This window comes from Equus asinus, chromosome 9 (assembly GCF_041296235.1).
Source record: "Equus asinus isolate D_3611 breed Donkey chromosome 9, EquAss-T2T_v2, whole genome shotgun sequence".
In the NCBI taxonomy this organism is placed as follows: Eukaryota; Metazoa; Chordata; class Mammalia; order Perissodactyla; family Equidae; genus Equus; species Equus asinus.
The window spans coordinates 29,214,537-29,342,954 of record NC_091798.1 but is presented as its reverse complement, the minus strand read 5'-3'; the positions used below and the strand labels follow the sequence as shown (position 1 = coordinate 29,342,954).

Below are 128,418 nucleotides of genomic sequence, written 5' to 3'. Positions count from 1 at the left end.
AGGGCACAGGGATGAGGGACAGAATGGGGTCCAGGGCTCAGTGAGTCTACAGGTGAACCCCATTTTCCATATTTGAGACATCTTTGGCTGGGCTGGGTGTCTAGTGTCTAGGCTGCCCTTACCTGTGCCCTCCATGTGACACACAGGAGGCTCTTCTGTGGGCCTTGAGCCACCTCACACCTAGGGACTAAGGGTGAGTCCTTCTGGATGACTCCTCTGATGACCAGCTTGTTAATTTAGATATAATCAAATGAGCAGGACTCCAATACTAGCTGGGGGCTTTCCAGGCCCAGATCAGAGATGGATATTCCCCTGTCTGGCTGCAACTCAGTCAGTAATCTACCTGTCCTCCCCTGCATGCCCCCCTCATATTCCTTCTCAGATGACCGTTTGCACCTTCTGCGTGCTCCCACCCAACATCGTGTTCTCAACTCCATTCAGTTCCAAACATATTTACTGTAGATCCTTATTCAGTGGGGAGCCCAGTTTCCAGCAGCCCGCCTCATTCTTTGGTTTGAAAAGTGAATATTTTTCCACCTATGTCACCTGCTATGTAATCACAATTTAAGCAATCTTCCAACAGATAACTGCCCTAACCCCTCCCTTCTGGAAAACCCGGTGTTTCCAGGTCTTGATGCCACCTTCCTTGTTCCACTCCAATGGGAGCGTCTTACCCACATGACACTAACCGGAATCAGAGTCGGAGGGTGGTGAGGACAGGGACTGTGTTTCCCAAGTCAAAAATTGGAACCTGTGATTTGGCAAAGGAATTTGTGACATTTATAGTTTTTATTGACCTGATTCAATTCTTTGCCAACATATTGAATTTCTGGAACATCTAAATAGTTTACGGGGATAAGGAAATGGAATATTTGTAAATGGGTGATCGAATCCAAGGCTTAGAACCTAAATGTCTACAGGGTTGGGTAGGTGCATAAGTGTGGAGAGGGCCAGCATGAGGGAGGGGGTTACAAAGTGGGTACCATATGCCCATCGGAAAGGAGCTCGGGTGGTCATGCTGCGCTGGATGGTGTTAGAAGGAAATGAAGGCCCAGACTGGCCTGACCTTCCAATTTTTCACAAGAAACTAGAAATGTTTTATTTTGTTTTGCTTTTTTTTTTTTGTTGAGGAAGATTAGCCTTGAGCTAACATCTGTGCCCATCATCCTCTATTTTATACATGGGACGTCTGCCACAGCATGGCTTGATATGTGGTGCATAGGTCTGCGCCCAAGATCCAAACCAGCGAACCCCAGGCCGCTGAAGCAGAGCGCACCAACTTAACCACTCTGCCGCTGGGCTGGCCCTCTGTTTTGTCTTTTTAATGTAAAATCTCTCTCTCTCTCTCTCTCTCTCTCTCTTTCGCACACACACACACACACACACACACACGCACAAACCATCATGCAAGCTAAACAAAATATTTGCGGGAGGTTACATTGCCTCTCATCTAGGTAGACAAATGATATAACAAGGGATATGGAAAAATACCATGGAAGCAAAAGGAGTACCAAGTTCTGTCTGGGAGAGGGCAGGGTGGGGCAGGCTTCACCCAGGATGTGATGGCCCAGCTGGGCTCCGTAGACTTCTTCTTGTCAAGACGGTGGGGAACTGTATCTCTGTGAGGGGAAGAATGTGCTAACTGACCTCATTGTGGTGATCATTTTGTAACACATAAATGTACAGAAATTAAAATTAAAAAGAAAGAAAATGGGGAAGAACATTCACGCCCAGCGCTGTGCAGGTTTTCCAAGGGGCTCAGTGGCTCAGTGTGGCTGGAGTGCTGGGCGAATGCAGGGAGTGAGGGAGACACAGATAGAAGGGGGAAGCCTTGAAAGCCCAGTCAAGATGATTTTACTTTATCCTGTAGGCAGTGAGGGTGGCCCCATCAGATTGGTGTATGCATGGTCACTCTGGGGCTCAGGTGGAGTGGACAGAAAGCGTGGTCTTAGAGCCATCAACTATCTACTGGAATGGTTCATGAGAGAACTGGTGTGGGTCCAAAAGGCACTTCAGTCCAGAAGGACTGCAGCCCCCAGGTGCAGCTCAGGCCCTGCCCTCGCTGAGCTCCCAGCCTGATATAATAGGGTAAGTACGGCGCGCTGCAGAGTGTGGGGTGCTGCGGGGTAGGCGGAGAGCAGCTTCCTCTCCTCTCAGCCTGGGAGGCGGCAGCTAGCAGCCGGCAGTGTTGTGGTTACCAGGGCCTTGGGTTACAACACATGTTTGTTTTTTAAAAACCTTGCAATACCTTTTAAATCAGGGCCCTGGACAGGATCCAAGGACAGTAGCGAGGACCGGCCCCCCCTCCTGGCGCTTCTTAAAGAAGCAGCTGCTGAGGCAGGGAGCCTCCAGGACCTGGATCGCTGGGGGAGGCTGAGTTCAGGCAGGGCTCGGAAGCTGGGCAAGACTGGCAGAAGGGCAAATCTCCAGTTTCCCCCCTTCTCCCCTCTTCCTTCCTCAAGACACTTTTGGATGTGGGGCGCTTGAAGAAGATGATCAGTCTTCTGAGCTGTCTTGGAAAACCAGGAGGAGTGGGTAGAGGGGCCAGGGATGTGGGGTCCAGCTCCTTGGGAGCAAGGAGGATCTTCCAGCTGGTCAAGGGTTCAGGGATCTAGCTTGACAGGAAGTGAGTGCCCCGTCAGGGGTGGTGTGCAAGCAGAGGCTAACATTGGTCAGGCATGTTGGAAAAAGCAAGCGCGGATCTGTGGGAGGAGGGGTCCTGAGGGAATGGATGCCTGCATCCGTGTTGACTGCGACGGGGAGGGATCTTCATTGTGGTCCCTTTTCAGAGACAGACGTCATTCCTTTAAGGAGTCAAGATTGGCATCCAAGAGACTTTCATTCTGGTGCGCTGTTGGTGGGAGTGTAAAATGGTACAGTCGCTATGGAAAACAATTTGGAGGTTCCTCAAAAAATTAAAAATAGAACTGCCATAAGATCCAGCAATCCCACTTGTGGGTATATATCCAAGAGTTGAAATCAGGATCTTGAAGAGATATCTGCGCTCCCATGGTCACTGCAGCATTATTCACAACGGCCAAGCTGAGGAAACAACCCAAATGTCCACTGAGAGACAAATGGATAAAGAAAATGTAGTGTCTACATACAATGGAATATTATTCAGCCTTTAGAAGGAAGGAAATTCTGCCACTTGTGACAACATGGATGCTTGAGGACATTATGCTAAGTGAAATAAGCCAGTCACAGAAGGACAAATACTGCATGATTTCCCTTACATGAGGTATCTAAAATAGTCACTCGTAGAAGCAGAGACTAGAAGGGTGCTTCTGGAGATCTGGTGTACAACGTAATGCCTATAGTTAACAATATTTTATTGTGCACTTAAAAATTTGTTGAGAGAGTGGATCTCATGTTGTGTTCTCATTGCAAAAACAAACAAACAAAAAACTAAAACAAAAAACAAAGAAGCACAAAGAAACGTTTGGAAGCGATGAATATGTCTATTACCTTGATTGCGGCGATGGTTTCACGGGTGTATGCATATGTCCAAACTCAGCCACTCATATACATTAAAGATGTGCAGATTTTGTATATCAATTATACCTCAATAAAGCTGTTTTTCTTAAAAAAAGAGAAAGACTTTCATGTCGATCTTTGGTTTGCTATTGATTTGCATTTTGACCCCGGATAATTCACATACATTCCTGTCTCTGGCCTCACATCTGCCACCCACACTGTACCCAGTGCGGGCATGGAGTAAGTAAGCTGTAGCAAAGATTTGTTGAACAATAAATGAGTGGGTGAATTAGTTGGGTTGGGATCAGAGGGCTTCAGAGGTTCCATGAGTCTCCTGAAATTACTTTTCACCATTGTGTGTGTACAGGTGGTTCAACGCTTTTCTGGATAAAGGGTCTATAGCTTTCATCACCATCGCTATCATTTACTGAGGATTTATTGTGATATGCTAAGGTCTTCGCATATTTCATCACATTTAATCTGCAGGAACCATGAGGCATTTGGATGGGTTACTATTTCCCCTGTGCTAAAGAGGAAGCTCAGTTTTGGGGAATGGAAGGATTTGCATAGGGTCATACGCTGGATTTGAACCCAGCTCTATCAGACTGCCCAACCCGAGCTCTAAGCCACCATGATAAATGACTTCAGTTTCTCAAAGAGATCTGCGACCCCAGAAGGTGAAAAGAAAACATTCAAAGGCTCTAGAGTTCTATTTCTCTGTGGGACTGTGCGGAATGGGGAGAGAGGGGCGGAGGTGGAGGAGAAAGCGAGCCAGCCTGGAGCAGGACATCGCCCACGCAAGCAAGGGCTGCTATTTAGCAGGGGGCCCCCGGAGCCCCCAGAAAGGATGATAAGGGGGCAGGCAGGGAAGGGCCTTGTAAGAGGAGCCCGGGGAGGGGGAGGGGGAGGGGGCTATCTCCTCCCCCGCCCCTGCTGCCTCCAGCTCACCCTGTCGCCTGATGTCTAAATAAGGCGTAGAGGCACATTCTAGGCAGCTAAAAATAAACTCCGGCTCCCCCTCCTGCCCTTGGGCTTTGGCGACCTCCCCAGCCCTGTCAGGACTCCCCTTGGCAGGACCAGCTCTCCGGAGCACGCCCTCCCCGGAGCTGTAGAACGGTATCTCACTGGGGACCCCAGGGTTCCGGGGGAATGCTTCCTACTGCAAGAAGACTTGGAGCAGAAGTCAGGATGTCTGGGTCCCACTCTTGGCTCTGCCCTAACAAACTTGGGCAAGTCCCTCTTTCCCCACAAGTAGAATGCGGGCGTTAGAATAATGATGTAAAGCTCTGGCTTTTTTGAATGAAGTCAGGATCCCATACTCTAGGGTCAAACGTCAAAGTTTGCTCACCGGGGTTCTTTAGGGTACATCTGTCCTGCAGACTCATTTTGAGCTCACTCAGAGTCGATTATCTGCCTATCCTTAACGATTTGAAGAATTCACATAAGAGTCTGGATTTCCAGCTTCTGAAAAATCAGATCTGTCCACACCAGGCCTGTGTGTCTGGCAGCAAGGAGCCCGGATTGGATAGCGGCCGCCCCCTGCCGGCGGGATGAGTGTACAACAGGTGGCCGCCGACACCCACGCTCACGTTTCCGCCCAGCCCTGCAAGCAACGCTGTGCGAGGCTCCTGGAGCGATTGCAGTGAGTACTGTTGAGTGCAGGCCGATTCACTTTTGCATCCCAGGGCCTGGGACACTGGCATTGCTCTGCCCAGCAAATGTTTGTTGAATGAATAAATGAGACAGCTAATAGAATGCTTTGGAAACTGTAAAGGGCCTGGTGAAGGGATAATAACGATGGTGCTACCTGGCTGAAATCTGGTGCCAGTGCATTGCTAGCATCTGTCCCAGGGTCCAGGTCCCAAGCCTAAGAAGGGACAGGATTCTCATACCTTCACCCTCAACCCTGCCTCCATTAGGAGTCATCAGACGCTTAAGGTTCTTTTAGACATTGCCTGGGCCTCCCAAGAAGTTCGTGGAATTGTCCTTGGTTGGAAAATTACTGGCAGAAACGGACAGGGTCTGTTAAACTCAATCCTTGAGAGCCACTTTGGGGGCCAGCAGAGGGGCGAGGGAGGAAGAAGGAAGGAGGAGAGTAGTGATGGGGCTCAGGGCAGGCCGCCCGAAGATGCACCACTCTGGTATGTGGATTATTTCGAGCAGAAGACCATAAAGGCTCAAAAGTCTCAGGAAGAACATTCGACCTCCTCCCACCCCAAACTGCCTAAAAGGATTTAACACAGAGGCCTGTTCCAGGAAGGAGCTCAGACCATATGATAGCTATAGTATAATGGAAAATAGGTGCGATAGAAAGACAGCAATAAACCGATTTTTTGGCCCAGCAAAAACTGTTTGACAAACATTTTCATTTCCATCTCTGTGTAAATTCTCTTCCTCCCCTCTGAACTCCCAAATCACTAGCCCCGACATCCTCCTTGTCTGTAGCCGAAGATATTTAAACAGGCAGCCTCAGCAGACGGCTGAGTTGCTCTGTTTTTCCTGAGCTTCTCCCATGTATACATGTTCTTAAATTTTGTTTGATTTTCTCCTGCTAACCTGCCTTTTTAATTATTTGACCAGACGTAAGAACCTTAAGGGAATGGGAGGGAATTCTCCCACTTCCCCTACAGCAGCAAAGGTAGAGCAGAGCTGTTCAAAGAACAGGCTTCTGGTCAACCTGCTTGGATTCCCCCGGCTCCTCTGGGGCAGCTCATTGGAGCTAGACACTTCACAGAACCAAAGGAGGCTGCGTCGGACTGGCCCTCAGACATCAAGAATCCATCCCACCAAGGCAGTAGGGTGATGAGGTGTCTAGCGAGAACCTGCGAACAGCTGAGGCTTTGTGCTTCCTGCTCTGTTTCAGTAAACAGGTGACTCCTTCTGTATCCCACCACTGCCACTCCATGGTGGAGAAACTCAGTCTAGTGCGAACCTTGGCTACTCTAACTGTGGTCCTCAGACCCACAGCGTTTGCCTCAGGGGCAGCTTATTAGAAATGCAAATTCTTGGGCTCCACCCCAGGCCTGCTGAATCATAATCTGCATTTTAACGAGATCCCAGGTATTTTGCATGCACATTACCATTAGGTGAAAGCTGCTTTAGACCAGTGGCTCTCGGTGTTGGCGGCACCTTGGAATCCTCTGGGGAACTTTTAAAAATGCTGATGCCTGGGTCCCACCCTGGGGTGCAGGCTGGGCATGGGCTCCTAGGTGACTGATTTCAAGCTCTCCAGGGGATTCCAGTGTGTGGCAGCATTGAGAATCACAGCTCTTGGCGAAGGCTCTAGTGAGATGAAAATCTTTGGGAATCAAAGCGATGCAAACTTGTGTGAGGTCCTCCCACCCTGGGCCCTCAGACTGAGGCTGGCTGGGGAGGCTGCTCCCCAGGCACCTTCCCCAGCCCGGCCTGGCCTGTCCGACCAGTCCAGCCCCTGCTCTCCAGCACTGGCAGGCCTCCAGCTGCTCTCAGGTTTCAGATAGGTAAGGTGAGAAAGGGGTCGTGCTGTTAGCTCTGCAGTTCTGCCCAGAGGAGTGGCCCTGAGCTGGGAGACTAGAAATCTGCATCCTCATCCCACCGCTGCTGAGTGGCCGTGGGCGAGGCAATTTCTGTCCCTTTCTGGGCTTCAGTTTCTTTCTCTCTAAAATGACCTAATCATAGAGGGCATTGAAGTAACTTCTAGTGTTTCTTCCAATTTTATATGTATACACACAGACTTTCCAAATTGAAAGGGAACTGAGCAATCACCTAGTTTTGACCTTACCTTCTTACAAATCGGGAAACTGAGGCCCAGCGAGGGTAAAGGCATTGCCTAAAGTCAGAAATGCCATTACCATTTGCAGAAAAATTCACTGTCTAGAGCATACCCTTTTACATATCTGCTGCTGATTTTATGGGGGCTCTGTGCCTTTCATTGCCTTTGCCTTTGAAGTTGTAGGTGGCTCATAACAGTGGGAAATAATCTTTGCCTCTAGACACGTAAATTTTTGTCCTCTGCAGGTTAAACTGACTTCCTCCCCCACTTATGGACAAGGCCAGCGTTGCCTCCATTTGCACATTGGTCTCAACAGTCCTGATCTGTAAATGGGTTCATTCTTTGAACTACCCTTCACACTGGTTGTAACATCTCACAGGATCTCTCCTTGAGGAAGTTAAATAAAACCTCTAATGTGTGTTCATTTTATATCTGTACAAGAGTTATGATTTACCTTCTTTTTGAAAATTATGCCTTAGTAACAAGAACAGCCAAGATTTAAAACCAAGTGTCCAGACTGTCAGTGCAAATAATCCATAATCAATCTATAAATCAGAATTGAGGTAAGTTTATTATGACCCGATTTGAGGACTGTAGCCCATGAGAACTTTTCCACCCAGGAAGGAAGCTCTCCAAAGAGGTGGGGTGTACAGAGTGGTTATGTACCATTTTGCAACAAAGAGCATCCATCACATTTGACAGGAATCTCTCTTTTACTCATGAGATGCTTAGCAGGCACAGCGGGTCAGTGGTCAGCAGGTCAGTGGTCACAAGATGAGTTAAAGCCGGTCAGTAATCAATCCTTATGTCGACGAAAATAATCCATAACCAATCTATAAATGAAAATTTGGGTGAGTTTATTCTGAGCTTAAATCTTAGGATTATAAGCCGGGAGAGTCTTTCCACAAAGGAACAGAGCACTCCAAAGAAGTGGGGGTATACAAGGTGGTTATATGCTCTCAAAGAGTATGTTTCACATATGATTGAAATGTCCCTTTTACAATAGTCACGAGGCTGCTCTGTCGGCACAGCGATTGATGGAAACGGCAGATAGGTCTGCTGTCTCAGTGAATGCTGCTGGGTGGCAGGTGTGTTGCCTCAGGCTGCGCCGTCACAGATGAGCGCTGCAATCGCTGCAATCGGTTCCCAGCCTAAAGAAAGATGCTTAATCTTTAAGGAGATGCCAACGTTGGGAGGGGGAGAGAAGTTGCACCTTTATCTCAAGGGCCTTTGCTCTTGCCATAGGGAATCTCTAAAGCAGATATACAATGCATGCTCAACGCCTCGGTCAGGCCCTTTTAGAAAGACAAGGTCAGGCTGAATTAGGTTTACACCAAATGGCTTCCTCATATATTCCAATATATTCTATTACTTGCCATTTTTATTTGTCACTTAGTTTTGGGGAAGAAATCCCTATCCTCAAAGAAATGCTGATATGGGGGAGGCAACGTCCCTGTCTTTAAGGGCATCATTCTTGGCTTTGGAATGTTGTAAATGTTTAAAGCAGATGTACAATGCACGCTCAACAGGCCACATCAGGCCTTTCCGGAAAAACAAGTTCAGACCAAATTAGTTTTAAACCAAATGGCTTCCTCATATACTCCAATATATTCTATTTGTGTCATTTGTTCGTCAGGACTAAGTTTGGGGTTGAAACTGCACAGAGACCAGGTGGTAAGAAAAGTGAGAGGTGCATGGCCTGTAGGGGCTGTGGACTGCAGAGCCCAAACCCCACTGAAAGGGTCAATGGCAGCTCAGCTTTAATGGACTCTTGCTCTGTGGGAACGCAGGCTGGTGTTTGCAGATTCTCTGATTTTTCAGGAAAAGCTGGAAACCACAACTTAATGAGAAATCACCTATTTTTATTATATATTGGCAACCAAGTAAAACTTCTAAGAAAGACCATGCAGACACAAAAATCTTGTTTGAAGCTTGCGTTGCCTGTCTGCGACCTCGACATCTGAGCCATGCACCTGCTTCATTCGCATTTGAGGTGGTACGCAGTCCTCATTACATCTGATGAAGTTCAGGGTAGGCCACCCCAGCGTGTGCCACTGTGACATGTGGATTATTTCAAGCTGAAGACAATCAAGGCCCAATAGACTCAAGGAGAGCTTTCGACCTCTGCCTTGACTGCCTAAGATTTTAGATAGGGGCCTCTACCAGGGAGAGACCTATTACCAGAGATAACGTTTTTCGTCAGAAAGACTTATCTGCATGGCATGGAGAATATTTGTTTACAACACATTTGCTCCTCTCATCTTCCTGTGAATTGTCTTCCTCCTCTTCGAAGTTCCAGAACCCTGCCCCCTTCTCCTTAGCTCAGGATGGCATATAAGCCTTAATTGCCTGACCACTGGGGAACCTCATATCTTAAGAGTTCTCATACATACGAAATTAAATTTGTTTTTCCCCCCTCCTGTTAACCAGTCTTATGTCAATTTAATTATTAGACCAGCCAAAGAACCTAGAAGGGAAGAAAAGTCTTCCTCCCTTACGTGCTCAGAGCATTTACCACACCAGCCTTTATCCACACACAGGGTCTCCAAGAACACTCACTCCCACCACACACAAACACGGCTGGTAGGTATTCCGGGCCAAGTAAGTCCAGGGCTCACACCCAGGACAGGGACAGAGACCTTGTTTTAATAATTGCCCTTTTTATGTATGTGTGCACCTATTGTATGCCAGGAGCTTTACCTCACTCGATGTCAACCTTGGGCGCACATTTGAATGACCGGGGATTTAAAAACACATACCAGTGCTTGGGTCCTACCTCCAAACATTTAGATGTAATTGGTCTGGAGCTTTAAAAGCTCTTTTTTTCGTTTGTTTGTTTTTTTGGAAGATTAGCCCTGAGCTAACATCTGCTGCCAACCCTCCTCTTTTTGCTGAGGAAGACTGGCTCTGAGGTAACATCAGTGCCCTTCTTCCTCCGCTTTCTATGTGGGACGCAACAGCATAGCTTGCCAAGCGGTGCCATGTCCACACCCGGGATCCGAACTGGTGAACCCCAGGCCACCGAAGCAGAACGTGCGAACTTAACTGCTGCGGCACCTGGCCGGACCCTTGCATTGGCTCTTACCGCAAATATTTCTCATTTCTCCCAAGGATGGTCAAAGTCAGCCTCCTCAGAGAGTTCTCAGGCTCAAAAAGGCAACCCGTTGCACTTTGTATTACTTTAACCTGATTTCTTGTCTTCTGGCCTCACTACTGTTGGATAATATCCTGTTCATTTCTTTACTTGCTCATTGCTCTTCTTGAATAGACCGTAGTCTTTGTGGGAGTGGGGTTACAGGGATCAGGGCAGCACCTTTATCTTGTTCAACTGTTGAATCTCTAGGTATTAGTTTGAATGGGCGAATAGTTTAGCACTGGGAGGTAGTTGTTTATTATTATTATTATTTTAGTCCTTGTTTTGCTAATGAGGAAACTGAGGCCAGAGAGGTTAAGGCCCCTGCCCAGGCTCTCACTGGGTCTGCCTGACTTGGAGCAAACCCTCTGAACAAGCCACTGTCCTGTTTCATCTTCCATCTTGGTTACAGTCTTGGTTTTCATCACTAGGTCTGGGGCCTTCCAGAATCTCCTCCAAAGCCCTTCAGATGGAGATGTCAAGTACTCTAATCCCAAAAGAATGCGCCCACTCATTGAGAGGTCCTCTAGGGTTGCTGGGAGCATTAGCCTTTACTACCCAAGATCACTGACTTCCTGTGTGAAAGAGGGGGCCTGAGGCTGAGAGAAGGGAGTGTTGAGGAGTCAGGAGGAAATGGGTGAGGGGGTTGAGGGGCCTTGGCAGGTGCAAAGATGGAGAAGGAACAATGCTGGAAGAGAGGCTCTGCAGCCCCTTCGAATTTCCAGTGACGTTCCAGGGCATAGTAGTGTTGGCACCTAGCTCTTCCAGCCACCACCCACACACCCACCCGGGAGCTCAGCCACGTGGACGTCTCTCAAACTGCTGAGGTTTTGCTTGTGCTGTGTGACATTGGGCAAGTCCTCTTTCTCGAGGGACCTCAAATTACGCTTGTGTAAATGAAGAGGCTGTGCTCCATGAGACAGGGAAGAGCTTATCAGAATGGGAGGAAGGTGTGCAATTGAAAAAGCATATTAAAAGATCAGGTAAAGTCTGAGCTTAGGTAATAGTGTCAGGCCCGGGGAATTCCTCTCCCCTTTTGGTTCTTTTCAGTGTTCTAATCATTAAATGGACACAAGAAAGATTAACAGGAGAAAAAGAAAAAAATTTTATTTCTATGTATGGAGGACTCAATAGATATTGGGAAAAGAAGAAATGATGGAAGCAAGCAGATTTTATACATTCTAGACAAAGAAACAATAAATTTGTGAGGAACTAACAGGACAAAGGAATTTAGGCTTGGGGGCTAAATTAGTGAGGAATCTAAGCAGACTTTGGGCTTGGGGCAATAAATTAGGAAAGAAGTAACGACCTTGGCTATACAGGTTTCTGGCCCCTGAATTCCCTAGCTCTGGTGATAAGGATGTCTCTCTATCTCCTGGTATAGGCAGATTACCTTTGTCAATGCACATAATCCATAATCAATCTATAAATCAAAATTGGGGTGAGTTTATTATCTGAGTCATGTCTGAGGACTGTAGCCCCGGGGCTTCCTTTCCCAAAGAAGAAAGCACACCAAAGAAGTGGGGTGTACAGAGTGGTTATATACTGTCTTGAAACAAAGAGCATGCATCACATGTGACAGGAAATATCTCTTTTACAACAGTCATAAGATTGGTTTGGCGGCCCAGCAGGTCAGTGGTCTCAAGGTGAACACAGCATGTTAGTGGTCAGCAGGTCAGTGGTCACAAGGTAAACACAGCAGGTCAGTAACTAATCCTTAGTTTCTAGGAAGAGATGCTTATCCTTAAAGAAATGCCAATATGGGGGGAACCCACATTCCTATCTTTAAAGGCGTCATTCTTGGCTTTGGGATATTGTAAATGTTTAAAGCAGATGTACAATGCATGCTCAACAGGCCATGTGAGGGCTTTTTGGAAAAATAAGGCCAGGCTGAATTAGTTTTAAACCAAATGACTTCCTTATATACTCCAGGATGTCCTATTGCTTTTCATTTATTCATCACCTTTCACGTGGGAGATATATCTTCTGCTTTCAAGGGGCACAGAGAGAGGAGGGTCAGAGTGCCCTTTTTGCACTGGCTGTTTTCTCAAGTAACTTTAATTAAAAATAATCAATATGCCACTGTGGCACATCTTGGGGCAGCCTGCTCTGAACCCAACAATAGTAATGTACCAATGCAAGTTTCTTAGTTTTTGTAAAAATACCCAGATATCTTAATGTTAATGGGGGGGGGGACCTAGAAGAGAGTTCTACACTATCGTTGCAACTTTTCTGTAAATCTAAAAGTAATTCCAAAATAAAAATTTATATGAAAAGAAGATGATTAGGCAAGTTTTAAATTCTATTCCTGCATTCATTTATTCAACAAAGATTGTCTGTTTGGGTCAGGCATTGGGTACACATTAGTGACCAAAAGTCATGGTCCCACCTCTTGTGGGCTTTACAGTCTAGTGGCAATTTGGCAGGAATAATATCCCTATTGCTTTTTTAAAAAGCAAAACTCAACTATAAAGTGTAGTAGCTTAAAATCTTGGCTGACGGCATATATAAGCAGAATCTTTGCTCCATCACTTTCTGAGCTGTGTGACTTTGGCAAAGCTAACCCCACTGGGTATAGCTTTCCTCAGTGGTAAGACGGAGCAACAAAATTGATTGCCTCATATGTGTTTAGCATGTATTAAAACATATACCAAATGTTAGTTATTATTATCAACGTAATTATAATAAGTATTAAAAAGACAGTGATTCGTAACACGGATATGGGGAAGCATAACATAGACAAGGAGCGTGACATTTTTGTCAAGGACTCGGGTGCGAAAACACAAAGGTCCTTCAGGCAGTGACCGTGATAGCCTAAGCTCAGAAACGACAACGCCGCCCCTCCCTCGCGCTCAGCACCGCCCCTCCCTCGCGCTCTGGTCCCGCCCCTCCCTCCCTCGGGCTCTGGTCCCGCCCCTCCCTCCCTCGCGCTCTGGTCCCGCCCCTCCCTCCCTCGGGCTCTGGTCCCGCCCCTCCCTCGGCGCTCTGGTCCCGCCCCTCCCTCCCTCGCGCTCTGGTCCCGCCCCTCCCTCCCTCGGGCTCTGGTCCCGCCCCTCCCTCGGGCTCTGGTCCCGCCCCTCCCTCCCTCGGGCTCTGGTCCCGCCCCTCCCTCGGGCTCTGGTCCCGCCCCTCCCTCCCTCGGGCTCTGGTCCCGCCCCTCCCTCGCGCTCTGGTCCCGCCCCTCCCTCCCTCGGGCTCTGGTCCCGCCCCTCCCTCGGCGCTCTGGTCCCGCCCCTCCCTCCCTCGGGCTCTGGTCCCGCCCCTCCCTCGGCGCTCTGGTCCCGCCCCTCCCTCCCTCGGGCTCTGGTCCCGCCCCTCCCTCGGCGCTCTGGTCCCGCCCCTCCCTCCCTCGGCGCTCTGGTCCCGCCCCTCCCTCCCTCGCGCTCTGGTCCCGCCCCTCCCTCGGGCTCTGGTCCCGCCCCTCCCTCGCGCTCTGGTCCCGCCCCTCCCTCCCTCGCGCTCTGGTCCCGCCCCTCCCTCGGGCTCTGGTCTCGCCCCTCCCTCGCGCTCTGGTCCCGCCCCTCCCTTCCTAGCTCTCTGGTCGCGAGCCGCCCCTGGCGGTCTGGTCCCGGCCCCGCCCTCGCGCTCTGGTCCCGCCCCTCCCTTGCGCAATGGCCTCGCCCCCGCCAGCTAAGCTCCGCCCCTCTCCGCTTCCGGCTCCGCCTTCGCCCCTCAGAAGGCGGGGCTTGACGCCCACTCTGGGAGGGAGGGGCTCAAGGAGGAACCTCTTCGGGGCGGAGTCGGGAGAGAGCTATCCAATTCCAGGGCTTGAAATCGCTGATTCCCGAGTGGGCGGAGCGAACCTGGAAGTGGCGGCGCTCAGCTTTGCATAGCAATGCACAGCTTTGCATAACCAATACAAGCAGGCATTTAAAGACGACAACGCTGTCACAGACCTAGCAGTTAACCAGGCGCGGACCCACCTTTTGCAATGAGACCCTCGATGCAGGCTCCGTTCCTGATCGCCCTGGGCTTGCTTCTTGCCGGCCCTGCTGCTCCTGTAAGCGTCCTCTCAGAACGGGTGAGCTCCCGCTCCTTTAGAAGGCTGCTTCCAGCATCTCTGCCCAGCTAGGGGTGTTTGGGTTCCGGGGGGACTATGGGGTGACTCCACTCTCTAGAATTGCTTCTCTCCAGCAGGGTCGCCCCAGATCACTAGTTGTGGGTCTTTTTCTCTCTCCGGGTTTCGGTTTCCGGGGCTGCACAGTGAGGATGGGCTACGAGGCCTTGCTGTGCTCCTGACTTGTTTGGAAATGTTAATATCACTCTTGTCTGTACTCTCCTGTGCTCTTTCCAAACGTCTGAGTGAAATTTTGCAGAACTGCAAGACTAAGGCACAGCTCCCAGGCCCAGAGACTCAGCCCTGTTTACCTGCCCTCCTTTACCCGCCAGGAAAAGGCCTAGCCCCCATGCCTTCCCCTTCTGTAGTGTTCTGCTTGTCCTGGAGGGTGGGTGGGTTTGAGAGGCCCTCTAGGCCAGAAGGTCCAGACTTGTTCCTCTGGCGACAAAGATCCGGCCCTGCTCCTGGTTGTAAGCCGCAGAGAGGCTCCAGCCTCCGAGCTTCCCCATTCACTTCTCACTCACCCGGTGCTCCAGGCCCTTGGGAAAGGGAAGTTCTGTCATTCAGAGACCTACAGAAGCCTAGTTCCACTGCCTCTTTGCTGCAGAGCTGTGGCAGCAAAGAGCCCCAGCCTAGATCCCTTCCTCTAACCACCTTGGAAATATTTGTCTGAGAGCACTTAACATGTGGTGTGGGGAAAGTGGGATAGAACTGAGAGCTGAGAGGCTTGGCTTCTCATCCCTGCTCTGTCTCTAATCCACGGGCATGGCATTTGGGCTCCTTGAACCTTGGTCTCCTCATCTGTAAAATGGGTGTGATGAGGCCAGCTGCCTTTCTCAGATGGTGTTGGGTGAAGGGAAATGCTTTCATGGATGGAAAAGCTCTAAAATCTTAAAGTGATATAAGGCAGTGGGCTCAGCCTCACTTTGCCTCAGGGGCGAGGAGTCCGTTTTGCATGTTGAATGAAGGAGCAAGGACCTCTTGGCCTTCTTTGCCCAGAGGATTAGTTTGTCCCTGAGTGTAGGTTGAGAATGTTTCTCTTGGCTCCAGGTCTGACCGCTATAAGGTGGAGTCTGCCTAAGGCTCCAGCTTGCCCTCCATCCCCATTCTATATGTCAGCTCTGGGTGCCATCCCAGACCAGAGGGTCTTAAGATCGACAGTTTTGGAGAGACCTTGAGACGTCATAGAGTTCACCCACCTCACTCAGACCCACAGAGGACAGGGGACTCAACCAAGATTACACAACTAGTGGCTCCTTGGATCCTCATCTGCTATCTTCCAAATCTTCTCTGGGTTCACAGCTCATGTGATTCAGAGCCCTGACCTTGAGGCCATGTGCCAGATAAAGGCTGTAGGCTGATAGTGGTTGAGCCTTGAGTTCTCGTTCCTTTTCTAGTGTTAACTGATCTCGTGATGCTGGGTTGTTAGATAGTGGGAGAATGTCTAGCCCTGTGCTGGGCATGCAGTAGGTGCTAAATAGACCCTGTGATACTGTATAATGACTGCCATTTATTGTGCACATACTATGTGCTGTGTGATGAGCCGTGTGCTCTTTTTCCTAATAAACTTTTTTTGGGGAGTAATTTTAGATGTACAGAAAAGTTGCAAAGATAGTACAGAGTTCTCATATACTCCTCACCCAGTTTCCCCTGATATTACCTTATATTATCCCCTGATATTTCCCTTTATATTACCACGGTACACTGGTCAAAACTGAGAAACCAGCATTGGCACGTGACCATTAACTATACACTAGACTTTATTGGGATTTTACCAGTTTTCCCATAAATGTCCTCTTTCTGTTTCAGGATCCAACCCAGGGCACCAGGTTGCATTTGTTGTCATGTCTTCTCAGCCTCCTCTGGTCTCTGACAGTTTCTCAGTCTTGTGTTTTCGTGGGGCTGACAGTCTTGAGGAGTTGTGACCTCTGCTTTCTGTACACAAACTTCTCACTCTCCCAGTAGCCCTGAGAGAAGATAGAATTATGCCCATTTAATAGATGGGGAGATTGAACCTCAAGAGGGGATGACCTACCCAGGGTCTCAGCTAGTGAGGGTAGCTGAAGTGTGATTTTAGCCTGGCTCTGTGATAAATAGTCTGCTTCCAGAGCTGTGCCTTCTCCCTCTGCCATTTGTCACCCCTTCCCACAGGTTGGCCTCTCCTGGGGATGGCAAATATCTGGGGCCAGGCCTGGCCCTGTGGACATTGCTAATCTATCATGCCTTCTTTTCCAAATGAGGCTGGACTCAGCTGAGCATTCATCACCACAGGCGCTTCTAGTCAGGACACCTATTTGTTGGGAAACTGCCTGCTTATGTCTCCCCCAGGGCCTGGGGGAAGGGGCAGCTTAGGAGAGGGAAAGGAATTCTTCAGCTTCAAGAGGGCATTCTGGACACCAGCCCCAGCCTGGAATCAGTCCTCAGGTGAATGAGGCTGCCTTAGAATCTGTGAAAGCAGCCCCAAGATGTGGCTAATCTCCTATCTTCCCTCCAGCCCAACTCCTAGTTCCAGGCATTCTTTCATTTGATGGTGGCCTCCCTTCCAGGCTTGTCCCTTTCCAGTCCGTTCTCAACCCTAAAACAGCATGGCACTCTCCTGCAATGGGGGTCCCCTGCACCTATCGAAAATCCAGCCTCCTGATTATGACCGGTGTGGTCCTGTGTTAAATGACCCTGCCACCCCTCCAGCCTCGTCTGGGTCCCTCGTCCACTACATCTAGCCCACTGGCCTTCTTGCAGTGCTCAGAGCAGCTAAGCTTCTTTCTACCCAGGGCCGCTGCCCATGTTCCCTCTGCCTGAACATTCTTTTTGTCTCTGTACTCCTCATCCTGCAGGAGTCCAGCTTTAGTATCACTTCCTCACCACCCTAATTAAGTAAGTTCTTACTCTCAACACATCCTTCTGTTCGTTTCCTTTATGGCACTCTGAAATCGTAGTGGATAATATTTACCTGCATTGGACTGTAAGCTCCTCAAGGCAGGGCAGGAACATTTCTAATTGTTTACCACTGTTAACACAGCACTTAGCCGAGAGCCTGAGAGCATTGCTCCATGCATATTTGGGGAATGACTGTTGAAGGAAACATTTATGGGCTGGCACCTACCTTGTGTAAGGGGCTGTGGGGAATTCGGGATGAATCAGACCCGGTCCTGCCTTCATTAGTTGTGGCACAATGACTCATTCCAAGGGATGGAAACCCATTCCAAGAAGCTCAAGTAAAGGGAAGTTTATTCCAGATATACAAGGACCCTCATGGAACTAATGGCAGGAAGTGGAGACTGGGATGTCTAGCGACTGTCATTTAGTGAGCCAGCTCATGCTTTGGGCCCGGCATTGTGTTATGAGCTTTACATACATGCTATCATCCTTGCGACAACCCTGAGAGGAAAGTATAAATGCCTATGCTTAAAATAAGTGGACATTGGGGCGTTAGGGGGGAACTGGCCTATTGAATCACGTGATGTGGTGGCTGAACTATGATTTCAAACCACGTCTATTGACTAAAGCCTTGATTTACCCCATATCTCGCTCCAAAGCCGTGCCCTTCACTGCCACTCTGTAGTACCTATTTAGTTAGCTGTCATGGTGGTGGGGACAATTCCATCTGTTCTCTTTTCCATTGACCAGCAAGCCCTTAGTTCTTGTCCCTTCCGGAACTTTGGCTTGGTTATGGATCACAGGTGTAGGTGTTCTGGCCCCATCCCAAGGGTTAAGACTCGATGACGGCGCGAAGCCTGAAGGCCTCTGAGTGATTTTCCTCCATCTCAATTCCCAAATTGGAGGCAGAGAGAATCTGTCAGCCTAACTTGGGTTAGGTGTTCCCTTTTGGCCCAGTTGGCTGTGTTGGTGACTAGGGGTTGGCTTGAGGGTGTGGACTGGCAGGTTTTCCCTCTAAGATGGGATGTGCATGGTGGAAGTGCTGAAAATCTCTGTGGGTGGCCTGCAGGGGACTGGGAAAGGTGTGAGTGGGTGGGCAGAGAGTGCAAGATGTGGAAAGTGCTAAAGATCATAGACAAGAAGACAGGGTTCCCTGGGAGCAGGGTGTTAGTGGTCACGTGGAGTTGGACAAGATGGTGGAATCAGGAGACCTCCTGGGGGATGTGGAGGATGAAGAGGAGAAGTGGCACAGTGGAAGGGAGGAGGGTGACTCAGCTGGGGGCAGGGCATGAGCAGTGGGATGGGAGTAGGAACGCACTGGTCAGGATTGGGGAAGTTTGTTCACTGGGATTGTTCATCAACAAGTGGCCCACTGGGGATCTTTTCATGTGTGTCTTATTCTCTCCCTGGGTTAATTGCACGCCCATGTGGGTGAGGTTTTGGGTACTGTTGTGTTTCCCACTGTGTTTTGTGTTTCTTATTGTTCCTGGCCCTATAATGGGCATGGGGGTGTGATGTGAATGAGGTCTTGGGCCTAAGCTGCAAAGGTGAATCCTCCAAGGGCTTCCTTCTAAGGAGAAAAGACTGGCTGGAGCGGAGTGGGGAGCAGGAGGTGGGAGATCAGAGAAGGTAGCTACCAAAGGTGGGTACGGTGAGTCTCCCGTTTGAAAGTTCAAGCTCTGTTACATTGTGCTTTATAGTTTATGGCACACTTTTGGGAGATGTGTCTTTTGAGTCTTTTAGTTTAATCTTGGCTATGAAACGGGTAGGACAAGTCTTATCCCAGGTTTACAAATGTGGAGTTGCAGAGGAAGCTCAGAGAGGGGAGGTACCTCGCCCACTGTCGCTCCATCAGTAGCCTGTTCTGTTGATTCTTCCGACCTGCAAGCATTCCTTTTGTCAACTTTTGTTTTCTTTTATTGTTGCTGCCTGATTGTCCCTGGCCATCCAGCTCCGTAGCTTTTCCTGGGATAACTGTGATGAGGGGAAGGACCCTATGGTGCTCAAAAGCCTGACTCTGGAACCTGACCCCATTGCCGTTCCTGGGAACGTGACTGTCAGTGCCGAGGTGAAGACCACTGTCGCCCTCTCTGCTCCTCAGAAGGTGAGCCTGGGAGTGGGTGGGAACGGGGAGGTGCTGGAGGGAAGGTGCCATGGGCCAGCTAGCAGGGACCCTGAGGGATTCATGCTCAGGGAACTGTGAATAGTTTAGGAATCCTGCAAGCCCAGAGCAGCAAAGGATGCATCGATTCCTAGACTGTCTGACAATGCCAGTTGGGCAATTTGGTTTTGGTGTTGCTATTGTTGTTAATTATAAAGCAGACACATCACTTGGCAGATAACACGTAGTAACTTTAGAAAATGCAAATCACTGGGGCCGGCCTGGTAGTGCAGCGGTTAAGTGCGCATGTTCCGCTTCGGCGGCCTAGCGTTCGCCAGTTCTGATCCCGGGTGTGGACATGGCACCGCTTGGCAAGCCATGCTGTGGCAGGTGTCCCACATATAAAATAGAGGAAGATGGGTGAGGATGTTAGCTCAGGGCCAGTCTTCCTCAGCAAAAAGAGGAGGATTGGCAGCAGACGTTAGCTCAGGGCTAATCTTAAAAAAGAAAAGAAAATGCAAATAGTCAAAAAGGGAGAAAAAAATAAAAGAAATCCCCTGAAATCTCACTACTTAGTGATAAGGGATAAACACTTGTAACGTATTGTAGGCTAGTCTGTGGAACTTTCCCCATACAATCACATGTAACATACATATTAATTTTGAATGGTTGTATATGAAAAGAAACAGTGCTCCTTGTAACTGTCCTCCTGCGATCCAACTTCTCATGACGTAGTCATTGTTAGCTATTTGTGTATCCTGTCAGAATGTTTTCTACATTTGTAAATATATGTACATTTATACTAATGGGATTCTATGACATGTGCTATTAAACTTGCGTTTTTTTTTTTATCACGCTGTATTGCATGTAGCTGCATACCTCCTCTGAGGGCATTTGGCATAGATCCACCTAATCATTTTAAATGGCTGAAATATTCTGTTGTAGATCTGTCATAATTTACATAACAAACCTATTGTTAGACATTTAATTTGTTTTTAGGGTACAAAGTTTGTTTGTTTGGTTTGGTTTGTTTTTTGGCTTTTTATAAACACCTTTGCAGAAATCATCCTTGTAATGCATCTTTTTATACTTTTCTGATTATCTAGACAGACGTTTTAGGCCTTTGATACACATTGCCTAAGTGCCTCCAAATGTTTGAACCCATTTATCCTCTAACCAGGAGCAGCAGATTTGCCATTTTCCACACATTTGTTGACACTGAACATTTTCTAAAAATCTTTTCTGAGCTTTTGCATCATCCCTAATGAGATTAAATGTCCTTTCGTAGGTTTCTTTGCCTTTTGTATTTACTTTGGGAATAACCAGTTCGTTCACGTCTAAGGCCTATTCTGGGGGTGGATATTCGCATATTTTCTCACAGAACAATAAAGGCTTTATATATATCCATTGCAACACCATACATTATAGTCCTTTCCTCCCTAGTTTGAATTGCTACCTTTGTATCATATTCTTCTGTACCCTTTAGCCTGTCCTGGTGCAAATCTATTCTGGTACCAGTTTTGTTTTGATTCTTTCAAAGCTTTCTGATTTGGAATCTGTGTCCCTGTAACTACCCTTTGACTTGGCTTATTCATAGCCCCTACCTCATAGCTTTCTCTTGAGCAATACTGAGTTAATAACATGGAGAGTATTTTGTGCAGGGCCTGGCTCACGAGACCTGCTTAGTACAAGTTAGCTCTTGTCGTGTGGTTCCTTTGACCCAGACAGAAGTCCTGGATGCGAGGACAGCTCTGAGGCCCTGCTTTCCTCTGCACCTCCTCCAGAGTCCTTTCCAGGCTAGGCCAGTGCATTTTCTTTCGCTGTTCTTGAAGTGATAAATAACCCACTAGGGTCACACAAATGCCATTTCCGTGCTCCTCCCGCTGAGTCTGTAGTGGAGGGCTCTTTGGCTGGCCAGCCACCATGCTGTCTCTCTTGCCATTGCCACGCAGACCGCTGGCATTTCCAAGGACCCTGATGCTGTGCAGCTGACTAGGAAGGAAAGGCTGGCGAACTGCTGCTTCTCCTCCCAGCCTGCTTTCCCTGGCGCTATGCAGGCCATTGGGATGGAGCCCTTCCCGCCCCCTGTTCTATTTCTTTATTACCTGTCATCAATTTGGGCCATGGTGCTTTGTAAAAATTGCCCTCAGATCCCCCTACATTTCTCTTATGTACATATTTTTTATTTAGTTCCTTTATCTTTTTAGAGTATGTGCATATTAGCTATTAAGTAAAAGCCTCTCACTACTTGCATAGGAGAAAAGATGATTAGCTTCATTTTACAGATGAGGGGCACTGAGGCTTGCAAAAGAGTCACATAGTTATTAGCACATTTGAGGCTGGTGTCCTTATCTTATGTTTCCTGTTCCTGAGCTCTTTCTGGCGGGGAGGTGGATTTAGTGCTTGGTGTGTTTACAGAGGAGTGCTCCAGAACTTTCCCCTTGCCCAGCAAAGACCCCTTAGGAGAGCTGCCCAGACTCGAGCGTGGAGGAACCTGGAGCGCTCTTGAGGTCAATGGTTTCCAACCCTTGTTACTGATGCCCAGAGAGAAGAATGACTGGTCCAGGCTCACACAGCCTCTTAGCAGGAGAGCCAGTCCATCCTCTCACCTTGTTGAGCTGAAATTTCTTCCATCAAAGTCCCATCTGGGCCCTGGATGGATTTAACCCCAGCTGCAATTTTTGGAAGTTGGACGCCCCGGATTCCATGAGCCATGGGCAAGATAGGGGCCTGCCCAGAGCTCCCTTTTCCTTTTTTTGACTTACTCCACAGGATTTGGCATAATTTAGAACTCCTTTCTGTACCCTGCCTCAAGTTCCAGCCTCTGGGACCCTGGCTTTCCCGTCCTCAGGGATCCTACCTTGCCACTGTATTTGGCATGTACGTTTATTTCCGGTTTTCAGACATGTGACTTTCAGGCCTGATGGTTTGGCTTTTTCTCCCCCTAAATTCATGTACCTGCAATGCCCCTGCCTGAGGCCTGCGACAGAGATATAACTGCCCCCTCTCCACTGTCCTCAGTGGCTCCCCTTCGAGTCAGTTGCTGTCAGTGGGTCTTTACCTAGAGCCTTCGTGTGCCTAGCCCTCTGCTAGAGGCCAAGAGAAGAAGTCATTTTGTTTTTCAACCTGCAAGAAACTCTGACTCTCAGGATGTCGTAACTGGTAGATCTCGTGGAGATCACGAGACCCAAACAACCCATTGTCCAGTTGGAAGAGCAGGGGCCTGAGAGGGGAAAGGAGTTGCCGCTGGGCCCCCGCAGGGGCAGGGATCCTGGCTCCGTTATGGGTCAGTGCTCTGTCTGTCTTCTTGTTGAGCCGGGTCCCATGACACAAGTTAATTTAGGTCAAGCTATGGACGTGCCAAGGAAGTCCTGGACTGGAGACCTTGTTACCCAGTCTTGCTTGCTTTCATGAGCCATATGAGCAAGTAGACTGAGAACAGGACTGAGAAATGAGCCATGGTCTCTAATCCCAAATGATCGGCATAGCTGCTGCCTCAGAAGCACCTGTTGTCTTAAATTCAGTGCACTCCCACTGAGGACCTCCTATGCTGAGCTTGTCCTGGGTCGAGGTGGGAGTAGAGATAGGGAGGCATGGCTCCTTCCGGTGGGTGCAGCCCCCCTAGCCTCCAGCCTGGTGGGAGGAGCTCAGGTTGGACTTTGCCCCACCGATCCCCTCAGCTGGGTGTTCTTGTTCAGGGTATAACTGGCTCAACCATTTTTGCTGGGGTATTATTGAAACAAGAAGGGGGTGTTGGCTAAGGAAGGAGGGAGGACAGGCAGTCTGACAGGAGGTAATTTTTGGATTTCGCCCACTATGGTAAGTGTTTTACAGGTGTTGTCCCACTCAATGGGACCTTGTGAGAGAGGTAGGCGCTCTCAAATATCCCATTTTTGGAGATGCGGGCATGGAGACAGAGAAGTAACTCCTCCAAGGCCACAATACTAGGACGTGGCCGAAGTAGCATTCCAGCCCAGGCCCTCTGGCTTTTTCTGGTCCAAGGGATTGGAGCAGGCTCCGTGGGAGACAGGAGGGCTGGGAGGGGGACTGTGCATGACTAGGGGTGGGGGATAATGGGTGTGTCAGCAGAGCGGGATGAGGCCAGTGAGGGAAGCCATTTGAGTTTGTCCACTCAGGTTACAGGGTGCACTGACTTCTCCCTTCCTCCTGGGCCTGGGCCCTGACATCTGGGGCACTTGCAAGACTCGGTCCACAGCCTGGGGAGCCAGCCTGAGCCCAGCAGGGTTTGTCTCTTAGAAACAAAAGCCCCGCTCAGGCGAGCTTGGAGGCTGGGATTCACAGAATGCTGGAATGTCAGCGCTGAAAGGGATCCTAAAAATGTGTTTTCCTGCCCTACCACCCACAAAGAGTCAGAGGATCAAGTGTGCTGACTTCCTCCTGCCCTTTCCTGACACTTGTCCCTTGATACCTTTGGGGGGACACGAACACAGTCCTCAGGGACAACTCATTTGGCTCTTAGACAGTTAATACTAAGTAGAATGCTTAGCACGCCAGGCACAACTGGGGCCGCCCAGCTTGAACTCCTGGCCACTGCCAGGTCAGCCCCAACCTCCAGAACAGGAGCAGAATCGTGACAGCATGGAGATGGGAAGCATGTTATAGGTCTTCTCATCCAGCTTCCCTCTCGGTGCAGGGATCCTTCTGTAGCTCCCCCTGGATCCCAGAAGCCTACTGCTTCTGGGGGTAGTTCCATCTGTGTTAACCTAGCCGTGATGTTAAGAAGATCGTCCTTATACCAATCCCACAGTGATCCCCCTATAAATTCCTATTTTAAATTCTGTCTTCTATGGCTCTATAGAGAAAATAGGATCTAAGAACAGCAAATAGGGTTCATCTTGGTAACCAGCTCAGTTGGTAGTAGCTGCCTGAAGTCCTAGGTAGAAAAGGATTCTGAAGCCAAGATTGGGCTCAGAAGGAAGGCTCTAGAAGTGATGCCACAGCTGGCCCATGAGCCATGAGGTGACAAGTGCATTCCAACTCAAGTGTTAGCTTTACCCAATGTGACTTCCTAAATAATTCTAAGACTGTGGTTCAGGGAAGGGGGGAAGAAAATAAATCACATTCAATTATTAATGTCTGCCATGGGCACAGGAAAGGATCATTTTGGGGCGTGTGCCACAATATTGTCATTTCTAGATCAGAATATCTCCAAGATCCTCTCCAATTAAAAATTCTGCAATTAAGGGGCCGGCTTGGTGGCACAGCGGTTAAATGCGCACGTTCCGCTTCAGCGGCCTGGTGTTCACCAGTTCGGATCCTGGGTGCAGACATGGCACCACTTGGCAAGCCATTCTGTGGTAGGCGTCCCATAGATAAAGTAGAGGAGGCTAGGCATGGATGTTAGCTCAAGGCCAGCCTTCCTCAGCAAAAAGAGGAAGATTGGCGGTAGATGTTAGCTCAGGGCTAATCTTCCTCAAAAAAAAAAAAGTAAACAAATAAAATTCTGTGATTAAAGTAAAATGCTGACCTTTTACAGAGGCAGAGGAGCTGGTATGTTTGCCTTGGAATTTACACTTTTTCAAACTCTTCCTCACCAGGTGGAACTAACGGTGGAGAAGGAAGTGGCTGGCGTATGGGTCAAAATTCCATGTGTGGATCAGATCGGTAGCTGTACTTTTGACAATGCCTGTGATATACTAGACGCTTTGACTCCCCCTGGGCAGCCCTGCCCAGAGCCCCTGCACACCTTTGGGCTTCCCTGCCACTGTCCCTTCAAAGAAGTAAGTACTTAGGGAGGGAAATACTTACACCAGTATTATCCCTGTGGCTGGAGTAAAGACGTGGGGTTTGGAGAGAAGGGTCCTTGCATTCTCCTCCTGCAGACGTGAATGTCTGTGGATGTAAGTTGGTGTGGTCTACCCTGAATTGCTTATCTTTTGGGGGCCTTAGTTTATCCATCTGTGAAATGGGAGACTTGAACTTTGATGTGACTTCCTGTGCCCCCTAGCTGTAACAGTCCGTGTTCTCCAGTGCTGGGGCCATCTTTGATCTCATGTGGCTCTTAGAAGAGTGGGAGGGGAGGCAGTTCGCTGCTGCAGTCCTAGAGGTGGCTCCAAGGCGTCCCATCAGGAGGCTCCCACTGACCTGTGCTCCATGGCTTTCCCACAGGGCACCTACTCACTGCCCAAGAGTACTTTCCCCTTGCCTGACCTGGAGCTGCCCAGCTGGCTCAGCAACGGGAACTACCGCGTCCAGAGCATCCTGAGCAGCGGTGGGAAACGTCTGGGCTGTGTCAAGATCACTGCCTCTCTAAAGGCCAAATGATGTGGCACCAGCCTCAGCAGAATGAAGGAGTGTGAGGAAGTCGTCCCTCTTCCCCTGTCTTGTGTTGGCCAAGGCCTGATTCTAACTCTCTGTCTACCTTTTTAAGCCCCTTTCTACAATGATGCTATTCCCCTCACTGAAAGCCATTTTGTGCCACCTACATTTTAGGTGTGGGCAAGCAGCCCTAACCTCAGGGAGCATGAGCTTGGGGTTCTTGATAGCCCAGGACGTGTCCCGGGCTGGCCACACCGTTTCTTCCTCATTCCTTTGGCTTTCTCTCTAAGAGCTTAACTCATTTTCTAAACAGTCAAAAGGAATGGGACCAACATGTTTTTTGTGACCCCAAGTTCTGACTGACCCAGTCTTGACCTCCTGAAGTACCTTTATGATTTTCTCATTAAAATTTTGTCACTTACTTAAAAGTAGAGAGTATTAACAGTTTTCATTTTACTCCAACCCCCTCTTACAATGAAGAGGCTGAAGTAGTTGATCTCAGCCTGTTCCTCCATTAACTTCTATGATTAATTTAGTATTCTGTTCTAGATTTTCCCAATTAGCAATGGGGCATGATGTATCATGGAGAGGCAGGGTGTGTGGTGGGGGCTACGTTGGGAGAGATATTTAAGGATGCTCTATGTGTTTAAGATAGTTGACAAACTCAGGTGCCTGCAGGGCCAAGCATGAGAGGTAAATGGGTGACAAAGACCACAAGGAACATGTTTTCAGGCATGTCTTCCCTTTTTCCTTCTGACAGCAGCATGTATGCGTTGGTATGAGGCAGCTAATGCCCAGTCTCGAGTTGGGGGTATAATTGGGGATGGGGTTAGGTGTTGGAAAGGGAACATCCGGTCTGCAGGGGCAGCTGCTGTCTAGATAGAGCCAGTTAGTGCCACATGAGAATGTGTAGGGCCAGTTTGCCAAATATTCTCAAATCTTTTCCCTTAGAGAAGCCAGAAATCTAGACTTTTATATGAAATCTTACAATTGTCAAATATTGGAAACTAATTATTTTTTAAAACATTGTGTGGGGCCTAAGGGGCCAAACGGACTTGTCAGGGGGGACATCTGGCTCCTGTGTGGCCAGTCTGCAAACTCTGACCTATGGACATGCATGCCTTGTCCGTTCCTTGTCAAGACAACCCCTCCAGCACCCATTCCTCCCTGTCTAAGGCCAAATCCATTGGGTCTGACCCAAGAGGAAGGCTCTTCCAGGGCTAGGGGAGGTAGAGATATAAAAGCTGTGAGCTATGGGGATCATGAGGCTGCCTGCCCGGCTTTGGAGTGCTGATAGGACGAATGGCGCAGACGCTGAAGAGTTGGTCCCACCAGCAGCTGCTCTGTGGAGTGGGAATCCAACGAAGAGAGGTGGACTCGTGTCAGGTGCCTGGGTTTGTCCACTGACTTCTCCTCCCATGACAACTTACTGACCACAGACCAGCCCCGGCTTCTGGGCTCATCTGAAGCCTGGAATGGCAATAAATCTTTTTAATTTCCTCAGAACTCCTCCTTTCTCTTGGCTGCATATTTTTTCATTGATCACGTCTTGGGATTTCAGGAGCTTGTTTGCAGTGGGCGGTTTCTGTTTGGAAGGGTTGGTTGCAGCAGTGCAGGGGAGCTGAGGCGACTTCAGGGGGTCTTCTGTTTCTGTCTCCTGACCTGCTTGTTATCGGCTTCCTTCTGCCTCATCACCTTCCAGCTTCCTTGGTTTGCTCTTTTGCTTTCCTATCGCACTGTGACCTCTCCAGCCTATTCTCCTTCCGGTGCGTCTTTCAGCCTTATTGTTACAGTCATTTTTTATTCACATCCTTGAATGGAGTCTCATTAGCTCGGTCAATCTTTTTCCGCCATGCTATGCTCTTGGGTCAAATGCTGCTTCTGGTCTTGGTGGTGGGGGAGGGGGTGAGAAATCTCAAATCACAGGGCAAAGTGGACTTTTTAATAAATGATGCTGAGCCAACTGGAAAGCCATTTGGAAAGAGTTGAGATTAAATCCATACATCACACCATATGCAAGAATAAATTCCAAATGAATCCAGGGTCTAAATGTGAAAAAATGGAAGCATACAAATACCGTAAGAAAACCTGGGTGAAAAATCCAGAGGCAATGAAAGATTAAAAAATTTGACAACATAAAAATAAAAAAATTGCTTGGCAAGAAATGCCAAAAGTCAAAAGACTGGAAGAAAATATTTGCAGCATACATCATAGACAAAGGGTTAATATTCCTAGTATATAAAGAATTAACAATTTAAGGGACAAAGGATCCAAAACCTGTTAGACAAATGGGAAAAGATGTAAACAGACAACTCTCTCTTTCTCTCTCATACACACACATGATCACACAAGATATAAAATTGGCCCTTAAACCTGAAAAAAACTACAGACTAACCCATGATTAGAGAAATGTAAATTGAAACAATAATGAGATGGCATTTATCATCTCTCAGATTTCCCAAAAATAAAAGACAACATCACATTCTGCTAGGCAAGGCTGTCGGGAAACAGGCACCTGCATCCATAGCTGGTGAGAATGCAAACTGGTACAACCCTTCTGGAAGGGAATTTGTCAGTGCCTAATAAAACTGCAAAAACAGTTACCCTTTGACCCAACCATTCCACTTCTGGGAATTTCGTCTGAAGACACACTTCCAACAATACAAAAATACATATGCACAAGATTATTCATTGAAGCACGGTGATTGAAAATACTGGAAACAAGGTAAATGTCCATATATAAGAGAGTGACTGAATAAACCATGGTATATTCACATGATAGAGTACTATTCAGCTGTAAAAAAATGAAGATCTCTGAATCAATATAGAGTTATTTCCAGGATGTATTGTTAAGTGCAAAAGACAAAAAAATGTAATATGCTACTTTTAATTAAATAAAGAAGAAGGTGTTGGAGTTAAGGGCAGATCACCCCAGAATGTGCCACTTTGACCTGGATAATTTCGAGCTGAAGAAAATCAAGGCCCAACAGACTCAAGAAGAGCTTTTAACCTCCCCCTTAACTGCCTAAAAGAATTTAGATAGGGAGCCTATACCAGAAAGAGAGCTATTACCAGAGAGAACTTTTTGTATGAGAAAGACTTATCTACATGGCATGGCAAACATTTGTTTACCAACCATTTGCTCTTTCCATCTTCCTATGAATTGTCTTTTTTCTCTTTGAAGTCCTATACTCCTACTTGCTTCTCCTGAGCTCAGGATGGCATATAAGCTTCAATTGCCTGACTGTTGGGGGACCTCATATCTCTGGGATTCCTGTACATTCAAAATTAAATTTTTTTCTCCTGTTAATCTGTCTTATGTCAATTTAATTATTAGACCAGCCAAAGAACCTAGAAGAGAAGAAAGCAAAAGTTTTCCCCCACGAGAAGGAGGTATAAGAAAAAATATATATATCTACTCATTTGCACAAAATAAGGAATGATGAACTAGAAACTAATGAGATTAGTTGTTTACAGAGGTTAGGTGGGAATATAGTAGAAAGAAGGGGGAGATGATGACAGGGTAGAAAGGCTGAAGGGGTGGAACGCTTCTGAGTATATCTTTTTCTGTAACTCTGACTCTTAGAACCATGATAATGTTCCTCATACCCAAAACATGGCTAAAATCAACTGGAAAATGAGGGGGATTCAATATGGAATACAAATAGTAACAAAAAAACTAACTGTATTTAAAATGAATCATACAACCACACTGACGGCACTGGGGAAAAATAACTTAAGTTGTAGAATTTTGATGGGGTACTACAAAGCTAAAAGCAAAAGAAACTACACACCAAGACTATACTCTAGTTATAGTCAGTTTGTTTTTTCACAGGAGTAGAGGTTAGCAATTCTGAAATTGTCTTATGTGTATATGAAGACTGAGAAAATAAGTAAATATATTGTGGATAATGAGAACATATGGGGCTTATTGAAAGGACACACGGACCAACTTGAAGCAGCTCTCAATGGCCAAATCTTGGACAATATGAGCAACAAAATAAATAATGACAGTAATGGGATATAATTTGTTAAATAAAAATAAATACCCATGAATCAATATACAATAGAATCCCAATGAAATGATAGAACAATAGAAATAGAAAAAAACTCATCATTAGGCAAACAATAGTTTTTGCAGACAGGAATCATCTATGGATGCTAAAATTGTTGGATGAAAGTATAATGAGAAACAGGATTTCACATGGTCTGAACATATCTCCTCACAAGATAGTAATTATAAAGGGCAAAATAGTCACTTTATAGTGGAGATTCCTGGCAGACACCACCTTAACTAGCAGACCAAAGTGAACACCACCAGTAATAAGACATATTGATATTGTGCACCTCTTGATAGGATGCACTGATAAGGCACAATGACACTTCTGTATTGTCAAAGATGTATAATCTCAATTTACTCAAGAGAAAAGATCAGACTGACTTGAAACAGCACATGAAACATTGACCACCTAACGCTAATTTGGCTTCCTTAAAACAGGTTGGTGGTTAATTAAACCTTGCTCAAAGACAGACAGCACTGCACATGTACCAGTGGAAACCCACAGCCCCAGGATGACTCCAGAACCAAGAATCTTCAGAAATGTTGCCACCTGAGCCCTTTACAAAGAAAGAAATTCTTCCATAAGGAAAACCCAACTTCCAGCCGCTCAAGTAGTTTGATGACCATATATGGACTGATTTGAGACTAGTCAATCAGCTTACATGGGCCCAGCTGTAGCTTAGTAGTTCCTAACTCCTTAAATTTTGCCCTGAACGATGGACTGGGGAGAGATTTGAGAGCCTCGCCTCCTATCTCCTTGCCAGTCGCCCTCACAATAAAGCCGTAACTTTTCTCAAAAGCCAGTGCCATAATTTGGGCTTTTTATGTACATAAGGCAGCGGGTCTTCTTGCTTGGTAACAATTTCTGGCAACAACAAAGAGACACAGGTCCTGTGACCGCCTGCCTGAGGCTTTGTAGCCCCCAGTGGGGTTCGGGGTCTCTTCACTGACCCTAAGCAGCCGCCTAGACAATTTTGTTTGAAGGCTCAGCTGATTGGATTCCTGTTTTCCACCATGGTGCTCCAGGCCCCTTGGTGCTCTTTTTAACTTTTGCAAAAAGAAACTGATGCGGGGTCGGTGAGCCGAGGAGTCGAAAGAAAGATTTCTTAGACTCTCAAGATCTGGCAGTAGTGCTCTTTTATTTAGAGAATAGTGTGGAATAGCATGGGGACAGGACCCATGGGCAGTCAGAGCTTCTGCTGCTGCCGCTTCTGCTGCCCCTGCTGGCATGGGGACAGGGCCCATGGGCAGGCAGAGCAGCTGCTGCCCCCGCTGGCATGGGGACAGGACCCATGGGCAGGCAGAGCTGGTGCGTGGGGACAGGACCCACGGGCAGTCAGAGCTCCTGCTGCTGCCGCGAGTTGAGGGTTAGGGCTAATTTTTATAAGGCATGGGTATGTGACTTATTTTTACTGGAGAAAAGAAAAGATGATGTAAAAAGTCATTAAATGATTTCAGTGCAGATGGGGTCTGGTTATTGTGCGGTCATATAACTTTAGATACGAATCTGGCCATATAGATCGGCATGTAGGTGAGGATGCCCTGGGCTTCTCTCCCTGGGGCGGTCCTAATTCATACCATAAAAAAGTCCACTGGGTTGTATAGTTTGGCATGTAGGCCAGGTCACCTTGGGCTTCTCTAGCTGGGGCAGCCTTAATCCACATCATAAACCCCCCCGAACCCATTTGGCCCCGAAATCTTTTGGGGATATGGACGACGGTCAGTCTTCTGTAACTACTTCCGGCTGTACAAGGTCGTAGAGCTGTCCCTAAATGGGGCCATAGGTATAGGTAGGAAGTTCAGTGGACTGGAAGGCTGCACCCGTGGAGTCCAAGCCTGACAAGGTGTACAGATCCTCTGGAGAAGAGAGAATCATTTGACGAGAGGTGGTCCAGGAGGTGAAACTTTGTTGACATGCGGAAGACAAACAATGAAACAGACAACAAATTATAATAGGAAATACTAGCAATATGATTAACCCAATGAATAAGGTTTTGATAGTAATCTAGAAACCTGGTCCTGACCAGGAGTTAAACCAATCATTTAGAGATAGGGTAGGGTCAGACATGAACTTAATTTGGTGGTTCATATCACATAGGAAGCCAGAGATATTTTTTTTTCCAGTTTTTTTTTATTGAGTTATTGATAGGTTACAATCTTGTGAAATTTCAATTGTACATTAATGTTTGTCAGTCATGTTGTAGGTGCACCACTTCACCCTTTGTGCCCACCCCCCACCCCACCTATCCCCTGGTATCCACTAAACTGTTCTTGGTCCATAGTTTTAAATTCCTCATATGAGTGGAGTCATACACAGATTATCTTTCTCTTGCTGGCTTATTTCACTTAACATAATTCTCTCAAGGTCCATCCATGTTATTGCAAATGGAATGATTTTGTTCTGTTTTGCAGCTGAGTAGTATTCCATTGTATATATGTACCACATCTTCTTTATCCATTCGTCTGTTGATGGGCACTTAGGTTGCTTCCACGTCTTGGCTATTGTAAACAGTGCTGCAATAAACATTGGGGTGCACAGGACTTTTGGGATTGCTGACTTCAGGCTCTTTGGATAAATACCCAGTAGTGGGATGGCTGGATCGTATGGTAGTTCTATTTTTAGTTTTTTGAGGAATCTCCATACTGTTTTCCATAGTGGCTGCACCAGTTTGCATTCCCACCAGCAGTGTATGAGGGTTCCTTTTTCTCTGCAACTTCTCCAACATTTGTTGCTATTAGTTTTAGATATTTTTGTCATTCTAACGGGTGTAAGGTGATATCTTAGTGTAGTTTTGATTTGCATTTCCCTGATGATCAGCGATGATGAGCATCTTTTCATGTGCCTATTGGCCATCAGTATATCTTCTTTGGAGAAATGTCTGTTCATGTCTCCAGCCGATTTTTTGATTGGGTTGTTTGACGTTTTGTGATTGAGTTGCGAGAGTTCTTTATATATTAAGGATATTAAGCCTTTGTCAGATATATGACTTGCAAATATTTTTTCCCAGTTAGTGGGTTGCTTTTTTGTTTCAATCCTGTTTTCATTTGCCTTGAAAAAGCTCTTTAATCTGATGAAGTCCCATTTGTTTATTCTTTCTATTGTTTCCCTTCTCTGAGAAGGCATGGTGTCCAAAAAGATCCTTTTAATACTGATGTCAAAGAGTGTACTGCCTACGTTTTCTTCCAGAAGCCTTATGGTTTCAGATCGAAGCCAGAGATATTTTGATGGTAGTCAGGAATATAAACACAACATTCAGTTTTTATAATGGCACGAGTGCCCCCCTGTGCTGCTGTCAAGACATCCAGTGCCATTCGGTTTTGGAGGACTGCCTTATGCATTTGGGACACTTCTAAATCAAGCAGCAAAAGGCTATGTTGTGTATCATTTTAATGCTTTCATAGTAAATTTGTTTAGAGCTTCCATGGGCCAGATGACACTTTTGATTCCTAACTGGGGAAGGAAAATTGAGGCAACGTGGTCATACCAGTGGAAGACAGAGCAGGTCCAGCACTGTTTCAGGTTGGGTAGGTTAGCAGGAGGAGATATAGTAAATGTAGTTCTACCTTGCATCCAGACGAAGCCTAGGGTTCATCGTCCAATCCATCCAGGTGGCAGCCAAGGCCATAAGTTGGAGCCACATAGCCACTGAATGCCATTAGGGGCTAACCAACGCGTGCTGGGCCGTCTATCCCAGTCAGTCTCAAACCAATCAGTATTTTTTAAGGTTATGATATGAGAACACATATGACAGGGAATTTTCCCATAGGTTGGGTGCTATTAGGCCATGTATCACAGGTGTGATTGGTTTGTTCCCAACATAGAGTGGCCTTTTGACTGAGTTGACCACTAGTAGGAGTGAGCCAAATATATTCGTCCCAAATTTGATATAGTCCATCCTGTGTGTATCGATAAGCTGGGGACTTTACCTTTGGAACTTGTCGTTTATGATCCACCTGTGACAAGGCAAATCTAGTTAGTATTTGGGCAGTAGTGTTGAAGGAAAAGGTTTGCTTGTGGCCAGGGAACTCCCAGGTATCAGAGATGGATGGCCACAAGGAAACATTACGATTAGTAACAGATGAATCTTGCAGAAGAGAAGAGCTAGAATCTAATATCCATGAATGTGTACTATACCTTCTACTGAAACATAATTTTTTCTCTCTAAAATCACCCTCATTATTATAAAAGATAGCCAAATTAAGATTAACTGGTCTGCCAATTATTTACATAAGTGCAGCAAGAATGCCAATTGATTATACAGGCTTTTTTAAATCTGCTTTGCTGGAATTTTTTTTTTATGAGGAATCTCAGATTGAACTGTAAAGGCCTCTTGAGGCCAGAAAAGCCAAGCCAAGGACTTGCCATCCGATTTTGCCTGCAGTACCTCCAGATTCGGGTGGACTCCTCTCTTCTCGAGGTCCCCCAAAACATTTTGAGGTTCCTTGCACCTGCCAGACAAGCAAGCTTCCTTACTTACCAGGTAAGATTGCCAGAATCTCTGTAAACAAGGTACCAGGCCCATATTTCCAAGTGGCTTTAGTTCCAGAAAGTCCAATCTTTGTTCCTGAAAAGCTGTGTTGTCGTATCTGAACCTGTATATTTCTCTCACATATGACATTCCAGTCAAAGCCTTGGTAAGATAACCAATGTGTCCTGTTATAAGGAGACCAAATTCTTATTGAACTTATGCAAATAACTATATTGCCACGAAATAACCGTACTCACAAAGAGTTTCCAAATTCTGGAGGGATCAGGTCGGGAGAAAAAGACAAATGTTTCAGTTTTGCTCATAAATATGTATTTCACTAAATTGCTGTAAGTCATAATTAGCATAAGAGAAAAGAGAAAAAGATTTCCTTAATTATGAGAAAACAAAACAACACATCAAAACTCAACAATATTTCCAACAGAAGTCCTAAAAAATTATAATCATCCTCATCAGTTCACACAGTCCTGTATAATTGATTATTGAGTTTAACCTTCTGTTAGCAGATCTATGAGCTTAGTTTCTCTGTTAGAATTCTATAATTTCTTACCCAGTTCAGTTTTACAATCTGAAAGTTTATCAGAAACCTGTAGTTTAGAACCCTTGTGTCAGAATCCTTTCCAGGAATTTCTCTGAAGATGAAACATATTTGCAAAACCAAAAAGCATCAGAGTAAAACAGCAACTATCTGTAAATGGACAAAAGACTCAAAAGGGCAATTGATAAAGAAACTTGACTACTTCTGTGACATACAACACTTCAAGATAACAATTGGAATTACAACCGATAACCAGGACAGATCAAATTTTAGGAATGCTATATAATTTTAAGACGCCTATATTAATAGCATTTACCCACATAATAACACCTGAGAAAGTCTATCATCACTTATTTGACAGTGCTTCCCATGTAATTTAGTATTTTCAAAAGAAACCCTTTTATTCAGGACTTGAATATTTTTGACGAGAAGCTTGTCAAAAATACCAAAAGACTTTAAAACACTTGTTCAAACAACGCTCACTGTGAAATAATGCTCAGGTATCTATTCAAAGTGATAACAGAAAGAGTCAAAAATCTTAAGAGTGACCTCAGTCATTATTTTAACAAAACAGATTTGTCTTTTAGGTAGAGTTAGAGCAGGCCAAAAATTCAAAAAAATTATACTTTGAGAGAAAACCAAATTTTAATTTCTGAACCAGCTTATTTTTAACATTAAAACTCATTCATTTAATTGGATTTACTCTAATCTTAGTCTACTTGACCAGGCATAAAACTCCTTTCAGAATTTCTCCTTCACAAACCTTCTACAACTTTCTTTTTGCCTTCAGAATTTGTCCCAAAGTCTGTCTTTTTTCCTTTCTAGTACTTTAGGACAAACTTATCTTTCTTAACCCACCAAACAAAAATACTTCCATTCTTTATACCCTTTTTACTGAAAACATACATTTTAACTTTCCTTGAATACAGAGCTGTTTTCCTTATTAATTTCCAGTAGCTTTAATTATATAGGTTAATAAGAACTTTTAACCCTTAACAGACCATAGTAAACACTAAAAAGGTAAGCAATTACGAATTGTCTTTTATACCAGCATTCTAAACACTTCATAATTTCTAGAAGCACGCTGCTTTACAATAACAGACCCAAAGACTTTTAGCCTCTCTGCAATAAGAAGCCAAAAGTAGATAACTTAGATAAGTTTAGCTGTAATGCTTGTGTGCTATCCAATCCAAAAATGACCCAGATGCTCAGATTTTTATCATTTAACTTAACTTGGCAAAACTCAAGATTGTTATCAAAACAATTTGGAAGCTGTTTTTTTTTTTCAAGTATACAGACCATAAAACAGTTATTGTACCCACAAAAACTTCATGAGACATTAGACAAAACTGGTCATCATTTAAAGCTATTATTTTGCTGACGAATTTAACAGACAATGTGAACTTATTTGACTAGTAAACCCAGGCTGCATGCCTGCATCATATGCAAATACTGACAACTCTGACAAGAAGACTATTTTCAATCAAACCAACAAACTTAAACAAGCTTTCATTTACCAAAGGTTAATTCACATCAAGTTAACTTGAAAGACATTGGATTAATTTCTACTACATTTAGAATTTATGTAAGCACTTACTTTAAGCCAATTAAACTGAGCTCTTAATTTGGCCATACCATCCGGAGGTAAAAATGTCACACATATAACATACATAAGATATACGTACACAGAGACTGCACAGCTATTGTTTTTTTTTTTTTTTTACCAATATTTGTGGAGGAGACACTCAAAATGCTAGATTTTTGGCAAGGGCATGCTTATGGTTGTTTTTCCTCTCCCCTCCTCTTTTTTTCTTTTTTTCTTTTTTTTTTCTTCAGTCTTAGGAATTAGTGATGGGCTAGATAGTAGTTCCTGGAGAGGGGAGATGATAATCCTTTTCGTGATAAAGGAACTAGGTGGAATCTGAACTGCCTCTAGAGCTGTATTTCCAGTCTTGAAAGGATTTTCTAAGGACAGTTGCTCTTGATTTCCCAGAAACTGGATTGTAACTCAAATTACCTTCCAGGTTGATCTACCTGTCCAACTGCATCACAAAGGCACAGAGAAACCCCTCAAATTTTCTCCCAGATGGAGTTAGAACGCATCCACAGGGTGGGTCTCTGGGGATGCTTAGGAGCCTTCCCCGTGGCGATAAAGCCAGTGTCTGACTGACAGCAGCTGGAGAAAGGGTGCAGAGGCCGATTGCGGGTGTGCAGAGGCCGATTGCGGGTGTTGACATAGTTATAAGATTTAGTCAAGTCCCGCTCAGCCTGGGCACTTTGTCTCTGAGCCAGCAAAGTTGAGGTAGGGAAGCAGGAGGCAAAGGCCTGGAACTGGCTGGAGGCTGGGGCTCCCAGAGCCAGGTTTGAGAGTTAAATCCCTGGCAAAAGGCTTATTTTTCCAATTTTACAGAAGGTCAAGGTTCTGGTCAGGTCTAGCCTGAACTTAACCTCGACTTGGTGACAACAGAAGAGATGATGAGCAAAACAGACAAAGAAAGGAAAAGAAGAGATCAGACCTCACCCTCATGGCCTCTTCCAGAGGGTTATCAAGATAAGAGTCACACAACAGTTCCCGTGCTGGGGCACACTACGCTAGCACGACAGTTCACAGAATAAATCACAGGTCTCCTACCCTCATGACTGACTCAGTAGGTGACTAAAATACTCAATGAGTCAACTGTCAAGAGAGGGCACCCCCACTTAGGGTTGCTGGGGTGATCAGGCCCAGAAACCCAAAGTTGGGGCTCCCAGGGGTGGAGCCTTTTACTCTTTAAAGATTTCTTTGTTTCCCAGTCGCAAAGCTCGAAAGGAGATGACAATGGCCATTGTAACTCCAAGAGAGACAAAAGAAACGGGTCCATTACCGTGAAAAATCTCCCCTGAACCTAGGGCAGCGTCCTACTCGTTGTTCCTACTGTGGGGTTCCTATAGCAAGGGGTGATGGGGGCGTCCCCCGGCATTGCATCCCTTGTATACCTTCCCTGTTATGCCTGGCAGTAACAGGTGCCTGGTGCCTATTCTGCCTGGCAGCATAGGCCTGGTGAATGGTCCCCGAGAGAAAAGGAGAAAGAAAAGGAGCCATTACCTTGAAAATCCCCCCATTGGGGTTCCTGTAGCAAGGGATGATGGGGGCATCCCTTGAACATCTTCCCTATTCTGCCTGGCAGGAATACGTGCCTGGTGAATGGTCCCAGAGAAAGGAAGCCATTACCTTGAAAACTCCCCAATGGAGTTCCTGTAGCAAGGGATGATGGGGTCATCCCTTGAACATCTTCCCTATTCTGCCTGGCAGTAATAGGTGCCTGGTGAATGGTCCCCAGGATAAAAGGACAAAGACAGTGAGAAAGAGAAAGACAGTGAGGAATTTTCCGCCAGTCTGGGGGACATTCTACCCAATTGCATCCTGGAGCCATTCTCCCAAGAAGGGGTTCCCATACTCCACCAAAGGTTAGAGTTTGGTACTTTCCTTGAACTGGAGTCCCGAGTGGGACTTTCCTCACAGTTCAGAGCGTGGTCAGGTGCCAGAGGGAGGGATCCCAATCCAGCCTTAGGAAAAGAAAGCTTCCATGGGAGTCTTGGAGATTGGCGGCCGTCCTAATGACTCAAGTGGCCGACCTGCGCCCACGTAAAATTTGTCTATTAGAGATAGAGTCAGGAATGAATGGATTAATCCATTCTCCATCACCCTGAGGCTTAAGGTACTGATTCTCTTCAAGCTGAATGCCACAATTTGCCCCATAGAGTAGCCATGGGCAGCAAACGTGGATTCATACAGCTGTCCGAGAAAGTTCCCGATGGAGCAGTGAATCTAGATCCATCCTTGAAAAAGAGCAGGAAGGAATGGATTAATTCATTTTCCATCACCTTCAGGCTTAAGGTACTGATTCTCTTCAGGCTGAATGCCACAATTTGCCCCATAGAGTAGCCATGGGCAGCAAACATGGATTCATACAGCCATCCAAGAAAGTTCCCGATGGAGAAGTGAATTTAGATCCATCCTTGAAAAAGAGAAAGGCACAAGGAAGAAAAGGGCACTTACCAGAACTCGAGCTCACAAGCTGATGAAGCAAGTCCCCGTACGGGCCACCAGAAATGATGCGGGATCGGTGAGCCGAGGAGTCGAAAGAAAGATTTCTTAGACTCTCAAGATCTGGCAGTAGTGCTCTTTTGTTTAGAGAATAGTGTGGAATAGCATGGGGACAGGACCCATGGGCAGTCAGAGCTTCTGCTGCTGCCGCTTCTGCTGCCCCTGCTGGCATGGGGACAGGGCCCATGGGCAGGCAGAGCAGCTGCTGCCCCCGCTGGCATGGGGACAGGACCCATGGGCAGGCAGAGCTGGTGCGTGGGGACAGGACCCACGGGCAGTCAGAGCTCCTGCTGCTGCCGCGAGTTGAGGGTTAGGGCTAATTTTTATAAGGCATGGGTGTGTGACTTATTTTTACTGGAGAAAAGAAAAGATGATGTAAAAAGTCATTAAATGATTTCAGTGCAGATGGGGTCTGGTTATTGTGCGGTCATATAACTTTAGATATGAATCTGGCCATATAGATCGGCATGTAGGTGAGGATGCCCTGGGCTTCTCTCCCTGGGGCGGTCCTAATTCATACCATAAAAAAGTCCACTGGGTTGTATAGTTTGGCATGTAGGCCAGGTCACCTTGGGCTTCTCTAGCTGGGGCAGCCTTAATCCACATCAAAACTACTTCTGGATCAAGATGTCTCTGGGCTCTGAGTGAGTACCTTTAAGAAAGCGACTGTCCTTCACCTTGTCTCTCTGGTTTGATCCCCTAGAAATGTAAGTTTGACTTGTATTCTGGGGAATCCTGGTGGGCTGAGTCTTGAGTCTTGGGCCTGAACCACTCAAGATAGAGACAGGATAAAAGGTTCACCCACAAATTACTACTGGTAGTTTGGTTCTGAGTATTCCTGTCTCATTAGTATTCTGATCTATGTTATATGTAGAATTGTATTGTGTATTGTTGTATATTAATGTTGTTTGTCTAAATTGAATTGAATGTTTGGGGACTGAGTTTCTTGGTGACCATAACAAACTCCCTTTAGAAGGTAGCTCTCAGACCCTAAACACCACCCCTACAAAGACCTGCTTGTTGTGGCTACCTTGAAAAGCCCTCTAAGATGGGAAATGTAAGTGGCATACTTTCTTTTATAATATGGCCTGACCCCAATACTCATTGGTGTCAGGAGAGGTGTGGCCTGAGAATGGGGCTTTGCACTATAATACCATCTTGCAATTAGACCTAATCTGTAAAAGGAAAGAAAAACAGCTATAGAGACATCCTTGCCAAAATTCTAGCATTTTGAGTGTCTTCTCCACAAATATTAGTAGAAAAGCTTAAAACCAAAATTTGGATAAAGAACAGAAACTGGATTTAGAACAATGGCCATTATGAGGAACTTCGAATTAAATAAGATCATCTAAGAAGAACACTTAAAAACAAGGGTCAGAGTTAAAATTCATAAACCCAGGGAGGATCCTCAAAAGTTTTTGTAAATGGATTATCTCCTGAGATTAGAGAATAGATAAAAAGGTGGAAAATAAGATGGGAGGCCATCATCTAACAATATTCAGAGCCAGAGAGGAATTTTTTCAGGCCTTCTCCCATAAGCTTAAGTAAAACTGGGTACCCAGAGAGAAAGAAGGAATCACAAAAATGTAGCTGGAAGGGTGGGTCAACCTCTTTATCATTCAGGCTGTAATCTAGTTCTTTGGGGAACTGGAAATGCCTGTCTTTGTCTTGCAAATCTCTGCAGGGCCAGAGATGTGGCTCTAGAAAGTGGTTCAAAGTTCACCTGTCCTTTTGCCAATTCCAAAACCTCCCCTATTCCTCTCAAAATGCTTGTAGATATTGCGATGTTGGAAATTGATAGGCAAACATGTCTGTGGAAACTCCATCTTGGAAAAAATTTAAATACTTTCTCTGTGCCTTTGTGATGTAGATTTTCTACTCCTACCTTCTCCAGGACCCAAGAGCTATTCTTTGAAAAGCAAATAAATCTTATCAGAAAAACAAAAGCTTTAGCCATTTGAGCAGGAAACTTAACTTTTCCAGCTGCCAAAACAAAATTTGGATTCAATTGTTTTTTCATAACTAGTGAGCCTTGTATTACTGTATGTGATTCATGGCAGTAATTTTAAAACAAAGGCTGTGGAGTCTCTGTGTACGTGTGTCTATATTTGTTATACATGTGTGTGATTTTTTTAACCTCCAGTTGGTATAATTTTTAAAAGAGCTCTATTTAATTGGCTTAAAGTAAGCACTTATATAAATTATTTCAAAATATAATAGAAACTAACCCAAATGTTTTTTAAGTTAACATGATATGGAATAATCTTTGGTAAATAAAAGCTTATTTAAGTTTGTTGGTTTGACTGAAATAGGCATATTTTTAGAGTTATTAGCATTGGATATGATGCTGACATGGAGCCTTTATTTTACCTGAGTTTATTAGTCATAAGCTCGTGTTATCTCTTACAAAATTTGTCAGCTAAACATAATTCTTGGGAGCAAATGATTTAGATCTAAGAGACATCTTTGGTAACTTGAAACTTTGAAGTTTTGTTAGGTTAATTTAAAGGGTGGACAATTCATTGACTATATATAGGTTTATCTACTTTTGTCTTCTTAACTACAGAGAAACTAAAAGATGTTTGGGTCTATTAATAAGCATGTCAAGTATTTTATTAAAAGATTGTACTATGAAGTAACATGCTTCTAGAAATAATAAAAAGTATTTATAACTTTACCAAGCCACAGAATGCTAATGTAAAAGACAGTACATAATTGCTTACTTCTTAGTTTTCACTAAAAATTAAAGTTTCTAAGGATTAAGAATTCTAATATGTGATTAAAGTTACTAAAAATTAGTAAGGAAAACATCTTTGTATTCGAGGAAAGGAAGATATATGTTTTTAGTAAAAGAAGGTATAAGGAATGGAGATATTTTTCTTTGTCAGGAAAGATAAATTTGTCCTCAAGTATTAGGAAGGAGGGAAGACATGGACCAAATTCTGAACATAAAAAGACAGTTATAGAAGGTTTGTGGAAGAGGAACCCTGAGGAAAAGTTTTGTGCATGGATTAAAATGAATTTAATTAAGTAAATAAGTTTTAATATCAAAAGTAAGCTACTGCAAAATTAGAATTTGGCTTTTTCTCTTAAAGCATAATTTTCTGGGACTTTTAATCTGTTCTTCATATAGAGATCATAAAAGATTTTTCTTTATTTTTGAGTAAGTCTACCTAAAAGGCAGAAATTCTGTTCTGCTAAAATAATTTCCTATGTTCAATAAGCTGAGCTATGTCTATTAAGAAAACTAAGGGTATTAAAAACTGTTTAACTCTGTATGTTTGCCTTTAACATCTTCTGTTAAATGGATAACTAAGCATTGTTTCACAGTGACCTATGATCAAGTGCTTTAAAACCCTTTGATATTTTTGATAAACTTCCCCAAAATTCAAATCCTAAATAAATACCTTAAAGTAACTTTGAGAATTTCCAAGAGACTCCCTGGGACTTCTCAAATAATTTGTTCTTTCTATAAAGAGAGAGATATTAAACTATTTAGGCTTATTTGGTGTATTAAATTGCATGGGAAGCATTGTCAAATAAATAATGATATACCTTCTTAGGTGGTATTGCCTGTGTGATTGTTATTATAAGTATTTAAAAAATTGTATAACATTCCTAAAATTCTGATCTGTCCTGCTTATCAGGCATAATTCTAGTTATTATATTAAAATGTCATATGTCACAGAAATAACCACATTTATTAATCAATTTCCTTTTTTAAGTCTTTTGCCATTTATAAACAGCTTTACTCTGATGCTTTTGCAAATATGTTTCATCTTCAGAGAGATTCATGGAAAGGACTCTGACATTTACTCTAGAATACAGGTTACTGATAAGCTTTCAGATCATAGAACTGAACTGGTAAGAAATTACAGAACTATAATGGAGAAATTGATGGCTTCATAAAACTGCTAGTGAAAGATCAAATCAGGAGTTGATTACATGTGACTGAATGAACTGATGAGATGGTTATAATTTTTATGACTTTTTGTTTGAAATATTGTTGATTTTTAAAATTTTTTTGTTTTCCCAGATTTAAGGATGACATAGAAATTTTGTAAAGTACACCTTTGTAAAGAGAATTGAAACATTTATCTTTTTTTTCCTATCTGATTCCTTCAGAATTTGGAAACTCTTAATGAGTGAATATTCTTATTTTCATGGCAATATAGTTAGTTACATAAGTTCAATAAGGATCTGTTCTCCTTATAACAAGATACAATTGGAAACCTTGGATATATTGGCAAGGCTTTGACTTGAATGTCGTATTTGAGAAAGACATACATAGACTCAGATATGACCAGACAGCTGTAGGGAAGAAAGGTTGACTTATGGAACAAATAAAGCCACTTGGAAATACCAGCTTGGTACCTTGCTTACAAGATTCCCAGCAACATTACCAGGTGAGTAGAAAAGGTCACTTCCTGGCAGGTGCAAGAACCTCAGGATATTTTGGAGAACCTCAAGAAAAGAGAGGAATTCACCCAGGTCTAGAGGTATTGCAGGTAGAGGCTGATGAAAAGTGTTAGCTTGGCTTTGGCTTTCCTGGCCTTGAGAGGCCTTTAAAATTCAATCTGATATTCTTTATGAAAAGTTCCAGCAAAGCAGATTTAAAAGAGCCTATATGATCAATTGGTATTCTTGCTGTACTTATGTAAATAATTGGGTCATCTATTGAAACTAAACTTATTTCGCAAACCAATTAGTCTTAATTTGGCTATCTTTAGTAAAATGAGGGTGATTTTAGAGAGGAAAATTATGTTGCAGTAGAAACGCATTCTAGTTCTGTTAATAGTCTTTGAGGTTTTGTTTTCTACCTGTAAACTGGACTGGATCCTGGATTCTTCTAGTTTCCTGAAATATCTGGCTACAAATCTCCAAACTAATATTTTAATTTTTTCTCATCATTTTCATTTGGAATCACTGAGAACTGAAACCACCCTTTTTCCTGAAGCCCTGCAAATTGAAGCCGGATGACTTGATATAAACTTGAGAGATCACCACAATAGCCCATGTTTAGACAATCTTCATGCCTGTGGCTGTGTAAGCCACTCAAAAATACACTTTAACATCTGATGACATCATCAGAGACATTTCTGTCTGTTCCCTGAGCCCAGGAACTGGTTTATAATTTGCTCCAACCATTAACTTTGTTTTTCTTTTTGTTTCCATAGAAACGCTTCTCATTAAATACCTGATTGCTTGCTTACATAATATAGGCCTAACTTTGGGAGCCCACTTGCAGCACTGCCTCCTGAAATGAATTTAACTGGACTGACCTATCATCAAGACTAAGAGACTGGTTCAAAGTGATGGAACAATCTACGCTCCTAGTCAGCAGGAAGTAGCTAGAACAGTCATTACCCTATTTCCCTCAAGATTGAAGAATGTACGAAGAAAAGGGGGGAATTGAAATAGCACACAAAACATTGACCAGCTTAAGCTAATTTTACTTCCTTAAAACAGGTTGTTAATTAATCAAACCTTGCTCAATAACAGAGACAGCATTTCACATGTGCAAGGCAGAAACCCATAGCCCCAGGATGACCCCAGAACGAAGAATCTTCAGAAATGTTGCCAACTGAGCCCTTTATGAAACCAGAAGTCTTTCACTAAGGAAAACCCAGCTTCCAGCAGCTCAAGTAACTTGATTACCATACGTGGACTCATTTGCAGCTAGCCAGTCACCTTACATGGGCACAGCTTTAGCTTAGTAGCTTCTAACTCCTTAAATTTCACCCCAAATACTGGATCAGGGAGACAGATTCCAGAGCCTTGCCTCCTATCTCCTTGTCAGTCAACCTCACAATAAAGCCTTTTCTTTTCTCAAAAGCAGGTGCCATAATTTTGGTTTGTTATGCACCTTGGGGAGTGGGCCTCCTTGCTTGATAACAAACTCAAATTGAGAGACACTACAAAATAACTGGCCGGTACTCTTCAAAAGTACCAAGGTCTTCAACAGTAAGAAAAGACTGAGGAACAGTCACAGATTGGAAGAGAATAAAAATATGAAAACTAAATGCATTGTGAAATGTTGGATTGAATGTTGGATTAGAAAAGAACCAGAAATAGGATTTCACCAATGTTAATTACTTGGTTTCAATAATAGTACTATGGTTATGCAAGATGTTGTTAAAAAGAAGCAACAGGCCAGAATGGTTCTGCTAAGCCCATGTCACCAAGCCGAGATTTAATACCTAACCTAACTGCAGTTCAACCTTCCTCAGGAATACAACCTTAACTGGTCAGTCTGGAATTTTCTGGTCAGCACTAATGAGGTAATATGCCTCAGAGACCTTTCCTAAAGGAAGGTAACCTTGTCTGAAAGAATCCTTCTTTTCATTTATGCCTTCCTTGTCCTACCTCCCCTCTGCCTTTAAAAACCTTTTGTTTTCTGTAGCTCTTTGGAGCTCCTTTCCCTTTGCTAGATAGGATCCTCCTTGATTTAAGAATGTTGGATAAAGCCAATTAGATCTTTAATTTACTCGTTGAATTCTGTTGTTTTTTTAACAATGTTAACATTAGTGAAAGCGGGGTGAAGGGTACATGGGAACTCTCTATTATTTTTGCCACTTTGAGCCTAAAGTTTTTTCAAAATAAAAGGTTATGCAAGTAATCTTTTGAGAGACAAAGTGGATATGAGCTTGCTCTCATGGAACTTTAGGACAGGAAGGGAGATAGACATTATGCAAGTAAATACCGCAACTGCGATGTGTTACACAATGGAAGTTTATCGGGGACTGCAGAGTCCGGGTCAGTGGGGGAAGTCATGTTACCGAACCTGAAGTGAGTTCGCTCACCCGTTGCTCAGCAAGCCAATCTCTGACACCGGGTGTAGTGGAAGAGAGTGGGAAGTTTATTTTTGCACAGCGCTGACCAAGGAGAGAGGGCAGCGAACGCTGAAATCCCAAGCTCCCCGAAAAGCTAAAAAGAAGGGTTTTTATTTGGGGTTTTAGGTAGGGGGAGGGGGAGCACATGGCCTTGCTGGTCGGAGCTTTCCCATCAGCCTGTCTTTGGCCTTGAGACACTTACAGAGAGGAGGGAGACCGTGACCTTGCTGGTCAGCAGCTTTCCCACCAGTCTGTCTCTCTTTGTGGGGAGGAGATAGTCCAGGTGCTTGTCCTTGATGGTGTCTGTCTCCATGGAGGATAGTGGATTCTGGAGCCAGGAAGCCAGAGAGTAAGCAGGGAATGAGTATTTTGGTTTTAACCCCATATATGCTGGGTTTAATGTGGGGAAACTGATATCAGGGTCGGTATCAGTCACGGAGGATTTTCCTGAGGAAGTGATAGCTGACATCTGAAAATGAGTAGGAATGAAGTAGGTGAAGAGAGGGGGAAAGAGTTCCAAATGGGGGGAACAGTGTATGTGGAAGCCCTGCAGGGAGAGGGAGCTGCTTTTGGGAAACTGGACAAAGGCTGGTATGGTGGAAGGAAAAGGTGCTATTGATGCAAGAAGCAGCTGGAGAGGCGAGGAGACACCAGATCATCCAGGGCTCTTTGCTTCACCTGTGAGTCTCCCTGACCTGTAGGTTCAACTTCCTTAGTTGGAGTCCATCTGAAAACTTTCCCTTAAGAGGGTCATATAACTGCAATTTCACTTCCAAGTGGTGTTGGCAAGGTAGTGGTTCTGCTCTTTTGTGGGGTTTTTTTGACCTTTGAACTCAGATCAGGGAATTGCTTCAGGGGCTCCTGTGTGGGTTGAGTCAGGGACAGCCTGGACGTTGTTTGCGAATAACAAATCATGTAGATCCTTAAGGAACTGCCTGTCAGTTTCATTCCCAGGGACACTGTGGCTTCTAAACCACTGTGCTTATGTCACTTATTTCCACTTGGTAGCCAACTCCTGGTGCCTCAGTTTCACATGGGTGACTTCAGCTGCCCCATCTTTGCACGGCTTGTGTTCCTTAGCAATCTCAACTCTCTCAATCCTTTCTTTCTTTCTTTCAAGGGCCTTGTTGAAGATCTGAATTCAGCCTCTTCTTAAACTGATTTTGCATCTCATTCCCTTCTATGCCCAAACATAGTCTAGCTCAACCCTGTTAATACAGATCACATTTGTCGAGTAGAGAAGTGAAACGAGAAATGATTCTGAAGGTCCTGGGGGTCAGGAATCCCTCTACATCCTCTGTATCCTCCCAAATATCTCTATTCAAACTACAGGTCCTAGTTTTTGCTGAAGAAGCACATGGCAGCAGAGAATTCTGTTTACATTGCTGCAACTGGAATGACCAATTTGGGTCTTATCAGTGGTCTCAGAGTGCCAGCTGCAACCAGAAAATGTGTTTTGTACAGTCACATGGTGGCCTGAGTTTCCTTGTCTGTTAGCTTACTCCCTGAGTTATATTGCCCTAGTCTGCATTCAAACCTTAGTGCCAGGGTTGGCTATCCACCATCTGCAGATCGTTCAATGCTATGAGAAGCAGAAATTCTTGCATTTCTTTTTCCAAAGATTCTTACGCAAGCCAGGGTTCATTTACTTCATGGGATTTGTGATCCTGAAATTGCATGCAAAATTTAGCATGTACACGTATATGTGAATTTTATGGGAAGAAGGATTCATAGCTTCCATTAGGATTTCAACAAGGTGTACGACCCCCCACCAGAAGTCATAAGCCACTGTCTGACCTGCACTTTATTGCTCTATATTCTATAATAGGGCTTCCATATATTCCCTGAAGCCTCACCTTCTTGAGGCTTATGCTCTGGGTCCCAAAAGAGCAAAGATTTTATTATTGACTTATAGCTTTCTTATCTAGTGATAGGCTGCTCCTCTCTAACTCAGTCTCCTTCATAGCTACTTCACCTCTCCTCCAAGAGGTTGTTGATTGACATCTGACCATTGGTAAATGAATGACAATGCATTGCAGAATGAGAACTCTTGCTATCTCCAGCTGGGATTCCTGTTATTCAAGCCATAGTATCAATCAGTTAATAGAAGGTGAGGTTGAAAAGTGATGTTACCTATAAATATGCATTATACTGTAGATTTATGCTACATACTTTCCCATGTGGGTGTTATAGTTCACTATAAAAAGTTTTTAAAAATTATGTTTCCTGGGGCTTGGCCGAGTGGTTAAGTTTGTGTGCTCCGCTGCAGGCAGCCCAGTGTTTTGCTGATTCGAATCCTGGGTGCGGACATGGCACTGCTCATCAAACCACGCTGAGGCAGCATCCCACATGCCACAACTAGAAGGATCCACAACGAAGAATATACAACTGTGTACTGGAGGCTTTGAGGAGAAAAAGGAAAAAAATAAAAAAAATAAAATAAAAAATTATGTTTCCTTTAGAGCAAAACAAATCTTCATTAATTTTTCACCTCACATGAAGTTTCTTTAGTTATAAAATCTACACATTATTGTTAAAAATGCAACAACACAGGCAAGCAAAAAAAGAGTATAAAATTTCACTCATAATTCAGCTCACTTGGAGAAAATTCCTATAACATTTCATGTTCTGCATATCCTTCAAAATTGTTTGACTATACGTGTATGACTGTTTTTTAAAAAAGAACCAAAATGGAATCATGCTTCACATTCTGTTTTTAACAGCTTTATTGGAGTATAGTTGATATATAATAAAATGTACATATTTAAAGTATATAATTTGCTGAGTTTTGAAATATATATACACACCTAGGAAACCATCCTCACAATCAAAATAGTGAAGATATTATCCATCACTTCCAAAAGTTTCCTCAAATCTTAACCATAATGAGTCTCTTTCAAACAACCCAGATTTGCTTCTGTTCCTACAAATTAGGTTGCATTTCCTGGAGTTTTGTATGAATAGAATCATGTAATTTGTACTCTTTTTGGTCTGGATTCTGTCACTCAATATAATAATTTTACCTTCATCCATGTCTTGTGCGTATCAACAGTTTGTTCCTATTATTGCCAAGTAGTATTTCATTGTTTGGATGTACCGCAATTTGTTTATTCATTCACCTGTTGATGGAGTTTTGGGTTGTTTCCCACTTTTTGCTATTACAAATAAACTTACCGTGAACATTTGTGTACAAGTCTTTTTATAGGTATAAATTTTCTTTTCTTTTAGGTACATATCTTGGAGTGGAATAGTAGGATCATATGGTAGGTGTATGTTGAACTTTTTAGGAGACTACCAAACTGTTTATCAAAGTGGTGGCACCATTTTCCATCCACGATAGCAGTACATGAGCGTTCCAGTCCCTCCACACCCTCATCAACATGAATAGGGTCCGTCTTTTCAATTTTAACCATTCTAATAGGTGTACAATGATTTCACATCGTGGTTTTAATTTGGATTTCCCTAATTACTAATGATTTTGAACATCTTTTCATGTGCTTATTTACCACTGATGTATCTTCCTTGGTGAAGGGTCTATTCAAATCTTTTACCCATTAACAAAATTCAGTTGTTTTCTTATTGGTGGGCTTTGAGAAGTCTTTATGTATTCTGGATATGAGTCTTTCATTAGAGATAAACTTTGCAAAGATTTTCTCCCAGACTGTGGCTTTCCTTTTCATCCTCTTAGCAGTGCCTTTTGAAGAACAAAGGTTTTAATTGTGATGAAGTCCATTTTAGCAATTTGTTCTTTTATGGATTGTGTTTTGGTGTTGCATCTAAGAAATCTTTCCCTAACTTGAAGTCACAAAATTTTTCTCCTGTGTTTTTTTCTAAAAGTTTTATATTTTGAGTTTTTTTTTTTTTTTTTTTTTTGGTATATGATGTAAAGTATGGATTCAAGTTCCTTTTTTTTTGCATAAGAATATCCAGTTTTCACAGCACTATTTCTTGAAAAGGCTAGCCTTTCTCCACTCCTTTGCCTCTGCAACTTTGTCAAAAATCAGTTGCCCACATCTGGGTAGACTTTATTTCTGGACTCTCTATTCTGACCCATTGATCTGTTTGTCTGTCTTGGCACCAATACCATGCAGTTTTGATTACTGTAGCTTTGTTACAGATCTTGAAATCAGACAGTGTTATCCCTGCAACTTTGATCTTTTTCAAAGATATTTTGGCTATTCTAGGTCCCTTACATTTCCATATGAATTTTAGAATTAGCTGGTCAACTTATACAACAAAAGCCTGCTGAATTTGGGGAGAATTGACATCTTAACATAATGAGTCTTCTAATCCATGAACAAGTTGCATCTCTCCATTTATTTAGGTCTGAATTTCCTTTAGCAATATATTATGGTCTCTAGTGTACAAGTGTTTCATATCTTTCGTCAGATTTATCCCCAATTATTACATATTTATATTCTATTGTAAGTGCAATTTCTGATTGTTCTCAGCTGGTATAGAGAAATACCATTGGGTTTTGCATATTGACCTTGTCCTGAAACTTTGTAAACTAAATTAGTAGTAGTTTTTTTGTAGATACCATTGGATTTTCTACATTTTTGATCATGTCATCTTCATATGAAGACAGTTTTACTTCTTTCTTTCCAATCTGGATGACTTTTATTTCTTTTTCTTGTCTAATTTCACTGTCTAGACATCTGGTACAATGTTGAATAGAAGTGGTGAGAGTGGACATCTCTGTCTTGTTTCTGATCTTACAGGGAAAGCGTTCAGTCTTTCCCCATCAAGTATGGTGTTAGCTGCAGGTTTTTCACAGGTGCTTTTACCAGTTGAGAACAGTCCCTTCTATTCCTGGTTGCTTGGAGTTTTATGTCAGGAATAGACATTGGATTTTGCCAAATGCTTTTTTGTGTCTATTGAGATGATCATACATTTTCTTCTTTTTCAGTTTGTTAATATGGTGAATTACATTGATTTTTAAATGTTAAACTAACCTGTATTCCTGGAATAAACCCCACCTGGTCATGATGTATTATCCTCTTAATATATCATTGAATTTAATTTGCTAAAATTTTGTTTCAAATTTTTACATCTATGTTCATGAAGGAGTTTAGTGTGCAGCTTTATTTTCTTGTAATGTCTTTGTCTAGTTTTGGTTCACATAGGGTTTTTAACCAGCTTTTTCGCCACAGTAAATCACAAATATATCTGCATATCGATAGGTGCATTTTTGCAATGTTTGGGGGCATCATAGCATTTTATTCTGGATGAACATAATTTAACCTAATGTTGAATCTTTGTTTCCAACTTTTTCCTATTATTAACAGTATGAATGCTCCTTTTGCATAAATTTTTGCAAACACAAAAGATTCTTAGGAAATTTCCAGAAGTGAAATTGACAAGTCAGAGGGTTACACATTTTAAGACATGTATTGCAAAATTGTTCTTTGGAAAAGCCATAACAATGTACACTACCGTCTGCAGAGGGTAAGATTGTCTGTTTTTCAAAACCCTTTCCCAAACTAAGTATTATTTTTAAAAAATAGGTCAGTAGTCCTTGCACATGATGAAATCTTTTTCCCTCACACAAACTGCTCAGCCCCTTTAGCCTAAATCAGCCCTAAGTGGCCTTAAGATTGCAGAGAAGGAAAAGAAAGAGAGAGAGAGATGATGCCCTTCTAGGTAGGGAAGTCACCATAATGAATGATGGCTGAGAAATATGTTTTTATCCCTTAACCTGCTTCTGATATGCCCGTATCTTCAGGGCAACAGGTAACTTGCTGAAGGGAAACCCTTCAATTTTCACCCCTGTGGTTAAATGATAAATTCTTTTCTTTTTTTTTCACTTTCAGAATGTCAGAACTGGAAAAGTCCTTAATAGCCAAGAGGTCCAATCCTTTATTTCATAGCCAGGGAAGCTGAGTCAGAGAGAGGGAGGAACTTGCCCAAGATCATAGGAAGTCAGTGGCAGAGCCAATGGTTGGATAAAATTACTGCTAAGTTCTATATTTGTTCTGTATGTGACACTTCCACTTAGACGAATATCTAAATAGAAAACCCCCTTTCCCCAACATACACTTTTCTGAATTTGATGCCTTAAGGGCAGCTACTGCAGAATAGAGAGAACAATTGACTTCGCATTTGCGTTCCTGATTGGTCTCTGTTTCCAGGGATTGCTTTTCCCGTTAAATGAGACTGATAATAAGAATGGTTGAATGTGGTTTTAGTTCAGAGGTACAAAAGACCTCCAAAGAAGTCCCAAACCAAAAAGGCATGGGAGGTATCGGTACTGACTTGTGTCATCTACATTTCTCTCGGAAAAATAAAGAAGCCGCTAATTAATATAGAGATATTGGGGTTTGATGAATGTATATAACATCCACAATGGAAGTCAAATTGGGGACAGGAGGAAGGGAGAACTATTAAAGTAAAAATAGATAATTATGCATATGTGGAGTTGGCTATGAAATAGCTGATGGGTTGGGTCAACTCATAGAGGGCTTGGTATGTCCCAAATACACAACCCAGAAGGCCTAGAATGCTGATCATGATGTCCTTTGCAATAGTGACACAGCTCATGTCTTCAGGGTAAAAAGTGATGAGCTCCAGGATGGGTGGGATGATGAGGGCCAGGGCACTGCTGCTCACCGAGCCCACCAAGGAGATGACCAGGTCCAGGCGCGGGATGAGGATGGCTGAGATACCTGCAGTGAGAGAAGAAATTTAGAATCCAGCTGAATGTTGCTGCAAGAGAGGAGCTCAGAAACAAACCATTTGTTTGGAGCCTTATAATTCCGCAGATGCCTGACAGACCGCTTTGGAGAGCTGGGAAGGAGCCCCCTGCAGACTTGAGCTGTAGGTCAGGCACTACAGCTCTGGACTCTCATCTCTGTTTTAACTATCAATATAGATGCTCTCCTTTTATGTTTTATCTGTAGGGTTTTTCGCATATATTTATTGGAAAGGCTCCTCTACCACCTATCTATTATAACCTGCTCATTGTAGAGACTGGAGAATCTAGAGCTCTAGAGGGAATGGGATGTGCCCAAGGTCACACAGAGCTGACATGTGATCCATTTAAATGCCTAATCTAAGGCCCTTTCCACTCTACTGTCCTGCCTCCCAAGTATGTGAAAGAACTTGGTTCACAGTAAGGGCTCAATAAATGCTTGACTCTTACCCAGACACTGAATCAACCTTTGTGCTATCTACATAATACAGCCACTGTCTAGAAGCAAGGATGGGTGAAATATGAGAGACGGCTCTGTCGCTGTCAGAATCTCAACCACTTGTTTTCCTACTCTTGGAAGGAGCCTGGTAATTAAGGAGGACATAAAACATGAAGACAGCATTAGGCTCTCACTCCCCACCTCTCCTCTTATATAAACACTCTTAAATCTCCATCTTTTATACATATGGTGAACATATATCATGGATTTTCCAGGGGAGTCCAATTTTGAAAATGTTTGGATGAATAAATATACAGTTTATCCATCTTAACTGTATACAACTATATGATTTTCTGATGAACAAATTAGGGAAAACCTGTTCTGGAAAGCACCCATACTAGCTTGCTGGATCTTGAAGAAAACATCACTTTTTTCTGAAATTGCTCCAACACATCCAATCAGAGAATGAGAGAGACTTATAGACTCTCACAGTTGAGAATCTATCAACCCTCTGATGGGATGATCCCCATCTCAGTTTTCCTTCATCAGATGTTTAATAAATTGCCTACTGGAGGAGGTACAGAGAAAAATCAGCGTCTGTTCTCCAGGAGAGCTCACACTGACAGGGCAGAGAAGATATGTTCAAGGAAAGCTATAATGCAAGGTACACTGGAGGAGGGCTCCAGAAGGGTCAGAGTTGGTCATGCCAACCCACTGCTCAGGGCCCTTCCATGGCTAACCATTGCCCACTCTCCTTAGCACAAGGTCCCTTAGGACTTTGGCCCTGCCAAATCCTCTGGCATGTGTTATCACTCCCCACTGCTTTCACTTCTACAAAGAGGCCATATGTAAGCACTTGCCTCAGATCTGTGCAAAGCCTGCTCCTACACGTGGTACATTCTTCGCTCCTCCACACCTCCCACTTATCTTTTAAGTCTTAACTGAAATATCACTCCATTGGAGAGGACTCCCTGAGCTGGCCCCAGCTAAGTTACATGACCTTCTTATGTGCTCTTGGGGTATCCTCTTATGATCTTAACCATCATAGTACATCATTGTGTACCATCTTGACATTCATCACACTGTGCTGTAATTGTTTCCTTGCGTCTGTTTCCTACTCCACTGTAAGCCTCATGGAGGCAGGAGCCATGTCTTCTTCATTATTCATTATTGTATCTCCAATGCCTAGCACAATGTCAGACACACAGTAGGTGTCCAACAAATGATTGCTGAGTGAATGAAGGATAATGCAATGGATGGATGAATGGAGGAGGAGGAAGTGGTCATGCAGCATATATCAGAAGCAGGACATGTCACTAGAACGTCAGCTGTCTCTAGTGTTGCCTTCCCTGAGCTCGAGTGGCCTGAACTACTCAGTTTTTCTCTTCAACTTACATCCTTCCTACTAGGGATGATCTCAAAACAATATATTGACAGGTTCTTGATGTCTTGATACAGACTGGGAAATCTCTAATACCTTCAACCAAGCAAGAGTGCTGTTTCTTCCTGTCGAACTCCAGTTATATGAAGTGTAATATCTGATGGCATGTCCTTCTGGACCGCTCCAAGAGTTACACAGCTTCTCCTGACCCTGAACTGAGACTAGATTCCCTCAACTTTGAACTCTGATGCCTGGAGCCTTTAAGACTAAATTTTCTCTCTCGCACAATAATCCCATAGGCGTTTGAAGAAATATAGAGGAGCCCCAAGCCTTCGCTTCTCCAGCAAAACACCCCTAGTTCTTTTCCTCATTCCTCATGGGGCAACTTTTCTGATCTTCTTTCTCTAGATGTGCTTCAGAGAAAGAATTCCTCTGCCCTGTTCGTGTGGTTTCCCAAACATCTATAATAGTGCATGATGTGGAATGAATAAGTGAATAAATGAATGGAAGGAAGCATGAAGGAAGGGAAGGAGGGAGGAAGGTGAAGAGAAGAGTGCACCCAAAAAGTGATCTCCAAGACTTTAACAAATCAGCTGCTTGGGGTTTTTGCCTACATTAAACACTACTTTATGAGACGGGACTTGACCTTAATTTATGCAGGAGGGAATATGGCACAACCGAAAATACAGGCTTTGGTGCTACACATCTTGCATTCGAATCCCAGCTCTGTCACTTCGCAGCTATATGATTTGAGCATGTTTTCATTTCTCTGGCTGTAGTTCTCTGAATTGGTAATATTACATCGCTAGGCCATCATGAGTATTAGATAATGTCAGTATGGCGCCTGGCAAACAGGAGACATATAGAATTGTGATTGAATGAATGATACTTTCTCCTGGAACCCAGCCAGTGTATTCCTTCTATGTGTAGGCAGTAGAGATGACTGTAACATTTACTATGGGATAGCTCTGGTAAGCCCATTTTTCAGGTGGAAAGTCAAGGTTCAGAGAGGTGAAGTGTCTTGCCCAAGGTCACAAAGAAGGCAAGTGGCAGAGCCAATGATAGTGGGATAGATGCCACTGTGGCTCCCAGACACAGCTTTGGGCAAAGAGTGCCCTTTTATCCTACTCACAAGTCAGACAGACCAAGACTGTGCGGACAGACAGGTCTACAGACAGTGCCCAGTTCTCTGACACCTGGGAGATGACAACGGGGATGATGATCTCCGCTGGGACGTGGAACTGGAGAGTGTAGGTGAAGAAGATGCCGACAGAGTACATCAACTTGACTGACTGGTACAACCTGCAGACAGGGGGATGGGATGTGAAATTCCATGTGGCTTCTGGGCGGGGACATTCAGGACTTACTCATTGCTCAGAAGCTGGTACTTGTCATCGAGTTATAGAACTGGCTGACTTCTGTTGACTCAGTCCTGACCTGCCATCAGAGCCACCTAGGAAGCTTATTAAAAGTGCACATTCTTGGAGATTCTGATTCAGTAGGCTTGTGGCTCAGGATTCTGTGCCGTTTTTTTTCTTTTACTTCTAAAAAAAGTTATACCTGCATAAAGTAAAACTCATAGTACAAAAGCCATGCTGTGAAGAGTCTCCCCCCACCCTTGATTCCCAGTCTCCAGTTCCTTTTTCCAAAGGCAACCCCTCTAGCAGTTTTCTTGTCATCTTTCCAGAAATAATCAGTGTACATACAAGCTTATATAGAATGTAGGTACACACACACACACACACACACACACACACACACACACACACCATTGAGCTCCATTTCCGTTCATTAAATATTTCTCGGACATTGTTCCCTATCAGAACACACAGATCAGCCTCTTCTGTTTAATAGCTGCTTGGTTTTCCAATTGCTTGGATATACTATAATTATTTTACTGGTCCCCAGTTAATGGATATTTAGATTATTCCCAGTCTTCTGCCAGTAAACAATGCTACAAAGACTACCCTTGTACATGTAACTATGCACATATAGGATACAACCCTAGAAGTAAAATGCTGGGTAAAAGTAAATGTGATTTAACATTTGACAGCTATTGCCATTTTCCCTTTACTGTCCCAGCATACTGGGGCGCTTGCTTCTGCACACCCTTGCCAAAACACAGTGTGTGCACACATGCTGCTCTTTGCCATTGCATTTGTTTAAAATTGGCATTTCTGTTATAAGGGAGACAAAGCATCTTTTCAAATATATAAAATGCTATTCTTTGGATTTGCATGTGAACTGTTTGCTCATGCCCGTTTTTTCTTGGGTTATTGGTCTTTTCTTATTGGGAAGGCATATTTATTTATCCCTTCTTTAAGGCTCCTCTGGAGAGTGTCATGACCAGCCAAGTTCAGAGCAGGTGTGAAGTCCTCATGACACCACGTTTTCCAGCTGAGGCCCCTGGAAGGAGAGCACCCGCTCGAGGTAGCTAGTGGTGGTCCGAATTGCCCAGAATAAGAACAGCATATTAGGATGGCATACATCTTAATTGTATAAAATAAGTCACAACTTCAAAGAAATCCCACGTTTACTGTCTCATCTAGTCATTAGCAGAACACAGTGAGATGGGTGTGGCCGGTGATGTTTTTCTCATTTTACAGCTGCGGCCTGTGGGAGTGAATGCCTCATCACCCTCCTCCCCTCTGAAAGACCAAGGCTGTGGGAACACATGACAATGAGAAAAGCAAACTCTCAGTGAGTGCTTACTATGGCCAGACGCTCTTCTAAGGATTTTATGTATATTAAACCAATTAATCCTCACAATCACTCCTTGAGATAGCATGGCAGTCATTTGTGCTGTTACCCAACACTTCTAGTTCTTCCAGGCTCCGGGTAGAATTTCACTTCCCTGCCCCTTGGAGTGAGGTGTGGCCATGGAACTTTCTTTGACTGATGGAGTGTGAGAAGAGATGTAAACGGCATTATAAAGGGCATGATTCATTGTGCCCTCTGTCATGGCAACTGGCAACATTTCAGGGAGTGGCTGTTCCATCAGGCTGGGTCCTGGAGCGGGGGACGGTGCAGAGCTGAGCCCCAGCCATCCCAAAATGGACATGTAGCACGAGCATAAAATTAAGCATCTGTGTGTGTTCAGCCACTGAGATTTTGGAGTTAATACTGGAGCATAATAGTCTGTCCTGACTGATACAAATGGGCATTAGTATCATCCTCTCTTTACAGAGGATGGAAATGAGGTCTGCAAGATTAGGTAGCTTGTCCAAGGTCACATAAGAACCAGATGCAAATCCCATCACTCAGCTTTAGCACCTGCGCGCTTAAACACTTGGCTCTACTGATTGCTTAGTCACTATGCACCCAATGCTGCCAGAACAAGGGGAACAGTGAACACTTGCTGAGTGCTTACTATGTGCCAGCCCCCAAAATGTTTCCTGGATGAATGAATGACTGAGTAAACGAATGAATGATCAAATGCAAGAACTCCAGACCAAATTCCAACTGAAGCGTAGCAATGGCAGTCTAGGTCCATTTCTGGAATTGGGGGCCTACATGTTGGTCCAGTGTGGGGCCCTCAATCATTACTCTGGAGTTATACTTTTTGTGGTTGCTGTTTCTGTTTCCCCAACACTCCCAGATCGTTCTTTTTCTAGAGCGTTTGAACCCTAGGGTCGGACAGATTTAGTTTCAAGTTCCAGTTTCTCATCAACAATGTGAGCTGGGAAAGTTACTTACAGCCTCTCCAAACATCAATTTCCTCATCTGTTGAATGGAACTGATAACAATAATGCTTACTCATAGGGCTGTTGTGGGAATTAAATGAGATAATGCACAGCGCCTGGATTATCAAAATGATCTGTTATCATAATACTGATATTAGCAGTTAATATTTGTTGCTAATGATAATTCAAAAGAATGCCACATTCTGTTGCTAAGGCTTGGCTCCCATGACTCTCCTCCCCTCCCCACTTCAGGTGGGCAGGGACATACCAGCAGTTGGGCAAGTTGAGGGTGATGCTGGCCTGGGTGTTTGGTCCAAACTTCATGTAGCCCAGTGTCCCCAGGCAGATGTAGAGGACGATGACAAGGGACATCCCCAAGTACAAAACAAAAGAAAACCGCTGTGGTTGCTTCATCTGGTTTTTGAGAGACAGAACCTGGAGGTGAAAGGTGGTTGCAAATGAAAAGGTAGAAAGAGATGTAGCTCCTTGTGAAGGAGCAGGTTCCCCTACAAGCATGGACATCTTTCTCCAGGTAGCCCTGGGCCAGGAAAGGCTGCATCCCCTCTCATTTTCCTCCATGCTCTCTATTGCCAGGAGTGCCCTACTCCATCTGGGAAGATGAGTGAATTCTCACTCAGTCTTCAAGACTTAGGGTGGTACATGGAGCAGTTAGCGCCCTGAGAATGGGTCCTGACTTTTCCCTCCACCAGGAGAAGATCACATTCTGCACTTTTCATAAATACTATTATTTAGACCTCTGGAACAATAATTGGCTTCCCCAAAGAGCACTAGGGACCACCCACTCAAAACCCGCATCAATCTTACCATGCCAACGCCTTCAAATGTGAAGATGGCTGTACCGAAGAACAGCAAGAAGGTCTTCCAGCTTGCCATCAAGGGTAGTTTGCTGGGATCTGGAATCCCCTGAAAGGAAGAAGAAGGGCATTGACTTTGCCATGGCATAGAAATCATTCCAAATCTTTGCCTGGTAGAAAGCTGGCCCATACCTGAACTCAACGGACACGGAGTTAGGAGCACCCATGAGATATCTAAAGCTGAGTCAACCTTCTCTTTCTCTCTCTCTCTTTTTTTTTTTTTTTGCTGAGGAAAATTCACCCTGAGATAACGTCTGTTTCCCATTTTCCTCTTTTTTTTTTTTTTTGTTTTATGTGAGCCCCTGCCACAGCACGGCCACTAACAGATGAGTGGTGTGGTTCTGCAGCTGGGGACCAAACCCAGGCCACCGAAGCAGAGCGCACCAAACTTTAACCACTAGGCCATCAGGGCTGGCTCCTTCTCATCTTTTTAAAAAGTTATTTATTTTTATTGTGATAAAAGATATGTAGCATATAATTTACCATTTTCAGTTTTTTTAAGTGTACAATTCAGTGGCACATTCAGTGGTATATTCACATAGCTGTGCCACCATCACCACTATCCATCTCTAGAAATTTTTCATCATCTCAGACTGGAATTCTCTACCCATTAAATAATAACTCCATATTACCCACTCCCTGGTCACCTCTATTCTACTTTCTGTCTCTATGAATGTAACTATTCTAGGTACCTCATATAGATGAAATCATATAATTATCTTTTTGTGAGTGACTTATTTTACTCAGCATAATGTCTTCAAGGTTCATCCGTGTTGTAGCACAGATCAGAATTTCATTCCTTTTTAAGGCTGAATAATATTCCATTTGAATGAATTTACCAGATTTTGTTTATCCATTCACCAGTTGATGGACATTCGGGTTAGTTCTATCTTTTGGCTATTGGGAGCCCACTCATCTTTATATGTGGGGAAAGCGGGACCCAGGCAGAAGAAGGGAATTGCCTGAGGCCACTCTGTAAGTTAGTGCCACAGCTCAGAGAAGAATTCAGGCCTCCTGTTTTCCAGTTCTCTGATGCCCCTGCCCCATCACTTCTCTCAGAGCTGTGCAGTCTACCAACCAGTACAGCAACGATCACAGATCCAGAGGAAGCAATTATTTTAATAGACTTCTGGGGTGGGAAGGATAATGGCTCCCCAAGGATGTCCACGTCCTAGTCCCTGAACCTGTGAATATGTCCTATTATATGGCAAGAGAGAATCAAGCTTTCAGATTGAATTAAGGTTGCTAATCAGCTGACCTTAAAACAAGGAGATTATCCTGAATTATCTGGGTGGGTCCAGTGTAATCGCTAGGGTTCTTAAAAGTGGAAGAGGGACTCAGAAGAGAAAACCAGAAAGACGGCAGCAGGAGAAAGACTCAGCCTGTCATTGCTGGCTTTGAAGATGGAAGGGGGCCACGAGCCAAGGCATGCAGGCAGCCTGGAGAAGCTGCAAAAAGTGAGAAAACAGATTCTCCCCAAAACCCTCCAGAATAAAGCACAGCCCTGCTGACACCTTGATCTCAGCCCAGTGAGCCCTCCAGAACTGTAAGACAAATTTGTGCGGGTTTAGGTCACTAGATTTGTGGTAATTTGGTATAGCAGCTGTAGGACACTAATACAACCCCCAAAACCTTCAGATTCAAAGAAACGAAACTATAATGGTGGAATTTCAGAGCCTGTGATAATAGCATAACTTGGGCTTGGGAAGCAAACTGACAGGCATTAGTGGACAAACTACTTTCTGTTTATCAGTTTCCTTGTCTGTAAACTGAGGATAAAGGTACTACTTCCAAAATAGTATCACGTGACGATTCAATGAGTTATTATATGCGAAGAACTTGGCACCAAGTGAATCAAATTCCTTTATCATCCATGGAGCTGTTGTCAACCTACCACTCTTAAACAATTTCTGTTGGTTATTTGATGAAGTTTATCTCCCCAAGTGAAGGTAACCTCCTTGAGAGCAGACCCCCTGTCAGTTTTACTTACCCATGAATCCCCAGCCCCCTGTGCAATGCCTGGATCACAGAAGGTATTCAATAACTAGTTGTTGAATGCCTCATTGTTATCCAGTGTGACAATGATGATAATGATGATGACTAGCTTTTATAGCTTGTCGGGCAGAAGTGTTCATGGATGTCACCTTAGCAGGGGCTGCTCAGAGCAGCATGTCACTTTCCTCACCTTCACTTGCCCATAATGATAACAACCCTCTCCAGGTGTCTCAGAAGCCCTGGACACTGACCCCCTTCTGCGGTGGTTTCAGGCACAGACCTGCACGATATACTCAAAGATCAGAGCCATGCTCCCCAAGGTAGTGATGTTGGCCAGTGTCGAGAAGATGGACAGCACCTTGAGATTCTGGATAAACACCAACAGGACCAGGAAGGGCAGGATGATCAGCATGTAGAAACGAATGTCCAGGATGGGGATCAGCACCAGGCTCTTCCTGGGCTGGCAGGTGTTGGACGTCACGTGGGCTTCTTCCACCATCTGATGAGAGCACAATGAAGGGCGGTGTAGTTGAGTTGCCAGATTAAACACAGGACGCCCAGTTACGTTTCAATTTCAGATAACTGACAGATGACTTTTTAGTAAAAGTATGTCCCAAATACTGTATAGGACATGCTTATAGTAAAAAAAATTATTTGCTATTTATCTGAAATTCCAATTTAACTGGGTGTCGTATATTTTTATTTGCCACATCTGGTAACCTAACAGAGCGCCCAAGACTGTGACAATCAGAGACCCTTAGAATCATGAAATCTGAAGGCTGAAGGGTCCTTTTGACATCTAGACCAGCCTCCTCTTCCTTACCAAATGGGTTTCTTTCACACATCCCAAGAACAGGAGTTCACTACACAAGAATATCTTCTTCAACTTTAAGTAGCTTTGAGTTAGAAAGTTCTGAATAGTGATCAAAATCTGTTTGGCTATTCCATCTACAATACCTGTCACAGTTTTGGCTGTTTGAGTGCCCAAAAACAAGTCTGCTCCCTCTATTCCATGAAGCCACGGAAGAATGCCGTGATTGATTCGTGATGCCTGTTAGGAAAGCACCGAGGGCAAGGTTGCAGCTGGTGTGCCTTTTGTCTAGTTAGTGATTTTCTGCAATGACAAGCCTGAGATACCTAAAGTACATCTCCCCGACACTTTTCAGGCTAAAAATTCGGTTATTTCTGATTGGACATGATTGCAAGCCTCTCTCTCCATCCTGGTTACACCCCTCAGATGTTGCTTTGGTTTCTCTATGATCCTTTTAAAAAGTGATTCCCAGGACTGGGGGAACTCCAGAGTGTGGTCTGATGAGGGAGTAGGCTCCTTACCTGTTGTAAGTTGTCTGCCATGAACATAAAATAAACACTGCAGAAGCCCAGCTGGGTGATGATTAATAAGAAGCTGACAGTGTACCTGAGAAGGAGAAAAAGAGGCAGACAGAGGAAGAAACAAGCTATTTTTTAAAATGCATTTACTGTTATTTTTTGAAACAATTATTTATGGTATTATTTTTAATATTTCCCCACATTTTTTATTTTGAGAATTTTCAAGTCCACAGAAAAAGTTGAAAGACTAGTTTTATTAACATACATATATCCTTTACCGAGATGCACCAATTGTTAACTTTTGGACCTAACTGCATTATGTATGTGTGCGTATGTGTGTAAGTATGCATTCATCCATCCATACACACACACGCACATACGCATTTTTTCAGAACCATTTGAAAGTCAATCACAGATATCATAACATTTCAGCCCTAAATACCTCAGCATACTTCTCTTAAGACTATGATATCCAAAAAATCAACTTCAAAATCATCAAATTTATAGTCCATATTTTAAATAACCCAATTTTCTCCAAAATATCTTTTATAGCTGTTTTTATTTATTGTTATTATTTTTTTTATTTTATTGAGGTCATAATAGTTTATAATATTGTGAAATTTCAGTTGAACATTATTATTTGTCAGTCACCATATATATGTGCCCCTTTACCCCTTATGCCCACCCCCCCAACCCCCTTCCCGTCTGGTAACCACAAATCTGTTCTCTTTCTCCATGTGTTATCTTCCACATTTGAATAAAATCATATGGTGTTTGTCTTTCTCTATCTAGCTTATTTCACTTAACACAACACCCTCAAGTTCCATCCATGTCGTTGCAAATGGGATGATTTTGTCTTTATTTATGGTTGAGTAGTATTCCATTGCATATATATACCACATCTTCTTTATCCACTCATCAGTCGGTAGGCACTTGGGTTGCCTCCATGTCTTGGTTATTGTGAATAATGCTGCAGTGAACACAGGGGTGCATGTGTCTCTTTGAATTGCTGTTTTCAAGTTCTTTGGATAAATACCCAGTAGTGGAATAGCTGGGTCATATGGCATTTCTATTTTTAATTTTTTGAGAAATCTCCATATTGTTTTCCGTAGTGGCTGTACCAGTTTGCATTCCCAAAAGCAGTATGAGGGTTCCCTTTTCTCCACATCCTCTCTGACATTTGTTGTTTTTTGTCTTGGTAATTATAGCCATTCTAACAGGTATAAGGTGATAGTTCATTGTAATTTTGATTTGCATTCCCCTGATTATTAGTGATGTTGAACATCTTTTCATGTGCCTGTTGGTCATCTGTATATCTTCTTTGGAAAATGTTATGTTCATATCATCTGCCCACTTTTTGATTGGGTTGTTTGTTTTTTCGTTCTTCAGTTGTATAAGTTCTTTATATATTTTGGAGATTAACCCCTTGTCGGATATATGATTTGCAAATATTTTCTCCCAGTTGGTGGATTGTCTTTTCATTTTGTTCATGGTTTCCTTTACCTTGCAGAAGCTCTTTAGTCTGATGAGGTTCCATTTGTTTATTTTTCCTTTTGTTTCCCTTGCCCAAGTAGACATGGTATTCGAAAACATCCTTCTAAGACTGATGTCAAAGAGTGTACTGCCTATATTTTCTTCTAGGAGTTTTATGGTTTCAAGTCTTACCTTCAAGTCTGATCCATTTTGAGTTAACTTTTGTGTATGGCAAAAGATAATGGTCTACTTTCATTCTTTTGCGTGTGGCTGTGCAGTTTTCCCAACACCATTTATTGAAGAGACTTTCCTTTCTCCACTGTATGTTCTTAGCTCCTTTGTCAAAGATTAGCTGTCTGCATATGCGTGATTTTATTTCTGGGCTTTCAATTCTATTCCGTGGATCTGTGTGTCTGTTTTTGTGCCGGTTTCATGCTCTTTTGATTACTATAGCTCTGTAGGATATTTTCAAGTCAGGGATTGTGATACTTCCAGGTTTGTTCTTTTTTCTCAGGATAGCTTTAGCTATTCGGGGTCTTTTGTTGCCCCAAATGAATTTTAGGATTCTTTGTTCTATTTCCATAAAGAACGTCACTGGGGTTCTAATTGGGATTGCGTTGACTCTGTAGATTACTTTAGATAGTATGGACATTTTAACTAAGTTTATTCTTCCAATCCATGTACGTGAAATATCTTTCCATTCCTTTATGTCATCATTGATTTCTTTCAATAATATCTTACAGCTTTCAGTGTATAGGTCTTTCACTTCCATGGTTAAATTTATTCCTAGATATTTCATTCTTTTTTGGGGGATTTTAAATGGGATTATATCCCTGAGTTCTCTTTCTGTTTGTTCATTATTAGAATACAGAAATGCAATGATTTCTGTAAGCCGATTTTGTACCCTGCAACTTTGCTGTAGTTGTTGATTATTTCTAATAGTTTTCTGATGGATTCTTTAGGGTTTTCTATATATAAAATCATATCATCTGCAAACACCAAGAGTTTCACTTCTTCCTTACCAACTTGGATACCTTTTATTTCTTTTTCTTGCCTAATTGCTCTGGCCAAAACCTCCAGTACTACGTTGAATAAGAGTGGTGAAAGTGGGCACCCTTGTCTTGTTCCTGTTCTCAGAGGGATGGCTTTCAGTTTTCCCTATTGAGTGTGATGTTGGCTGTGGGTTTGTCATATATGGCATTTATTATGTTGAGGTACTTTCCTTCTATATCCATTTTATTGAGAGTTTTTATCATAAATAGATATTGGATCTTGTCAAGTGCTTTCTCAGCATCTAATGAGATGATCATGTGATTTTTATTCCTCATTTTATTAATGTGGTGTATCACACTGATGGTTTGTGGATATTGAACCATCTCTGTGTCCCTGGTATAAATCCCACTTGATCATGGTGTATGATCCCTTTGATGTATTGCTCTATTCAGTTTGCCAATATTTTGTTGAGGATCTTTGCATGTATGTTCATCAATGATATTGGCCTGTGAATTTCCTTTTTTGTGTTGTCCTTGTCTGGCTTTGGGATCAGGATGATGTTGGCCTTATAAAATGTATTAGGAAATAATAATGTTAATAATAATAAATGTTCTGTCTTCTTCGATTTTTTGGAATAGTTTGAGAAGGATAGGTACTAAATCTTTTTCGAATGCTTGGTAGAATTCTCCAGAGAAGCCATCTGGTCCAGGACTTTTATTTTTTGCGAGATTTTTGATTACTATTTCAATCTCTTTATTTGTGATTGTTCTATTCAGATTCTCTATTTCTTCTTGGTTCAGTTTTGGGAGGTATATGAGTCTAAGAATTTATCCATTTCTTCTAGATTGTCCAATTTGTCGGCTAAAAGTTTTTCATAGTATTCTTTTAGATATTTCTGTGGTATCCATCGTAATTTATCCTCTTTCATTTCTAACTTTATTTATTTGAGCCTTCTCTCTTTTTTTCTTAGTGAGTCTGGCTAAGGGTTTGTCAATTTTGTTTATCTTCTCAAAGAACTGCCTCTTAGTTTCATTGATCCTCTCTAATTTTTTTTGTTTCAATTCCATTTATTTATGCTCTAATTTTTATTATTTACCTCCTTCTGCTGACTTTGGGCTTTGTTTGTTCTTCTTTTTCTAGTTCTGTTAGGTGTAGTTTAAGACGGCTTATTTGAGATTCTTCTTGTTTGTTAAGGTGGCCCTGTATTGCTATGAATTTCCCTCTTAGGACTGCTTTTGCTGAATCCCATATGAGTTGGTATGGTGTATTTCATTTTCATTTGTCTCCAGATATTTTTTGGTTTCTCTTTTAATTTCTTCAATGATCCATTTGTTGTTCAGTAGCCTGTTGTTTAGTCTACACATGTTTGTCACTTTCCAAGTGACAAACTTTTTTTTTCTTTAGTTGATTTCTAGTTTCATAGCATTATTGTCAGAAAAGATGCTTGATATGGTGTCAATCTTCTTAAATTTTTTGAGGCTTTCCTTGTTTCCCAACAAATTGATCTATATTTGAGAATGTTCCACTTGAGCTTGAGAAGAGTGTGCATTCTATTGATTTTGGATGGAGGGTTATATATATATATTAAATCCATCTGGTCTAGTTTTTAATTTAGTTCCACTATTTCCTTGTTGACTTTCTGTCTGGATGATTTATCCATTGATGAAAGTTGGGTGTTAAGGTCCCCTACTATTATTGTGTTGCTGTTAATATCTCCTTTTAAGTCAATTAATAGTTGCTTTATGTACTTTGGTGCTCCTGTGTTAGATGCATATATATTTATAAGCATTATCTCTTCTTGGTAGAGTGCCCCTTTCATCATTATAAACTGCCCCTCTTTGTCTCTCATTGTCTTTTTTATCTTGAAGTCTACTGTCTGGTATAAGTATGGCAACACCTGCTTTCTTTTGTTTGCCATTACCTTTGAGTATTGTCTTCCATCCCTTCACTCTAAGCCTGGGTTTGTCTTTAGAGCTGAGATGTGCTTCCTGGAATCAGGATATTGTTGGGTATTGTTTTTTAATCTATCCAGCCACTCTGTGTCTTTTGATGGGGAATTCAACCCATTTACATTTAGAGTGATTATTGATATATGAGGGATAATCATGCCATTTTATCACTTGTTTTTGGTTCTTCTGTATTTCCCTTGTTTTTTGTCCCATGCATTTTGGACTGCCAATTCAGTTTTGTGTTTCTCTATGATGGTTTTCTCAGTTTTCTTTTTAATTATGATTTGTGTCTCTGCTCTGATTTTTCGTTTAGTGGTTACCATGAGGTTTGTGTACAAAAGATCTCGTAGATGAGATAGTCCATTTTCTGATAGCCTCTTATTCCCTTAGTCTAAGCAGTTTCCATCCCTTTCCTGTTCCCCTTCTAAGTTATTCTTGTCACAACTTATTCTGTCTTTTGTTGTGAGTTTCTGGTTAAAATGAAGTGATTGATTATATTTATTCTTGATGTTTTCCTCTCCTTTATCTTTAATGCTATAATTAAGTGTTTGCTAATCTGTTCTGATGGAGAGTTGCAATTTTCTGATTTTGTCTGCCTGTTTACCTCCTTGCTCCAGGCTTTGTAAACACTTTTATTTTTTTTGAGGTATGAGGGACTTCTTGATTATATCTTGTGTGTGTTGGGAATCTTGTGGCAATGAATTCCCTCAGTTTTTTGTTTATTTGGGAAAGTTTTTACTTCTCCATCATATCTGAAAGATGCTCTTAGTGGATAGAGTAGTCTTGGCTGAAAGTTTTTGTCTGTCAGAATTTTGAATATATCATACCACTCTCTTCTGGCCTGTAAGGTTTCTTCTGAGAAATCTGCAGAAAGCCTGATAGGGGTTCCTTTGTAAGTTATTTTCTTCTGCCCTGCTGCCCTTGATATTTTTTATTTGTCATTGATTTTTGCCAGTTTTACTAATATATGCCCTGGAGAAGGTCTTTTTACATTGATGTAATTAGGAGTTCTATTAGCTTCTTTTACTTGTAATTCCAGCTCCTTCCCCAGGTTTGGAAATTTCTCAGCTATTATTTCTTTGAACAAGTTCTCTTCTCTTTTCTCTCTCTGGAGTATCTATAATCCTTATGCTGTATTTCTTAATTGAATCAGATATTTCTCATAGAATTTCTTCATTTCTTTTTAGTCTAAGTTCTCTCTCCTCCTCCATCTGAAGCATTTCTGTATTTCTATTCTCTAAAATGCCAATTCTATCCTCCATAATATCAGCTCTGTTATTTAAGGACTCCAGATTTTTCTTTACCTTATTAATTTTGTTTTTCATCTCCAACATTTCCGATTGGTTTTTCTTTATAGTTTCAATCTCTTTTGTGAAGAATTCCCTCTGTTCACTAATTTTGTTCCTGCTTTCATTGAACTGTCATTCTGAGTTCTCTTGTAACTCATTGAGTTTTTTTACGATAGCTATTTTGAATTCACTGTCATTTAGATTATATATTTCTGTGCCTTCAGGGTTGATTTCTGGGTGTTTGTCCTTTTCCTTCTGGTCTGGAGTATTAATATACTTCTTCATACTATTTGATGGGGTGGATTTGTACCTTCACATAGTGATAGTATCTGGTCACAGATTCCACCTGCCGCTGCTGTGGGGCAGGAGCTGTGTATTTTGAACCTGCTGCGATCCCATACATCATGCCTGTCTGATCCTGGGCCACTCCTTGGGACTGTAGCAGCCCTGTGGGCTCTTGCACTGAATGGGAAAGTGATCACATGAGGGGTCAGTGCTGCTGCCACCTGCTCCCACAGTCCCACCAAAATGCACTCCCCTCTTCGGGTTTCCATGGTACTATGGGGGTTTGCAGCAGCTGGGAGCTCATTTGCCTGGGTGTGCAGACCCACCACCATCTCCTCCTAGATCACACCACCTGTTGTGCTTGGTGGGTGGGGCCTCCCCACTGAATCTGCACCTAAGCCACTCCCCAGGACTATGGTGGCATTGTGGGCTCTCCCACCAGATGAGGAAGCATTCACAAAGGTGCTCAGGGCTGCTGCTGCTTGCTCCCACTATTTTATCAAGACTTGTTCCCCTCTTTGGGGCTGAAACAGTACTATGGGCATTTGCAGCAGCCGGGGACTCATTCACCCAGGTTTACAGATTTGCCGCCATCTCCTCCTAGGTCACACCAGCCATTGTGCTTGGTGGGAGGAGCCTCCCCACTGAGTCTGAGTCTGGGCCATGCCCTGGGACCACAGAGCCACTGTGGGCTCTCCCACCAGATGGGAAGGTGCTTATGTGGGGCCTCAGGGCTGCTGTCATCTGTTCCTGCAGTTATGCCAAGATGCATTGGCCCCCTGGGCTGCAGCAATGCAATAGGCATTCTAGCCAGGAAAGAAGTACAGGTCTGCTCAGGGGCTGGGCAGTGTTCACCTATCTCCACCTCCACCCCAGGGGTAGTCCATCCCCCTTGTATAACTGCGTGAGTCTCTCTGGCGTCCTGATGTGCTGTGTGTATATCTTCTGCTGGTCAATGAATGTCCATTTAGTTGTAGTTCAAAGGGGGAGAGACAAAGGGAACACCTCACTCCTCCATGTTGCTGAAATCCTCCTGTTTTTATTTTTTTTGATTCAGGATCTCATCAAGGTTTATTGCATTTGGCTATGTCTCTGTAGTCTTTTTTCATGTAGAGCAGCCTTGCATACATCCACTTTTTTTTGTTTTCTATGACGTTGGCTTTTGGGGAAGAGTCCATGCTGATTGTCTTGTAGAATGTCGTACATTGTGGACTTGTGATTATTTCCTCATGATTAGATTCAGGAGAACACTTTTGGCAAGCATACCACAGAGGTGATATTTTGTACTTTTTGTTGTCACATTGGGAAGCACATCCTGTGGTTCCACTGTGATGGTGACTGCCAGATCTCTCTGTTGTAAATATACATTTTCCTCTTTGTAATTTGGGGGTAAAACTTTGAGATGGCATGAATATCCTATTCTCCTCAAACTAAGGTTTTTAACATTCATTGATGATCCTTGCCTGAATCAATTATTTTATCAGTGGTTGCAAGGCAGTGGTTTTCCAGTTCCACCTGTCATTTTTCCTAAATTTATTAGTTGGCATTTAAGAAAGCGATATTCTTCCCTCTTCCTTTTTTTTTTGGTATCACAATTGACTCACATTAATTATTTTTTAATTTAATATATTATATTCCATTATGGTCATTATTCTTTTGGATTCTTAAATTGTCCCAAATTTGGAGATACATTTATTTTTTTAAGGGAACAAAGATATGTTTCTCTACTTAGATTTTCATATTTGGATCAGTGTTTTTCAAATCGGGTTGTAGCACCAATTGCATCAGAATCATCTGAAGATTATGCTAAACATACAGAGTCCTGGTTTTCATATCAGCCTGTTGAGTCAGAAGCATGGTGGTGTCACGTGAGACTTCAGAATGGAGATGATTTTTTCTCTCTTTCTTACGGAGATTTTCAAACATAAACAAAAGCAATGACAATTAACTCAATGACTCCTTGTGTGCTCATCCCAGGTTCAACAATTATTATCTTTTGGCCAATCGTCTTCCATGTATGGATCCCTTCACCCCCACCACACACATGCTTCTTTTGTTGGAATATTTGTAGCAAACTAGAGACCTCAAGTCACTTCACCTGTAAATAATTCAGTATGCAGCTCTAACAGGCAAGGGCTTCAAAAAATATATAACCAATATGCCATTATAATCCCTTACAAAGTTAACAATAATTTCTTCATATCTTTTAATATTCAGTCCATATTCAAATTTCTCCAATTGTCTCAAAAACATCTATTTTACAATTGGTTTCTAAACAAGTCTATACATTGCATTGTGCTATTAAGTCTCAGGTTTTTTAAGCTGCTTTATTCCTCTTGCCCCGTTTTCTTTTGTCCCCTAGCAACTTTTCATTTTTTTGGTTGGTGCTGAAGATACCAGATAAGTTGTCCTGTAGTATGTCCCATTTTCTATATTTGGTTGATGACTTCTACATAATGTCAGTTATTTTGTTCTCTCTCCTCTGTGTTTCCTGTAAACTGACATTAGATCTATTGGCTTGATTACATTGAGGTTCTTCATGTATCTTTCTGGCAAGGATATTTCCAAAGTGGTGCTCGGTATTCCCTACTGAATCCCACATAAGACATCATATCGACTGCCCCATGTCTAAACATGAGATCCTAAGATCAGTACCTGGGGTCTGATGGTGTCAGTGTGTTCTTCCTTTACAAAGTTTCCTAATGACGTTTCACCTAACAGCTTGAGCATCCATTGATGATAGTGGCCTACATGGAATGGGCAGTTTTTAATCAAGCCCCACAGATATCCCTTAGCACACTAAAAATCACAAATCATGGGTTTAAATATTTTCCCAGCTCTTTCTCAGTTCTGAAACACCAAAGACACGGTACCATGTAAGAAACAGGAGCTAGATATTTTGTATTCCAGTCCTTGTTCTGCCATTAAATTCCTGTGTAACCTTGGGCAGCTTCGTTGCCCTATCTGGGCTTTATTTTCTTCCATTTGAATAGGCATGGATATGGTGATCTCTAGATACCCTTCCTGCCCAAAAGTTTTATTCAGGTTGTCATCAGAAACTGATAAACCTTGATGAGAAAGGATGGGCAATTGCGAGTCATCCATGATTACTGCCCCATGACCCTGCCTGTCTGTTAATCAGAGTGACTCCTAATCAGGAGATCAACGATCTACTGAGAGTCCCAAGAGAGGAACTGCAGAAGGGATCTGGGCAGCCATAATAATGACTCACTACCTCCTGAGGGGCTCTGCTGGGAAAGGCTGAAATGTTAGGTTCTCAGTTGAGTTTCGCTCCACCATCGTCTGTGTCTATGTCCTTGGACATGTTGTTTTATATTTATAAGCCTCGGTCACCTCAGATTTCCGGGACAATAAAGACTCACTCTGCCTACCTCACAAGGTCATTGAGATGATCAGAGGAACTAAGACCTTAGAAAAGCACTTCATAAGCCGTAGCCTTTTTATCAAGCAAGGGAACAATCTAAATGTTTACCATTAGGGGAAGGATTAAACCAAACTATGGTATACATACACACTGGGGAACACCGTGAGCCTTAAAAAGTAATGAGGTACATCTCTATGTCCCAACGTCGAAAAAAATCTACAGACGTATTATTAGGTGAAAAAGGTAATTTCCAAAAAATTTCTAATTAACATACAAGAAAATAGAAAACAAAATATATATTTCCATTCACACATATATTCACGTGTACAGAGAGAAAAAGTCTGGAGGAACATTTACTAAGTATCTGATTGCTTCTTGGATAAAGAGTGGGAGGGAGGACGGCGCTATCAGAGGAGATTCTCTATATTGTTCCACAGTTTGCAATAAGCACACATTCATTTAAAACCTGTGTAAATAGAAATAAAGGAAGAACAGGTGGGGATTATTATTATTGTTGCTATTGTTACTATTACTACCACTATGACATCTATGACGACTACCTCCCCCACATCGAGTGGGTCCTCAGCCAGGCGTTGGGGCAGGTTTCGAGGCTGTACATCATGGCCTCTCCATAGTCCACGAAAGTCTTCTGCAGTCTGGGGAAAGGACAAGCAAGGAGTAACTTACAACACTTTTGTTAAAGGTACAATTTACTCCTGAAGTGAGTCATGATTATGCATTTGTGTGTTAACATGGAGCATTCTGGTAATGTTCTAGCAACAGTCTTAATGAGATATAACAGTATACTTTTAAAACTTTCAGGAGTCTGCCGTTTTTCTGTAGCTGCCTTTTTAAACACTAACGTTTAAGTGGATTTGTTTTTTAAAGTCAATGGTAGCTGTGCCTTGACTTAGGTCTGCAAACCAGGAGAGAGAGGCTGTGAAAGGTGTGAGGTGTGCGGGAGGAGGAGGAAGCAAGGGGAGGCGAGGTGCGTACAGCCAAACCATGGTTGTCGTTTCTGGACTCATTTGCCCGCCTTCCCACTGTGAGGGAGCTGGAACATTTGAGATGCCCGCCTCCGACGAGATCCCATGCAAAAGGTGATATTAGGCTCCTGCCCAGCACCCTGTAGGATGTGACACCCAAGTTCCAGCCTATCTTGTCCCCCTTCCCTAGGCAGCCCTTCCTGGGATGGGGTGTGGGGGGGTGGGGAGTCCCGTCGAGGAGCTGTCTATGAGTCAGCAGGGGCAGGGCAGGTTGCCGAAGGCCCGAATCCCCAGTTTTTTTTTTTTTTTTTTTTAAGATTTTATTTTTCTCCCCAAAGCCCCCCGGTACATAGTTGTATATTTCGTTGTGGGTCCTTCTAGTTGTGGCATGTGGGATGCTGCCTCAGCGTGGTCTGATGAGCAGTGCCATGTCCGCGCCCAGGATTCGAACCAACGAAACACTGGGCCGCCTGCAGCGGAGCGCGCGAACTTAACCACTCGGCCACGGGGCCAACCCCCGAATCCCCAGTTTTAACTGCACAACTGAGGAAAGCAGCTGGGAGAGAGCAAGGGCCCCAGGCTTGTCAGGGGACCAGAGTTGAAATGCCAGCATGCCCCTCAGATCGCTGGGAGACCTTGAGCAAGTCTCCTTCCGGGCCTCATTTTTTTTTTCACACGCAGTCGCAGTGAGAGGTGGATGCGGAGATCCTTTGGGAACATGGCGCCATCTTGCTGTTTTTGTGATTACTCACTGTGCTTGGCATCTTAAACATGAATGAGGTCACATTGCATAGGACTGGCATATACATTAACGTGAGGGTTACAAATTCAACAGCGATGGGGAGCAGACAAGTGTCAGTAACAGGGTGAGAGGGGCTGGCTACTGAGAGAATGGAGACAGCGGCAAACCCTGGGGCACACGCCCTCTCTAGAAGGGGTGACTGGGACTCCGCTCCTGCGGAACGAGGAAGGGATGAAGCCCCGAGGTGCCAGATTGTCTGACTGGTGAGGAGAGGTGGAGATTTTCTTTTAATGCGAAATCTCCAGGTTTTAAGACATTGACTGAAAAACAAAACAAAAACAAAAACTGTGGGACATATGCGAAGGCCATAGTCAGCTCTCAGGCCATCATCTGTAACCTGTATATTAGAAAAAATGAAAAACAAGTCATCCAAAAAAAAAAAAAAAAAACAAACCCACGGAAAGGCTCTCGTGAATGGCATAGATGTCCCAAGGCTGCACGGTGATAGAATGGTCCCAGCAGGCATGAGGGAGGAGATTTGCAAAATGATTAAGGAGTGGAGTCAGACAGGGCTTCAAATACCAGCTCTGCCACTTCCCAGCTGGGTGACCCTGAGCAAGGCATTTAACTCATCTAAGCCTCAGTTTACTCATCTTTAAGATGGGAATGAAAATGGTGCCTACCATAAAAGTTTACCGTAAGGAGAAAAGAAAAGACGGCTCACAAAGCTCTCGCCATGTACCTGGCACAGTGTAATTGTGCAATAAATTTAATGGCTGGATGAGTAAAATGTTCTTTTCCTTCTGGAATTGTTTTTGCGTTGAAGTTTTGAACGTATAAACATTGAGTATTGTATATTTGCTGTATTAATGATTGAAGTCATTGTGAACTGTTTATTTCATTGCTAACTATGTTTTTTACTTTTACTAAATTGTCCCAAAAAGAGTTTCCCTGGAACAAATTATCCTTACAAAGTGTGTGCATTGAGTTGGGGGAGGATGGGAGGGGAGATAAGAGGAAAAGAATGACACCCTTAAGTGTCTTGCACACACGTGGAAGTTCATGGAGCGTGTTTGCATCTTTTATCACTTTCGATCTTCCCAGGTGTGGATACTTAGGGTCAGAGGGTGCAGGAACTTGACAAAGTCGTTCAGCTAGTTAGTTGCAGGGTTGGGCCTGGACCTAGGAGTTTCCAGCTTGGATTCCTTATCACCCCCTCCCCTGCCTCTATAGAAGTCAGGGCAGCAGGGACAGTGGCCTAGAGAAGCGTCCAACTAATCAGGTCATTGGTCAAAGGAAACTCCGCACACCCTCCAGTGGGGCCTGGCCCGGGGGTGAGAGAGAAGCAGGGCGCTCACCTCTGACTGAGGTGATGGGCACAGTTCAACAGGATGACCATGCAGTGCACGGTGAGGATCCCGATGGCCAGCAGGCTGATAGGGCCGACCTGGAGGGGGAAGGAGAGGAGCGGACACTGAGCCACAAACTGATGGCTCCCACAACCAGCCTTCTCCCAGCCTGGGTGCTGGGTCCCCTCTTGGAATAAAGCTGCCTCTGGGGTGAGAGCCCCTGAATGTCCTTGTGCGCTCAGATGCTCTGGGTTGAATGCCCTTTGTAGCATCACTGCAAAGTGGCTGCCCAACCTCTGCTAGGATACTTTGAGTGACGGTAAGCTCACCACCTCACCAGATAGCCCATGCCTTTCCTCATCTCCCTTGAATTCTCCCTTCTAGATCCCTCGCTCCTTTTTCACACCCCAGCCATCACTTCCTCCCAGATACTTGAAGACCGAGGTACCTCTTAGGACTTGGCTCTCTCCCTCCAGTACAGGGTTGGCACAGGGGCACTATTAACATTTTGGGCCAGATGGTGCTTTGTTGCGGGATCTGTCGTGTGCATTGTAGGCTGTTTAGCAGCATCTGTGCCCTCTACTCACCAGATGTCAATGGCCCTCCCTCCCCTGCTGAGTTGTGACAACCAAGAATGTCGCTAGACATTGTAAATGACTTCGGGGTGTGTGTGTGAAATTGTCCCCAGTTGAGAATCACTGCTCTAGTATGTCTAACTTGTCAATCTCTCTTTTATTTTTTTAAATAAAAATTATATATGTTTAAGGTGTACCCAGGATGATTGATATACGTATACATAATGAAATGATTACTACAGTCAAGCTAAAGAACATATCTTCTCCTCACATAGTTTCCATTTTTTTGTATATGCGATGAGATAAAAAACAGAGCTCATTATTTATCATAATCTCCCAGATGTGATCAGAAAGGCCTAAAGAGGGACTCCCTCACCTCCTTTGTGCTGGACACATGTGCCTTTATAGATGTGACCTGAGATAACATTATCTATCACAAGAAATAAATGAGAGATCAAGAGCATCGCTAGATTCCACTAGAATGTGGCCTCGATGGAGCAGACACTTTTTGTCTTGTTTACTTTTATATTCCCGGGGCCTAAGAACGCACAGGTAGGTGCTCAGTATTTATGTCTCAGATGAATCATGGTCAGAAGTTCTGGTGGGAGATGGAGGGTAAAGAAATCATCTAAAGATTCTTAGGAAGCAAAAACCCAAGGCTAAAAGAGCTATCTTAAGCAGTAAATACCACAGTGGCAAAGACACTTTGGCTGAGGGCTCTGTGGTAATAATAGTCTTCAGAAGTTCTAGAACCCTCAGGATTCCAAAGGGGAGAGTCTCGTCTCTGGGTTGGAACTGCTACAGATTGGAAGTCATTTCAGAAGAAGCCAGGGTCTTGATATGTCTTTGGAGATGGGGGCCACTTATGAGGCCTGCAGAGAAGGAGAAAGTAGCATTAACTAAATGGAAATCTCCTGTCTGGCACCAATTGAATTCAATAGACATGAACTGGGACTTCCTGTGTGCTGGTCTCTACAGCAGGCATTGTGGGGAGGTGTACAGAAAAATCAGAGTTCCTGCCCTCAGAGCTCTCAGGTAAGCGAGGCTTAAAAAATTAGTAGTCTCATCTTTGTAAGTGCTAAAGAATTCCAGAAGAGCTAGATAGAAGTTCTAGAAAAACACCAGGTGAGGGTGGCATTAATTTTAATAGAGAATAGTCAAGATTTACTGAGGAGGCAGATTTCAAAAGACAGAAGCAAGGGAGAAGGGAGCAGCGTAGGAAAGAGATTGAGGTGGGATGGCACTGGGAGTGTCAGGGGACTGGTGAAGCCTTCGTCATCCTCATCTTCCAAGCCACTTTCTCACAATCAATCAGATGGTTTGAAATAGGAGCCACACACACTCGAATGCCTGCAAGGACCAACCAGGCTGCTGATGTAACGGAATAAAATAGGCTGGATATAATCCCAGGGGGTGGGGAGGACTGTGGCTAGATAGATTCTGTATGGGTATGTGAGTATGGTGGGTCTTTAAGAAGAATGGTGGGGTGGGGGGGATTGGATGAAGGTCGTCAAAAGATAGGAACTCTCAGTTATGCGAGTTATAGGTACTGGGGATGCGATGTACAACATGCTGACTATAACTGACACTGCTGTATGGTATATTTGAAAGTTGCAAAGAGAGTAGATCCTGAAAGTTCTCATTATGAGGAAGAAAAATATACTTTGTAACCATATGAGGAAATGGATGTTAACTAAACTTATTGTGGTAATCATTTCACAATACATGATTGTCAAGTCATTATATGGTATACCTTAAACTTATACAGAGTGGTATGTCATTTCTATTGCAGAGGGTACCCCCAAACTGTCCATTGATAAACACTGCGAAGGCCTTAGGGAGCCATGACCCCTTACCCCAAATGCGGAAACCTAGTTCCCATCTTACCAGTAAGCCGGCATTTTTGATGGCCAGGGGAAGCCCCAGGAGGCCTGTGCCGATGTTGCATTTCAATAAATGGATCAAGGTTTGCAGCATCCTGTCGGGACAGAGGAGGAAGACAAGAGGGTACGTTAGTGGATGGGAAAGGCGACCCTGTGCTCAAGCTCCTTCCAGCATCTCCAGCACCCTCTGTTGGGAAGAGAACAAAACCAGACCAAGTGGACTCCGGTTTAACTCTCCGTTCCCAGGATCTGTGCTGGAACGTCTGGTCCAGAGCTGGAACTGGTTCAGGTGACTCAACAGATGTTTCACACACACTAAGCTCTGAAACAGAAAGTTAACACAAATTGCTACCATTCTGGATAACTCCCTTACCAGTTTATTCATTAATTCATTAAATGATCTCATTTATGATTTATTCACTCAGTATTTATTGAGACGTACCACATGCCTGACATTTAGGTAGACAATGAAAAAATTAAAAACAACTGCCTCAATTTACAGAGTCTGTATCGGGGCCAGGTCATTTATTAATTCACTCACTAGAAAAAACAGTCTCTTACCACATATGGTGTATTTACCGGTTCTAGCTGACCCCTCACCCATTTACTCAATCACTCTTTGTTCTGAACTTATTCCATGCTATGCCTTGGATAAAACTTGTTAACAATGGCTACTGTACATACAGAGTGCTTTCGATGTGCCTGGCAGACTGCTAGGTGCAAGGGTTCTAAATGTTCTCCATCGCTGTGCTGGCAGCTCCTGTCCACCGTCAGTCCACCAGGGAGATGGGGGAGTGGGAAGGGGATCATGAGAAGAGAACCAAAAAGGAAGTGAAATGAAAAGCTGCGTGCAAGAGCGCTAACCCAGAGGCAGGAGCACCAGAGGCTGCGGTCTAGCTCTGCCATTAACCGACTTGTTTGGTCGTGACTTTGAGAAGCCCCTTAGCTGCTTACATCTTCTGTTTCTTCTTCTGCCTAAAAAAGAGAGGGAATAATTCTTGCCATGCCTGCCTCCCAGGGATGCGGTAAGAATCAACAGAGGTAATGACATGAGGAATCTTGAAATCACGAAGTCCTCTGCAGATGTGAGGCATCATCATCCTCACCATCATCCTCATCACCATCACCACCATCATGATCATCACCATCACCATCATCATCCTCACCATCATCCTCATCACCATCACCACCATCATGATCATCACGACTATCATCATCAATCATAACCACCATTGATACCAGCCCTGATATCAGTTTCCCTACATTAAACCCACCATATATGGAGTTTAAACCAAAACACTTTTTCCCTGCTTACTCCCTGGCTTCCTGACTCCAGAGTCCACTATCCACCATGGAAACAGACACAGCCAAAGATAAGCACCTAGATTCATTATCTCCTCCCTGAAAAGAGATCCAGGCTGGTGGGAAAGCTGCTGACCAGCAAGGTCACAGGCTCCCTCCTCTCTGCAAGTAGTCTCAAGGCCAAAGACAGGCTGGTGGGAAAGCTCCGACAAGCAAGGCCATGTGCTCCCCCTCCCCTACCTAAAACCCCAAATAAAAACCCTTCCTTTTAGCTTTTTGGGGAGTTTGGGATTTCAGCGTTAGCTGCCCTGTCTCCTTGCTTTGCACTGTGCAATAATAAACTTCCCACTCTCTTCCACTACACCCCGTGTCAGAGATTGGCTTGCTGTGCAACGGGTGAGCGAACTCACTTCAGGTTCGATATCAATTTGGAGACCCAGATGGGACAATGTCCCAAGTGGACATCTCACCTGTGGCACACCGGCCTCTGGCTAAAGGCCTCTCTTGGAAGCTGTCCCACAGCTACCTGAGCTCCTTGTCTCAGGGACAGCCCCAAGCGACTGGCTGCTAACCAGACATCAGTGGCCCCCGGTGCTTTTGCTTTGGTGGTGGAAGAAACTAGGTTTAGGACTTAGGAAGACGTCTCTTGTAAGTAGCTGGTAGTCTTTGTTTTCATCTTTGTGTTAACCTTTTCCAACAGGACTGGCTGGAAACAATGGGTACCTGGCAGCCCTCTGGGCTCTGCTTGTTTTGAAGTCACGATGCCCGGGCCAGATTTTGGTAAGTCCCCTGGGTGTGCACAACGGAGGTCCCTTGTCCTTGCTCATTTGGGAATATCTGCGTAGCAGATCTTCATTTGTTGGGCACCTCCCAAGTGCAGGACATGGACTAAGCTGGGACTGGAAGCACTTTGATTTTTGGTTTTGGTCTTTGTTTTGGATTCCATTTGTGGCTGAGTGTTTTTGGGAAGCATGCTTGTTTGGTATTTGTTGTTGTTTGTCTGTTTGTCTTTCCTTTTAAAAGTGTTAACATGGGAGGTGCCACATCTATTCCACCTAAGAGCCCCTTGGGAAAAACTTTGGCTGATGGCCGACCTATAGCTATAAGCCAATGTCTGAAGAGGGATGATTTTCTTTTGTAACATCTTGTGGCCACAATATTCTTTAGACTCCAGAGAGAGAGAAAAAAATGGCCAAACAATGGATCCTTAAGTTGGGAAGCTTTTTAGAGAGCTCTTATGATAAATAGCTGTTTTATTGGTACCTACGAAAAGACCAAATTAAAAGGAAACTATAATGACTAGTCTTAAGAACTTAATCAAACTTGGGGTCTCAGCTCCTCGTAGTCTTACAGATGCTAATGAAAACATTAAGTTAAAAAAGAGAAATCAGAAAGAGTCACAGGACTCATCCCAATGGGATAAAAATCTTTAGCTAGTTATTAAAAAGAAAAATGGGATAAGTGGAACAGACATAATGTTAAAACAAAGCTTTTAATAAAACACTGCCTAAGGTTGGATGGGCTAAAGGGACCCCCCATACGCTCCCCAACATTAAAGGACATCAGACAAACCTGTTCTGTTCAACCCAGTGTGAAAAAATTTAAAAGGTCAGGAGGCAGAAATCAGAGTGAAAAACCTGACCAGCAATTAATTGGGGCAACAGTTAGGCTACTAAGGTTAATAAAACTATAAAAATTAAAGTCTTTAAGCTAATATATGAAGAGGCTATGTCAGCTTTGCCTGGATATTTGCTTTACGAAGAAATGCTAAGTCTAACTGGGAACGCTTCCCCTATACAATGTTGCAAAATCAAAACTTGTTAATGGAATTCTGATGTAAGTTCTAATTAAAAGTATAAGAGTTAGTAAAACTAAGATAAAGTTTTATAAAAATTGGTATACTTAAATGGGCCAATTTCAGTTCACCCAAACTGATGTATGCAATTGGAAAAGCCAGCTGCAACTATGGGAAGCCTGTTTTAATCCTTTGAGGCTTCTAAATAGAATCAGAAATACTTTACTGCCTCTTTAAGAGAAAATAATTGAATAAGTAAACATGCCAGCAGCCAAAGCCCAATCTGCTGCTCTTGTCTACTCTCTCACTGAGCTTCCCAGAAAGCTGAGCTTCACTTCAATGCCCCCAAAATTCCTGATCTAAAATTAAAGAAGTAAAAATAAGTAAACTTTTGAGATAATTTGGAATTGTAGGGCCATTCTGGAGACCTCTGTTTCAGAAAAGAGAGGATTGAAAATCTCTCATAATGAAATTCAGTCTTTAACTAATATGCAAAACTTCTAAGAGACAGTTATTTAACATGATGTAAAATGATCTTTGATAAATAAAATCCTATTTACGTTTGCTCATTTAATTTAAACTAGACACGTCCTCAGAGTTGTCAGCCCTCGATGCAGTCATGCAGCCTGGGTTTACCGGTCAAGTGAACTCATGTGATCTGTGCTGATTATCAGCAAAACTAATAACTCAGTATAATAGCTAATTTTGTTCAAGGTCTCCTGAGATTTTTGTAGATGATCTAAATATAATTGATAAAGACAGGTAAACTAAATAAATGTAAAAAAGGATAAAAGTTTTTGGTAAAACTTTTTAAAGATACTTATATGTATTATGGTGTATGTACTTAAAGCAACTTAAAATGATGGTTAACTGCTTTAACGTCACATGAAGTTTTCCAGAGTAATTTAAACATAATTGTTAAAACTGGGTAACAGTTTTAAGTACAATAATTATGTGTTATAGTCTGCATGCTTAAAAAACAGCTTCCAAAATCTTTTTGGAAACTTAAACTCTATAGCTTTACTAAGTTAAGTTAAATAATAAAAGTTTATTGAGTATCTAGGTCATTTCCACGTAAGATAAAATATTAAAGATTAACTACTATGCATATATGTCTCCCTTTGGTTGCTTATATGAAAGAAACTAAATAGTTCTTAGGTTTATTGATAAACGTTTTATGTATGCTGAGAAATTTTCAATGAGAAAACATGTCTAAAAGGTCTGTATACAAGGAAAGTAAAATATATGTTTTCAGTAAAAAGGTATAAAGAATGGAAATATTTTTGTTTCTTGAGTTAAGAAAGATAAATTTGTCCTAAAGCACTGGGACAAATTCTGAATGTAAAAAAAAGTAACGAAAGGCTTGTAAAAGTAAAGCTTTAGAGAGTTTTATGTATGGTCAAGTTGGCTAAGATTAAAGTAAACCCAATTAAGTAAATAAATTTCTATGTCAAGAGTAAACTGGTACCAAATTAAAACTTGGTTTCCTCTTTCTTGAAAGGATAATTTTCTTAAACTTTTAATCTGCTCTTGATAAAAAGACTATGGAAAGGTTTTTTTTGACTATTGTAACTCTTTTTCCCCTTGACTGTTTCTGTGGTCACTTTGAATGGATACCTGAACATGGTTTCGCAGTGAGCTTTGTTTCCTATCTGCACAAGTGGCTTAAAGATATTAATATTTTTGACAAGCTCCCCCCCACACACAAAAATATTCAAATAAATAAAAAAGCTTTCTTTGGACCTGGAAGAAGAGTGAAAGTTTCTCTGGGGGATTTTCAGAGGGCCACTGAAACTTCTCAGAGAAATTTGCTGTCTTCTTATAAGAAAAAATGCTAAACGAATTAGGCTTGTTTGGTATGTTAAATTACATGGGAAGCGTTGGCAAATAAGTAACGATAAATTTTCTTAAATGGTATTGTGTGAATGAGTGTTACTGATATAAGTATTTTAAAAATTGTCTAAAATTCTGATCTGTTCTGATTGTCAGCCATGATTCTGGTTATTATCTGAAAATGTTGTCCATCACAGAGATGGTTGAAAGTCTTTGTAAATTGCCACTTTTAGATGTTTTGTTATTTAGAGACAGTTGTTTGATGTTTTTGCAAATGTGTTTCATCTTCAGAAAAATTCATGAAAAGCATTCTGGTGCTTCCTCTAGAGTGCAGGTTCTAATAAATGTTCATACCGAAAAACCTAAACTGGGTAGAAATTACAGGACTCTAACAGAAAAGCTCATGACCTCATAAAACTGCTGACAGAAGATTAAGATCAAGAACCAATCACACAGGACAGAATAAACTGATGAGGATGATTATAATTGTTATAGCTTTTTGATTAAGATCTTGCTGATTTTTGATGTTTGGGGTTTTTTTTTTCAGTTTTAAGAAAAGCTTTTTCTTTATTCTCTTAAGGAACTATGATTTATAGCAATTTGTAAACAAAATTGAAGCATTTGTCTTTTTCTCCCTATCTCAGCCCTCCAAAATGTAAAAAAACTCTTGACGAGTGAGTATTCTTATTCTCACAGCAATATGGTTGTTTGCATAAGGTCAATAAGAATCTATTCTTCTTATAACAGGACACAATTGAAAACTCTGGTTATAATGCCAAGGCTTTGACTGGAATGTCATACTTGAGAGAAACATAGACTTAGATATGATAAGACAGCTTTTGAGGAATGAAGCTTGACATTCTGGAATAAACCCACTTGGAAATATTGGCCTGTTACTGTGCTTATGGGTTCAGTAACCTGGTAAGGTTGAGCAAAGAATGTTGCTCCCTCTGGCAGATACAAGGAACCTCAATATTTTGGGGACCTCGTCAAGAGAGGAATTTACCCAAATCTGTAGGTACAGCTGGCAGAATCTACTGACAGATCCTTTACTTGGCTTTCCTGGCTTCGAGAGGCCTTTAAAGTTCAACCTGAAATTCCTTATAAGGTTCCAGCAAAGCGAATTTAAAGAAGCCTGTATGATCAATGACTATTCTTGCTGTACTTATGTAAATAATTATGCCAAATTTATTAAAACTAGACTTATTTTGCAAGCCAGTTCGTCTTAATTTGGCTATGTCTAGTGAAATTGAGGGTGATTTTAGAGAGAAAAAAATTACGTTTCAATGGAAGCTATAATACACATTTGTGAATATTGGATTTTGGTTCTTTCAATGGTCTTTAAGATTTTTGTTACATTTGTTAACCAGACTGGATCCTGGATTCTTCTAGTCTCCTGAAATATCTGGCTACAAACCTCTAAACTAACGTTTTCCGTTTTTTCCATTATTTTCATTCAAAATAATTAAAATCTGAATCTGCCCTTTTTCCTGAAGCCTTGCAAACTGAAGCTGAAGGACCTAATATAAACTTAAGAGAGATTCATGTCTGCTGCTGGGTGAGCCTCTCAGAAAGCTACCTGAGTGCCCGATGACACCATCAGAGACATTTCAAACTGGGAAAGATGCTTCAACCCTGACTTCCAGGAATCTTGATTGTTTGCCCGCTGGGCTCAAGAACTAGCTTACAATTTGCTCCAACCATTAACCTTCTTTTCCTCTTTTGTTTCTCTAGAAAAACTTCTTATTAAATACCTGTTTACTTACTTACATGATACAGGCCTAACTTCGGGAGCCCAATTGCATCACTGCCTTATTAAAAGACTGGTTCAATGAGATGGAACAACCTACGCCCCATTTCAGCAGGAAGTAGCTAGATCAGTCACTGCCCCAAAACCGTCAAGATTGAGGGATGGACATAAAATAGGGGGGAGTTGATACCGACCCTGATATCAGTTTACCCACATTAAACCCAGCATATATGGGGTTAAAACCAAAACACTCATTCCCTGCTTACTCTCTGGCTTTCTGGCTCCAGAATCCACTATCCTCCATGGAGACAGACACCATCAAGGACAAGCACCTGGATTATCTCCTCCCCACAAAGAGATCCAGGCTGGTGGGAAAGCTGCTGACCAGCAAGGTCACAGGCTCCCTCCTCTCTGCAAGTGTTTCAAGGCCAAAGACAGGCTGGTGGGAAAGCTCCAACAAGCAAGGCCATATGCTCCCCCTCCCCTACCTAAAACCCCAAATAAAAACCCTTCCTTTTAGCTTTTTGGGGAGTTTGGGATTTCAGTGTTAGCTGCCCTCTCTCCTTGCTCAGTGCTGTGCAATTATAAAATTCCTACTTCTTCCACTACACCCGGTGTCAGAGATTGGCTTGCTGTGCAACAGGTGAGTGAACTCACTTCAGGTTCAATATCACCACCACTACCACCTTTGCTTTGGTTTTAACCTGTTAGAAAGAGTCTCCTTGAAGAGGAAGCTGAGCTGAGAGAAGAAAAGCCAGCAAGGGCTGGTTTAAGCAGACAGAGGTGCCCCCTCTTTCTGGAATGACAGGATACCTCCAGGAGGCCATTGGAGGGACCCCTTGTGCAGTGTTTGAACTGTCAGGGGGCAGCCGGGAAAGCAGAAATAAACCCATCAAAGTCACACAGGGGCTCCCACAGAGACGGTGCTCATGTCTCCAGGTCTTTGTTCCATTGGCTAGGGAGTCAGGGCTGTGTCAGGCTTCTACATTTCGATGCTGACCAGGAAGAGGATTGGGTCCAGAGAACAGGGTGGCCCTTAGGACCTCCGTGACTTCCCGCATCTCTGTTAGTTCAGTCTATTCACCTAAGGTTGTGGGCACCCGTCATTCCCTTCACTCCCATGAGGTAACTTTTATTTCTTGAAAACTGCAATTGGAAAATATGTGAAGGCAAAAAAAAAAAAGATCTAATTTTTTTTTTTGTCAGTTCTTTGGTAGTAATTTCTCCAAAAGAAATTGCTCTTTCTTTCCCCTTCCTGCCCTCCATCCCTCACTTCTTTCCTACGGCAGCTTCTTGCCCCTCTTGAATCAGATCTCTTGTGAAAGGTGACACAAGGCTTTGGAGAAACTGTTGCGTCTTAGCTAACAGCATCATAGATCAGAGCTTGGAGAGTAAGAGGCATGTTGGGAGCTCTCTGGGGACTTTAAAAAAACTTAGCTTTATATTTTTCCCTTGAAAAACAATACACTGCCATTATAGAAGGAAATACTGAAATTCCACCAGTTAGAAATAACCACTTTTAACGTTTTGATTAACATTCCTCTGGGCATCCCTATTCGCTTTTAAATGCACACAATTTTACGCCAGGAGAACCATTCTAATACTCTATCCTAAACTAATTCTCTTTATGAACAATGTGTTCTGCACACTTTACCACATCCATGGATTTCTTTCATGACTTGTAATGTCTGTATTGTATTCTACTGTATGTCTGTACCATAACTTTATTTAAATAATCTCTTATTGTTTCTGAATTGTCAGTATTATAACCAGTGTTTCAAGAAAATTATTACACATACCTGTGTTATTATCTCATTAGGAAAAATTCCTAGAAGTGGTATTATTGATCCAAGGATATATTTATTTATATTTAATTATACTTTAAAAAAATCTCTAAGTAATATAGAATGAAACTCAAAAGGTAAAACAAAAACAAGAACCAAAAACCTTATGTAGTGAGTATAAATTTCTGTCTGCTTCTCAGTCTCCCAATTCTTTTACCAGAAGCTGCCACTACTGTCAGTTGTGTGTGTGTGTGTGTATGTACTTTCAAAGAAAGCGTATTTGCGTATTTTACATAAATATGTGTTAGGATTTGACTACATGATAACATTGCCATCTAGAAAGATCCCAGTTTAATTCTTCCCAAAAGGAAATGAGAGAGGGCATTTCCTTACATCCTTATCAACACTGGGCATTGTCATTTACAATCTCACTATGCCCATGGCTATTATCTGATCTGATTACTAGATACTAATCTGACTGGCAATAAAGTGCTAAGAAAAAGTTCCATGTGTCTGAGTTTATGGCAGGAAAAGTAAGGATATGGGGCTTGGAGGTGACCTTTTGTTTCCTGGATGGCTTTGTAGGAGAGAGAGAGAATATGAGTGACAGCAGATGCAGACGGAGAGGAAAGCAGACTGGAACTGTGGAAGAAAGAGCAGCCAGCCTAAGACAGAAATTGTTCCTGGGATTGAGAAGCTCATGTTGGGCACGGCTACTCCATCTGGGTTCTTTGCAAAACTGGGAAACAGGTGTGATACCCAGAGCCACATGGATCAGCCTTCTGAGATTCTGCAGGTTTCATTCTGCATCCGTGCGTCTCCTGTTCAGTGGGGATAAATGTACTAAGAAGAGAAAACTAGGAAGGCAGCAGCACCTGACCTCAGACCTGGAAGGGCAGAGCAGCCACTTACGTTAGTCGGTTGGCTTCCTCAGCAGGACGGACATTCTCTGAAGTGGTGGTGCTGCTACTCTCTGAGGGGGACTTGGACCCATCATCCAAGGAGTCGGGCTCACTGTTGTAGTCCCTTCCAAGCAATGACGTCTTCAACATGGTAGGTGGCGGCGGCTCAAGGTCAAGGCCTGTCACAGCCTTGAGCCCAGCCTCTCATGGGTTTTTCTCCAGAGAAACCAGGGCCACAGGCCTGAGGGGCTGGCTGCTGACTCCCGAGGGTGGTTGGTCCTGGCTGAAGCCCACAGCGTGTGACTCCGTGAAGCGCTGGGGCAGGGGAGCCGATGTTCACTCTGCCTCACCTGGCTTTGGGGGACTTACGAGAGTCTCATCTCAGGAAGATGCCCCGTGCCCTTGAGATTGCTCGGCCACACGCCAGGACTCGCCTGGGCTGTCAGCCCCTCCCAGCTTAGCCCTTAGCGCTGGAGGGCCAAGTGCGACTGGGAGGAAGAAGGCACCATTGGACTGGAGGTCTGGTGCCCAGATGTGGGGCCAGGCTCAGCGCTCATCTGTCTTGGTCAGGGAGGAAACCAGAGCTACCTCACAATGGAGGCTGCCTGGCCAATAAGGCGCTCCGGGATCCCAGGGGCAGGTGTGGCCCAGCAGAGGGTAAGCCGGCTACCACCTTCCCCGGATGCTGGTGGAGAGGGGCTTTTAAAGCCCAGTTCAAATGCCACCTACTTGAAATTTCTGTGGTGGAAGGGTGTGTGGACTGCCATCTATTTGGAAGGGAGTGTAAGTAAACTTTTAAAAAAATCACTTATTCAAAAAATACTTATTAAGCACCTAATATATACTAGGCAGTGTTCTCCATGCTGGGAATACATTAGGATAGAAAACCTATTATAATCTCTGCCCTCATGGAACTGACAATCTAGTGAAGAGCCTGACAATAAACGAGACAATATGTCAAGTATATGTTAGTTGGTAATAAGTACAACAGAGAAAATTAATGCAGGAAAGGGGAATGGGGAGTGCTGGCTTGGGAGGGGGGGCTTGCAACTTTAGATTGGGTGGTCAGAGAAGGCCTCATTAAGGAAGTGGCATTTGGATAAAAAGCTGAACGAAATGAGGGAGCATGCCTCATGTATGTCTTGAGTAAGAAACTTAAAGCAGAGGGAACAGTAAGTGCAAAGGTCCTGAGGCAGGAAGGTGCCTGGGCTATTTTGAGAATGGTAATAAGGCCATGTGGCTGGCTCCAAGTGCACAAAGTAAAGGGAGAGGAGTAGAGTAGACTTATGTCTGGTTTGCCCAGGACTGTTTTGTGCTGGTTTGTGCTTATTACCCTGGCATAATTATTAATAGTGCCTCTTTTCAGTATCAAAAGTTTCCTGGTTTGGGTGATAAATTACATGGTCACACCAGAGACACAATGAATGTAAGTGGAAGTAATGGAAGAGGGATGGAATGGGGTGGGCAGGAACTTGTAGGCAACTGAAATGCTTTTGGTTTTACTCTGAGAGAGGTGGGGGATCATGGAGGGTTCTGAGCAGAGAAGGGACATGACTTGCATTTTAACAGGAGCTTTCTGGCCATTTTGTTGGGAGCAGACTGGAAGGCTGGGGCATGAACGCAGAGAGATAATTAGGAGGCTCTTGCAAGAATCCAGAAGGCTATTGCCATGACCCAGGTGACAGTCCACAGTGGTGTGGACCAGGGTGGTAGCTAAGGAGGTGGTGAGAAGTGACTGAATTCTGGGTATTTTTAAAAGGTAAAGCCAAAGGCTCGTGCTGATGGACTTGACGTGGGATGTAAAAGATAGAGAGGGGTCATGGAGGATCCCAGTGTTCTTGGCGTGAGTGAGAGGAAGGATGGGATCGGCATCATCGAAGTCTAGCCTTAAAGAGGACTTTGCAGAGCCAGCCCGGGCACACTGTGTGTCCACTGTATGTTTATTTGGCAAGGTCTGCACAGCTACTTACAAAGATTCCTGGCGGCCAAAGTGCTCCCCATGCCAAGTCTTAGCCCCGACACAGAATTGACTCCAGGAGCCTCTCCTTCCTCTGACGCCCTGAGGACTTTTTCTCAAGTTGAAAATAATTTCCCTCCCCCATTGCGTTTATCCACTGCTGTAAGACTCACTAGTGAAAGCCTACACTGCTTGAGGCGCTGCGGACTCAGCAATGAAGACAAGCCAAGGTCCCCTTCCCAAGGCGTCTGTGCTCTAGTAGGAAGTAGGAGGATGGCAATAAACAAGTAAATACGCAGGCAGTGATAGATTCTGATGAATGCTGTGCTCGTTTTAAAACAAAGCAAAACAAAACTCAAAACTGCAGAAAGAAGAAAGCGACACTCACCACCATCCAGAAAGAAGAGCTGGGCACATTTTGATGCGCTTTTTCCACGACGTCGTGTGAGCACTGGCACACTTCCTACCACCAACTTAATCTGTAAATCAGCTTTTTAAAATATTGTGGTAAAATAGACATAACATAAAATTTACCATTGTAACCATTTTTAAGTGTGTGGTTCAGTCGTGTTAAATACATGCACATTGTCGTACAGCCAATCTCCAGAACCTCCAAACCCAGTAAAAGACTCCCCATTCCCCTCCCCCAGCACCCCCCATTCTACTTTATGTTTTTAAGGATCTGACCACTCTCGGTACCTCATAAAACTGCAATCATGCATTGTCTGACTTTTTGTGACTGGCATAGTTCACTTAGCATAATGTCCTGAAGGTTTATCCGTGTTGTAGCATGTGTCAGAATTTCTTCCCTTTTTAAGCCTGAATAATATTCCATTGTACATATGTACCACATTTTGTGTATTCATTTATCTGTCAATGGACACTTGGATTGCTTCCACTTTTTGGTTATTGTGAATAACACTGCTGTGAACACGGGTGTGCAAATATCTCTTTGAAATGATAATACAACTCTTTCACTTAATATATGTTATACAGGGGCTGGCCCTGTGGCCTAGTGGTTAAGCTCAGCGTTCGCCACTTCGGCAGCCCAGGTTTGCTTCCTGGGTGTGGACCTACACCACTTGTCAGCGGCCATGCTGTGGCAGCATCCCACGTACAAAATAGAGGAAGATTAGCACAGATGTTAGCTCAGGGCAAATCTTCTTCAGCAAAATAAATAAATAAATAAAAATATGTTATACATATATTCACTTCACAAAACTTAAAAAGAAATAATTTTTAATGATTAGTGAGTGTTTTATTTGTAAAGTGGGGTTTATTGAGGTGTAATTTACATCCAGAAAAACTCACCCTTTTGAAGTTTACAGTTCAACAATTTTTGACAAATGTGTACAGTCTTGTAACTAACGTACAATCTACATAACATTTCCATCACTCCAAAAAGCTCCCTGTGCCCCTTTGTAGTCAACCTTCTCCAACGTCCAGCCCCTGGCAACGGTTGATGTGTTCCATCCCTATGATTTAGCCCCTTCCGGAATGTTACATAAATACAATCATATAATATGTAGGCTTTTAAGTCTAGCATCACTCAGCATAATGCTTTTAAGCTTCATCCATGTTGTTGGATGCATCCATAGTTTGTTCCTTTTTATGGCTGAGTAGTATTCCATTGTATGGATGTACCATAATGTGCTTATTCATTCATCTGTTGATGGACATTTGGACTATTTTCAGTTTTGGGTAATTATGAATAAAAGTGCTGTAAACACTCATGTACAGAACTTTGTGCAGCCAAATGTTTTTATTTCTCTGGTAAAGATTTAGGAGTAGGATTACTTGTGTATTTTTATGTTTATAAGAAACCACCAAACTGTTTTCCAAAGTGGCTGTACTATTTTGCGTTCCCACCAGCAATTTTTGAGAGTTCCAGTTGCTTCGTTGAATAGATTTCTTCTTGTGCCTTATTTTATTTAGTAAGCCCTTACTATTGGATATAGAGGACATGCCCAATTTTTCAGTTTTATAGACAACCTTGTGATGAGCAGCCTTATAAATATGGCTTTGAGCATTTATTTGATTGCTGCCTTGCAATGAAGTCTTAGAATAGAATTGTTGGGTCAAATAATATTCTTATGTTCAGTTTTGATTCATATTGCCCTCTGGAAAAGTTGGTACCAAATACATAACCACCAAAAAAATTGAGTGTCAGTTTCTCCACATTCTGGCAGTGCCAGTTTTTATTAATCTTTAAAATATTTAGTAATGTGGTAAGTAAAAATGACTTGTTGCTTTAATTTCTAATTCTTTAGTTATGATTGAAGATGAGCATCTTCTGTAATTTGGACATTTGCATTTGTTCTCTTGTGAATTGCCTGCTTGAGGTTTTGTCTATTTTTCTATTTTGTTTAAGGGGGGATTATTAAGGTGTATGTGTTTGCATTTAGGTATTTACCCCTTGTCTTCATATAGTCTGCAAATATTTATTCACTCATTTACTTTTGTCTGTTTTTATCTGTTGTTTTTTGGTGAGGGAAATTTGCCCTGAGCTAACATCTGTGCCAATCGCCCTTTATTTTGTATGTGGGCTGCTGCCACAGCATGGCCGCTGACAAGTGGTATATGTCCGCGCCTGGGAACCGAACCCAGGCTGCCGAAGTGGAGCATGCTGAGCTTAACCACTAGGCCACAGGGCCAGCCCCTGTGTAACATATATTAAGTGAAAGAATTGTATTATCATTTCAAAGAGATATTTGCACGCCCGTATTCACAGCAGTGTTATTCACAACAGCCAAAAGGTGGAAGCAATCCAAGTGTCCATTGACAGATAAATGAATACACAAAATGTGGTATATATGTACAATGGAATATTATTCAGGCTTAAAAAGGGAAGAAATTCTGACACATGCTACAACACGGATAAACCTTCAGAACGTTATGCTAAGTGAACTACGCCAGTCACAAAAAGTCAGACAATGCATGATTCCAGTTTTATGAAGTTTAATAAGTTTGGTGGTGTAGGTCTCCGCCTAGGAACCAAACCTGGGCTGCTGAAGCAGAGTGTGCCGAACTTAACCACTAGACCATGGGGCCAGCCCCCTGTCTGTTCTTTTTAAATGCAAAATTTTAAATATGTTTGGATTCAGTTACTTAATCTTTTTCACTTTGGTTTTTTATTTCATACCAAAAGGTCTTTACTACTTCAATGGTATAAAATAATTTCTTGTTATGTCATATTTTTAAATGGTTGTTCATTTATTGCCTTTAAATATTTAACTTTTAATGTTTCATAGAATCCTGACTCTGCCACTTATTAGCTGTGTGGTTTGGCCAAGTCACTTAACCTTTCTGTGCCTTATCTGTAAAGGGGTATAGTAGTAACACTAATGTCAGAGGAGTGTTAGGAAGATTGAATGAGTTAATATGTGTACAGCATTTAGAACAGTTCTTGGCATCTGATAAGCAGCCAATGCATTGTTACTGCTGCTGTTGTTAATCTGTTAATGGCTAACTAGTTTCCCCAGCATCACTTATTGAGTAATCTATCCTTTTCCCATTTTATTTGAAAGATTCCCGTCAACATATAATAAAATTCTTGTGCATGCTTAGATCTGCTTTCGTGTTGTCTTTTTCTACTGATAAGTCTTTTCTAATGCTAGTGCCAAATTTTTTTAATTATACGATATATTTAATATCTAATAGGAAAGGTCCACTCTCCTTATCTTTTTCATAATTTTTCTTTATCCCCCCTACATTAATTCTTCTAGATGAACTTAAGAATCTGCCAAATTCTTCCCCCACCCCAGGAAATCTAGTTGGGCATTTTATTGAGATTAAGTTAGACTGACAGATTTAATTGGGCCAAATGACCAGACTTACAAGATAGTTTTCCCATCTAAAGCACGTGTTCTGACTCTACTTATGCAAGTCTGGATTTTTGCCTCTCAGTCGACTTTTATTTTCTTCATGTACATACAGCACATTTAAAGAATTTGTACTTAGGTGCTTTTGTTTTCTATCGCTGTGTTTTGTTTTCTCTTTCTGCCTCCCCATTTTATTTTTTCATCATGATTAGCATGTAGGAAAGATACGATTTTGCAGATTTTGTTACTGCCCACCTCACTGGCTCCTTCTGTGTCTAAAAGCACGCCGTGGGTTCTCCTGAGCTTCCCAGGTAATGGCACCGCAAATAATATTCCTTCTTTCTTTCCAAAATTTATACCTCACGTTATTCTTTGTGTTGTTAACATAGTGACATCAAACATCCTTTTCTAATTTCACCCTTGGCTGAAACTGCTTTTAGTGTTTCCCTGTTAACTATGGTGCTGCCTCTGAGATTGCTTTCTCCCTCCTCCTCAGATCATGTTAACTTTCTTACATGTTTATAATATGAAGAGTTTCCTTTGGAAGTTAAAAATTGCATCCCGAGATTCTACTGATGCTTTTTTCAGAACCTATCAATGACCGGTGTTTCTTGCCCGATCTCAGATGCTATCCACGGTGATGGATTTATTAACGTCGAATCATTTTGCGTTTCATAGGGAAAGCTCCGTGGTGTATTGTTCTTTTCATATGCTGCCAGATTCTATTCGCTATTTTTTAGTATATTTTTTATATACAGGAGCTTGTATTTATATTTATTTGGTCATGGTTTTTGTGTGTACTTTGTCAGATTTTGGTATCAGCCCCAGGACACCTTTGTAGAAAAAGTAGGGGAGACGTTCTTCGCTCCTTATGCCTGGAAGTTTCAATAGCATCAGGCAGGACTGCAGGGTGGCGAGGAAACCCTGCTTTGCTCCTGATCCATCAGACAGTGCCCACAAACCCCTTCTTCACTTCATGTCTAACTTCTTATTCATAAAGAGACGCTGCTGGGTTTTTAATTTTTAAAAATGTGTAACTTTCCGAACACATTTTTCTGATTTTTCGCTTTAACTGTCACCATTCACAGGTCCCTCTTAGGCTCTACAAAGCAGTGAGGGGTGTTGGTGCATAAATGTTTGAGTCCTGAACCCATCTGTCGCTACATTTGTCGTCCGCAGGTTACTTAATATCTCTGCACCTGTTTCCCTATATGAAAATGAGGACAATGACGGCATATACCTCACAGGGTCATTGTAAGGATTGAAGGAGAGAATCCCACGCAAAACACTCAGTGCTCACTTAGGGAAAGAAGGAGGGATTTTCAACGATCCTTGATTCAAGAGCAAACTTCAAAAGTTAAAGAATCAGTAAGTTAAATGGCGGGAAGGCAGTGTGCGTGTTTGTAAAAACCAGTACCAAACAATTAAAAAATTTTAATATTCCCACCACTCAAACACAATTCTAGCAGCTGGGATTCTTTAGAATTGCTGACAATTACTAATGAGTCTCCCCAGCTTGCTTTTATTGGTTAATGTTGCAAAATTTATTTTTTTCTTTCCAAGATTTAACTGTAGCCAGATTGGTCTAAATGATAAGATTAACCTGATCATCTTACACAGTAAGGAGAATGAGTGTGACCATCCTTTGATGACAGAGAAGGCAATCTTAAACTTAGCAAGGATGGGTGGGTAATGATGGAGCAGGGTGGGAGAGACAAGTTCAGAGAGAGGATGACGGCTTTGCTGTGGCTCTGAACCAATCAGTGGCAGTCCTTTGGGTCCACCGATGAAACAGAGAAGTGCAGGGTGGAAATGATGAGCCACCCCGCTGACCAGGTAGGCTGTGGACCACTGCACAGGTGATGGGTGTCCCATCTCCCAGCAGGTCCTCTGCAGACTAGGGATCTGGGTTCGGTCAGCCGGCCCTTTCCCCACCTGAAAGGGGTCTGTGCTCACGAAGGACCTTCTAGAAGTCTACTAGGTAGAAAGCAAAACACAAAAGGAGCAGATCAGGATTTGGGAATCAGGGCAGACACTCCCCACATCTTCCCTAGGCGGCACAGGGAGGACGATGGTTGAAAATAAACAGAAAGGGCTTTTTCAAATATTCTCTGAAAACTGAGGCTGAAAGAAGCACAGGTCCCTCCCATAAACCAGAGAGTCCCCTGGGACTACAGATCTGCCTATAATGTCTACTCGGTTATCTAGGGGCATCTTCCCAATTTTAGGGGGCAGGGAGGGAGCAAACACCACCAGGAAGGTTGAAGCTGTGTCTCAGGTTCACCGGCTGCCAGCCAAGGTCAGACATGAGAAAAGACACTGGAATGTCAGGGCAGCAGGACTGAGTGGAAGGAGGGCCAGATGCAGTGTTGAGAGATCCAAGTTCTATGCAAAATCTGACTCCATGGCACCACCTGTGCAAAGTCATCCTTAGCGCTCCAGAGCAGTCAGTGTTCCCCTGCCCTTATAAGGACCCATGACGGCATCAACTTAGTTGATTACCTGTCATTCTTCCCCAGTGGACAGTAGACCAGCTTCTGGAGGGCAGGGATTCTTTTCTCACTCACTGGTATATCTCCTTTAGAGTGATGTATCAGTTAGCTTTTGCTGCATAAAAACTCCCACACCTTTTGACTTAAAACCACAAACGTTTATTAAACCTCACAGTTTTGTGGATCATCTTGGCAACTCTCATGGTCTGGATCAGCTTGACTGGAGCTGGGTCTAGTCTAGGATGGCTTCACTTATGTGTCTGGAAGTTGGCCGGTTGATTGATCAGGGAGACGGGGTTCAACTGGGATGGTTTGTTTCTGCTCCACATGGTCTCTCATCCTCCAGTGGGCTAGTCAGCCTTCTTTATGTGGTGGTCTTGGCTCCATAATACAGCAAGAGATGAAGGTCTCGATGTACAAGCCATCACCAAACTTCTGCTTACATCACAGCTACTCATGTCCCATTGACCAAAGGAAGTCACAAGGCCAAGATCAGGCTCAAGGGGTAGAGATATAGATTTCATCTCTTGATGCAAGGAGCTACAAAGTCACACTGTCAAGAGGAATTTATGGCCAGTTTTGGAATCTACTACAAGAACTATGCTTGGCACACAGTTGGTAATCAAGAAAGCTTGTTGCAAAAATTAAGAGGGAAATAATGCCGAATCAGGTCATTGTCTACTGCCTTCTCCTCTGCCATTGGCAAATCTACTTCCAGGCTTCCATGGACATGCTTAATCCAGTGTCGGGATCTTTGAACTGGGACAAAACTTTATCCACTGGTTTAGAAAGTTTATTGCTCTTGACTTAAATATGATGGCTCCTTTCTGCCTGAGAGTTGCAGCTTACACACGGACCTCTTGGCCCTATCCATCTCGACGCTGGAGCTGAGCACATTTTTCTGGATTATAAGTTGTGTCCCCACTCCTAGTCTTCGCTCTTTGAACAGATCTGGAAAAGGGGAAACGCTGCTTCTACCAAATCGGGGTCAGCCTTAGCTGCCTGCTCCTCTTTCCGCCAGCTGCTGCCACTTGGGTGCCCTCTGGTGGCCTCTTCTTGCATAGCCCCACTCAAGGTATGAAATTCACTGCGTAAATTGCCAAAAAGTTGGACGGAATCAAGAGCCTTCCATGGGAGAGCTCTCAACATAGTGGAAAGCTAGAGATGGAAAGAAACAGAACAAACAAAAAAACTTAAAAATTACCATCTAGACCTTGTAGCTGGTGAATGCTTGTTTGTTTCAGCGTGACTTCGCCCAGAGAAAAGGGAAAGTAGCAAAATAAAGATAATGCATATAAAAGAGATCCATGTCATTAAAAGTCAGATGCTGGCAGGTAAGGAGCAGCACCATTCTCACTGAGTAAAAATGGTGGAGTTGGAAATGGTGAGATGGTCTGTTGGCTGGATCAGATTGTCCAGGGCCTGGTAGGTCCCCACCACTAGGCCCACAAAGCCCAGGATGCTGATGAGGACGTCCTTGATGATGGTGAGAGGGCTCATGCCCTCCGAGTAGTAGGTGGTGATCTCCAAGAGGGGAGGGATGATGAGGGCCAGGGCGCTGCTGCTCATGGAGCCCACCAGGGAGAGGACCAGGTCCAGGCGTGGGATGAGGATGGCCAAGATGCCTGCGGGAGATGATACAGGATGGATGCATCATCCCAGGCTTACACAAGCTTTTGCAGTTTGTTTTAAAAATCTTTTTCTTAGAACATAAACTAGTTGTTTTTCATACATTCAGTTACATAAAGAAACAGTTGAAAGTTCTGTAATACCCCCGATCACGTTCACTGGAGGTGACACATTAAAAATTTGGTATGTCTCCTTCTAATCATGCTACAAACATATACACTCATATTGTTGGGAGGTAAAACTTTCCCTCTATCCACTTAGGTTCAGTAAGGGGGGCCTGCGAATTTAAGTGGCAATAGACAGATTAACAGGAGAAAAGACAAAGTTTATTTAGTCTAGGGAGCCTTCACATGAACTGGCTGTCTGAACAGCTAAAGACAGGGCTTTATACACCCATTTCAAAAGGGGAAAGGGGGAGGGGCAGAAAGGGCTGCTACACAAGAACAAGAAGGCATGACAGTGTCAGATAAGTTCATTTAAGTAACTACTCACTCAAGAGAATGGTTAGTCTCCTTTCTGTCTGAAAACCTCCCAGAGAGGGCATTTATGGCGGCTGTGGTTTTTTTTTCCCCCCTGTGGCTTCTGTTTGTTCAAAAATGTTTTTAGCTTAAAATAATTTTTATGCCACTGAGGCACATTTTAAAACCCTACGTATTCAACAACGATTAAGCTCTTACTTAAAAAATAACACTTAAATAACAGTGCTTGGAACTGCCCTAGCTGTTTGGGTATACAAAACACACAAAAATTCTAAAAAACAACCCTCCCTTCGTAGGGCTAACTTTCTAATACTTAACATGACTACAAGCTCCTGTTACTTGCAAATGATTAGAATGTGAAGTTATTTGTAGGAGAAAGAGGCCTTCAGTTGGAACAAGGTCACGGGGTCTCTTTTAAAGAGTGTCTTCGCTAGGTTTCATACATGTCAGAAAACATCCAACAAAAACAGGAAAAGCTAAAGATTTCGAAATTGTGTTTTTTTAAATAGGATGCTTTACAGGCCTGGGCTTTTCCATTTTTTATTTTACTGGATGAAAAATTTTCACCAAGAAAACGCAGAAGCCCTGCCCAGGCCTCCTGTGGAGCAGAAGTGTGGGCGAGCAGAAGTGTGGTCCAGCAGAGGGAAAACAGGTCTGGGAGGCAGAAGTCCGCCTTCTCTTTATGTGGTCTTGGGTAAGTCTCTGCCTGTTTCTTAGCTTGTCTCCTCATCCAGAAAATGGGGCTAAATGATACTTATCCTTAGGTATTATGGTTTATACTGCACATGGTGTTAAAGTTTTAAATGAGTTAATTGATGTAAAACTCTCTGAAAAGTTATCTTTATTATTACGTCAATTTATTTACTCATATGCATTGATTGGGGCAATGCACGCAGAAGCTGCAGTTTTAGCCTTCAGGAATTGCTATCTTCTTGTTTGGGATAAACTCCTTGATCTCTCTGGGGTTCTGAATGGTCATGTCCCTGCCTTTTACGGTAAATTGGAACAAATCACTTCAAAGAAAGAAAACCAGTATGCAATGAATTATACAGGTTGGTCTACAGCAAAAAGCCGCAATCTCTTCATGGGACATTCTTGGATCACAATTAAAAGGGGCCTTAGGGAGAGCTGGGCCATGGTCTCACTCAATGCAGGAATCTCTACCATCCCCTTTGCCCCTGAAAAAATACTTGCAGGAATGGGGCACCCCAGATCGTGGGGCCTAGAGCACGGGGAGGGCTGCGAGGGGGTGAGTGAGCTGAAGCCAACAGGTGAGCGCAAGCCCATCCTGGGGGCAAATCCAGTTGACCACTGCCAATGGGGAATGTGACCCTAGGCTTGCCAAATTATTTTGGGTTTTTTCCCAAAAAATATTAGAAATCTGGATTTGTATATGAGATGTCCCACATTTTTAATGTTGACATAAATTTTTTATTTGTTAGGGTCAAATGACACGCCTCTGCCGCCATATGCAACGTCTGTCCTGGAGGTGACTGGCGCTGGCTCTGGACTTAGATGAATTGGGTTCAAATCCCACCTCTAGAACTTCCCTGGCAATTACTTATCACTCCCTGCTTCAGTTTTCTCACTTGTAAAGTAGGGTTTTTCAGAGTCCTACCTTGTAAGAGTTCCTGCAGAACTGAATACAATACTGTGAAATATGGACTAAAAAGAGCTTAGCACAGTGGCTGGCACACAGTAGGTGTTTAATAAATATCAGCTCTTATCATTATGATTACTGTTCCATAAGCTGTGTCCCTCCCTTAGGCTAGACACCAGTAAATCTGTGTAATTAGGGACATGTAAGAATTGGGTTGTTCCTGAGGCTTAAACGAGCTACTACTTGGAAAGCCTTAGCATGATCACTGAAATAGTTAGTGCTCAATCAGCGCTGGTTCCTGACCATCCTTCACCATCTGGCTGATTCCTGATAGATCTCAGGAAAAGAGCAACATTTCACTCGGCCTTCTACTCACATGTCAGGCAGACCATGGCGAGGCGGATGGACAAGTCCAGAGGCAGCGCCCAGCGCTTGGACACGCGGGAGACAGCGAAGGGGACGATGATTTCTGCAGGGACATAGAACTGCAAGGAGTAGCTGCACAGGATGCCGAAGACGTAGAGGAGCTTGACGGACTGGTACAGCCTGCAGGACAAACCAGAGCAATGCTCTCTGAGGCCACCACGCTCTGAGACCCGGTCTCCTTGGACCTCTACCTTGGGCTGCAGTTTCCTTGTCTGAAAATGATGAGGAGGGGCCTTCTGAGAGCCAAGAGGGAGTCAGAGCAGAGCACGCAGTGAAATACAGTGAAGCATCATGGATTCGAATGGCAACAGTGAGAGGGTCATCTTAAATAAAAGGCATCTTGAGCCTGGGTATATACAACACCCTCACAGACCACGATCACTTGATGCTCAGTTTTAGAGTTTAGAAAGAGAGGCGCAGGCCAGGGACCTTACCCAGGGAGACACAAGTGATAAGGGGGAAAGACCAAAAACCCTAGGTCCAGAAGACTCTGGTCCCTTGTGATCTCTGTCAGTCCCGAGGAATTTTCTGGATCCCCCAAAGCTCTTGGCACATAACAGGTCCCCCACAAATGCTTCTAGTAGGTCGAGAGAAGTGCAGAATCCTGCATCCTTGGGGGAAGGGGCGGTCTACAAATAGGGCTGTGTTGTGGGGCTTGTAGGGTAAAAGGAGGGGGAGGGGCAGAGAGAGCATGTGAGAGGGATGCTGGGTTTCATCAAAGCCTTTTTTGACCTATGGAACCATGACTTTTTTCCTTTTGTCCACTGAAGTGGTAGATGCATCTCCCATGTTTAATAAACCCGTGTGTGTGTGTGTGTGTGTGTGTGTGTGTGTGTGTTTAGTGCATTCCTTAAAAAAGCTAACTTCCACATTTCTGTGTTTCTTGGTCACATTAGTCTTGCTGCCTGGAAACACCATTTTACTCCATTTCCATCTGTCCAAAACCCACCAGTTTTTTGAAATTCCCATCTTTCGAGTAGGTACTACATGCCAGATGCTTTTAGACATGCCCAGCTTCATCCTCATGACAACTCTGCCTTATAGATGAGGAAACTGAGGGTCAGCGAGGTTCAGTAAATCATCCATGACTACAAGCTAGGAGGCAGTGCAACTGGGACCTGGACCCAGGAGTGCCAGAGTTGTCCTTGTTTGGACAGAATTGTCTTGCTGGACAACCAGATTCCTTATTGTCCCATCCCGATGTACTTTCTTTCCTTGGAAGTCCCCAAAGTCTCTTCGCTACCCTGTAGGGCTCTTCTGTCTACGTTATATTAGTGTCTCTACACCATCTCTCCATCCCCATTCCCATGGATCATGAGCTGGGGAAGGTAGTGAAGCTCAAGATCACAGTCTACTCACATCAGCACCTTCCACACCCATGACATTTATCAACTTCGGAAAGGAGCCCCGTCAAGGCAAATTAAGCCTCCAAGTGACTTTTAAAAAGACAGGCATCCTGAGGCTGGCCTCATGGCATAGTGGTAAGGTTTGCATGCTCCACTTTGGCGGCCTGGGGTTCACAGACTGCACTGCTCATAAAGCCATGCTGTGGCGGCATCCCACATACGAAATAGAGGAAGATTGGCACAGATGTTAGCTCAGGGACAATCTTCCTCAAGCAGAAAGAGGAAGAGTGGCAACAAATGTTAGCTCAGGGACAATCTTCCTCATCAAGAAAAAAAAAAAGACAGGCGTCCTGTAATTAATGACATGCCTCAGTGTAGGAGAAAATGCTCACAATGTGATACGGGCTCATGGGTCTGTTTAGATACAACACTGATGAAGTCGAGGTCAGCTAACTGTTGCATGAATTGGGTGCATTTGAATGCCCCAACTGGTTCCTGTTTTACTACTTTTCATCCTAGCTACTCCAACTTGGGGGATGTGCACCATTGACTATGGCAAGCTAGACTTGGTAACACAGCCTTAGTAAATGTAATTGGAAGTGCTGCCATCCACGGACTCCTCTCTGTCTCTTGCCCTTCTCCAGGGCCTCTCCCTTCTTTCCTTAGGTGACCGAGGACTCTCACTTCTTCCCTCTCTTCCTAAACCATGTCCTTCTTCAGACTTAGCTCTCAAGGCCTCACTCAACATGGGAGGCTGTTGTTGATGGAGGAGCTCCCTGGACAGAGAATCCAGAGCCCAGGGTTCCAACGGCAGCTCTGCTTCTCACTGCAGAGGCTCTCCAGACCTCAGTTTGCCATCTGTGGAAAGGAGGAGGAAGTAATCTACACGTTCCCATCTAGCCTTGAGTCCCCATCACCTGAGGGCCCATGAAGTTACCAGCAGTTGGGCAGGTTAAGGGTTATGCTGGCCTTGATGTCATTTCCAAACCGCAGGTAGCCCAGAGCCCCGATGCCGATGTACATGGCAGTGACGATGGACATTCCCAAGTACAGGATGGCTGGGAAGCGGCGGGCATCCTTCATCTTGTTTTCTAGAGGCAGAACCTACAGAAATATCATAGTGTAAGAAGAGAGGAGCAGAAAGAGGAGCATGAACATAAAGAAGAAAGGCACGCCACTTCTGGGTGTATACCCAGAAGAATTGGAAGCAGGGACTTGAACAACTGTGGTCATAGCAGCATTATTCACAATAGCCAAAAGGTGAAAGCAACGCAAGAGTCCATTGATGGGTGAAAGGATAAACAAAATGTGGTATATAGATACACAATGGAATATTACTCAGCCTCAGAAAAGAAGGAAATTCTGACACATGCTATAGCGTGGATGAAGCTTGAGGACATTATGCTAAGTGAAATAATATAGTCACAAAATGACAGATACTGCATGATTCCATTTATATGAGGTACCTGGAGTAGCGAAATTCAGAGTCAGATAGTAGAATGGTAGTTTCCAGGGTCTGGGGGAGGTTGGAAGGAGGAGTTATTATTTAATGGGTATAGAGGTTCAGTTTTGCAAGATGAAGAGAGTTCTGGAGATGGATGGTGGTGATGGTTGCACAATAATGGGAATATTTTTAATGCCAATGAACTGTATACTTAAAAATGGTTAAGATGGTAAATTTATGTTAGGTATATTTTACCACAATTAAAGAAAAAAAATGAAAGAAGGCCTGGAGACACAAGATGAGCCCTGGACCATTCAGAACTGGAGGGGCCCCTCAGGTTGTTCAGACCAAGGGGCTCAGCCCACTGGGGAATCCCAGTCTGGCCAGCAGATGCATTTTGTGTGGCCAGCATAGGTTTTAGACAATGGAATATGAATGTCTTTAGGACAACACTCTTCCCCCATTCACCAGACCCACCTCTCCCCCTCACGCTGACATATACATGGCGCTTCACCCACATTGCCTTCCAAAGGCATTTGAGTTTGAGAGTCCAAGTTCTAGTGCACTCACCCCTCTCTGTACAGATGGGGAGGCTGAGACTCAGGTTACACAGTGGGCTGGTGGCAGAGCTGGGACTAGAGCTTCCTGGTTCCCCAGCAGCACATTGCTCCACACACCATGTTCTCAGGATCCTTCTTCCCCAGATGCAGACCTGGCTCTAAGAGAATCCAAGTTGAGACCATCCTGCCTCTCAAGTCTGCTGGGCATCCGAAGGGCACTTCTGTCTTTGGCACCAACCCTCCGGCCTCTCATCCCATAAATTCCTCCTCAGGCTTCTACGGGCCGAGAGCCTACCCCTACCTTCTCCTTCTCCTTGATCAGGCCGTGGGCTAGGCATACTACATGCATCAATAGGCTGATCTGTGCCTCAGTATCCTTATCTGAACACTTACCTGTTGGAATTTTTTGGAGAATTACCTGAGGACCATAATGACACACTGTACAGGCTTAGTAAATGTTAGCTGTTAATGTTTTTAATACTGTGAAGACCACAGCTCTATGAACCTGGTACTTCTATAGTTCTTATTTTACAGATGAGGAAAACAGGCTCTGAAGATGAAGTAACTTGCCCCAAGTTACACAGTTTGAAAGTGGCAGGGCCAGGCTGCAGGCCAGGGCTGTCCAAGTACTGTCTTCTATTCAATCTTGCCTGTATTCCTACAGCACTGGGTGTGTTTATTATCAGTAGGAACTTAGCATCTATTCCCTTGTACTGTTAACTCCTTTTTGGTCCTACGTGCACCTCCCCTCACCATGCACATGGAGGATGCTTGAGGGGAGTGCCATGTCGGGGTCATCGCTGTGCCTTCCCACTTTCTTCTGGGCTAGGGGCAGGTTCTTAGATGCAGCAGGTGCTCAGAAAAATGTCCAGGGGATTATGTGGAGAGCAGATACTCCAACCTGAGCTTTCCTATCCTGCAATACATTTTTGCTGCATAAATTCTCCAGGCTAAAAATGATCTTTTTACAAGGCCAGATCATACTATGTAGCTGTTTTTCTTCCTCTCTCTCTCTCCTTCCACAATCAATCAAAGAGATAAATGGCCATTGACATAGAGTGGAAAGGTCCCTAGACTGGAAGTGAGGGGTACTTGGTTTTAGCCACAGCTGCAGCAGATTCCAGCTGATGACCCCACTCAAGACCCTTTCCCTCTTGGGGGCTTAGAGTCTTTGGTAACACCGGACACTGGGCTAGAAGATTTCTAAAGATAACTTGAACTTTGATACTAATAATCATTAGCACACAGTAGGTGTTCAACCAATGCTTACTGAACAAATATCATCATTTTATAGTTGGGGAATTAGAGTCCAGAGAGTAGCCTATGGCCAAAGTAAGATTCTGGCACATTCTGCCTCCAAAGTCATTTGCTCAACCCCTGCACTCTGCTTTTTGCCACAACTGTCCAAAATCCTGAATATAAAATGCCTCCAGTTCCATTAAGATGGTATAAGCACACGCCATCATATTTCTCTCACTGACTAAAACTAAAAACGCTGGGCAGAATACTTAAAGCAACGGTCTATGGACTCTGAAAAGTAAATAATAGCAGGTAGATCAAAACCAGCAAAAATGACCGTTAGGGCAGCGAGTTTCCTGATGTTTTTCTTCGTGCATCTCCTAGTTTAGACTCAAGGGAAGCTGAAATCCTAGAATTATGCGGTGGATGCGGACAGAAAAAAACTCCAAGAGAAACCCTCTTTCTGGCCAGAAGACCTAGAATGGGGTCCCTGTGGGACAGAGGATGGCGAGAATCCCTACTTTTCTGTTTCCTTTTTTGCTTTCCGGGCCACAGCCCCCGAGGCGAGTCCCAGTCACAAAGCAGCGTTCTGCTGTATCAACGACTGTGGTGGTCATGCAGGCATCCAAGAATCTGAGACAGCATCCTTCTTTCTGAGCAGAGGAATCAGGAAAAGGGGGTTTGGGAGTCCAAAGAGCGTGGGGAGAATCAGGACTGCTCCATAAATTGTGGGGTCCAGTGCAAAATGAAAATGCAGGGCCTTTTGGTCAAAAATCAAGAATTTCAAGATGATGAAAGCAGAACATTAAACCAAGTGTGGGATCCCTCCAAAGGCAAGGGCCCTTTGTGACCACACAGGTTGCGTGTCTGTGAAGCTGGCCTTGGAAGGATCCCTATTGGTTTGAAAATATTCTTCCTTCTCCATTTCTCTCGGTGCCTAACCCCAGAGTCAGACCCAGCCGCAGGCAGTGCATAGCAGTGGGGGGAGGCTAAAACCCTGGCTTTCCAGCAGATGACCAGAAAAAGGAGCTGTTGAATGTGCAGGGAAACACGGAGAGGAGGGAGCTGGGGACAATGATCCCCTGCATCTATGAGTGAAGTCCAGGGCTTAGCCCTGAGCTGCACACGTGTCGAACTGACATGAAGCGTCAAAGCGAGGCTTTGAAAACTGACCCACTGTGCAGACCACCATCTACATCCCAGACTGGTCCCCAAATGGCACACAGGCAGGATGGAGCCAAATATCACTGCAAAGGCTTTGCAAAGTAATCTGATATTGGAACCAAGGCCCACAGAAGGTGGGTCAGGACTTGTGGTTTGAGTCTAATTAGATTGGCTACTTGCTAAAACCAAAAAATCAATATTCTCCAGAGGATTTTAACGGGCTCCATAATCTCATAAAATAACATTTAAAATGTATAGGATACAGTCTAAAATGACTCAACATACAAAGAACCAGGAAAATCTCCACAAGTCTCAAGGGAAAAGACAACAGAGGCCAACTCTAAGACGACTCAATGTTGCAAATATCCCATAGAGACTGTAAAGCAGCTATTATAACCATCCTCCATGAAGTAAGGGAGAACATTATTGAAATAAACAGACAGATACGAGTTCTCAGCAAAGAAGTAGAATTAATATAAAGGGTCCCAATGGAAATTTTAGAACTGAAAAACCTCATTGGAGGGGCCCAACACAGATGACAGAACACAGAATCAGTGAACTTAAAATAGATCAACAGGAATTATTGAATCTGATCATAAAATGAGAAAAAAGATTTTAAAAAATGAATAGAGTCTCAGAAACCTGTGGGACATGTACCAAAAGTCTAATATTCAGGTCACTGGAGTCCCTGAAGGAGACAAGAAAGAAATTGGTGCAGAAAAAAATTGTTTTGAAAAAATAATGGCTGAAAACCTCCCAAAATAGGCAAAGGACATAGATTTACAGATTCAAGAAAGTAAGTGAATTTCAAATAAGACAAACTCAGAGAAAACTATATCAGATATATGAAATAACTATATCAATATGACATAACTTTTGAAAAACAAAGGTAATAAAAAAATCTTGGCAGTAACCAGATAAAAACAATCTATTACATATAGGGAAACAATGCTTCAAATAACTGCAGATTTCTCCTCAGAACTGTTGAGTACAAGAGGGGTAACCACATTTTCAAAGTGCTGGAAAAAAAAAAGAACTGTCAACCTAGAATTCTATATTGTACAAAAATATCTTTCAGGAATAAAGGCAAAATAAAGACATTCTCAGATGAAGAAACTGAAGAGAATTTGTCACCAGCAGAACTTCTATAAAAGAAATGTTAACAGAGGTTCTTCATGCTGAAGGGAAATGATATGAGAGGGAAACCTGTGAATTCAAGAAAAAAGAAAGAGCAATAGGAATGGTAACTATCTGGGTGGATATAATGGACTATTTTTCTCCAGTAAGTTTGTGATAAGTAAGTTGTTATAAGTAGCTATGTATTTGTGACTGTTGAAAGCAAAACCTGAAATACTGTCTGATGGTGTTTTAACGTATTCAGATGTAGTACATAAGGGCAATAAAACATAAAAGGGGGAAATTAAAGGGATCTATATGAGTAAGATTTCTATGGTTTACTAGAAATGATAAAATATTAGCCCTAGGTAAACTGTGAAAAGTTATATATGTATATTGCAATCCCTAGAGCAATCACTGAAAGTATTGTAGAAAGAGAGATAGCAAAAAAATCCAATAGGCAAATTCAAGTGGAAGGCTAAAAAGTATTCAAATAATCCAAAAGAAGGTAAGAAAGGGAAAACAGAAGAAAAGCAAAAGGAAGGCTAAAACAGAAACAATAAAATGCAGGCCTAATAACCATAATAATGTTTGGATCCCAGGCATGGACCTACTCCACTTATCAGCCATGCTGTGGAGGCATCCCACATACAAAAAATAGAGGAAGATTGGCACAGATGTTAGCTCGGGGCTAGTCTTCCTCAAGTAAAAAAAAAAAAAAGAGGAAGATTAGCAATGGATGTTAGCTCAAGGAGAATCTTCCTCACCAAAAGAGAAAAAATTCACTCAATGGATCAAAGATCTGAACGTAAGACCTAAAACTATAAAAACTCTTAGAAGAAAACATAGAAGTAAATCTTCATGACCTTGGATTTGGCAATATCTTCTTAGATATTAATGCCAAAAGCATAAGCAGCAAAAGAAAAAAATAAACTGGACTTCATCAAAATTAAAAACTTTTGTGCATCAAATGATACTATCAAGACCATGAGAAGGCAACCCACAGAATGGGAGAAAACATTTGAAAATAATTTATCTGGTAAGGATCTGGTATCCATACAGAATATACAAAGACCTCTTACAACTCAACCAAAAAAGACAAACCCAATTAAAAATGGGCAAAGGACTCGAACAGACATTTCTCCAAAGAAAATATACAAATGGCTAACAAAAACATGAAAAGATGTCCAATGTCTTTAGTCATCAGGGAAATGAAAATCAAAATCACAATAATATATCTCTTCATAACTACTAGGATGGCCGTAATTAATAATAAAATTTTTTCAAAAACAGAAAAGAAGTATTAGAAAGGATGTGAAGAAATTGGGACCCTTATACGTTGTTGATGGAAATGTAAAATGATACAGCTGCTCTGGAAAACATTTTAGCAGCTCCTCAAAATGTTAAACAGAATTACCGTACGACTCAGCAACCTTACTCATAGGTATATTCCACAGGAATCGAAAACAGGTGTTCAAGCAAAAACTTACATATGGATTTTCATAGCATTATTATTTACAGAGAACAGAAGGTGGAGCCAGAGGTTAGTAGTGGGGGAGGAAGTCGACTACAAAGAGGGCAGCACGACAGAGTGAAGGAATTGTTCTGTGTCCTGACTGTGGTGCATCCATGACTCTAGGCATTTCTCAAAACTTACAGAAACGTATACCAAAAAAAGGTGAATTGTACTGTGTGTAAATTAAAAGTAAACTTAAAAATTATATATACAGCACTATCCTCCCTCAAGTGTGGAAGTAGAGACTGTGTAATAATCCATTAAAAATATATAATACTTTCTAGTTTAAAGTTCCTTTATGTTTCATTAAATCCTATAATTTAAATTGTATACCTCCGTCTTGATCTTAAAAGATTAGGAAACACATGTTGATATGAAGATGAATGTTTAACAGATGTATTGGGACAAGAATAAAACTCTGTCTCTCTGTTGTAACCTACTTTTCTTCTGCTGGTGACAACTAACCCAAGTGAGGCCAGACGTTGCTTTCTCCCGTGTGCCCACAGAAACCCAGAAACCCAGAGCTCCCAGCTCCTGTTCAGAAGGCCATGACAGCACTGGGAAAGTCTGCCCCAACCCAAAGCTTACCACGCCAATGCTTTCAAATGAAAACATGGCTGTTCCAAAGAAGAGAGGGTAGGTGTTCCAACTTGCTACCAGTGGCAAACCGCGGGGGTCTGGAATTCCCTATAGGAGAGAAAAATGCAGGAAGACATTTACTCTCGAAGCATGTTTGAGCTCCTTTAAGAGTGGAGTATTCTGACAGTAGACCTGAATTTAAAAAAAAATTGAATGTAGAGAAATTCAGAAAACTTCAAAAGGAAGTAGGCGACAATCAAAGTTGATTTTAACCCTGCACAACCAAAGAGCCAGAGGAAAAAACATTGAGGCATTGTTAAAGTACTGAAAGGTTAGTATCCCACAGAGAGTTCAGTTTATCAGAATCCTCCAGAAGAGAATCTTACACACCACAGGTTAGTACCAGCCTAAAGTGCCTAAGAACACTTTGAACGTCCTGGTGGTTATGGGTATTGGAAATTACTGTGACTACAGCTACAGTGACATTCTAGGGAGCCCAAAGCAATTGGTTAAATATGGAAGTCCCCTTTTCTTCTTCAATGAGCTATAAACTGAAAGAGAGGAAAGTGTGTAGAATAAATGTTTTATGTACCCTGTGACCCAGAATGTGAAAATAATTACAGAATCATTCCTCTAATTGGCTAAGCTCTGGAATAGTCCAAAAACGAATCAGAAGTAGCTATCTTATTAGGAAATTCAATTTCATAGAATTTATCATATTGCCTTAAGGAATATAAGACTTATCTTTAGTTATCCTAAAATATTTGACTAATTTGTTATTTTTCCTGAATTCCATGGACAATATAACTTCTTTTTCTTGTGACTTCTGAAAGAGAAAAACATCTGAAAGCTATTAAGTATGCCAAGGAACTTCTGGGTTTAAACTTCTATGTCCATTATAAAATAAAAATTAGGCAGAATAGAAGAGTAGGAAATTGATGGAAAATCAATATCCATAACTCATCTTCAAAGACATTGTAATTTACATTGTGATAGATTTGCCTGTGGTCTTTTGAAACTCCCTATTTTTACCTCTGTGACTAAATATTAGTTGGGTTTTTTTCTCTTGAGTTCCCTAGGGGTAATTTTGGGTGCCTGGAATTGTGGCCTAGAGGATGTAAGACTATGGGTAATTCTATTAAGTTTCAGCTGTAGCAGAAGATCTTGGTTTCATCTGCCTTTTGCTACTCCCTAGCCACTACAGGAACGGTCTATAGTTCGCCAATCAAGATGTTTTCTAGCAAAGCATAATTTTTTTTTTAAAGCCAGAATTTAACATAAAAACAAGTATTGAAGAAGCAACGTGAAAGAGGAGACATCCAGAAGAATGAGATTGCCTAGAGATAACTTTGTGGAAGAAATGCTACAATGAGGTGAGCACTAGGCTGAAGAATGAGTTCCTCACTTACCGACCCTCAGGGCTGGCCCCAGGTATCAGTCTGTTATTGATAAAAGGCTCTGCCCACTGGAGGAGTCAGGTGTGCGGTGTGCACTAACCTGGACGATGTACTGGGTGAGGATGATCAAGCTGACCAGCATGCTGATGTTGGCCAACATGGAAAAGATGGTCAGGACCCTGAGGTTCCGCACAAAGGCCAGCAGCAACAGGAAGGGCAGGAAGGAGAGCATGTAGAGTCGAGAATCCATGGTGTGTGTCGGAATCACTGTCTCGTTGTAATGGCAGCTGTTGGTTGTGCTATTAACTGCATCCATGACCTAAGGAGGGAATGGGAAAAGCAAGCGGAAGAGTCGCTAAATCTTCTGGCCACACGATTCGCTCAGTGCCTGGGCCATAATCAAATTCCCTCATAAAGAGCTGGAACGTCTAGGGTCTCAGCGAGTTAGGGTGAATTTAGGACTTCTTCTTAGAAATCTTTGGCACCACACTTCCCTAAAAAATGCCGCACAAATAACTTTAATAAAAAATAAATAACTGGATTGATAGTGGCTCTTGGTTGGCTTTTGGCAACCCACGATCCATTCCTGCTGATGTTGATTTATTTTTGGTGAATTCTCCCTCAGTGAATACCAGCTTGGAGGACTATAAACCACCATCGCACTGCTGAGCTAAGCCAGGGCCTTCACAATTTCTCCCTGGAGTCTGAGTCTAAACAACAGGCAAAGTGACACAAGGACGGAACTCACAAAGGGTAAAAATTAACTGACAGGGCTCCCTGAGGAAACTGCTCATCAGTTACCATCTACACTCTCCTAGCTGCCCTGCTTCCTGTTCTTTTTGGAGACCCATTTTTTTAGCTTTCTTTGTCATTTTGGAAGTTAGCCAACGTTCTTCCACCAAACTTATTTTTTGCTTGAGTTCCCCAGAATCTGTTTCTTTTGCTTATAACCAAAAAACTCATCACTTACTGTTTCCTAATTGGACCAATACTGGCGTTCTGAGAGAACTCTTCCTCGTGAGCATTGGGCCATTCATGGCAGGACCTTTAGCATCCCTGGACCTCACCCGATAGGAGCTATTCACATCTCCCAATCATTGTGACAAACAAGAAACACCCCCCTGCACACAATATAAACACCGGCTGGCAAAGTTGGGGGGAGGGAAGGGATGGCACCAGCCTTGTTTAGAATCTGCATGACTTAATCAACACAGTCTTATTGCACAAGCAGTGCAATCCACCATAGACCAACTAGAAACTAGAGTCAGGATAGGAGAAAATGTAAAAGCACTGATAATCTCAGTACCCATGAGTAGCCATGGATGTTGGATGAATGAATGGATATATTGGAATATATTCATCTATACATTTTCTATACAATATTACAAATAATAAGTTATATGCATCTTTTTTATTTAACAAGGCTGCAAGCATAGCTTACACTCTTATTTTGAAATCTCCTTTTCACCTAATAACACGTGATGAATACTTAAACGAATCACTAGCTCTTGTTTTTTTCTGATTCCTCACTACAGTAGGAAAAATACTTGACATATTAGCTGGGCATTCAAGGCCCTCCATAAATGGGCCCCATTCAACCTTGAAGGCTCTTCCACTCCCAAGTCCCACACCTTCTTCTACAAACAATTGCCTCGCCTCTCGGAGCAAGTCCTGTACATTCCTGCCTCCAGGTATTCACTCCTCGCTTCTCCCACCGTGGGTGCCACCACTTCTCCAACCCCCCCTTCAATGCCCAGCTCAGATGCACCTCCTCCAGGGAGCCTTCCCTTGCTCCGACCATCCTTCCCGCCCCTGTACTTTTCTGCCCCTTAGTTCACAACTGAGCATCCCTGACCTCAGGGTGTTGTTAGTGGTGTCCTGACCCGGCACCAAAATATCATATGGATATTTAACTTTTTATATGTTTCAGAACACATCTCACTTAGCCTGCAAGCTCCTCCAGGCAAGGCTTGCCTTGTCTCTACAGGTGATAAATAAAATTCTGCTGATAGATGAGATCGATTTCTAAGCAGCGGTCTGGCAATTGTTTTAAGAGCCTTCAAAACAAACTCTTTGACCCAGTAAATATTACTTTAAGAAATATATACTAAGAAATAAAGGGGTGTACAAAGACTCGTAGAGATGATAATAGAAAAACAGATTATAGTAGGAAAATAAAGAGAAACAAAGAAAATATCCAATGATAAAAGACTAAATCATGGCCAATCTGTGTGATGGTATATTATGAAAGTATTAAAGATTACATGAAAAAAATGTAGGGACATTGCAAAATGCTAACCAGTTAAAACTAAGTTAAAACGATAACCATGAGTAGTTGGATTAAGACTGATTTGTTTTGTTTTGAGAAGCAATATAGCATAGTGTTTATGACCTGAGCTCTGACATTAAAAGGGCTGCGTTTTTAATTTTGGTTCTGTGATGTTATATACCTTATAGAGTTTACGGCATCAGTTTTATTTTTCTTTTCTTTGTTTTTTTTTTTGAGGAAGATTAGCCCTGAGCTAACTACTGCCAATCCTCTTCTTTTTGCTGAGGAAGACTGGTCCTGAGCTAACATCCATGCCTATCTTCCTCTACTTTATATGTGGGACACCTACCGCAGCATGGTGTGCCAAGCGGTGCCATGTCCACACCCGGGATCCCAACCGGTGAACCCCGGGCCGCTGAAGCGGAATGTGCGCACTTAACCGCTGCGCCCCCTGGCCAGCCCCTAGCATCAGTTTTCTCGTCTGCAAAATGGGAATAAGCACAGTGCCTGCTCTCATGAGGTCGTGGAGAGAATTAAGCGAAGAAAAGCACATAAAATGCTCAGCACTGCACCTGACACACAAGAGAAGCCAACTCTGAATGTTCACTATTTTTTTTGTTCTTTCTAATTTTTTAATATTTCCAAATTTCTGATATTACTATAAGCAGAAAAGAGTCCTAAAGAATAGTTTTCTTTTTTAAGTTTATTGATTGACTAAGGATGGCCTTTGTTATTACCCATATTATTTTGCTGAAGCTACAAGATAACTTGTGGTTTAGATAAAAGGACTTCCTGGAGACGACTGTGAAGCCATAGGGATTAAGCAGTTAAAGGCAGATTAAGAAGGCCCAAAGACGAGGCATCATTCAGAAAGACCCATATCAGTTCCAGAAGAGTTAAGGAGGATTAAGCTCCAAGGCACGATGAGTGACAAAATCCAGGGTCCTTCCAGCTCAATTGTAGAGACCAACCTTGAGGACAGGTCCAAGATAGTGGATAAAGGGTATCGCGGAAAAAGGAACCGCTTCTAGAAACCTGCAGACATGTGCACTAGGGGAAGTCTGGGTTCTTCGATAATGGCCAGTTTAACTTCCTTTGTTGTACTGATGAGGACACTAGGACCCAAAGAGAAGAAGCCACTTGTCGAATGACTAGCAGAAGACCCTCCTTTTCCATATTGTTTTCCCACCCATCTTCTCTAGAAGACTTTACCTGTTTTAAATTATCAGCCAGAAACACAATGTACACACAGCAGAAGCCCAGTTGGGTGACTATAAGGAAAAAGCTCACGATACGCCTGGAAGAGAGGAGAGAGAGAGAAAGAAAACTTGTTATAAAAGAAGAATTGGCTTGTCGTTTCCATTTCTGTCCCCAGGGGCTGGTGACCCTATACCAGCACCCTCAGGCCTGCCACCACAATCAACAATGGGGCAGTAAGAAGTGAGGTAACAATAGTTCTTTTAAAAGATGTTGTTCAACCACCCTCGCAGTCAGCTCTGCAAGTGGTAACATTCTACCTGGTCAGGAGCCTCCCCTCGCACCTGGCTCCGCGGCATTCCTCGTAATTGGTAGTAATTGATGGAGGGCAGTAGGCAAAACATTTTTATTAGCTATCATGAACATTTACAATTTTTTTCTCCCATGTGCCAGACATCATATTAGGCATTGAGGATACACAGACAAATGACACATGGTCCCTTCCTCTAGTGGTTTATAGACTAGCGGGTGAGATGGACAAAGAAACAATATGACACCAAGGGCTGGGATAAAAAGGGCATTTTATCCAAATTATGAAGCAGACAGAAAGCCTCCTTAAAAAACCAATACCTGAGTGGGAGTTCTTTGGGAAAGGGAAGAAAGAGAGAGAGAAAAAAGAAGATGAGGATTGACTTGTTCTGTGTCAGAGCTAAAAGGTGGGAGCTGTAGGAGGAAGACTTCAGCTCACCAAAGGGGCCTTAGAGTCTTGGTCTTTCTCTCTCTCTCCTTCTCACTATGAGCTCTCTCCCTAAGTGAGCTCTTCTGCCCATGGCTTCTTCAATTCTGTATCTCCTCCATCCAACTACCCACTTGATATCTTCACCTGAATGTCTCTCAGGCACCTCAGACCCAACTTACCCCAAGAAGTCATCAGAAATCGGAGTCAACCTTGACTCTTTCCTATTCTTGGCAATCTTGGGATCCAAATCACAACCAAATTCACTTTTCTCTGTCCCTACTGCCATCAGTTGATCCCAGCCATTGTTGCCACTTGCCTGGACAGTGTCAATAGCCTCCTGTGGGTCTGATCAAATCTATTCTTGCTCCCTTACAATCTATTCTCCTTACAGAAGCCAGACAGATCTTTAAACAATGCATATTTAATTACTTCCCTGATTAAAACCCTCCAATGGCTTCCTTCTTGCTTTAAGAAAAGAAAAGAATCTTTAAGAGGGTCTAAAATGTACAGCTTGATCAGGCACCTGGCTCCTCCTCCAGCTTCATCTCCCTGACTCTTGCTCCCAAGCTGCCTGGTCTTTCTGTGCCTTGAACCTGCCATGCACTCTTTCCTGCTTTGGCATCGTCACACCATGCTCTTCCTTCTTCCTGGAAGTCCCTCCAGGCTCCTGCCCACATTCTCCTAGTCATTCCTCATTCTTCAGAACTCCTTCCTTCAGAACTCATCTCAACGGTTCCATCCTAGGAAGCCCACCCCAGCTCAGCATCTCAGCATCTCCTTACCTGCCTCAGTTTCAACTAGTACTTCTCTCCTTCATCGTACTTATCCCAGTGGTTATTAAATAACTCTATCCTAAGCTGTTTAATGTCTGCCTTTCCCACTGGAGTATGGGTTCTGTGAGGGCAAAGGCTTGTTTGCCTTGTTCCCCATGGTATTTCTAGGGGCTGGTACATAGTAGCAACTGGATAAATGTGGTTTAATAAAAAAGTGAGTAATATTAAGGTTGCATGGCAAAGGAATGAGCACCCTGTTGCTGGAGGTATACAAGAAGGGGGGCTGGATCAGGGATGTTGCCAATGAACCCCTTCCACATGGGAAGTCCAACATTCTGTGCCATGTGAGCCAGCTTTCCAAGGAAGAAGGCATTCCTGATAGCCGCACTTCCTCCTCCTGTAGCCTACCCCACTGCAGACAAAGCAAGAGCAACTCACCTTCCCCAGTGGGCGTGGTTCTGGAGCCAGGCACTGGGGCCGGCTTTGAGTCCATACATCACCGTGTCCCCATAGTCCAGAAAGGGCTTGTTAAGCCTGTAGGAGAAAGTGCCTACAGTTACCCAGAGGTAGTTTAACCTAAGATCATCTACAGAAAAGTCAAGAGACACATAGCAAGGCAAAACCCAGCTGGAGTGGAAAGAACACTGTGGCAGAGACCCAAATTCTAGTTTAGATTTTGACACCTGGTGGCATTTTCTTGGTGGCTTGTTTTCCTTTCCTGTCAAGCGAGGTGGTTATTGCATAACAAGGGTAATAACACACACCTTGCTTGAGTACAGTACTTTCATATCCATGATCCCATTGGATCCTCACGACAATTCTCTGAGGCAGGGTTACACATGGATTGTTTATGCCCATTATACAGATGAGCCAAGCGGATGAGAACAATGGCCTGATTGAGACTGCCTAACAAGTCACGCAGCAGAACCTAGCCTTAGGTTCCTGCCCCAAATGCTTTTCTCTTTTTCTTGGCCATGTTGGAGGAAATTAAGAAGTAAACTCTTGTTACGTGTAGGGCGTTTCTGAGATGTCCCTGAGAACTGAGCACCCAAAGAATTGACATGAGGACGCTGTTTTCCTCACCTGTGGCAGAAGCGCTGGGCACACCTGACCAGGATGTACATACAGTGGGTGGAGATGAAGCCAATTGCCAGCAAACTGAGCGGGCCCATCTGGGGGAAGGGGAAGCCAAGGGGCAAGGGAAGAGAGAAGAGAATGGATTTGTGAAGAACGTGGTGGGGAGGGATGTGGTAGTGCAGATATCATTCAGGACTCAAAGAACTTTCTAGCAAACTGGTTTCCAAGCCCTTTTCTGCAGTAGCAGCTCTTCTTTCAAATATAATCTCAAGCAATACTCTGATAAAGTACATAAAGCAATTACAACGGGGTGTTGTGGTGAGAGTAGGGACCCAGAATTCTGACCCTTCATGGCCTCTGAGGCATCCCTGAGAACTAGTGTTCTATACAGCACAACTGGAAAACTAGTCCTAGTCTGACCCCTGCATTCCACAAGGGAGGAAACTGATGCCCAGTGAGTGGACACATGGCTTGTGGAGGCCACTCTAAGTCTGTAGCAGAGTCAGAACTCAACCCAGGCTAGGCGTCTAGACTCCAAGTCCAGATCAAGCTGCCTCCCAGAAAGGCATTGCAAGCCACTATAAACCCTTACAGCCTCTCCTCCCGTCTCCCTGCTACCACCCAGCCATAGTGGCCCCACCTGCGGTAGCCCCTCTTACCAGGATGCCTGCGTTCCTCACAGCCAGGGGGAGGCCCAGGATCCCTGTGCCTATGTTGCTTTTCAGCAGGTGAACCAAGGTCTGGAACTCTCTAAAGCAGAGGAAAACGACGTGAGCATGTGGGTGTGCGGAGGTGAGGCAATCCCATGGCATTCCCTCACAGCAAGCCGACACCTGAGTTCAGCTGGAGAGGAGGGCTCCTGGCCATCTCACAGTCCCCACTTAGCTGGTCAGCAGCTGAGTGAAGCTGGTAAGATCACTTGCCTGGCACCTCTGGGTCTCCCCCAAGCATCCGGGTTTGCCCAGAACTGTCCTGGTTTTAGCAAATACTCAATGCGTGCCACTATAACGCTTACTGTTTAACAGACACTACACTAAGTACTTTACATGCATTTTTTTCATTTAGTCCTCTTTTCAAGAGTAGGAAGTAGGTTATTGCTTTCATTTTGCAGTTGAGGAAACTGAGGCATAGAGATTTATTTTAATGACTTGTGCAAAGATATACTGGGGATCCAGGATCTGAACCCAGGATGGCTTCAGAGTCCCTGTTCTTTGCCCTACTTCTACTGGACTGCCTCCCGGAAATAGGCCCTGACAGATGAATAAAGGGACAACCCCATTTCATAACCAAGGACACTGAGGTTCAGAGAGGAGGCAGTAAATAGCCCAAGTTCATAAGAGTAGCAGCAGAGACAGGACTGAACTCAGAGAAAAGGGATAAGGGCAAAGAGAAATCACTGTGACTTCTGAATAAATAGCAGATGACTTGGGTCCCCAGATGGGGTCTGTTGGGACAGGGTTCCTTGGGGATTGGGCTCCAGAGGAATTTTGTTTTCTCCTCGGGCCAAAATATCAAGCTGGGGAATGGCATGTCTCCTCCCACCCACAACAGAAACAAAAACTCAGACTCTTCCTTCAAGACAGATGTGAAGGGAGTCCACAGGATACCCTCAGGGGTAAAATTCCAGGGATATACCTTCTCTGTTGGTGAATTACAAACCGCAGCTATCTCTACATCTCTTTGTACCTGGCCAGGTTAAAGCAAGGTGTGTATTGGGTTTACATCCAGAGTTTAGAAGCCTTGGGAATTCCTCATGAGAACCTTCCAGGAAGGAGACTTTTTTGAAGAGCAGTGGAGGTATTCTGGAAGGAGCCTGGCCTCTGAGGTTGGGAAAACCAGGGATTAAATCTCAAGGCCACTGCTTAACTAGCTATGTCATCTTGGGCAATGTGTCCATTTTGCTGAGCGTCTGTAAATGTTGGGAGGAATGACATTTTGAAAGAACCGCCGCAAACACCCATCTCTTTATGTGAAAGCCCTAAATCTTCTGGCTTCCTGAGGATCTGCCCCTTGATTGGTTAAGGGTTAAAGAGAACAATTAGGGGAGAAGGGGGTGGAGAGTCTCCGCGTGCCTTTCTTCTCCCTGTGGGTGTCAGCATCGCTGACAGAGCACTGCGCCCTACAGCCCTCCAATGGTGGGCTTGTTTTGCAACTAGAAAAGGGTCAACGGGTCACTTTGGAAATTTCTAAGTAAAGGACTTAGGAAATCAGAATTTAACTTTGGGCCACTCAGCCAACTTAAAAACAGTGCTGTGAGTTATGCAAAGCACTGAGTGGGGAGGCAGGAGACCTGGGTTCTAGCCCTCATTTCTTTCGTGACCTTGGACCATCATTGTATTCACAGCAGCTTACAGGCACTGTGGTTGGGAGCTTTATGTGCAAATCACCTTTGCAGCCATCCTAGGCGGAGTGAACTGTCATTTCACAGAGGAGAAACTAGGGGATAGAGAAGTTCCATCACTTGCTCAAGCTGGTAAGCAGCTAAGTGGGAATTCGAAGCCAGGTGAGCTGACCCCATAGATACCATGCTTTCCTTTGCTCCAAGCCACGAGGGGCCCTCTGGTTCTCACTTGCTTCATCTCTTTGATTCTCAAGTAGCTGAGACTGCCACGAAACCACGTGTCAGTTCAGGGCACAAGAGCTAGTTGGTTCCCCCAAGGCTTCTGATTGAGAAATACTCCTTCTCGGCAGTGGATGGCCTCAAGGCCTAGAAAGCTCACCCTCAGGGTCACCAGTTCTTAGCAACCCCAGGACTAGCCCTGGGGCAACTGAACCATGTTGTAGTGCCAGACATTGTGTCCATCTCTAAATTGTCCTGCAGGGTGGCAACAGAGAGTGGGGTTACCTGCCCCTTATAGTAACTTCTCCGGCCTTGCTGCACCCCCCACAACACCCCCCCCCCAACAGATTTAATTTCCAGGCAATCTCCTTAAATTCACACTGCCACCAATTTATCCCTGCTTTGCATACGGGGAAAGTGAGGCTTAGAGAAGGGAAGGAGCAGAATCACAACTTGAATGGCAGGTGTTCTTTCCAGTATACCAATGGTGTCAAAACATTTTCCTTAAAGCAGCAGAACTCTCACCACCATGCCACCCCACCCACTCTTCTTAAGTGAACTAGGTACTCAGCTTGAGTGGTGGAGGTGAAGGGAGCTGGAGCCCTGTAGCTTGGCTTCTCTGCCTGAACTCCTTCTGCAGATCCCTTCTTCTCATGGTTTGAAAACCTAGTGAGTTATCCCCCCCACACACATACCCCTGGGAGGTGGCAGAAACTAGACTCTTCCACATACTGTGCTTTTGATGCCATCCCTGCAATTCTCAGTGGAAGCAGAGGCCGGGGGATCTCCAGAAGGCAGGGAGGAGGCAATGCTTGCTGTCAGTGAGGACACTGCTTTCCTGCTCAGGTCTCACCTTCTCCTGCAAGAAGTTGGGACTCTGCCCCTTTCCCCAACATTGTCAGGATTCGCCAGGAGAAAAACTGACTTTAGGACCAGCACTGGATTCTAGCCCCCACTCTGCCAATGACCCAGTGTGTGGCCTGGGGTAACTGGGCCTTAGTTTGCCCACCTGTACATGGTGGGAGCTGGATCACTACATCCCTAAGGGCTTTCTGACAGTCTCCACTCCTGCCCCTTTAAGTTTGCATCTTGACCCAGCCTCTGACTACAATTTTTGCAACTTTGGTCTCCCCAGCTGCACAATGGGTTGGGGGTCAGACCCCACCCCCACCCCCCTGGGTTTTTTGCCAATGTAAGTTTCCAGGCTGCAAGGAGGAGGTAGGGATGGCAGAAAAGAGCACTCACGTTATGCCCTTGGTCTTCTCCGAGTCTGGTGACTCAGAAGGGTTTCCATTCAAGAAACTAGAGTCCTTGTTCTGCAGCTTCTTGGCATTTTCGGGAGGGCACCTGAGGTCCAGTTTGAGGTCAACAGCTCCCTGGGGACCCTGCGCACTCTTTGTCACGGGCATGACTGCTTCGGAAAGAGAGGCCTCCTGTGATGAGGAGGTCTGAGCTGAAGGAGGCAAGCAGGAAGGTGTCTAGTCAGGTGCAAACCCCGTCTCAGCAGCGTGTGCCTTAGCAGGCTCTGCCCAAGCTGGAATGAGGCCCCGCCCACCTCCCCAGAGGATGCTCCTCCCGCCTAAAGAAGCCCTGTGGAAGAGGAGCGCCGCCGGAGGAGGGGGCGGGGGAGGAGAGAGGGGGGGAGGGATTTGGGAAGGGAGTCACCCACCCTTACCTAACAACAGAAATGGCAACAGCGACTACAATGCTGATCATTTTTAATAACTAATACTTATTAAGCACTTCACTAAGGGATAGACATTCTTCTAAATGCTTTACCTATATTTTCTCATTTCATCCTATAATTAAATAATAAATCAGGCTCTGAACTAAAGGAACCTGCCTGGGTCACATACCTAGAAAGTGTAAGGTCCAGAGTAAGGACTGGAGCCCAGCTTGCCAGACTTTTTAACCAATACCCTATTGTCACCTCCAGGAGAATACCTACACACCCCCACCTCCTTATGCGTCGCAGGGGCGGGGGCTCCATCTCCCACTGGCTGCACATCTGCTGTAAGGCGTCCTTTGGAGAGCTCCCTTTTCTTAAATTGGAAAAACAAGGAGCAATCACTCAGCTCTAACTGCTTCTTCGCTTTTGTGAGGCTCCAGGGCGAGAGCAGTGGGGATTCTTTTGGAAAGAGGGGAGAGGCGGAGCTTGTGCAACTCCCAGCCGCATTTCATGGGACAGGATGCTGGCGCCAGGACCTTCAGGATAGAACTCCGCAGCTAAAGGCGGCCTTGGGGGTTTCTCTAGTGTTCCATTCTCTGTCATTATCTCTGACAGATGGACGGGCCAAAATTTCCTCCTCTCTCAAAATTATAGCCTTTTGCTCAAGCCATACCACTCCCCGTGCCATCTCCTCATGTGCCGCGAGCTTTGCTTAAATGATTTCACCGCTAACTGGTAGCATCTGAGACAGATTTGTCGGGGCCCCTCCCTTACATGGATCCCTTCCCAGGTCCTGTGTGCAATTTTGAATTTGTAATTTTGTATTCTTTTTTCTTAGCGAGGCCCTCTCCACCCCTTACTGCTACTCCCCATCCCCTCCCCGGTGGTATAAGCTTCAGGCTCCACAAAGCCTGGGGGCTTTAGCATCGTTATTTTGTTTTAACTGATTTGGAAGCTGAGGCTCAGAGAGGTAAAGAAAAGCTTGCCCGATGTCAGAGCCCAAACTCTACCCTAGCCAGATCCTTCTATCTCTGAAGCCTGTGGCTTTGACCACCACACTGAATACTTGGTTTGAATCCTGGTCCCACCCTTCGAGTTTCTTGTCCTGAATCAACTGCAACACTCACTGTGGTTTGAGAAATGTCCTCTGTTCACTTGTCTGGCACCATGACGTGGCAGTGTTGCTGGTCCATGGGGCCTGACAGCGGCATCCTCTGGCCTGCTCACTCACAGCACTGAGATTCCATAATTCGATTCTAATCTCAGATCCCATCCCACTGACAGATCTTTGTTTTCACTCCAGCAACAAGAGCAGTAAATAAGATTGTCAAGGAACTTGAGATGTTTAATTTTTTTTTTTATGAGGAAGAATGGCCCTTCGCTAACATCTGTTGACAATCTTCCTCTATTTTGTATGGGGGATGCTGCCACAGCATCGCTTGATGAACAGTGTGTAGATCTGTGCCTGGGATCCGAACCCGTGAACCCCAGGCCACCAAAGCAGAAGATGCAAACTTAACCACTACACCACTGGGAAGCCCCTAGAGCTTGAGATGTTTAGACACGAGGCTAGTTCTGGCTTTCCTCTCCAGGGTGTGAGAAGAACCATGACTTAATCTTCAGATCTTCGGGAAAGGGGCCTCAGACTATCGGAATTTGTGTGGTGCCCTTCCCAGGCATCATCAGCTCAAAGGAAACTCGCTGGGCAGTGCCAGCAGACTTGCAGCTTGTTGCACCCCCTTTCAGCAGGCCAGAGGGCTTCTTCCACTATGGGAGCCTCCAAAATAAGCCCTTTGAACACTGGCCCAGGCGTCTGTAGCTCTGGGTTCCACTGTGGCTCTGCCATGAAGCTCTTGTGACCCTGGGAAGTGTACTGCTCCTCTCTTCCCGCCTTGTGAAATGGGTACTAGATGGTAGAGAACTTCCAGAGGACTGAGGACCCCAGGGCCTGTGCTTGTCATCTCCACTGGAGGCTGAGATGCAGGCCCAGCTTCCCTTGGGTTGGGGTATATGCAACTCGTGTGAGGACAGCCTATGCACTTGGTATCTCCATAGACGGCTTTGAATGGGCTTAAATAATGATAATCTTTTATGACCCTTCATGGTAAACAGAGGGCCTTGTTTCTTTCATTCTTTCACGGTGGTTTTGAAAGGTTTGTGTCAGAATCATTTGGGGAGATAATAGAGCACACAGAGACCCAGACTCACTGCAGTAGGGAGACTCTGGGCCTTTGTATTTTCACCAGGTTCCCCAGGTGGTTCTGATACTGGCCCGGGTTTGATGTTCTATGGGGTGGCAGGAACGGCCCCCTGTTTGATGGTTTAGAGAACCGAGGCAGAGAGCTGGGAAATGCTTTGCCTGAGGTTGTGCAATCTGGTGGAAGTGAACACAAGTACTCCTGTGGGCTGGAAGCTGGAGACTCCAGAAGCAACAATGAAACCCCTACCCAGATGGAATTCGTCACCCGGCCCTTGTTCCCCACGTGCCTCCATATAGCCTGTGGCTAGTTACCGTGGCTCTTCCCCCTGCCTAGATAAGAATAATAATAACTCCCATGCATTGATCTATTCTGTGTGCCTAGCTCTAGGCTAAGTGTGCTATGTAAGGTAGGCACTATTATTACTCTTATTTTACAGATGGGGAAACCCAGGCTCAGAGAAGTTACTTCACTTGCCTCAGGCGACTCAGTGCTAGAGGCAGGGCTTGGATTTGAATCCAGGCCTCTTGGAACGTGCCTCTGAAGCAACAGTGTAGTTACCCTTGTGTTCACCTACTCTGCTAAATGCATATTAGAAACTCCAAATAATTATAGTGAAAAAAAAAAAAACCCTTCCAGCACATAGTTTCTGTGGTTTAAGACTGGGATTTCATGTATCAACCAAATTTCCAAATGAATTTTAGGGACTGGCGTAGATGGCCAAATTCTCGTTTTTCTCTGGAAGGATCTTAAAAGTATCACTATCATTTCTTAAAAGAAAGAATATTTCGACTTCAAAAAGCTGGAAGGACGTAAGCTCAGGAGAAAGGACCATGTTCGCAATGCTAAGAGCGCTCACTCCTCCCTTCCCAGCAGGTTGCTGAGCCTCACCTTGGGGTTTCCCATCCGTGAAACGCTGCTGAGGGTCTCCCCTCTCGAGGCAGGAGTGAGGAGTAAGTGAGAACAGGGGCATGTACAGTGCCTGGGTCACAGTCGGGACCCCACAGAGGGAAACTACATTTATTCCCTCATTTTATCACTAGGGGGACCTGAAAGGTCATCTCGTTGAGCTGCACTCTCTCTCCAGTCCCCTCCGAGGCCCAGGAGGGGAGGGACACAGTGAGTTAACAGTGGTGCCATGGCGGACCGAGACTGTAACCCAGCTCAGGTGTCTTGGTTTCCAAGCCCCGTCACTCTTACCACTTCCAGGTGCCTTAAAATGCAGGGCCAATGGGAAGATTCCTTCACTTAGCCAATATTGACCAAGTGCCCACCATGTGCCAAGTGCTATGGCAGGAACTGGGGAAAACGTGATGAGCAAACAAAACGAGTGCCTGTGTCTTAGCTAGAGCTGCATAACAGAAGACCACAGGACAAACAGTGCAGGCACAGGGAGCAGCAAATCAGATATCCATGGAGCAAAGGGCAGAGTTTAGTGGAGAACAAAAAGGTCATTGTGGCTGAGTGTGGTGCTCCAGGGAAAGGGGTGCACAAGGTGAGGCTGGACGAGTGGCGGGGTCAGAGCACGCTGGGCCTCGAGAGAAGGTCAGTGGCTTCAGCAAGTGGCTTCACCTGGTGAACAGGAATGAGGACACAATGGGGCCTCTCTCACCTGTCATGGGTGTCAACTCTGCTCCTACTGTCCAATGTGAGTCACTCAGTTAGGTTTGTTTTCAGCAGAAGATAATGATGCTGATATCATAACAAGAGCTCGTGAGCCGTGGTGAGAGTCTAGACTGCATTCTCAGGGCAGTTTGGAGCAGGGGGAGTTTTTAGGCAAGGCGGTGGCATCATCGCTGGCTACCATGAGGATGTAGATTTTAGGCAAGGAAACTTGGTAGGAAGCTCTTGCTGTCTTCCAAGTGAGAGAAGATGCTGGCTTGGACAAGCGTGGAGGTGGCGAGGATGAAGAACTGCTGTGAACATTAAGTAACACACTGTGTGTTAAGTACCTGGCACATAGGAAGTGCTCAATAGATGGTAGCTCTTGTTACGATATCAGCATCATTATCTTCTGCTGAAAACAAACCTAACTGAGTGACTCACATTGGACAGTAGGAGCAGAGTTGACGCCCATGACAGGTGAGAGAGGCCCCATTGTGTCCGCATTCCTGTTCACCAGGTGAAGCCACTCACCTTCTCTCCCTGCCCCACTCATCCCCCCTCAGCAAGTTCAGAAACCCAGAAATGTGTCAGAGCCCATACTCACATACAAGAATACATCATCAGGCCACTTAGGGGTTCTGAGGGATAGTTTTTAATTTTATAAATGCCATGGTAAGTCCAGTGGACCTCTAGAGATTAGACCTAATATAATATTTGCATGAAAACTCCTCAAGATGTCATTGACTGGGCCTTTCTCTCTCTCTGCTTCTGTCTGTCTCTGTCTTTATCTCTCTCACACACACACACACGCACGCATGCTTCTCTCCACATCCACCTCAGCAGCCCAAGGCCCCATCATCCCTCACTTGGTCAGCAATCACGTCCTCACTGGTCTTCCTGCCTCCTCTCTTGCTCTTCTGACGTCCATTCTCCATTCAGATCTTTCTAAACCTCCTCAGTGACTTCCCAGCACACTTGGAAAACATCCAAACTCTTTACCAGCCCGGCACAGCCCCCTACCTGCCTCTGCAGTCCCCTCAGGTTCTGTCCTCTTCATCATGGGACTCGCTGTCCTGGCCTACTTTCAGCTGCTCAAACGTCCTGCCCAGGAGGCCTTCTCCCTTACCCTGCTCTGCCTGGAGCACCTGCCAACTCCTTACCCCGCCCTTCTCCCCAGTTTTCCCACGGCTGGCTCCTTCTCTTCTTTTTGGTTCTTGGCTCCAGTGGCCACCTCCTCAAAGTCCTTTCCTAACAAATGTACCTAAATTGCCTCTTCTCTCCCATCCTCGTCATCCCTCCATGACTGCACCCCCATCGTTTCCCTCAAGGCATTTACCACAATTTGGGATTTGTTTCTCCTTTATTGTCTGCCTCCTGCATTACACTGTGAGCAGTCTGGCAGGTTGTCGCGGACTGAATTTTTTCTGTCCCCCTCAGATTCATATGTTGAAGCCCTAAGCCCCTAGTGTGACTGTATTTGGAGATGGGGCCTCTAAGAAAGTACAGTCACGCGCCAAATAATGACGTTTCAGTCAGTTAATGACAGGCCGCCTATAAGACAGTGGTCCCGTAAGATGAGTCCCATATCGCCTAGATGTGTAGTAGGCTGTGCCACCTAGGTTTGTGTAAATGCACTCTGTGATGGTCACACAAAGACTAAATCACCTAACAATGCATTTCTCAGAACGTATCCCCATTGTTAGGCGACGTGTGACTGTAATTAAGGTTAAATGAGTTCATAACGGTGAGTCCCTGATCCAATAGTGTCACCAAAACTGAAGTGGATTCCCTCCTGGCGAGTTAAATCAGACGCTCCACCAGAAGGAGTTGTCTCACAAAGTAAAGTATCAAATAGGAGACCACGCGACATCATTTCCAAAGTCATGGCATCCCCAGACAAAGGGAAGCAGGGACTTTTATTTTGGATGGGGAATGAAGATTCAAAAGGGAGAGGTGGGTATTTGCTTGCACAGGCTCAGCTGGGAAACATGCTTCCACATACACTGCAGGTTATGGTAATAAGGCCTAAGCCCCTCTTGGAGAGATCTTAGCATTCAAAATAAAGCAAAGGTCATAGGTGTAGATCCTATGGTGAGGCTTGGTCTGGTTCAGGGTGCTTGTTGACTGTATCTCCTTAACATAACAAAAGGAAAAAGAACAACTTGGAAAAACAGTTAAAATATCCAAACCCACCCTTGAGTTCCTCAATGTAACCTGTAGGTGACAGTAGGATTAGTATCCTTATGAGAAGAAACAGCAGCAAGCCAGCAAGCTCTCTTTGCAGCACATCCACCAAGGAAGGCCATGTGAGGACACCAGGAGAACACACAGGAGACACACATGCCATCCAGAAGCCAGGAAGAGCTCTCACCAGGAACTGATGCTGCCAGAACTTGATCTGGGACTTCCAGTCTCCAGAACTGTGAGAAAACAAATGTCGGTGTTTGAGCTGCCCACCACCACCCCCTCCTCAGCCCCGGCCTGTGGTCTTCTGTTATGCAGCTCTAGCTAAGATACAGGCACTCGTTTTGTTTGCTCATCACGTTCTCCCCAGTTCCTGCCATAGCACTTGGCACATGGTGGGCACTTGGTCAATATTGGCTGAGTGAGGGAATATTCCCATTGGCCCTGCATTTCAAGGCACCTGAGAAGTGGTAAGCATGACGGGGCTTGGAAACCAAGACACCTGAGCTGGGTTACAGTCTCGGTCTGCCATGGCACCACTGTTAACTCACTGTGTCCCCTCCCCTCCTGGGCCTCAGTTCCCCGACTGGAGAGAGAGTGCAGCTCAACGAGATGACCTTTCAGGTCCCCCTAGTGATAAAATGAGAGAATAAAAGTAGTTTCCCTCTGTGGGGCCCCGACTGTGACCCAGGCACTGAACTTGCCCCTGTTCTCACTTACTCCTCACTCCTGCCTCGAGAGGGGAGACCCTCAGCAGCATTTCACGGATGGGAAACCCCAAGGTGAGGCTCAGCAACCTGCTGGGAAGGGAGGAGTGAGCGCTCTTAGCATTGCGAACATGGTCCTTTCTCCTGAGCTTACGTCCTTCCAGCTTTGGGAAGTTGAAATATTCTTTCTCTTAAGAAATGACAGTGATACTTTGCCTCCAAGGACCTCCCTGATGACCTGATCTGAGGCAAGTCTCCTCTGCCTGCCTCGTTACTCTCAGTCGCTGCCCGGCTGTTTTCCCTCGCGTTGCTTCTCACCACGTGTAATGATCTTGCTTACGTACTTGTTTCCCCTTCCTGTTTGTCCTCCCTCACTGGGATAGACGCTCCATGGAAGTGGGAAGGACTTGGTCATCTTTGTGTCCCCATTGCTTAAGCCTGGTCCATGGTAGGCTCTCAAAAAATATTTTGAATGAATCATAAGCATGATGAATGAAGGTGTTATTGTTCCCATTTGTACATGAGGACTAAGGCTCGGAGAGGTAAAGTCTTCGCTGTTGCCTATGTTGGTTTCTTTTGGCTGCTGTAAGAAATTGCCACAAACTCAGTGGCTTAAAACCTCACAGATCTATCCTCTTACAGTTCTGGATGCCAGAAGCCTAAAATCGCCTTCAGTGGGCTAACGTCAAGGTGTTGACAGGGCCTCGTGTCCTCCAGAGGCTCGAGGCTGCAGGGGAGAATCTATTTCCTTGTCTTCTCCAGTTTCTGGAGCTGCATTCCTTGGCACCTGGCCTCTTCCTTCATCTTCATGTAGTGGCTTCTGTCTCTGAATGTCTCCATCCCATGGTTTTCTTCTCTTTTGTCAGTAGTCAAATCTCCCTCTGCCTCCCTCCTATACGGACACTTGTGTTACAGTTTGGGCCCACCTGGATACTCCAGGATAATCTCCTCATCTCAAGATTCTTAATTGATCCCCATCTGCGAAGTGCCATATAAAGTAACACACAGATTCTGGAGAGTTGGACATGGACGTCTGGGGCTGTTGGTCACCCTATCACCCTTACATAGCTGATCATCAATCCCAGATCTGTCTGACTTCAGAAGCAAACTGCTGACCTTCAGGCGGTAGTGTTTGCACACAGGCATTTCTCTTCCCTGTCTGGCTAGAGTCCCTAGCGTGTGGCTGTGTGCTCAGTCTCCTCATGTAGTGCTTTCCCTTGGGCTTCAGAGCATTCTCATGCAGTCGGGACTAAAGACCCACATGTGGCTCCTGCGCCAACCCATTTTCCTTCCATATCTACCCTGAGGATAGTGCTGATGGCTCTGGCTCACTCTGACTTCTCCCTTAGTTCCTTATCTACCACTTGATGATTTTGTGATTGTTTTGTCCCTTTCCCCTACTTTCTCCCCCTCCACCTCTCACTCCCTCCCTCCTCCTCCTCTCTCTCTCCTTCCTTCCTTTGTAACTCAGATATCACGGACTTGTAGTACTTGCAGGCACAGACTAGTCTCTTCATTCCACAGATTGTGAAACTGAGGCTCAGAGAAAGGAAGTGAGCAGACAGAGACACACTGTGTTTGGGATACAGCCAGGAAGAAAACCCAAAATACGGTTCCCAGTTTAGGGATTGACTACAAAAACCTGACACTATCTTTAAAAAAATTTTTTAATTATTAATAGGCTTTATTTTTCAGAGCAGTTTTAGGTTTGTAGTAAAATTGAGCAGAAAAGAGAGAATTCTCGTATATCCCCTGAACCTAAACACTCACAGCCTCAGCCTCCCCCACTATCAACATCCTCCACCAGAGTGGCACGTGGGTTACAATCCATGAACCTACACTGCACGTCATCATTACCCCAAATCCATAGTTCACATTAGGGTTTACTCTCGGTGTTGTCCGTTCTATGGGTTTGGACGAATGTAGAATGATGTATAGCCACCATTGTGTTGTCACACAGAATAGTTTCTCTGTCTTAAAAGTCCTCTGTGCTGTGCCTAGCCCTCCCGCCCCTCACCCCTGCAACCACTGATCTTTCTACTGTCTCCATAATTTTGTCTTTTCCAGAATGTCATGTAATTGAAATCATACAGTATGTAGCCTTTTCACAGTGGCTTCTTTCCCTCATTATTTTCATTTAAGGTTCCTCCATGTCTTTTCATGGCTTGATAGCCCATTTCTTTTTAGTGCTGAACAACATTGCATGTCTGAATGTACCAGTTTTTTTATCCATACACCTATGAAAGGACGTTTTACTTCCAAGTTTCGGCAATTATAAATACAGCTGCTATAAACATCCATGTGGATGTTTTTTGCAGTTTTCAACT

The 128,418-nt window shown here is 43.8% G+C and overlaps 3 protein-coding genes and 1 long non-coding RNA gene across 7 annotated transcripts; 2 read left to right on the top strand and 2 right to left on the bottom strand.

Moving 5' to 3' along the window:
- Positions 1 to 14,022: 14,022 nt before the first annotated feature.
- Positions 14,023 to 26,103, top strand: GM2A (ganglioside GM2 activator). 2 transcript variants are annotated; one of them, XM_070517183.1, is made up of 4 exons: positions 14,023 to 14,382; positions 19,247 to 19,399; positions 24,955 to 25,137; positions 25,526 to 26,103. In XM_070517183.1, the coding sequence occupies exons 1-4, from the start codon at positions 14,293 to 14,295 to the stop codon at positions 25,679 to 25,681; spliced, it is 582 nt and encodes a 193-aa protein (XP_070373284.1). In that variant the 5' UTR covers positions 14,023 to 14,292; the 3' UTR covers positions 25,682 to 26,103. The 2 variants fall into 2 exon arrangements, with proteins under 2 accessions (XP_070373284.1, XP_070373285.1); XM_070517184.1 differs by having other exon boundaries at positions 14,057 to 14,361.
- Positions 26,104 to 51,249: 25,146 nt separating this feature from the next.
- Positions 51,250 to 89,104, bottom strand: SLC36A3 (solute carrier family 36 member 3). Of its 2 annotated transcripts, XM_070517182.1 has the most exons (12): positions 86,391 to 89,104; positions 84,346 to 84,380; positions 83,708 to 83,719; positions 76,987 to 77,077; positions 74,534 to 74,622; positions 72,008 to 72,103; positions 62,077 to 62,161; positions 61,025 to 61,243; positions 58,700 to 58,798; positions 58,143 to 58,309; positions 55,324 to 55,493; positions 51,250 to 52,345 (listed from the first exon to the last, which is right to left on the bottom strand). In XM_070517182.1, the coding sequence occupies exons 1-12, from the start codon at positions 86,496 to 86,498 to the stop codon at positions 52,083 to 52,085; spliced, it is 1,434 nt and encodes a 477-aa protein (XP_070373283.1). In that variant the 5' UTR covers positions 86,499 to 89,104; the 3' UTR covers positions 51,250 to 52,082. The 2 variants fall into 2 exon arrangements, with proteins under 2 accessions (XP_070373283.1, XP_014689798.1); XM_014834312.3 differs by lacking the exons at positions 83,708 to 83,719; positions 84,346 to 84,380 and having other exon boundaries at positions 86,359 to 89,104.
- LOC139046147 (uncharacterized) lies at positions 78,983 to 98,683 on the top strand. Its single transcript, XR_011505755.1, has 3 exons — positions 78,983 to 79,064; positions 97,236 to 97,420; positions 98,169 to 98,683. It is a non-coding gene; the product is annotated as an uncharacterized lncRNA (long non-coding RNA).
- On the bottom strand, positions 91,794 to 119,827 carry LOC106826809 (proton-coupled amino acid transporter 2). Of its 2 annotated transcripts, XM_070517181.1 has the most exons (11): positions 119,687 to 119,827; positions 118,974 to 119,181; positions 115,828 to 115,918; positions 115,175 to 115,263; positions 114,530 to 114,625; positions 112,595 to 112,679; positions 109,214 to 109,432; positions 107,726 to 107,824; positions 101,036 to 101,202; positions 98,703 to 98,872; positions 91,794 to 96,243 (listed from the first exon to the last, which is right to left on the bottom strand). In XM_070517181.1, exons 2-11 carry the CDS (start codon positions 119,135 to 119,137, stop codon positions 95,972 to 95,974), a joined length of 1,452 nt encoding a protein of 483 aa, XP_070373282.1. In that variant the 5' UTR covers positions 119,138 to 119,181; positions 119,687 to 119,827; the 3' UTR covers positions 91,794 to 95,971. The 2 variants fall into 2 exon arrangements, with proteins under 2 accessions (XP_070373282.1, XP_014689797.1); XM_014834311.3 differs by lacking the exon at positions 119,687 to 119,827 and having other exon boundaries at positions 118,974 to 119,287.
- Positions 119,828 to 128,418: the final 8,591 nt, after the last annotated feature.

Excerpts from the sequence above, each read along its gene's own strand:
- SLC36A3 (XM_070517182.1), bottom strand. The coding sequence starts at position 86,498 with ATGTTGAAGACGTCATTGCTTGGAAGGGACTACAACAGTGAGCCCGAC. Across the intron at positions 58,799-61,024 it reads TCTTTGAGTATATCGTGCAG|GGGATTCCAGATCCCAGCAA; the intron begins GTCTGTGCCTGA and ends TCTTCCTTTCAG. Across the intron at positions 58,310-58,699 it reads CATTTGAAGGCGTTGGCATG|GTTCTGTCTCTCAAAAACCA; the intron begins GTAAGATTGATG and ends TTTCACCTCCAG.
- GM2A (XM_070517183.1), top strand. The coding sequence starts at position 14,293 with ATGAGACCCTCGATGCAGGCTCCGTTCCTGATCGCCCTGGGCTTGCTT. Across the intron at positions 14,383-19,246 it reads TAAGCGTCCTCTCAGAACGG|CTCCGTAGCTTTTCCTGGGA; the intron begins GTGAGCTCCCGC and ends CTGGCCATCCAG. Across the intron at positions 19,400-24,954 it reads CCCTCTCTGCTCCTCAGAAG|GTGGAACTAACGGTGGAGAA; the intron begins GTGAGCCTGGGA and ends CTTCCTCACCAG.
- LOC106826809 (XM_070517181.1), bottom strand. The coding sequence starts at position 119,137 with ATGCCCGTGACAAAGAGTGCGCAGGGTCCCCAGGGAGCTGTTGACCTC. Across the intron at positions 115,264-115,827 it reads TGAGGAACGCAGGCATCCTG|ATGGGCCCGCTCAGTTTGCT; the intron begins GTAAGAGGGGCT and ends CCCTTCCCCCAG. Across the intron at positions 96,244-98,702 it reads CGCCATGGTCTGCCTGACAT|GCATCTTGGCCATCCTCATC; the intron begins GTGAGTAGAAGG and ends CATCTCCCGCAG.